The sequence below is a fragment of the Dipodomys spectabilis genome, unplaced genomic scaffold (genome assembly GCF_019054845.1).
Source record: "Dipodomys spectabilis isolate Male_0828 unplaced genomic scaffold, ASM1905484v1 ptg000085l, whole genome shotgun sequence".
NCBI lineage: Eukaryota > Metazoa > Chordata > Mammalia > Rodentia > Heteromyidae > Dipodomys > Dipodomys spectabilis.
The window spans coordinates 6,479,095-6,619,320 of NW_024870762.1; the positions used below are offsets into that span (position 1 = coordinate 6,479,095).

Genomic DNA, 140,226 nt, shown 5'->3' on the forward strand with positions numbered 1-140,226 from the left:
ACTTCCAGTTTTCTGGTGGTTAATTATAGATAAGAGTTTCATGGACTTTCCTGCTCAAGCTGGCTTTGAACCCTGATCCTCATCTCAGCCTCATGAGTAGCTAGGATTACAGGCATGATCCACCGGTACCCAGCACGCCATCTAGTGTTAATACAGCAGACGTAACAACACATTTAAGATACAGACTGGGGAAGTACTGCATGTATGTGTCCTCTATCCTTTTCCATAATAGATTAAGTCGCAAATGCTGACAGCCAGTGGAAGGATGGCCTGTCTTGCTGCAAGCTCACACTTAGGACAGCTAATGGTGGTTGACTCTAAGCATTGGAAGACTAGTTTCATTCAACCATATTCATGTTCTTGAAATGGACCAGATACAGTTTTAATATCACATCATTGTTCCAGAAATCTGTAATAATATCCCCCCCCCTTCCTCATCCTCTACCTCCAGCACTTGTACTTTCTTCCTAGGTTAGAGATTCCAAACTAACCAGCCTTTTGGTTGCCGTCATCAAGGTCTCTGTGGCTTCTGCCCTGCCATGGGTCCCCCCTTGATCTGAGCTGGAGAGGGGGTTGTAGATTCTGTTTCAGCTTGTGCAGTCAGCCTCAGGGTCCCCCTGAATTGTATGTACATATTTATTTCCCTGTATTATTGAACAGGATGGCCTGCAGGCCACAGCTCACTGTGGGCATGGTGACAAGTCACTCTAGGCCCAGAACAGCTCTGGACATTTACAGATGCTGAGCTCAGAGCCATGTTCAGATCCTCCATCAAGCTGTGTCCATGGGATAGAAATGACATTTGTCTCTCAATACTGTGTCTCATAATGGACTGGAGTCCTCCCAATCCTTTCTGTGGGAAAACCATATTTAAATGTCAATGTCAGATCCCTCATCACTCTGGACAGTGACCTCTGACCTCAGTGGCTCTCATCTAGCTGAGCAGCAGGATCCCACTGGAGGCTACTCTGCAGACAACCATGCTGGGCTGCTAGACACAGAGTGCAGGAGCGCTTATTGAACCACTCCACAGAAATCTGGTCTTTGTTTTTACTACTGACAGTGTGATCTGCAGACCAGCACCATCAGCATCTACTGTTAAAATACAGGATCTCATGCCCCACTCCCAAATGTCTGTGTGTTCAAAGTGATATCCAGGTGCATGGGGAGGTCTGGGAATTCATGCTTGTGTGCTGTCTAGAAAGCTCTAGAAATGAGCCATCTACTCTGGAGTGTGTGGTCTGATGAGATTACTAGCACTGCAGCTCCAAGGACTCACTTCTGGCTCCTTTTTTTTTTTTTTCGTCAGTCCAGGGGCTTGAACTCAAGGCCTGGGTGCTGTGCTTGAGCTTTTTTTGCTCAAGGCTAGTGCTCTTATACTTTGAGCCATAGTTCCATTTCTGGTTTTCTGGTGGTTAGTTGGAGATAAGAGACTTTCTTGCCCAGTCTGGCTTTGAACTGAGATCCTCAGCTCTCAGCCTCCTGAGTAGTTAGGATTACAGGTGTGCACCACCAGTGCCCAGCTTTCTTTCTTTTTCTTTCTCTCTTTTTGTCTTGGGCCTTGAACTCAGGGCCTGGGCTCTGTCCCTGAACCTCTCTATGCTCAAGGCCAGAGCTCTACCACTTGAGTCACAGCATCACTTCTGGCTTTTTCTGTTTATGTGTCACTGATGAATCGAACCCAGGGCTTCATGCATGCATGCTAGGCAAGTACTCTACCACTAAGCCACATTCTCAGCCCTTTTCTTTTTTGCTGGTCCTGGGGCTTGAACTCTGGGCATGGGTGCTCAGGAGCTCCATTTTGTTGTTGTTGTTGTGTTTTTGCTCAAGGCTAGCACTCTACTACTTGCACCCAACTTTTTCTGTGATTAATTGTGATTAATTGTGATTAATCTGAAGGACTTTCCTGCCTGGCCTGGCTTTGAACTGTGATCCTCTCAGATCTCAGCCTCCTGAGTTGCTAGGAGTACAGCTGTGAGCCACCGGTGCCCAGCTACCTTTCTCCTTTGTGACCATTGTTCCCTCAGTGTCCTCTGCTGTTCTCAAGGCTGCAGATATTATTTGTATGATGTCACTTTCTAAGTCATCTGCTCCCCTCCACACATCTCTCCATTCTTGTCTGCCTGTTGTCAGTGCACCCACCTCATCTGCATTTCTTCTTTCTGATAGAGACCTGCTCATTTGCCCAGGCTGGAATCCAGTGTCTCAGCTCAAGTGATATGCCTCCAGGCTTTGGATATTGACATCACAGGCATATGCCATCACATTCAGCTCCTTTATTTGCCTTTATTTCTAGTGGACGTCTGAGTTTATTATCTCCTGAGTGTCTGCTCTATTCCTTCTCACAAATTGCCTTGCCAGACTTGCCTATTTCTATGTTCTCTCTTTTTGGTTCCAGTCCTGGGGCTTAAACTCAGGGCCTGGGTGCTGTCCCTGAGCTTTTGTGCTCAAGGCTAGCTTTCTACCACTGAGCCATAGCTTTTTTATGCTTAATTGAAGACAAGAGTCTCATGGACTTCCCTACTGGGTTAATTTTGAACTATGATCTTTCTATCTCAGCCTCCTAATAGTTAGGATTACAGGCGTGACTCACTGGCACCCAGCTACTTTTTTTTTTAATGAAATTGTTGCTAATGTTTCCCCTGTTCCTTCTAGTGTACAGACCCTAGAATCAGGGTTTTAACACATGCATTGAATTAGGGTATGGTGTGATCAACAAGTGTAGTCCCAGAACTGGAGAAACAGAAAAGAGGGATTCTAAATTCCAGACTGGATTGGGTTGCATAGATACATCTTGTTTCAAAGCAGCAAAGCCGTACAGTCTAGCTTCAAGATAGGCAGAACCCAATCGTGTTCCCTATTTCTAAGTTCACATCCAAGTCCAAGGGAAGAACACATCCAGCCCTGAGGGCTGACTCATCTTTGACATCTTCCCCTAATCTTTACCTCTGCTTGACCTCTCTACATTACACTCAGCCCAGCAGCAAGAGAGATCCTTTGAGAAGGGTAGTTGTGCCCTATTTGTCTAAGCTCAAAACTTCCTCAAGACTGGTAGACCTGGACTCATCTCAGTGACAACCCAGCATCTCAGAGACAAACCCAGATTCCTGCCTTTCCATAGAACACAGATAAGATCATGCCCCAAGGCCTTTGCATGAGAGGCTCTTCCAGCTTACAAACACTTTCTCTAGATATCCTCTAGGCAAATCCTTCATAGCTTTCAAAACTTCCACAAAAAAACAAAAACAAAAAGAACAACAGAAAAAAAAAAACCCACAAGAAAGATGCCCAGGCCCAGAGTTCAAGCCCCACGACCAACCAAAAAAAAAAAAAAAAAAGAAAGAAAGAAAGAAAAATACAAAAATAAAGAAAAACAAAATCTTCAAAAATAAAAAAACCCAAACACCTAGTAGCAGTCATCTTTCCTTCCCTATACCCACACTATGTCACCAATCCTGTAGCACTGTCCTCCTCCTGCATGACATGGCCCTTCCTTGCTCTCTGAGAGAGCATGCTCCCTGCTTCTTCTCAATAGAACATAAGCTCCACAAGAATGACAGTTCTGACCTCCTTTTACTTCCCTGATGGATTTGAAATACAAACATAATGAGCGAAACCCAGGTCTACTGAATGGACAGTCTATCACATCTTTGTGCAGACACTGCCTTTACCACTGGAGCATTGGCCACCTACTGCTGAGGGGTAGCTGTGGCACCAGGGCCTCCCCCAGGGAGCTCAGGGCCACTTGGGACGGCAGTGCTCACTTCTTCCTCTTCCTCCCCTGCTTCACTCTCTCTCCTCCCTCCCCTGTCCTCTCCTCAGCTAAGGAGAACAAGTTACTTCTCAGGAAACCTTGTCCTTGGTCCATGCATTGTATTTCTTCCCCAAGTGCTCTGGCCTTGGGTGTGGGTCCCAATAGTTCTTCCTTCCTCACCTGCAGCATCAGGAGCTGGCATGCAATATCCGAGTTCCTGTGGGCACTGTGGACTGAGCTCCTGCCAGAATTGGTCTGTTGCAAGCATCCTGGGCTTCTCCAAACTTTTTTCTTTTCTTTTCTTTTTTTTTTTTTGGGTCCGTCGTGGGGTCTGTACTCTGGGCCTGGGCACTGCCCCTCAGCTCTTCAGCTCAAGGCTAGCACTCTACCACTTGAGCCACAGCACCACTTCCGGCTTTTTTCTTATTGCTTATGTGGTGCTGAGGAATCGAACCCAGGGCCTCAGGCATGCAAGGCAAGCACTCTACCACTGAGCCACCTTTCTAGCCCTTCTCCAAACTTTTCTAAATTCCATCTGCAGACCAATCCCAAAGGTTTTAGAACTACACAATTACATAATCACAGCAATGGCCTGACTCTTTGGCAGGGGATTCCTGTATTGTTATCTGGAGAATCAGGTTAAGCAGTCGGAAGTGTTTTGGTCAGGGTTTGAAAGGACTGAGTCCAGCCTGACAGGAAGGGTGGGGCACAATAGGAAGCACTGGGCCTCTCCTGGCAGCAGGAGGCAGCTGCCAAACTCTGTTCAGGTTTTGAATCCATCAGTGGATAATACCACTCCCTAGGTCGGAGCCCTCATGTCCCAATTCTCTTTGAAATGCTCCCCACCTCCACCCCCCACATACACGGGAGGATATGAGCTCTACTAACCTCCCAGACCCTCTCAGCCAATCAAGATGAGGATCACAATCCCCTCCTCACTCTGCTCTTCAATCCAGGAATTTGGGTGGGAGCAGAGCTGGGACTAACCAGTGCTGAGGGCAGGTGGAGGGAAGGTGGGCAGAGAAGATGCAGAGGATCAGGAAGGGAGCTCGCAGGAGAAACCTGACATCCCTCCTCTCTGCTCTTCCCACAGGTGGCTCCCTTGAGGGCACTGGGGACAGCACAGAACCACACTGGAGGCAGCAGTGCTAGAAGGAAAGCAAGCTGCCTCACATTGCCTTTCTCCTCACCACACACACCCTGTGCAAGGCTGCCTGGTGCTTTGGGAGGCAGTGACAGGAACACACCCCCTGCTGCTGTCACAGGGACACCCAGAAGGCCAACAAAACACCAGCTCATGCAGGATGAAAAAACGGGTGTAATTATGGAACAAAAAATGAACATAGGAATCAGGCCTGAGCCTAGTCTCACCTGTACAGTCTGTCCTATGTCCTAGACACAGGAGAAGCCCTGGGAATCTCTAAGGTCTGTGATTGCAGCTCCTTATAAGGAGCAAGGAAGAGAACCCAGGTGAGGACTGACAATATGACTATCCAGGATGGACTGAGCTCCAAGCACATGGCCCTCCACACTGGGCTGCTCACGGCCTAGCCCTGTCCCCACCCACAAAACACTCAGCTCAGCAAGCATGAGGATTCTTTTTTCATGTTTTCTTTTCTTTTCTTTCCTTTTTTTTTTTTTTAACCAGTCATGGGGCTTGAACTCTGGGCCTGAGTGCTGTCCCTCAGCTCTTCAGCTCAAGGCGAGCGCTCTACCACTTGAGCCACAGCGCCACTTCCGGTTTTCTGGTGGTTAATTGGAGATAAAAGTCTCCAGGACTTTGCTGCCCTGGCTGGCTTTGAACCATGGTCCTCAGATTTCAGCTTCTTTAGTAGCTAGGATTACAGGCGTGAGCTTCATGTTTTATTTTCTGTCTCAAGTTTTGGGAAACATCCTTTGATTTATTACTTATCCAACCCTATCTTGTGACAACAATTAAAAAAACTAGTCCACATCATCATTCTCTTTATCAATGGGGAAGTGAGGAGCTGCAGCTCAGAGCAAACTAAAGTGAAGTCAAGGATGGGGAACCCTAGCCCTGCCTCTGCTGGAGCAGCAGGTGGATGGAGAAAGAGTCCTAGGTCAGTGTGGGGAGGGTCCCAGTGCTCAGGGCTGGGCTGGCTCTTCACTTCCTAACAGGTCCTGACAAGACACAGACACCTGGACTCCGTCAAAATCCAGGTGCAGAAGGAGAAGTCAGGAGCTCATGATGTCCCAGGAGGGAGGAGGAGAGGCAGGGTAGGAACAAATGTTGTGACTCTCAGTCCCATGAAAAGGAGTCATTTCTCACTGAAGAAGAAAAGAACAAGGACAACAATTCAGATCAATCACTTTTAGGGACACACTCTGAGCAGCCCAACTAACATCCCAATGCATAGCCCCTATAACCCCAACACAGCCTTCCCTGTGCCTCAGCCCTGCCCCCCACATAGGGTCTCTAGGTTGTTACCTTTTTCAGCTGTGAGGGAAGCATCAGAACCCTGGTCACTGTCATGTCCTGTGGTGGAAGAGAGGAACTGGTTAGAGAACACAGGCGTCACTGGAGGAATTCCAGGGTGGATGAGCTCCCACAGGTCCTGTCTGCACCACAACAAAGGTTATCTCCTTCCCCCCAGAGTACTCACTTGCAGCCTTTGAAGAACGTAAAAAAAAATCATGTAAAGACAGCACCTAACAGCCATTTTTGCTTCTGTATGAATTGCTTTGTGCTAGATGATTGTATGGTTTTTGTATGATTTTAACTGTGACTGGTTTTAGTTACTTAGTAGTGGAATGTCAGCCTGGGAGCCTAGAGTTGCTTAGTAAAAGACTTCAAAGGGTTTACAGCCTTGACCAAGGGCGCAAAGTCCTCAGAATCATCCCCAAAGCTGCAACGCCCTTCCCGGAGGCTGGGGCAGTAAGGCCCTAGGGAAGAAATACAATGTTTTAAGAAACCTAAGCAACTCCATTTTTGTTTAACACTCCATCTCAGTTCTGCGACTTGACTCGTGATCCATTTTAGCCCCAATGCTAGGAATTTATGACAGAAAGCCATGCACAATTCTTGGAGCCATAGATGGCGTTTGCTTAAGGCAGGTGTTAGCCCCCAAGTGGTGTTGCCCCCCACCCACCTAGGACTAAGAGTTTCTAACCAACCCATTCTTCAGAGCCCGGGGCAAGACATGCCATGCATTCTGTTGGTCTGGGTGTGACTCATAACCTTTTTCCATCAAGCTATGGACCAAGGACATTTTTTCTGTAAAGATCGACCAATCATTACTTGCCCAGGTTAGCTTGCTTTAAATGTAAATGTTAGCCGGGCGCTGTTGGCTCACGCCTGTAATCCTAGCTACTCAGGAGGCTGAGATCTGAGGATCACGGTTCAAAGCCAGCCCGGGCAGGAGAGACCGTGAGACTCCTATCTCCAATAAACCACCAGAAAACCGGAAGTGGCGCTGTAGCTCAAGTGGTAGAGCGCTCGCCTTGAGCTGAAGAGCTGAGGGACAGTGCCCAGGCCCAGAGTTCAAGCCCTACGACCGGAAAAAAATAAATAAATAAATGTAAATGTTAACCAATCATGTAATTTCTTATGTAAAAGTTCCTTAAAGTTGTTTGTTCAAGACTATAAAAACGGCCCTGATTCTATGCTCAGGGCCTCTTAGTGTCACCAGTTACCATGTGCGCAGAGGACCAAGCTCGAGCTTTCAATAAACCGGCTCTTTGTTGCTTACATTGATCGTGGTCTCTGGTGGTCTTCTAGGGGTCCCCGAATTTTGGTATAACACCTTATCATAGCCTGCTCTATTGTTACCAGTAAGGAGAAACACCATGTGAGAGGCAGGACACAAGCAGTGCCATGAGGGCCTGGATGAATCCCTAGCCTTGAATTCATGGGCAGTTTCTAGAAATGTGACCATAGAACCAAGGAAGCATCAGGAGAGAGGAGTGCAACCGTTGGGAAGAGACCCCAGGACGTCCTAGAGTGTGACCTCAGTGGGCAGCTGAGTCCCTGTGGGCCTGAGTGCTGCAATCAGTTCCCATCACCACCCTCAGGAGGGGGAATTTTGTGTCCTTCGTGTTCCAGGTGATTTACAGAAGAGGAGCTGTCAGGCTGGGGAAGGCCCTGAGTGTGCTGCAACTTCCCATTAGGAGTGCAGCTCACACTTCTGCCTGGGGCCTGCAACCCACAAGTGGCCCAGGAACTCAGACCTCCACCTTCCTACCTCCAGTCCTCTTCCTCCACAGCACAAAAACCACCACAGCTAAAATAACCAGGACTTCAGTGATAATCAGGCCAGTGACAATTCTGTTGATGGGAATGGTGGGCCAAGCAGGCGGCTCTGGGAAGAGAAGGGAAAGGAGGATGAGCACTGTGAACCCAGCTCTCAGTCCTTACCTGCTGAGAGCTGCACATGCCTCCTGCTGTCTCTGAGCACAGCTGTGCTCTGTGCCCTCAGCCCTGCTTACCCCATGTCAGGCTGAGGGGCTCAGGCAGCCCCTCATGCTGCACATGGCATGTGTATCTCTGCTCCTCCCCAGAAGGCACCACCACAGCTGCCCACTTCTGGAAGCTTCCATCTCCTGCAGGCCTGGTCTCCACCAGCTCCATTTCCTGGGTCTGCTCCTCTCCATCCCGCAGCCAGGTCAGGGTGATCTCCGCAGGGTAGAAGCCCAGCGCCCAGCACCTCTGGGTCATCTTATGTTCAGAGGTGGGGTGGAGGGTGATGTGTGCCTTTGGGGGACTGAGAAGAACCCAGAAACTCAGATGCTTCTCCTTGCCTCCCATGGACCACTGAGCCAGCTCAGGGACAGGGATGGCAGATCCAGCCTAGAACTAGGCTTCTGGAATCATCTCCTAAACAGTGCAGTGTCGTAGACTCTGGTTGAGGTCACCCAAAGCCAGAAGCCCTGGAGCTCTCAAGAGTCACTGCGCTCTGTCCTGGGTGGAGATAAGAGACACTTTCTCCAAAGCACTGGAAGAGACTTCTAGCCATACTGGGTCCTGGTTGAGGCCACTGCTAGAGTGGAAGGGACCAGCTGCACACTTGTTTCAGGGACAGACTTCCCCTCCATGGACAGAGACAGAGAGAGAGAGATAGAGTGTGTGTTTCACTGTGGTGAGGTCAAGGTGGATTCCAGAGCCACTGTGTGACACAGCATGTGAAAGGCAGGGGCTCATGGTTGTCTGGGCAGGGGAAGGGGTGTGGTGGGCTGGGTCCCTTTTCCTCTCTGGCTGTGGGAGTGGAGGGGGACTTCCACAGGAGATGGAGGAGTCCCCGGGCCCTGGTACCTGTGCGCTGCAGCGTCTCCTTGCCGCGCTCCAGGTATCTGCGCAGCCACTCCACGCACGTGTGCTCCAGGTAGGCCCTGTCACTCTCTGCCACACCGGCCTCCTCCCACTTGCGCCTGGTGATCTGAGCCGCCATGTTGGCCGCGGTCCAGGAGCTCAAGTCCTCGTTCAGGGCGATGTAGTCCTGGCCATCGTAGGCGTGCTGACAGTACCCGCGGAGGAGACGGCCGTCTGCGCTCATGTCACACCCACTCATTCTCTGTAAGGTGTGAGAAGCTGCCCCGCCCCCACGGTCAGCCCGCGCCCCGCGGGGACTTTGCCCTACAAGGAGAGGACACCGGCCCCACCCCGCGGCTCTTTCCCGGGGTGCCGGTTCCCCCGCAGCGCCCGCAGCCTGGGCTGAACCTCAGTCCTGAGACCCCGGGGGCTCGGGCTGGTCAGCGGGAGGCGTGGAGGGGTCGTGACCTCCGACCCGGCGGCGTCGCTCACCGTCCGCGCTCTGGTTGTAGTAGCCGAGCAGATTCTGTAGGCTCACTTTTGCAATCTGTGCGCCTCCATGCTGATCCGCGTGTCCCGCTCCACCCACAGTGGAGCAGAAGAGGGGGGATGGGGCGGGAGCACGGCAGGGGCCGGGAGAAGGGGCTCAGAAAGACAGAAAGGGGGCAGGAGGGTCTGGGCGGAGGGGAGGGCACATGGCTTCCCGGTCCGCCTCCCCCCATCCTCGAGGGTCCCCTCACCCTACCTACCTGTTCCCTCCCTCTGTCCTGTAGATTTGTTTCCCCTGGTTCCCAGACTCACCCGCCCAGGTCTTGGTCAGTGTCAGGGCCCGGACAGCAGCGTCAGGATGGATGGGGCGCCATGACCTCATGCTGAGACTCTGGGGAGAATCTGAGTCCTGGTAGCTCGTGGGGGACTTTAGAACAAGGAACCCCAGTGATACTGATTGGCTTCTCTAGAACCCGACAGCCAATAGCAGCGAGAGCTGGGCCGCGTCACTAATGTTCTGCCGACATAGGTTGGGGAAGAATTCCAGCTGGGGAGACTGGGAATCCCCAGTGCTGAGCTTCTGGACCCAGAGCCGCTCTGGGTCAAGACCCTGAGATCTAGGCCGGGGCACCTGGGGCTTCGTCCCGATTCCTGTCCTCTCGCACCAGCACTCTGTCCAAGCCTGGGGGCCAAATCAAAGTTTCTCAAGGGTTTGATTCTGGGAGCAGTGCGCACTCCCACATCCGTGTGGACCTCAAGGTTATTTGTGCCATGTGCATTCTATCTGTCAATATTCACTATGTTCCACAGGAAACAGTCCTTAAAGTGGGTGGCTCATTCCCTGTAATCCTAGCTACTCAGAGGCTTAGGTAGCAGTTTGAAGTCAACCCTGGCAGGAAAGTCCTTGAGACTCTTATCTCCACATAACCACCAGAAAACCTCAGTGGAGCTGTGGCTCAAAGTAATAGAGGGCTACCTTTAAGTAGAAAAGCTCTACGATATCACTAGGACCCTGAATTCAAGCCCCCGACCAACAAAACAACAGTCCTTAAAAATACTTGATTTAATAGAAAAGGAGGGACAAAGGGTGACCAAATGCAGCAGTGGTCCTTACTAGACACTAATATTGAAAATAAATTATAAAACTTGTGGTGAAGAGAGGAGGGAAAGACTGGGAGAGCAGGGGAAGAGGTGACATTGTCCAAAAATAAATGAACTCTTTGACTGTTGTAACTGTAACCTTTCTATATCATCTTTAACATAACAACAAATAAGGCTTGATTATAATACTAATAAGTAATTTGAACTTAACAGAAACAATTGTTTTTGTTTTTTATTTTGGTACTAGTACTTGGGTTTTGAACTCAGGCCCTGGGTGCTGTCACATAGTTTTGCTTTTTTTTTTGTCGGTCGTGGGTCTTGAACTTTAGGCCTGAGGGCTGTTCCTCAGCTCTTCAGCTCAAGGCTAGCGCTCTACCACTTGAGCGACAGCACCACTTCTGGCTTTTTTTCTTTTTGCTTATGTGGTGCTGAGGAATCGAACCCAGGGCCTCAGGCATGCAAGGCAAGCACTCTACCACTGAGCCACCTTCCCAGCCCCAAGAAATAATTTCAAGGCTGAAATTTAGTGGGTTTTTTTTTTTCAACTCAAGGCTAATGCTCTACTGCATGAGTCACAGTGCCACTTATGGCTTTTTCTGTTTATGTGGTACTGAGGAATCAAACCCAGGGCTTTATGCATGCTTGGAAAGCACTCTACAGCTAAACCACATTCCCAACCCTGAAATTTAGTTTTAAAATGCGATTATGAATTTACAATTTTTCTTACAAATTTATCTCTTTCATAAATCTACAATTCTTTTTTAATATGAGCAGGGAAAGTAGCATTCCATTGATTTCCTTCACATACCAATAAAAGTATTGCTTATGTTTATTTCCATGAGTTCTTCCAAAACAGTTTACACTTTCATCACCCACTAAGGAGAAGAAATTTTCCCACAGCACCATGGTCACAGTCTAGAAGGGCTCTTTTTTTTGGTAGGTTGTGGGGATTGAACTCTGGGCCTGGGCGCTGTCCCTTAGCTCTTCAGCTTAAGGTGAGTGCTCTACCACTTGAGCCACAGCGCCACTTCCAGTTTCCTGGTGTTTTATTGGAGATGAGTCTCACTCACTGCCTGGGCTGGCTTTGAACAGTGATCCTCAGATCTCAGCCTCCTGAGTAGCTAGGATTACAGGTGTGAGCCACCAATGCCCAGCAGAAGGGATCATTTTGGGCAAAAAATATATGAGGAAGGCTGTAACACAAAATGGGGAAGTAAATAAAGCAATGTGTTATACCAATACTTCCCTTTTAAACACATCTGTCCCTTTCCTTTTTGGAAGTGTTATCTAAGTTTTAACAATTTTTACAAGGCTGGGTGCTGATGGCTCCTACCTGTAAACCTAACTACTCAGGAGGCTGAGATCTGAGGATCATGGTTCAAAGCCTGCCTGGGCAGGAAACTCTGTGAGACTCTTATCTCCAATAAATTACTCAGAAAAAGCCAGAAGTACACTGTGGCTCAAGTGGTAGATTGTTCACCTTGAGCAAAAGCAGCTCAGGGACAGAGCCCAAGCCCTAGGACTGGCAAAAAAAAAAATATCTTATCAAAACATTTTCTACCATGTGTTATATATAATTCTGTCTCCCTAGATGATCTATAGCTGTTAAGGAACTGTATTATTCTGACCATAGGATGAGAGGTAGTAACATTTTATTCTCTCAATGCCGAGCTAAAAATTTCACATATCTGGCACAGGGATTACAAGGGGAAAAACAGAAGTACCACTGTCCACTCCTCCTGTGTTGGAATTCTAAGTCATCCATATTGCACTTGCTGTAGGCGCTAACAATCACGGTCATATTGATACAGAAAGCAGTGGGCACTGATGCATTCAGCATACAACACTGCAAAAATGAAGCAGCTTCTTTTCCATTCTTCTGAACATTATCTTCATTCATTTTCTCCAATGCTTCTATCTCAGCTAAGAAGTCAGTTCCTTTTTCTGCTGAGATGTTCAAGTCTGAAACAGCATTGAAGAACTGCTGTTCACTGAGGGCTTCCTTTACTCCTCCCTTCTGGAAAAACTGAAACATTCCTACAGTCACAGAACAAGAACTCCAGGCCATGAAGATGAGTTGGTTCTACTGACTGACTGACATCAATCAACCAAACCTTTCCAACATGCCACAACATGGTATACTCGCTGAGGGTGGCATGTACATTTATTATACAACTTCTGTACCAAATGAAGAGTTTGGTAGTAGGCTTCTTTCATTTCTTCCCTACTGAGCTTTACTTTTCTTAATTTAGGGGCTGGAACTTGATTATGGCCAATAAAAGACAACTAAAATATGTTTTTTGAGCAGTATAACTGTTGGACAAGGAATTCCAGCTCTCTGCATTCTTGTGAGAGTGCGTGTACATTTCTTTTTCTGCCTACAGGTGGATGATCTTACATTGATTTAGTTTACTGAAGCAGTCTTTAAACCTGAAATCATCTTTAATATATTTGTCATGTGTCCCGACCCGCAGGACTTCAACTAGGGCAGTGAACCTAAGTGAGAAGGAATGAAGGGACAAGAGACACGAAGAATGACAGCAAGACAAGGATTCTGATCCAGCTGCCAATTTTTATTTTTCACACAAGGGTATTTATATGCTTGGAATAAGGATGCTTTTTCATTGGCCGAAGCAGCTGCAGGGTGCTTGCTTAGGCCAAGGTGAAAAGGTGGTCATTAGTATCTGCAGGGTGTTTGCTTAGGGCAGGGTGAAAAGGTGGGATTCTGTAAACTCAGCTTCAGGATGTTCCAGTGAGATAGTTGGCTCCCAACATCTACCCCTTTCTTATTTAGAAAATTGACCATTAATTGTTGGCTGCTCTTTTTAAGGGGGTGACAGAGGCTCTGTTCCTCTAAGGGCCCAGGGTTTTTCTCCGCTCCTGAGCGAGCGTCCTCACTCAGGGAGGGGAGTTTTACATGCCTTGGCATGTTTTTTGAGGAGATGGCTTGTGGGTATGCATGCCAACTGTCATGCACCAGAGCTTGCCACTCAGGGGTCTTGGGTTTTGGGATCTCGCGGATCCATCCCCCTGCAGTCTTACCTGCACCCTTGATTTGAGCATTTTTTCTTCCTCCCATAGGTGCATCCTCCCCCAAGTGGAGGGGCCTATAGGAGGAGGGGCGAACCTATCCCTTATGGCAAGGGCGCAATAGGTCTTGCCTGTTGAATGGTCAGGGGTTATGAATAAGGAGAAGGGTTTTCTAAGAAAAAAGAAGGGGGGTGGGTTTCCCACTGGAACAAGCTCATGGCAAAACACTAATAAAAGCCTGTGGTAAATCCTAGATCTCAATGCCGCCGTCTGCCATATCAAGGCGATGGTGATGAACCTGTATGGTCTTAGAAGCCAAGAGATTAATCTGTTATTTAATAAATTCAAACAGGAAGGTCCATGTCTGGAGTTCTAGCTGCATCTGTAAGAGAAAAGGCATCATCCTGGTGGGGGGGGGGGGGGGGAAGGTTTCCCCTGGGTTGTGGTAAGCCATTCACCTGTTTTATCAAACATTCTGGCAGCCACCTTGGGGCTGCTTGTTCTTGACCTAAAAGACAAAGAGTGGCAGGGAGTGGTCTACCTGTAGCTTGGGAGGGCATTGCCCCTTGGCTTTGTTTGCCGAAGGGACATTCACAAAGTGACCAGGTTGTTTACAATTAAAGCAAGTATGTGAGCTGGGGACTGAACTTTGAAATGCCTTGGTAAAAGCAGCGCCTATGGTGAGCCCCATGGCGTGGGTGGTTCCTACTCCAGCACAAAGCCTGACGAACTCAGAGAGGTCACCCTTGTTTTTATGTGGCCGGAGGACATCTTGACATGTCCGGGTTAGCATTTTCAAAGGCAAGATGTTTAACAAAGGCACTTTCACTTTCACTAGGCCCAAGAAGCCTTTCTACAGCCAAGTTAAGCCGCGAGACAAAGTCACTGTAGGGTTCATCTGGCCCCTGTCTAACTTTTGCCAGGGAAGTAGTAGCTGATCCCTTTTGAGGGAGACGCTTCCAAGCATAAAGGCCAGCATTTTGAATTTGTGCCAAAAGTCCGGTAGGAAAGCGCGCCTGTTTAGCATTGGTATCAAAGGGCGCATTACCCAAAAGTTTAGTATAGGTCCAGGTTTTTGAAGATGTTTTAGCCCAATTTTTTTTGCGCGGTCTCTCTACATTGTTCCTTAAAGTCCGCATTCCATAAAGCAAAATCACCCCCACTAAGGGTGGTGCGGGCCAGGAACTTCCAATCATTAGGGGTGAGCCAGCGCGCACTTTGGTTTTCTAACAAGGCTAATGCATAAGGGGCAGTCGGGCCATATTGGGCACATGCATTTTTAAGCTTTTCAACAAACCGGAGGCTAAGCCTCTTTTTTTGGGGGGGGGGTCCAGTCATGGGGTCTGAACTCTGGGCCTGGGCGTTGTCCCTCAGCTCTTCAGCTCAAGGTTAGTGCTCTACCACTTGAACCACAGCGCCACTTCCGGCTTTTTTCTTTTTGCTTATGTGGTGCTGAGGAATTGAACCCAGGGCCTCATGCATGCAAGGCAAGCGTTCTACCACTGAGCCACCTTCCAAGCCCGGCTAAGTCTCTTATACTCTTAGAAAAAACATCTGGATCTGGAGGGGCAGTGGGCCCTTGAAGGACCGGGCCACAAAAGGAAGGGATTTTCAGTAAATTGACCAGCAGTCATATCTAATACAACCGATGGGCAAGCTGCGGGGGGCCGAGAGGCATGTTGGAGAACCTCCTCTCCTGTTTTTACAAGTTTTAAAATTCCACTATCAAATAGAGAACATTTTAAAACTTCATTAATCAAATTCCAATAGGAAAAGGCGGTAGCAGGAACCTTTTCTGAACCAAAGATTTCATAATAATCTGTTAAACAATCTCCTACTCTTTGCCATCTTTTTGCATCTATGATTCCTACAAGTCCTCTATGAATGAGAAAAATAATTCTAAATTCTTTTTCTTAACCCGCGTTCCCCGTGTCTTGAAGGCCTCCTTGAGGTCTGACAGAAATAGATCATGTGACGACATTGCTTGTCCCATGGTGGGTCACTCACCATGTGCCGTCCCCACTCTCCTCCAGGATCTGTCTCTCCTCGGGGTCTGTCGAGGCGATCTCGGACTGTACTTGGCCAAGTTTTCCCGGAGGACAGTGTTCCTTCCTTAGTCTGAGGCTCGTGCCCCACGTTGGGCGCCAGTTGTCCCGACCCGCAGGACTTCAACTAGGGCAGTGAACCTAAGCGAGAAGGAATGAAGGGACAAGAGACACAAAGAATGACAGCAAGACAGGGATTCTGATCAAGCTGCTAATTTTTATTTTTCACACAAGGGTATTTATATGCTTGGGATAAGGAAGCTTTTTCATTGGCCGAAGCAGCTGCAGGGTGCTTGCTTAGGGCAAGGTGAAAAGGTGGTCCTTAGTAGTTGCAGGGTGTTGGCTTAGGGCCAGGTGAAAAGGTGGGATTCTGTAAACTCAGCCTCAGGATGTTCCAGTGAGATAGTTGGCTCCCAACAGTCATGATTCTTCCCCCCCCCCCACCCCCCCCCCCCCACCCCCCCCCCCCCCCCGCCCATCGTGGGGCCTGAACTCTGGGCCTGGGCACTGTCCCTCAGCTCTTCAGCTGTCTACTAGCGCTCTACCACTTGAGCCTCAGCCCCACTTCTGGCCTTTTCTACTTATGTGGTGCTGAAGACTTGAACCCAGGGCCTCATGCATGCAAGGCAAGCAGGCTACCATTGAACCACCTTCCCAGCCCCTATTTGTCCTGATTCTTAAACTCATTAAGGGTTGTTTTAAAGACATGGATAGTACCATTCTACAGGTATGACTTCACTATCTTCCTTCTCATCCTCCATGCTCCCTCTGTATGCATGGAAGACAACAGATTCTTTTCCTGTACTATTACAGCCAGTGATAGTATTCAACATTCCAGAGTTGACTATTTTATACATAAATAAATGTGTCTTAAGATCAACTGCTTTTTCCCCAGTAGAATGTTCTTTCTTTCCATGAAGGCAGGCACTCTGACATTCTTCTGAATAGGCATGCTGTTGGTTTTTTTTTTTTGGAGGGGGGGTCCAGTCGTGGGGCCTGAACTCTGGGCCTGGGCGCTGTCCCTCAGCTCTTCACCTCAAGGCTAGAGCTCTACCACTTGAGCCACAGCGCCACTTCTGGCTTTTTTTCTTTTTGCTTATGTGGTGCCGAGGAATCGAACCCAGGGCCTCATGCATGCAAGGCAAGCACTCTACCACTGAGCCACCTTCCCAGTCCAGGCATGTTGTTTTAAGGCATGGAAAACATGGATTGATAGTTTGAAATCCATTTCAATTCCCTATCCTACTTGAAACTCAGGTACACAATTTTCCATTCTTGCTGGTTCTTTCTCCCATACACCACTCCATCATGTTTGGTGGTGATGTCTTTTCCTTTTCTAATAAAACCCCTTTTAGGAGTAAGAATTTGTTTTATTAGTCTGTAGGGATCATCACAAGTATCCTGCTAGTCTACTAAGGATGCATTTTAAAAAATAATTTTCAAAGGAAATGGAAACCACTGAAATTTTTTCTTCATGCCTAAGCTGTGCATTATACTCTGATGCATCTGAGCCTGCATTGGGTCACTGGAAGTGTCAATATTCTTACCATAAATAATTGGTCCTTCAGCAACAACAAATTCAGGAAAAGCAGCAGCTTCTTTTTCTAACTGCAATTCTTTAGCCAAGTGTTCACTCATCACATAAGCCAAAGAACAGGATAATGTGTTTTGAGGGGTGGCCCATGTTAGGTTTTTAAAAAGAGGTAGCCGAGTAAGAACAGTAGCACTCACGTGGTATTCAGGTAAGGGGTAGGTTTATTCAGTAGACCTGCTGGGACCAGGCAAGGTTGGCACTCCACGTGGCTGGGAAAGAGAGAGGAAAGAGCTAGAGCAGAGAGAGAGCAGAGAGAGCTAGAAAAGAAGAGCAAGAGCAAGAGAGCTAGAAGAGCAAGAGCGCTTCTGGGCCTGGGCTAGGCCTTATGTACAGTATGGGCGGGGAAAGGTGTGGCCACATCAAATTCAGAGGTGACCTCAGCGGATGCAGATGTGACCTCTTCCAGGTGTCCCAGTTGCCTAGGTAACGCAGGTACTGGGTGGAGACTTTGCTGCGAGGAGGGTGGAGTCTGCTTGCATCCAGGGGCGGACCTTACATTCCAGCCTTTTAATAATCATGAAATAGGGCAAGGATTCTCTCTGGCTACTTCCTGCTGAAAAGGGGCATTGACAATAGGGGTAAAAGGCTGGAATTTGCTCTCCTCCCAGAGAAGACAGTGAGCAGCAGCTGTCCCTTGGTGGCCTGAGTCCTTAGATGAAATCTGGAGAAGTCTCATGAGCATTGAGGGGCTGGAAAAAAAAATACTAGACAGCAAATAAATGGCAAGAGGAAGGACTTGGGGCTGAAAATGTTGGTAGAAATGTCCCTAGCTACTTCTGACATCGGGCGACTAGGTGGAGAAGTCAGGTGACAAAGGCAAGAATCTAAATTCCTGTCCAGTTAATAGGTAGACTGGTATGGACACTAGATGGGCAGGCTTCTTACTTCTACTGACCTCCCGGCTCAGGTTAATTTTGAAAGGGCAGGCACAAAGTAGCTGATGTGACATCATCTCTTACTCCTCTCCATGTTTCCTTGTTCCCCAGACTGGCTGAGTCTAGGTGCTCGTTGCTGGGATGGCTTGTCCCAGTTGGTATTCAAGGAGGTTTGAACTCAAGGCCTGGGCACTGTCCCTGAGCACTTCTGCTCAAGGCTAGCACTGAACCACTTTGAGTTATAGTACCACTTGCAGAGTTTAGCTGGGAGCTGGAGTCTTAGGGATTTTTCAGCCTAGGCGGGCTTTGAACTGAAATCTTTGCCACAAAAGCCCTTTATTATTTCCAATTAAAGCAACAAGGAGATCAAGTAGAATAAGTAGAACTTACCTGGTTCTTATCAAGAATTGACCGACAAATATTCTGAAATGACAAAACTTCTTAGATGTGAGAATCTTAGCACAGATATGCCCAATATTTTAGAATCATGTAGTCAAGTACCAGAATACACAACACAAAACAAAAAAGGCAAAACTCAAAACCTAAAATTTCGACAATGTTTAGACATCTTTCCTAACAACCTTGCCTGGTCCCAGCAGGTCCACTGAATAAACCTATCCCTTACCTGAATACCACGTGAGTGCTACTGTTCTCACTCCTCTCTCTGCTCTTTTCTAGCTCTTTCCTCTCTTTCCCAGCTCTCTCTCCTTCCCAGGCCTTTCCCAGCCACGTGGAGTGCCAACCTTGCCTGGTCCCAGCAGGTCTACTGAATAAACCTACCCCTTACCTGAATACCACGTGCGTGCTGGTGCAGTTCTTACTCGGCAACCTCTTTTTAAAAACCTAACATAAATGGTGCCGTGACTCGGATAAAGGCTTAAAGTCAGGATAGCTGGGATTTCTCTGTTTTTTTCCTCTTTTTTCTTTTTTTGTTCTTCCTTTTTGCTCTGAGGAATACCCACAGTTCTGACGGCCTTTTGCGAACCAGTCTGTCTGTGGCGGAATCAGCGCATCGATACCATTGCTGCCTTCACATTCACGTCCACACCACTTCTCTACTCTGGTGAGTGAAACTACTCTACGGTTCTCTGTTGCTCAGTCTCTGTCCAGACGTGGCGCCATGCCAGATAGCTCCTACGGCCTTTAGCTGAAAGTCCAGTCACCTCTGAAGCCGAGGACGCTTGGTTTTGGGGGCTTGGCCATTTCTCTCTAAAGGGCTCTGGGGGAAGTTGGGACGCCGCTTCTGCCTGGTCAGCTCTCCTTCACTTACCAGACTGACTCTACTCATTTAATGGGGTGCTACGAATCACGCCTGAGCCATGAAACCCCTTTGAAATGCCTCCTGTGCTCCCTGGAAAGCCAGAGAGCCTCATTTTTATGCCATTCTCAGAAGTACACAGTTTTTGCCACTGCAATGGTAAATGGTCAGAAGTTTGTTTAATTTCAGGCTCTCTTTGCTCTCTCTCTGCCATTCATGTCCAACTTTCTACCCTTTTCTCTACAACTTTTTGGCTTGTGCCTTGAAAAGTGCGACACAGGCTGGGTCCCGGGGACCCCCCCCCTAGGTTCCCTCTCAAAGGCTAGCCAATGTAGGCTTGATCTATTTGTTTAGGCTTTCTTTGCATTCTTTCAGAAATTCGCCATCTTGAATTCGCCATCTTGGCCACGTGGTGGGTTAAGGGTTTGGCCCCATCTGACCCTTAACCTTCCACTAAGTTTACTACTCCATCTATTCTAAGGTGCATTACTAACAAGTTGCTCTTTTCACAGGCCCTGGTAACGGAGGCCCAACCATCTGATATGCTTTGTTAGGAAAGATGTCTAAACATTGTCAAAATTTTAGGTTTTGAGTTTTGCCTTTTTTGTTTTGTGTTGTGTATTCTGGTACTTGACTACATGATTCTAAAATATTGGGCATATCTGTGCTAAGATTCTCACATCTAAGAAGTTTTGTCATTTCAGAATATTTGTCGGTCAATTCTTGATAAGAACCAGGTAAGTTCTATTTATTCTACTTGATCTCCTTGTTGCTTTAATTGGAAATAATAAAGGGCTTTTGTGGCAAAGATTTCAGTTCAAAGCCCACCTAGGCTGAAAAATCCCTAAGACTCCAGCTCCCAGCTAAACTCTGCAAGTGGTACTATAACTCAAAGTGGTTCAGTGCTAGCCTTGAGCAGAAGTGCTCAGGGACAGTGCCCAGGCCTTGAGTTCAAACCTCATTGAATACCAACTGGGACAAGCCATCCCAGCAACGAGCACCTAGACTCAGCCAGTCTGGGGAACAAGGAAACATGGAGAGGAGTAAGAGATGATGTCACATCAGCTACTTTGTGCCTGCCCTTTCAAAATTAACCTGAGCCGGGAGGTCAGTAGAAGTAAGAAGCCTGCCCATCTAGTGTCCATACCAGTCTACCTATTAACTGGACAGGAATTTAGATTCTTGCCTTTGTCACCTGACTTCTCCACCTAGTCGCCCGATGTCAGAAGTAGCTAGGGACATTTCTACCAACATTTTCAGCCCCAAGTCCTTCCTCTTGCCATTTATTTGCTGTCTAGTATTTTTTTTCCAGCCCCTCAATGCTCATGAGACTTCTCCAGATTTCATCTAAGGACTCAGGCCACCAAAGGACAGCTGCTGCTCAATGCCTTCTCTGGGAGGAGAGCAAATTCCAGCCTTTTACCCCTATTGTCAATGCCCCTTTTCAGCAGGAAGTAGCCAGAGAGAATCCTTGCCCTATTTCATGATTATTAAAAGGCTGGAATGTAAGGTCCGCCCCTGGATGGCTAGCAGACTCCACCCTCCTCGCAGCAAAGTCTCCACCCAGTACCTGCGTTACCTAGGCAACTGAGACACCTGGAAGAGGTCACATCTGCATCCGCTGAGGTCACATCTGAATTTGATGTGGTCATACCTTTCCCCGCCCATACCCTAGATAAGGGCTAGCCCAGGCCCAGACTCTCTCTTTTTCTCTCTCTGTTCGTTTCTAGCTCTTGCTCTTGCTCTTCTTTTCTAGCTCTCTCTGCTCTCTCTCTGCTCTAGCTCTTTCCTCTCTCTTTCCTCTCTTTCCCAGCCACGTGGAGTGCCAACCTTGCCTGGTCCCAGCAGGTCCACTGAATAAACCTACCCCTTACCTGAATACCACGTGAGTGCTACTGTTCTTACCCCTCTCTCTGCTCTTTTCTAGCTCTTTCCTCTCTTTCCCAGCTCTCTCTCCTTCCCAGGCCTTTCCCAGCCACGTGGAGTGCCAACCTTGCCTGGTCCCAGCAGGTCTACTGAATAAACCTACCCCTTACCTGAATACCACGTGAGTGCTGCAGTTCTTACTCAGCTACCTCTTTTTAAAAACCTAACAGCCCACAGATTCTTGACTAGGCCCTTGGGCTGTATCAGGCCCGTGTTCAGGTGATGCCATGCCAACCAGATCAATTCAGTGAAGAAGACAGGGAAAAGAATAGGGCAGAGAAGCTGGGTGCCAGTGGCTCATGCCTATAATCCTAGCTACTCAGGAGGCTGAGATCCAAGGATCACAGTTCAAAGCCAGCCTGATCAGGAAAGTCCGTGAGACTCTCATCCCCAATGAACCAACAGAAAATCAGAAGTGGCACTGTGGCTCAAGTGGTATAGCACTCGCCTTGAGCTGAAGAGCTCAGGGACAGCACCCAGGCCCAGAGTTCAAGTCCCATGACCACCACCACCAACAAAAAAGAATAAGAGAGGTGACAGGTTGAGAATCAGACTCTGCTGAGGAGACATGTGAACCTAGGGTGTTCGTTGGTGGTGCTGGACCTATGGTCACAGATAGTGGCAACTGTGTCTGGTCTCAGCTTTTGTGTTGAAGGCTACCACTCTGCCACTGAGTCACAGGTCCACTTTTGGCTTTTATTTTTAGACATAAGAACTAATTAGATAATTAGGTATTAATTTAGAAATAAGAATTTAGATATAATAATCTCATGGGCTGGGCACCGGTGGCTTACTCCTGAAGGCTCTCTAGCTACTCAGAAGGCTGACTGAGATCTGAGGCTTATGGTCAAAGCCAGCTGGGGAAGGGAAGTCCATGAGACTCTTATCTCCAATAAACCACTCAGAAAACCAGATCTGGTGCTGTGGCTCAAGTGGTAGAGTGCTAGCCTTGACCTGAACAGCTGAGGGATAGTGCCCAGGTCCAGAGTTTAAGCCCCATGATCAATCCTCCACACACCTCCCCCCCAAAAAAAATCTCATGAAGTTTTCTTTTCTGACTGGTTTTGAACTTCAGTCCTCAGATCTCAGCCTTTTGAGTAGTTAGGATTACAGGCTTGTTTCTGACTTTTTGCTGGTTAATTGAAGGTAAGAGTCTCTCAGATTTGTTTGCCCAGTTGGCTTCAACCCATCAACCCTCCGCCCCTGTCTCCTTCCTCCCTCTGTCTCTCAACCCAGGCTTCAGGTACATTTCTTGAAAACACTGTGTTTGGGAGGAATGAGACAGATGAAATACATATTTTGTTTTCCCAGTTTATTGGCATTGGTGCATCTTCTGTATTTCTCTCTCTAAACAATGTCTTTTAGGATCATCTTTCATCTTATTGCTGAGTTAGGGTGGAAGATGTTCCCTAAGACCCATGTGTTAAAGGCCTGGTCCCCAGGGTGGTGCTCCTCTGATGGAACAGAACCTCTGAGATGCAGTATATAGTGGGCGGGCCTGAGGCTATTTGGATGGACTTTGGAAAGGAATTGTGAGACCTTGGTCCCTCCTTGCTCTCTTTCCCTTCCTGCCAAATGAGCTGAAATTAACTGTTGGCATGAAGGGAGTCCACCTTGGTGGGAGGTTGTGGTAGAGCAGGGAAGTTAATTCATCTCCTGGCAGCAGTTGTGCTATTAGTAGAACAATGGCAGGTAGGGGAAGCAAAGAAGATGGAAACTTAACAGACATTTCTCTAAGATAACAAATCATGAGACCCTTCCTCTCTGCTATTCCCACAGTCTGTTCCCATTTAAAAAATACTAAAAAACTGTAGTAATCACTATCCAGGAAATAGCAAAATAGCACTGGGAGGACAAGAGGACCAGTTACACAGTGCTGAAAACTCATTTTTCCATAGCACAGAGTTTCTGTGTGCAAGGCCTCCATGCCCCCTTGTGGCAAAATGACAGAAAGACACCGTCTACTGCTGTCATTGACAGGTGGCACCCAGAAGGGTATAATAGCAGAAACCATATATGGTAAGACCAGGCATAATTATGACATTAAAAAAAAACGGAGCCCCAGGCTGGGAAGGTGGCTCAGTGGTAGAGCGCTTGCCTTGCATGCATGAGGCTCTGGGTCTGATTTCTCAGCACCACGTAAGCAGAAAAAAAAGCTGGAAATGGCGCTGTGGCTCAAGTGGTACAGCACTAGCCTTCAGGTGAAGAGCTGAGGGACAGCACCCAGGCCCAGAGTTCAGGCCCCACGACCGGACCCCCCTCCCAAAAAATAATGGAGCCTGAATACAGAATTCAGGTCACTCTGGCTTCTGTCCTGATCTGGAGATAAGACTGACCCTTTCCGAAAAACTGATAGAGATGACAAAGACACTGGGTTGCAGCAGAGGACAAATGCTGAGAGCCTCCCGGTGATGCCTAGGACCACTGCCAGAGAGGAAGGGACCTGCTGGACACTTGTTTCAGGGACAGTCTTCCATTCTGTGCATGGAGGAAAAGTGACTCTAACTGTCCTGAGATTGGGGCAGACGTGAGTCATTCTGACATAGCCTGTGAAAGGCAGGAGGGCTCATCCCCCTCCAGAGCAGAGGGAGGGCAGTGTCCCGGGGTGGGCCCCATTTTCCCTCTTTGGTTGCGTGAGTGGAGGGGGGACTTCCACAGGAGAACATCTGTGGTACCTGTGCTCTGCAGCATCTCCTTGCCGTTCTGCAGGTAACTGAGTAGCCCCTCCACGCACCTGCCCTCCAATGCTCTGCTACATCAGCTTCCTCCCACTTGGGCTGACGCTTCTGAGCTGCCATGTCCGCTGCTTTCCAGGAGCTCAAGTCCCTGCTCAGGAGAGGTAGTCTTGGTCGTAGGCAAACTGAGGGTATCTGTCGGTACCCGGGGATGAGATGTCCGTCCCACATCACCTCAGCAGTACTGGGACTGGATGGCGTGAAGACCTGCCCAGCCCCAGCCCCACGGCAAACCCCGCCCACTAGTGACCACCCACTCAACTCTGTGCACCTGCTCAGCTGGGGCCCCACACCTTGGATTTCAAAATAAACTGAAAATGAAACAGGTCATTATCATCGCTCCTCTCCCTGCCCTGCCTGCTCTTCGCGCGTACGGGCCAAGTGGCTCCCACAAGGTATCTTAGACCTTGGCCTTGCAGATAGAGGGGTGGTGACCTCTGACCCGGGTGGAGGTCACTCTGGGTCGGGGCTCAGGTTGTAGGACAGCGCGGTCTGCGGGTTCTTAAGTCTGTGCGGTGTCCTGGAGTTCTGCGTCTCCCGCTCCCAGGACCCGGGCACACGGGCACACCTGCTCCACCCATGGCTCCCGCCACACCTCCTGGGCTCCGTCCTCAGTCTCCAGGCCTCGCTGTGGAAGCGCACGAACTGCGCCCCTACAGTCCCTTCATTCCCCCCCCCCATCCCGCCCTGCCCTCTCCACAGTCCTCCCCCCACGGCCCATCCTCCCAGGCCTCCGTCCCCTTGCTCCTCCCGTAGACACACAGCACCCAGTTTCCAAGTCCGAGTTACCGCCACCACACACAGCAGCAGCAGGACTCCGTGGGAACTATAACCCAGGACCCCAACGACGCTGATTGGCCTCTCTAGGAACGAGACACCCAATAAGGAGCGAGGACTAGGGCGCGTCACCAGTGTCCAGGTGGAAGCAATTGAACTAGAATTGGGGGTGAGGGAAGAATCCTCAGTGCTGGACTTTCTGACCCAGTATCACCGTGGGTCTGAGACCCTGAACTCGGGAAGAGAGGCAGGAAGAGCGGAGAGACCAGCCCTGGCCATATATAGGACCCTGTCTCAAAAAAAAAAAAAAAAAAAGTAGGGGTGGGGTGGAGAGTTTTTCCCATGCTATGGTTTTAATGTGTCCTCTAAAGGTTCATGTATTGGTAACAATCCCTGAATTTATGCTAATGGACTTGAAGGTTGGTCTCTAGGGATTAGTTAGAATTAGTTGAGGGCTGGAGAAGTGGTTTTATTATTTTTGTCAGTCGTGGGGCTTAAACTCTGGGCCTGGGCACTGTCCATCAGCTCTTCAGGTCAAGGCTAGCACTCTACTACTCGAGTCTCATGGACTTTCCTGCCCGGGCTGGCTTTGAACCGTGATCCTCAGATCTCAGCCTCCTGAGTAGCAAGGATTATAGGCGTGAACCACCAGCGCCCGGCGAGGAGTGGTTTTATAAAAGAGAGGACTGATACAGGGCATGGCTTTAGTGGTAGAGTGCTTGACTAACAAACTCAAAAGTCTTGAGTTCAAGCCTTACTACTATAAGAAAAATGTGAACGAGACCCAGGCTAGCATGCTTGCCCATCTCACATGTATGTCCTCATCCATGTTTAGATGCAGCAAGAAGCTCCTCTCTTCATATCAAGTAGATATTGGTGCCATGTGCTTGGACTTCAAATTATCCAGAATTGTGAGCCAAATAAATTTATATTCTTTATAAAGTACCTATTGTTGAGTATTTTGCTAACAAGAAAGAGCCTATGACACTCACAGTCTTGAAGAATACTAGCTTGTATTCGTGTGTAAGATGTTTATATCTAGCCATCCCAACCTCCTTTCAAGTTCTGGGGCCATCTCCACTCCTGTAGCTCCCACCCTGCCTCTGCCCAGGCTCTGTGGCAAATGCAGACATTATATAACAGGTAGGAACAGGAATCCTTTTGCTTTGATTCTCTTTTTTCCAGTATTGTTGAACAGACATCTGCTAATATTAGCCAGACTTGTTTTCTACTGGTAGCTTAAGATAAGTAAGGAAACTAAATATGTAATTGTACCATCTCAAAACCCAACTAAGATTTACTCCAGAACTGATTTCCAAAAACTCAAGGAATGCTGACCTATACATGGTGAAAAAGTGTAAAAGTGAGAACAACATAGTTAGAATAAATTTATTAACTTCTGTCAATATATACAATCTGAGAATGTAGAAAGGTGATATTTGATCAGGCATGATTTGAATCACAATATGTACTGTTTTCTGGGCTGCTCAGGGGGATGGCAGAAACGATTAAGAGAAAGGAAAGGGCCTCTAGGAATCCAGACATTGTGATCGGTGACAGAGGTGACAATCCCTTGACACAGGCTTCCTTTGCATATATTTGGCTCAATGTACACACATCAGTGGCCCAGACAAAAACAAAACACAACAGAAAAAATGATTAACAGCAGCACACATTTTAATAAATACTTCAAAGAGATTATAATTCTTGCACCATACATAAAAGACAACAAGTATTAACACTTCCATTTTGGAAACAATGCAGAGATGGCATGAGACTCTTGCCATCCTGTTCCAATCAGCTAAGGGGATTCAGAAACTGGCTGGACAGTCTAGCCAGGTAATGAATGGGTTGAGGGATAATGTAAAGGAATAAGGGATAAATGAAAAAAAAAAAAAAAAAGACTCAAAGACTGTGTTCATGAGGTCTCCTTTCAGGGTCTCAGGGTAAGTCTGGATCTCATGCAATTAAGCCACAGGAAAGGGAAAATCCTCCCAGTGAAGGAAGATGAGAATTCATAGATAAACTCTTGAGTTCTCGCGTTGGTAAAGGTCACCTTCCCTCCATCATAATCCAGGGCAACGCCAATCTGCCTTGGACAGTAGGATAGGATCTGGAAGGGCTCAGGGCTAGTACAAATAAAGACCCCTGCTGAAGACAACTTCAGAGTCCAGAATCCCTCCTCAGGGGTGAAGCTGAGAGACCCTCTTCTCACCACTGACTCTCTGGCCACCCCCACCAAGCAGAATTTGGGCCACATTCCATTCTCCTGAGACCATTCCTCCTCTAACTCTTCGCTCTCATTTCTGTACACAGGAGAGGCATAGCTATCAGCGATACCTAGGAACCCACCAAGATAGCTACTGCCAAACATACCTCTGGTTCCACCTCTGAACTTCATTGCTTCCTCCTCCTCTTCTCCCCACCAGACCCTGTCCACTTTCACTTCCCAGTATACTTTTCCCCAGGTGAAGCCCTTACTGCCCAGCACACCAGGCTCAGGATCAAACCGCTGACCGCGCTGGTATTTGTTCATCCACAAGCCAGTGAATATCATACTCTTCCCATTGGGGTACACTAAGAGGTAGCCGTTGGCTGTCTGAGAATTCAGGACGATCTTCACTGTGGGGACAAGGGGATAAAGGTATGACACCATGAAAGCTATCAAGGGGACTTTTCTCATAGGCTATAGTTCCTTTCTGATAGTGGCCTCCTTTAGGGACCAGGATGGTCCAGTCGTGGGGCCTGAACTCTGGGCGTGGGCACTGTCCCTCAGCTCTTCAGCTCAAGGCTAGCATTCTACCACTTGAGCCACAGCACCACTTCCGGCTTTTTTCTATTTTGCTTATGTGGTACTGAGAAATTGAATCCAGGGTCTCATGCATGCAAGGCAAGCGCTCTACCACTGAACCACCAGCCCGAGAATATTTTAGATCTTATGTTCACATTACCCTTAATTCCCATATTAAGACCATGGAAAGGCAGTATGAAAAGACCTGTAGGAGCATGGTGGTACTGAAATCTCAGTACTTAGGAGGCTAAGACAGGAGAAGGTCAAAGTTGGAGGTTAGCTTGGATTATATAATAAATTCCATGTCAGCCTAGGACACACACAGACACAGACAGACACAGACACAGACACACAGACACACACACACAGCCTCCTGGTATGTTAGTAGACACCTGCAATCCCAGCTACTTAGGAGGCAGACTCAGAAGGATTGTGAGTTCAAGGCTGCCCTGACAAAGTTAGTGAGACCCTGTGTCAAAAGCAAAATAAGGGCCTGGGATGTGGCTCAAATGGTACAGTGCTTGTTAAGTATATGTGAAGAGCTGGATGGTTCAATCCTCAGTACTTTTTGTTTTTCAAATCAAAAGGCTGGGGGTGTGGCTCAGTGGTAGAATGCTTTCCTAGCATGTAGGAGACCCTGGGTTCAATCTTTAGTTACACACACACAGACACACACAATCATACACACACACACACACACACACACACACACACACACACCAATATACACCCCTGTGAGAAGAAATGGAGAGGGCCTGGGCTCATTATAGTTGTGGAAATCTTTCCTCCAAAGTTCATAGTTTTTATATCAGAATAAAGAATTAGGATGGATTAGCACCACCAAGACCTTCCTATTTAAAGAAATGATCCACAAATAAAATAATTTTCTCAGGGAGCTTGTGATTCTGTGTGGAAGAACTCACTTTGTTTGAGGCAAAAATTTGTCTACCACCCCCACCAGATACTTACTTGTTTTATATTCCAGATCCCTCATTAACTTTCCTAGAATGAAGGAAGAACATTATATTACAGTAAACCGATTCTGTTGTGTGTGTGTATGTGGTTTTTTTTTTTTTTGGTGGGTCATGGGGCTTTAACTCTAGGCCTGGGAGCTGCCCCAGAGCTTATCAGCTTAAGGCTAGTGTTCTACCACTTGAGCCACAGTGCCACTTCCGGATTTTTCTGTTTATATGGTGCTGAGGAATGGAACCCAGGACTTCATGCATGGGAGGCAACACTTTACCGCTGAGCCACCTTCCTAGCCCCAATAAACCAATTCTGACAGCACATCTTCCTAGGTTAGATTTTCCTATTGTTTTTTTTTTTTTGGCTTGTAAACTTTAAACAGTGACAGACATTATGAAAATTCACATGAAATAGAGAAAGCAATGGTGTTGTTCCCATGCCAATATTTGCTTAGAGTACCTGCTTCATGAAAGAGTACACTGGACCAAACTGTGTGTGTTTTTTCCTTCTGTACTTTTGCACTTGCTAGTTAAGTTATTCTCCCACTTGAGCCATGCCCATCTTGTGTTTTGTTTATTTTTCAGACAGGGCCTTGGACTAGCTTTTTTTCCAGGCAAACCATGATCCTTACTCCTCTCTCCTCCCAAACAGCTGGGACTACAAGTGTCTGCCAGCATACCTGGCTTGTTTTTGAGACATGGTCTTGCTAATTTTTACATGAGCTGGCCTTGAACCATGATCCTCATGTTTCTACCTCCTGCAAATTGGGATTATAACACTTGTTTGGCATGATGAGGCCCTGGTGGTTCCATTCCCAGTACCACAAAGAATTAAAAAACAGGGCTAGAGCCATGGCTCTAGTAGTAGAAGGCTTGCCTAACAGGTGGGATTACAGGTTTGCACTGCCATACCTAGTCCCCTACTCTCTTCTTTCATGAATCCTAAAGTCCTAGACCCAAATCACACTATTTTTCTATATTCCTAAGTAACTCTAAGATTTCTTACAAAGTGTTGCTAAATTTTTTAATTGTAGGAAAAGACATCTTTATCATCTTTACCATCTTTATCATGTTACGTTCAGTATGTTAAGTATATTCACATTGTCATGCAACCAATTTCTAGAACCTTCCCATCTTGTGAAACTTAAACTCTATACCCAGTTAAATAGCAGCTTCTCACTTTCCTCTTCCCTGAGGCTTCTGGCGGTCAACATTCTACTTTGTTTCTATGAGTTTGACACTCTAAAACCACATGCAAGTCGGCTTACATATTACTTGTCCTTTTATTTTCATTTACTTATTTTTTTAAAGGGATACTTGTCCTTTTAATGAATGGCATTTTTCACTTAAAATGTCCTCAAAGTTCATCCACATTGTTGCATGTGTTTGAGTTTCCTTCCTTTTTAAGGTTTAATCATTTGAATTGTGTGTAGATACACATTTTCTCTGTTATTCCTCCATTAGTGGACATTTGGGCTGTTCCACCACTTGGCTATCATAAATCATAAATTATTCTAATAAACATGGTTACACAAAATATCTATTTTAGATTGTACTTTCAATTCTTTTGGAATATATTCATATTAATGAATGCTATTTTTAATGATGCTGTTTTTAATGTTTTGAGGAACTGCTGTATTATTTTCCTTAGTTTACTAGTATTTTTAGATCTGAATCTTTCTTTTGTTTCTTTTTGATGGTACTGGATTTTATTTTATTTATTTATTTTTTTGGGAGGGTCCGGTCGTGGGGCCTGAACTCTGGGCCTGGGCGTTGTCCCTCAGCTCTTCAGCTCAAGGCTAGCGCTCTACCACTTGAGCCACAGTGCCACTTCCGGCTTTTTTCTTTTTGCTTATGTGGTGCTGAGGAATTGAACCCAGGGCCTCATGCATGCAAGGCAAGCGCTCTACCACTGAGCCACCTTCCCAGCCCAGGTACTGGATTTTAATCTCAAGTGTTCTACCATTCAAGCCAAAACTCAAGCCTGATGGATCATCTTTTTGTGTGTGCATGCCTATACTGGGACTTGAACTCAGAGCCTTGCACTCTTGCTTGGCTTTTTCAGTGAAGGCTGGAACTCTACCACTTGAGTCACACCCCCTACTTCTGGCTTTTGTGCTGGTTAATTAGAGATAAGTATCTCATGGACTTTTCTGCCTAGGTTGGCTTCAAACTTCAATCTTCATATCTGAGCCTCCTGAGTAGCTGGGATTACAGGCGTGAGGCACCTGGTACCTGTCCCAACTCATCATTTTTATCCAACTCTGGGACCTATTATGATTGTACCTTTGTTTTTAGCCTGTACTATGGGAAGATTCCCTCCCCAATGAATGTGCCTGGTGCAAGTAACCTGCCCAAGATCAAGAGACTCTGATAAGCCAAGGCCAGAGAGTCAAAACCTAAGGAAACAGCAAGAAAGAAATTTCTCAGCTCCAAACCCCTTCCTTCACCCATCGCTTTACTATACCATGGAATCCTCTCAGTCCTTTCTCTAGAGAAAGAAACTTATCAGAGAATTCTTCTGCCCTCTTTTTGACTGCAGGGCTGATAGGCTTTTCAATCCAGAACTTCTTCCGGGGATACCTAGAGAAAGGAAATTCACAGAAGGAACCAGTGAAAGGAAGAATGGTGACATTCCACGGTCACTCCCCCCGGCCCCTGCCCAACAATTTCACAGTAGTTTTAAGAGTGGAAGCAGTGCTCAAGTGCTCCATTCCAACACCAGGCAAAAGGCAGCTACATAGTTCTGGAGAAGGGGCCATGACCAAGGATCCTCTACCCATCAACATATCCTTTAGGTATCACATTGAAATATGAAAGGGCCATTTCTGCCTTGAAGACCCTTCAAAACCTACTAGCAAACAAGGAAAAAAATAAAGGCAAAACTCTTTCCTAGAAGGAAAGTGAACTTGAGTTCTCTACTAGAAGAGCTCTTCCTTCTAATCCTTTTCTAGTTCTTATCAAAATTAAATAAGAGAAAGAAAATAAAGGGATGTACTGTGAGTGGTATAGGCAAATGAACAAGCAAAGAAGCAGCACTTACTTACCTGCTCATTATATCACTTGGATCCTGGGAAGGAAGAGAGATAGATGACAAAGTCACGAACACAACCTTCTCAGGAGCTATCAGCAGCCCCCATGTGGCCCACTGGGGGAATGGCTTCTCCACAGAGAATCATTCTCATGGCTGGAACCCATTCAGCTTTCCACTACAGTGGTGGTTTATAGAAACACATGCTTTTTCCTGCTTTCCTCCATTTGAATTATGTTGGTTGGTCCCATTTGTTCTGTCTTATTGCTCCTTTAACTTCTTCTCTTAAACTCACCCCCCAGAAAGCCAGCTCTCTTCACTATGACACCTTCCTGGTCTCTCTTCCTATTCCTGTTTTTTCCCAGCACCTACAACACCTGTCTGGACATACATATGCTAACTTTATTATTGCATACGTTTACCTTTGCGTTTACTTTTCTTCTTTGTGCTGGTCCTGGGGCTTGAACTCAGGGCTTGGGGACTGTCCCTAAGCTTCTTTTGCTCAAGGCTAACACTCTACCATTTGAGCCACAGCACCCCTTCTGGCTTTTTCTGAGTAGTTTGTTGGAGATAAAGTCTCCTGATTGACTTTTTCTGCCTGGGCTGGCTTTGAACCATAATCTTCAGATTTTAGCCTATTGTGTAGCTCAGATTATAGGTAGCTACCAGTACTCAGTTCATTTATCTATTTCTAACCAATGAGCCCGACCTACTTTTCCAAGTGGAATGTTGAGCTCCACCTTTCTGAGAATCCAAGTCTTTATATTCTTCAAGACTGACATAAAAAAAAAAAAAAAAACAAGAAAAACTTCTTCTTTTCTGAAGACCTGCAGGACTAAACTTTAGCTTTGGCCAGCACTGCTGTGGCCACCAGTCTGGCTGGGTGCTGTAATCATAGATTTGCAGACCTTAATACTTCAGTGCATGGTCTGTGCCTGCTGTATTCCTATCTTGATTTGCATTTGAAATGTTTCCCATAGCCTCATATATTGGGCTTTTGTTCAGGGCTAATGGGCTTTGGGGGAATCAAATGGATCCTGAGTGCTCTGACTTAACCAATAGATTAATCCCTTGATGGATTCATAATATGATGGTAATATTTGGAGGTGTTAACAAAATAGGATTACCATATTGAAGAACACAAAAAATGAGAATAAACATCCTCTTTCTTGACTGCTGGTTCAAATCCCTTGCTAAGGAAGAGGCCATACTACAGCTTGAGCAAAAGGACAGACACAGTTTAACTGGTTACTAACCTGCAAAAGTTCAAGTGCTGGCTGCCGAACTTTCTTCTCTAACTCAGAAATGAGGGTCCCAAGCCGGACCACCTCCTCAGAGCCTTTCGTGATATGGCTGTTCCGCCCGTCTACGAGTTCCTGCTCCAGCCCCACCAGCAAGTCCAACAGGTACTGCTCTCTCTCTCTCAAGAATTGATGGCCCTGTTCAAACACTGACACAATGTCTTGCCTGTGGTTCTGGAATTTGGTCTACAGCAAATGCAGGAAGAGAAGGATGATTGCTTCTGAGAGGACAGGAAACACTAGAACATTTGTGAGATCTGGGGAGGAGTCCAGAACAGGAATCCCTTCAGTTCACCTCCCCCAAAACACACCTGCCTACCATCCCAAAGCAGTCCCCCTCCAACCAGTGAACACACACACACACACACACACACACACACACACACACAAACTCCCCATACACATGTACACCCGTTCAGTCAAGATTTCTCTCACCAACAGAGCTTGAATCTCATCTTCTCCTGTAGACTGAAAATTCTGAATTCTATCCCTGTCTCCCTTCAGAATCTTCAGATGGTTTAGAATTTTACCCTATGGAAATAAACGCAAATAATCTCAAGAATAAGATGAAAATGTTTTCAATAAAAAGGAAGTATAAAACAATTCCACAGTGAAAACTGATATAATTTAATCTCATGTACTATAAAAACAGAGTACCAGGAGGAAACTTGTGCCCGTGGTAAATGCTTGTTATCTCAGCTTGAGATTCAGTAGATGAAAGTTCTAGCTGGGGTACTGGTGGCTCAGGCCTTTAATCCTAGCTACTCAGGAGGCTGAGATCTGAGGATCACAGTTCAAAGCCAGTCTGGGCAGGAAACTCCGTGAGACTCTTATCTCCAATAAACCACTCAGAAAACCAGCTTGAATGCTTGCCTTGAGCTGAACAGCTGAGGGCCAGCGCCAAGGCCCAGAGTTCAAGCCCCATGACCCAACCAAAAAAAAAAAGTTTTAGACCAGCTTAGAAGATAAGTCTATAAGACTCCATCTCAGTGCAAACAAGTTGGGTGTGGTGGCACAGTCCTGTCATCCCTGTTAAGATTGGAAGCCTAAAACAGAGAGAGGGAGATCCAGGAGGTGCGGCTTGTCCTGGTCCAACAAGCACAGGGTTCTAAACACCCCAGTATAAAAATAAATAAATAAATAAGTAAAGCAAGCAAGCAAGCAATGGAACAGATTTCACTCTTGTTAATGAAGAAAAATACAGTGAATTTTATGTTGGCTTAGAGCAGTTTCTTTGAAATAATCTGTTATATGGGATTGAGGGTATAGCTCATGTGGTAGAGAACTTGCCTAATTTATACAAGGTCCTGGGTTCAATCCATAGCACCATAAAAGACAATCTATATGACAACTTCTAAGGGTTATGGTGTAGGTTTTAGATGTATTTACATTGCTCTTTTCCACACACCAAGTACTGTATCTTGTTGGGAGCTATCTTCTGGTATATATCTATCCCAAGAGGGAAACCAAGATATCTCTGCTCCCAATTCCTTGTAGCTTCATTCATAAGATATGGAATCAACAGCTAAGGAAAATGTACCTTCCTTGAGGAAAGAAGGTCCTGCCATTTTAACAATATATATGGACTTGGAAGACATGATGTATATGGAAATAAGCAAAATATAGTAAGGCAGATATCATGTGGTCTCATTTGCATTCCAAATCTAAAATAGTCAAGCTAATCTAAGCAAAGAATAGCATGGCAATTGCTAGGGGCTGGGGGGAGATGAGGATGCAGTCAAAGTTTTAGTTATGCAAGATAACCAATTTCTGGAGATCTATAGTATAGCATAAGGTAGTCTAGCTAACCATGCTATACTGTCTTTTTAAAATTTGTGAAGGAGCCAAGCTTGGTGCCTATCTGTAATCCCAGAAATCAGGAAGCTGAAGCTGGAGAACCATAAGGTTGAGGCCAGCTTGGGCTACGCAGTGTGACCACAAATTAAAAAATAAAATTGTGGCGGGGATAATGATGGAGGAGGGTGAGATTGATTGGATTACATTGTAAACATGTGTGGAAAGGAAACAATACAATCCCCTGACCCATGTAAGATGAATGCAAGCTAATAAAAAAATGGCAAAAAAGGGTCTTTCAAACATGCACACAAAAGCAGCAACAATGATGACGTGGATGGAGGGAATTTGTGGATCTGTGGATGGCGATGATGTGGTCTCAGGTGTATGCTTGCTGACTGGGATGTCCAGCTTCCACGTGTCAATCATGCCTCAAAACAGAGGTTTCAAGAGTGGACATTATCCTAAAGGAACACAAGACCAGTGCTGAGGTCCAAGGTGATTCTTACCCGATAGGACTGGGCAGCCTTCTCCAGGAGGACAGCAGCGTGGTGCCTGTGCTCCCGAGACTCCCGGCACATCACACACAGGATCTGCTGGTCGTCCTTGCAGTAGTAATGCAGCTTCTCCAGATGCCGCCCACACAGGTTCTCTGCTCGTTGCTCAGGTGATCTTTCCTCTCGGGGCTGTCTCTCCTCTTCTACCTTCATCCTCCAGATGTTCTCCACCAGGCTGGCCATCTGCCACACATGGCGGATATTCTCTTTCTTAAAAACTGTCTTGCAGAGAGAACAATATAATGGCTGTCTGGAAGATTCACAGACCTTAATGATGCAGTGGTAGCAGAACACATGGCCACAGTCAATGGTCACTGGTTCTCTCAAGTAGTCAAGGCAGATGGAGCACAGCACCTCATCCTCCAGGTTCCTCAGAGGGGAGGCAGCAGCCATGATCTTACTAAGCTCAAGACTGGTACAGTGCCTCCAAAGCCAGGAATCACTTTCTGACACGAAGAGGAACATGAAGAGGAGATGTGAGTTTAATAAGCATCAAAATGGAACCATGAGAAAATACTTTGGATGTAAAATTATTCCTAACCTTTTTTTCCCTTTCAAAATCCAAAGTTCCCTCTAGAATACTAATCAGGACAGGTTTCAGCCTGCAGAAAGAGATAGGTGTTAATAGCAAGCCACCTGCTCCTGGTGTAAGCTTTTCAAAGATACTCATAGATTTAACTAAGTGGAAGTATTCCAGATCATGGAATAATAAATTCCCAATAAATCTAAAGGATTTCTGTCTAGCTCTTAGATAAGCTTAGTTCATAATAATAATTCAATCTGGGCACCAGTGGCTCACGCCTGTAATCCTAGCTACTCCAGTGGCTGAGATCTGAGGATCATGGTTCGAAGCCAGCCTGGGTAAGAAAGTCTATGAGACTCTTATCTCTAACAAACTACTAAGAAAAAGCAGGAAGTAAATCTGTGGCTCAGTAGTAAAGCTCTAGCCTTGAGCAAAAAGAAGCTCAGAGATGGCTCCCAGTCCCTGACTTTAAATCTCAGGACTGGCCAAGCATGCATGGGCACACATGCGCGCATGTGCGCACACACACACACACACACACACACACACACACACACGAATCAATAGCAGAGAATAAGAATAGAATTTAGGACTACATTTTAAACTCATCAATGAGTATCAGACTTAAGCTACTACAAACTGCTAAGTTCACAGGTCAGTTATTCATATTTTGTCTAGAAGATCTCATCATTATGTTTTTGTGGTTGTTGTTGTTGGTTGTGGGCCTGAACTCTGAGCCTGGGCACTGTCCCTCATCAGTTCAGCTCAAGGCTAGCACTCTACCACTTGAGCCACAGTGCCACTTCCAGTTTTTACTGCTTATGTGATGCTGAGGAATCGAACCCAGGGCCTCATGCGTACAAGGCAAGCATTCTACCACTGAGCCACCTTCCCAGCCCCTCTTATCATTATGTTTTTTTAATACGTTTTTTATTGTAAAAATACTGTATAGAGGAGTTACAGTTACATGAGCAAAGTAATGAGTACTTATCATTATGTTTCAAACTAATTTTCAACCATGTTTTTGAAACAAGAAATGCATTTGTATCAAGTCTAATATACACATAAATGTGTGTGCACACATTCTACATACACACACATTAATGAACATTTCATCAAATAATGTATTTATTTCTGGCAATACTGGAGTTTGAGTTCAAGGTCTCACCCTTGCTAGGTTGATGCTCTACCACTTGCTAGATCTCCAGTCTACCTTTTTGCTGGTTTGTTTTGGAAATGGAGTGTGGATTTTTCTGCCAAAGCTGGCTTGAACCTTGATCTTTCATCTCAGCTTCTGGGATGGCTAGGATTACAAGGCACAACCACAGGAACCCAGCTGTTAGTTTGTAATTTGTAATATGTACTAATTTTTTAATTGCAGCCTATTTTTAAACATGATATAATTCACAAATTTGATGTGAGGATATCAGGGACATATGCCTTAAAAAACACTAGTGTAGGTCACCACAACTTTATTACTAATACTATATCTACAGAAGAAGCTACAAAGGCCAACCGGATCATCATGTGCATGTACTGCTAACATCTTATCCTCATATCCAAGTCCTTCCTATTCTGAGGGATGATACTAAAACCTACCTCATTACCCAAGGCAAGAAATATACAAGTAGCTGGGCACTGGTGGCTCTAGCCTATAATCCTAGCTACTCAGGAGGCTAAGATGTGAGGCTCACACTTCAAAGCCAGCCTGGGCAGGAAAGTCCATCAGACTCTTCTCTCCAATTAGCCACCAGAAAACCGGAAGTGCTGTAGTTCAAGTGGTAGAGTACTCACCTTGAGCTGAAGAGCTCAGGGACAGCACCCAGGCCCAGAGTTCAAGACCCACAACTGACAAAACAAAACAAAAAAAAACTAAACCAGAAATCAAAAACTTGAGTCACCCATAAAACATATCAAAAGTTTAAGACAGAGGAATGGCTCAGGTGGTAGAGGACTTGCCTAGCAAGCATGAATCCCTGAGTTCAAACCCCAGTACTATCAGGAAAAAAAAAAAATAACATTCAGGTCATTAGAAGCTTAAGAGAAAGAAATTGGAAAAATTGGTTGAAAACTTTCTAAATATAGCCAAGACATTGATTTATATTAAAAAAAACACAGTAAATGTCAAAGTCACCCTCAGATACATCAAAATCAATACCAAGCTGATACAAACCAAAGACAAAGAAAAAACTTATGCCAACAGACATAAGAAAAATGATATATAGCATGCAGGGGGAAAATTATTCAAATACTGGCAGATTTCTTATCAGAAACCACAGAAGCTGGAAGATAGGGGGGAAATGTAAAGAACTGTAAATTCAGAATTGTAACCAGCAAAAGTATTCTTCAAAGGCTGGGAGTGTGGCTCAACGGTAGAGTTCCTGCCTAGCATGCATGAAGCCCTGGGTTCAATTCCTCAGTACCACATAAACAGAAAAAGCTGGAAGTGGTACTATGGCTCAAGTGGTAGACCACTAGTCTTGAGTACAGAGAGGTTTAGGGACAGTGTCCAGTCCCCGAGTTCAAGCCCTAGGACCCCCTCCACACTGCCCCAATACATATTTTTTTTCTTCAAGGATGAAAATAAACATAAAAGAATTGTCAGGTAAAGAAATCCTGAGAAATAGGCCACCTGCAAACCTGCTGTCAAAGAACTGTTCATGTAAGCTCTTTTATCAAGGATGATACTAATGAAAAATATGGAATCTTGGAAATTGAGGAAGTGCAGAGCAGTATAGAGATGCATATATAATAGCCTATTTCCTATCTTATAACTTATTTAAAATATATTGGACTTTTGGAAGCAAAGATTATAGACCTGTTGAACAAATAGATATAGCATATTAGACAAACTATAGGGAAAGGACCTACATAAATATGGACTTCTACATTTTACTTGAAGTCACAAATTCTTGACTCTAAGTAGACTAAGTAAAGTCAGGTATGTATATGATAACCAGAAACTATCTATTAAAACATAAATGTCGGGGCTGGGAAGGTGGCTCAGTGGTAGAGTGCTTGCCTTGCATGCCTGAGGCCCTGGGTTCGATTCCTCAGCACCACATAAGCAAAAAGAAAAAAGCCGGAAGTGGTGCTGTGGCTCAAGTGGTAGAGTGCTAGCCTTGAGCTGAAGAGCTGAGGGACAGCGCCCAGGCCCAGAGTTCAAGCCCCAGGACCGGATCCAAAAACCAAAAATCAAAAACCAAACAAACCTAAATGCCAATAGGTAGCTTGACTTGAAATATTAAAAATATTCAAATAAACCAAAAGAAGTCAGGAAAAGTAGAAGTTAAAAAAAGTAGAAAATTAAAAAAGAAGCCAGGTGCTATAATCCTAGCTACTTAGGAGGCTGAGATCTGAGGATAACAATTTAAAGCCAGCCCAAGCATTAAAGCTTGGGAGACTCTTATCTCCAATTAACCACCAAAAAAAGCCAGAAGTAGAGCTGTGGCTCAAGTGGTAGAGCACTAGCCTTGAGCAAAAAAAGCTCAGGGTCAGTGCCCAGGCCCTGAGTTCAAACCTCAGGACTAGTGCACATACACATATAACACACAAGGAAAAATCCCACAATAAAGCCTGGCATTGGTGGCTCATACTCATAGTCCTAGTTACTCAGGAGGCTGAGATCTGGAGGATCAAAGTTCAAAGGCAGACCAAATACACAAATCTGAGACTCTCATCTCCAAATGACCAGCAAAAATTAACTGCAGGGAGCCATGGCTCAAGTGGTAGAGCACCAGCCTTGAATAAAAAACAAAGCAGGCACGAGCCCCAGTATCAACACAGAAAACAAAACAAAACACTAAAAATAAAATGGTGAGCCTAAATTCAATAATATCAATAATTACTTTTGGTGGTGGTGGGGGGGTGTGACTTATTGGTAGAATATTAAATATACATGAGACCTTGGGTTCAATTCCTAGCACTGAAAATATACCAACATTTTTTCCACCAGTGGTAGGACTTGAGCTCAGGGCCTGGGTGCTTTCCCTGAGCTTTTTTGTGCAAGTCTAGTGCTCTACCACTTGAGCTACAGCTCCACTTCTGGCTTTTTTTGGTGGTTGCTTGAAGAGTCTCCCAAGCTTTCCTGCTTGGGCTGGCTGTAAACTGTTATCCTCAGATCTCAGCCTCCTGAGTAGCTAGGATTTCAGGTGTAAGCCACCAGCACCTGGCTTAACAACATTGTGAAGTATTAAAACACACCCATTAGAAGACAGAGATTGTTAGTATTTGGGTTTTTGTTTTTAGAAAAAAAAACTATATCTGGGCACTGGTGGTTCACGCCTGTAAACCAGCCTGGGCAAGAAAGTCTTCGAGACTCTTATCTTCAATTAACCACTAGAAAACCCAAGTGGTGCTATGGCTCAAGTGGTAGATCACTGGCCTTGAGCTGACGAGCTGAGGGACAGCTCCCAGGCCCAGAGTTCAAGACCCACAACCGACAAAAACAAACAAGCAAACAAAACATTTATATTCTACATCTGAAGAAGTCATGTTAAATATAATGAAAACAACAAAGTAAAAAATTAAAGAACTGAAAATTGATGCAAAGGTTTAGATTTTTCATGCCACCTCTAATCAAAAGAAAGCTGAAAAAGGGGTGACACTGATTAAGATGCATTGTATTCATAAACTGCTTTGTTGAATGGCAACTCTTTTGTACAACTATCTAAAGATGAAAAAAAAATTGGAAGTAGCTATGTTAATATCAGATAAACTAAACCTTAAAACAATAACATTGCAAAGATAAAGAAGTCCACAACATTATGCTACAGTGTCAACAATTCACCAAGAAACCACTATAATATCAAATGTGAACACAATTAAGATGAGGATTGTGCCTAGTGTGCACAGACCCTGGTTTGATCTCCAGCACTACATAATCCAAACCAAACCAAACCAAGATGCTGGTAGCACTGATATGACCCCAAATAGACAAACCCAAAATTATATGGCAACTTTAACTCTCCTCTCTCAAAAACAAAAACAAAAAAAAGTAGATAGAAAGTCAGTAGAGATCAAGACCTGGTTATATTGGTGATGGAGTCTCTTGGATTTCTTTCTGGCTGGCTTTGATCCTCTAGATCTTAGCCTCTTGAGTAGCAAGGATTACAGGCATATATCCCCCCTCTCCCACCCCCAAAGCCATATCATATTAAAATCAGCTACTTAAAGGTCTCAGATTTCAGTGGAGATTTTGAAGAAAGAGAATGTCATTTCCTCTGGTACCTAGCTCTTTGCCAAATTGTTCCAAATTACCATGGGAAAACACTGTAACCCCCATATTCTTTTTCTTTTTTTTTCCAGTCCTGGGGCTTGAACTCACTCATGGCCTGGGCACTGTCCTTGAGCCACAGTGCCACTTCTAGCTTTTTCTGTTTATGTGGTACTGGGGAATCCACCCCAGGGCTTTTGTACATGCTAGGCAAGTACGGAATGAAAAGTTATTTTTATCTTTGTGTTAGATAAAGTATCTCTGTGTGCTCTCACTCTCCCAACATCCCTGAGATTTCGGTATTACGTCCATTTATTCTGCCCATTTGTGACAAGGTAATAAAGTCCACTTGCAGAATTGTGAGGCTCCAAGAGCTACTATGGGCAGAAGCCAGGACATGACCGGACCTTTGTCCCTTCCTCAGCTTTGGTTTAACCACAAAACATAAAATAAGCATGGATTTGGGGCAGTTAGGGAAGTGGGCTCCCCAATTTTGTCCCCCTCCCTATCATGTCCTTAACTCTGTCACTGCCACATTTGACTTTAGTGGATTTTGTAATTGGCATGGTCAAGTTTAAGATGCATTGTTTATCTTATTTTTTGGTTTTGAAGTTTTATTTAGCTGCGAGGATTAGTGGTGCAGACTTGTAATCCTAGGGAAGCAGGAGCAGGAAGACTGTGAGTTCAAGGCCAGCCTTGGTTACATAGTGAGACCCTGTCTTAAAAACACAAAACAAGGGGCTGGGAAGGTGGTTCAGTGGTAGAGTGCTTGCCTTGAATGCATGAGGTGTGGGTTCGATTCCTCAGCACCACATAAGCAGAAAAGGCCACTAGTGGCGCTGTGGCTCAAGTGGTGGAGCGCTAGCCTTGAGCTGAAGAGTTGAGGGACAGCGCCCAGGCCCAGAGTTCAGGCCCCACGACCGACCAAAAATATAAATAAATAAAAAATAAAACCCACAAAACCAAACCAGAGTCGAAGGTGTGTGCCAGCCACCTCTTTGGAGAAGAACTGGACTGGGTCCCCAGCTGATGCGCTCTTTACGTGAAACCGTAAGAATGCCAGGAGGAGCTCAGCTGACCTCGGACCTCCTACCTATTAAAGGGTTCATCTCAAGAATCCCCACGCCCCCAAAGGACTGCAGACAGAATTGAACGACATTAGCTAAGTGAGTCATTCTGCCAAGCAAAATGCACTATAGAATGTTGGTATTTTTCACACCCATCAACCAGAGGTACTATTTCGTTTTTAGCTATTGGCCTGTGCCCCCTCACGTCTCCTTCTCCTGATCACCCACCGTCGTCCCCAGGCCCGGCCCACACTCACCTGCCCGCTTCCTGGGCCTCGCTGGCCGGACTGGGGGACAGACCTGCGTCCCTGGGCTCTGCAGGGGCCTCCTGGACAACCCGATCCCGGCCCCCTGCCCGCCTCCGGGCCCTCAGTGCCACCGTTTGGCCTCTCCGGGGAAAATCCTGCTCCCAGGTAGCCCCAGGACTGTAGCCGTTGCCGGGGACCCGCGTGTCCGCCTCCGGGCCTCTCGTGCCCGGTGATCTCGGGGTGGGTGCGGTGGGTTCCGCGGGCTTTCACGGCAATCGCTGCTGGTAGCGCGCGGTGAGGCTCACCGACGCTGCCATGCGGGGCACATGGACGCCGGCAGTCCCATTTTACAGATTAGCGAGGACAAGGCAGGCAGCGGCGCCAAGACCAGCAGGCCAAGATGGCAGCTCCCAGGAGAGCCCATGGTTGCTAAGCAACGCCGGGGGGGGGGGGGAAGGGGGCCGAGCCTCCCCGCCCCCTCATACAGGCCTGGGTCCTCCCACCCCCAGATAGGAATTGCTGCTCTATGTTGAGTTTTCTTCTGCCTTAAAAAAAATTCATCTGGTGCTTCTGCCATTCTCACCATTTATTTGCTTGAAAAATTCCAAGTGCTCTTCCCTACCTGCAACTTTGGAGGGGGTCTTAGGGTGCTGGGAGTTAATCTCCCCCAGTTTGGTGAGACTGCCCAAAGCCTAAATTATTTCTAAAATAGGAGGGGTGGAGGAAAATGTAGTGAAGATACAGAGAAAACTAGGGCCAGCTTGTCATCTGACAGACTGGGTAGGTAGCTGGAAAGGGGGGGGGATGGGTGGGAGCAAGCAGGTGCCTGCCCGGTGCTGGTGGCTCACACCTGTAATCCTAACTACTGAGATCTGAAGATGATGGTTCCAAGCCAGCCGGGGCAAGAAAGTCTGTGAGACTCTGATCTCTAATAAACTACCCCCAAAAGCTAGGGCTGTGGCTCAAGTGGTAGAGTGATAGCTTTGAGCAAAGACGCTCAAGCGCAATGCCCAGGTCCTGAGTTCAAGCCCCAGGACAGACACCAAGGGCAGGGGCAGGGGGGCAGCGGCGGGGAGAGACTATATTTTTAAAAAGAACAAGTATTGGCAAGTAAATAAAATGGTACAGCTAATTGTGTTTTTTTTTTTGTTTTGGGTCTGGTCATGGGGCCTGAACTCTGGGCCTGGGCACTGTCCCCCTCAGCTCTTTAGCTCAAGGCTAGCACTCTACCACTTGAGCCACAGTGCCACTTCCGGCTTTTTTCTTTTTGCTTATGTGGTGCTGAGGAATCGAACCCAGGGCCTCTGGCATGCAAGGCATGCGCTCTACCACTGAGCCACCTTCCCAGCCCCTGGTACAGCTAATTGTGGAAGACACTTGAGTAGTTCCTTACAAAGTTAAACATGAGCCAGTAGCTCATGCCTGTAATCCTAGCTACCCAGGATACTAAGGTCTGAGGACCAAGGTTTGAAACTAGCCTACACAGAAAAACTCTTATCCCCATAAAACTCTTATCTCCAATGAAAGAAAGCATACCTATCAATTGCTGTTAAAATTAATTGTGTACCTAGTTTATATCTCTGCTTTGATGTTGTGTGGATTTCCCAAAGGGGTGAAACAAACCATGTGCCTCTAAACTGGCATGGTGCTGACAGCAGAAAGCACAACTCAAATCCAAGTAGAATGAGTAAAAGGAGGGACTAAGAGGGGTTACTTACCAGGCAATCAAAAAGGAGTTTACCACAGGTCTGTACCTCTGAAAGAGCTGTTATAGGTACTCTCCAGAACTTCCAAAGCCACAGGTCCCCCCTTCCTCAAATCTTAATTTAGTAGTCCTAGGCTTATGGCAGAAACCTGTCCTACATCACCACCTAGTGTTTGAATTGCATAGTAACTACAGACAATTCGACACATACAGTGGGAAAATTGCTTATGACCTGTTCTTGCTTGTGTGTATGTGTGTATGCGCAAGCGAGCATGAGCATGTGCCTAGGGCTTGAACTCGAGGCCTAGGTGCTATCTCTGAGCTTTTTTGCTCAAGGCTAGTACTCCACTACTTGAGCTAGAGCTCCATTTTCAGCTTTTTGGTGGTTAATTGGAGTTAAGAGTCTCATGTGCTTTCCTGCCCATACTGTCTTCTAATGGCGATCCTTAGATCTCAGCTTTCTGAGTAGCAAGGCATGAACCACTGGCATTGTTCCTTTACTAGAGGGTGTTCTGACATAGGATAAAAACTTATTTCCAAGGATATATGAGAAATATATTGAAAAACATATATATATGAAAAATCCATAAGGAAAGTAAAAACAGGCCAATAAGAAAAACAATATTTATTTGTTTTTTTTTTTTGGGTCCGGTACTGGGGCCTGAACTCTGGGCCTGAGCGCTGTCCCTCAGCTCTTCAGCTCAAGGCTAGCGCTCTACCACTTGAGTCACAGCGCCACTTCTGGCTTTTTTCTTTTTGCTTATGTGGTGCTGAGGAATCGAACCCAGGGCCTCAGGCATGCAAGGCAAGTGCTCTACCACTGAGCCACCTTCCCAGCCTCGAAAAACAATATTTATAAACATGAAAGACATTACCCTGAAAAAGAAATCCAATTGGCTGGGCATGGTGGTTGTAACTGCAGCACTCAGAAGGTAGAACAATGAGGTTAGCCTGGGTTACAGAGTGAGACCCTGTCTCAAAAATCAAGTAAGTAGGGACTGAGAATGTGGCTTAGTGGTAGAGTGCTTTCCTAGCATGCATGAAACCCTGGGGTCAATTCCTCAGTAGCACATAAACAGAAAAAGCTGGAAGTGGTGCAGTGGTTCAAGTAATAGAGTGCTAGCCTTGAGCAAAAGAAGGTCAGGGACAGTGCCCAGACCCTGAGTTCAAGCCCCAGGACTAGCAAAAAAAAATCAATCAAGAAAGAAGCCAAGCTCTGGTGGCTCACATCTGTAATCCTAGCTACTTAGGAGGCTGAGATAGGAGAATCTCATTTCAAAGCCAGCTTGGGCAGGAAAGTCTGTGAGAATCTTATTTTAGCCACCAAAAAGCTGAAAGTGGAGATGTAGCTCAAGTGGTAGAGTACCAGCCTTGAGCAATTTGCAATTTAATCCTCACTATGAAGTATTAGGAGGATGGAAACTTAATCAACCAAAGTGCTTTGAGGCGGAATTTTTTTTTCTTCCATTTTTGAGTTCACTTTGGAGGTGGGATCTTTGAGAAGAGATTTGAATTAGATCAGGTCAATAGGAGCTCCATGTTTGAGTCCTCTTGGCTTTATAAGCAGAGAGAGGAGACTGAGGGAGGCAGGCCTAAGTGTATGCCTTCCATGTCTTGTCATATGATGTCCTGTGCTGCTTTGGGATTGTGTCAGGAAGGACACTACCAGCAGATGTGGCCCTCAACCTTGGACCACAACTATGAATGTGTTAACACAGGCACTTAGGTAGATGTAAGCAGGAATGAGGAAACACCCCTGGCTATAAGATTCTATTCCCCCTAAACACACACAGGCAGAATCATAAAACCAGAGCTGGCCTAAAGCCCTGGACCTTCAATTAGGCTAATGGCCCTATGTTCTCCTATATAAGAGGTACACTTCCTATATCAAGGCTCAACCTCTTACGGTGGTGCTAAACTGGGAATCCCAGAGGATCAAATGTGCAGGCACCTCCTCAATGTCTTCACCTCCTCAAAAGTACAAGAAGATCACTTCCCACATGTGCATGGGCAGATAGAGGAAGTGTCACAAGGGGAGGGCCCCAATTTCAGGCCATCTAGTAACCTTGACCTACTGAATAACAATAAAACCCTCAAGCCCAAACAATTTCAGGTCAGTCTGTCCTTATCTGAACTGCCCACTTAATGTCTCAGAGTGTACTTTCTTCGTGCTAAGTCAGCCTTGCTATCTTCACGCTCTGGGTGGTTCTTTCACAGCACTGGGGCAGTGTCTTAATCTCAGCTGTTGTACCCTGGGAACCCAAACATCCCACCCACTAGCGACCAATAAACATAAACCTCTTTCTTTTATAATTTACCCAATCTGTGGTATTTTGCTATCAGCAACGGAAAATGAACTAAGACATTTACAAAGTGATCACATATCCAGGATATATTACCATGAGTATCAGTAAAAAAGGGTATTTAAAGGAAATATTATTCAGCCATTAGAAAAGACAAGATAATGGCATTGGCAGGGAAATGGATGGAACTAGAGCAAATCATGTTGAGCAAAATAAGCCAAGATCAGACAGACAAATGGCATATACTCTTCCTGATATGTAGATGTTAAATTCAAAATGCAATGAGATATGACGAAATAAATAGGACTGAAGAAACAAAGGACCTTTTCTTAATTTGTTGCATTGTTTTTAGATGAGTCCATATTCTTTTTTTTTTTTTTTTTTTGGTCCGGTCGTGGGGCCTGAACTCTGGGCCTGGGCGCTGTCCCTCAGCTCTTCAGCTCAAGGCTAGCGCTCTACCACTTGAGCCACAGCCCCACTTCCGGCTTTTTTCTTTTTGCTTATGTGGTGCTGAGGAATCGAACCCAGGGCCTGAGGCATGCAAGACAAGCACTCTACCACTGAGCCACCTTTCCAGCTCGATGACTCCATATTCTTGACCTCACATATGGTATATACATGTGCACATCTGAGGGAAGCTGGGAGGAAGGCACAGAAAAAAAAAAAAGATAAACAGTAAGGGATCAAAACATTTTTTAAAAAAAGCTCAGGTAGGAAGAGATTAGAAAAAAAACACAGCTGATTAAGTTGGATTATCACCTTTCCAGCTCTTTCTAATTTCTAGTCAATGCTATCCTCTGGGGGTTTATTTTCTTTATATTCTTTGGATAACAAAAGTGTTCATTTTTCAGGTGATACTGACCTGATCCAGGACAAAAAAAAAAATAAAATAAAAAAATGGATGACTTATCAAAAAAAAAGGAAATTTAAAAGACTAAACATCTATGGGCACTGAATATTTATCTTTCATATCCCACTAAAAAAGAATTGCTTTATGTCATTATTATTCAATTTTTTTTTGTCGTTGTTGGTTGTAGGACTTGAACTCTGGGCCTGTCAGAAGCTGTCCCTGAGCTCTTCAGCTTAAGGTAAGTGCTCTACCACTTGAGCCCCAGCACCACTTCCTGTTTTCTGGTGATTAATTGGAGATAAGAGTCTCACGGACTTTCTTGCCCAGGCTGGCTTTGAACTTCGATCCTCAGATCTCAGCCTCCAGAGTAGCTAGGATTATAGGTGTGAGCCATTGGAGCCCAGTTTAACCAATAATCTTTGTGGTAGTGGTGGTGGTGGTGGTGGTGGTGGTGGTGGTGGTGGTGGTGGTGGTGGTGTGTGTGTGTGTGTGTGTGTGTGTGTGTGTGTGTTTTCCCAGTCTGAACTATAGTTCAACTTTCAGCTTTTCAGTAGTTGACAAGAGTCTCTCATGGACTCTTTCTTGCCCAGGCTAGCTTTAAACCATGACTCTTAGGGTCAGTTGCGAGTCATTGGCACCTGGTTCAAGAATCTTTTCTTTTTTTTTTGTCGGTCATGAGGCTTGAACTCTGAGCCTGGGCACTGTCCTTGAGCTGAAGAGCAAGCACTCTACCACTTGAACTACAGGGCCACTTCTGGTTTTCTGGTGGTTAATTGGAGATAAGTCTCATGGACGGTCCCACCCCGGCTGGCATTGAACCCAGAGCCTCAGATCTCAGCCTTCTGAGTAGCTAGGATTATAGTAGTGAGCCACCAGTACCCAGCTTTTTTGTTGTTCTTATTGCTGGTTGTGGGGCTTGAACTCAGGATATAGGCAGTCTCTGAGTTCTTTTGCTCAAGGCTAGCACTCTATCACTTTGAAACACAGCTCCACTTCAGGTTTTTGAGAGGTTAATTGGGGATAAGTGTCTCATGAGGACTTTTCTGCCCAGGCTGGTTTCTAATTTCGATCCTCAGAGCTCAGCCTCCTGAGTAGCCAGGATTAAGCCACCAGCGCCTGGCTTTAAATTAAAAAAATGTATTGTTAATATAAAGGTGATACCTAAAAGGATGATAGTTACTTAAGTCAGGTAAAGAGTATATTTTGTTTTAGACAATGCTACCTCTTTCCTCCCACAGAATCTTTTAAACTGGTATCAATTTTCTACAAGTCAACATCTACCCTTAAAGAGTACTCTACCCTAAAAAAGTAAGTCAAAGGCAAAGATACCAACAATTAGGTAATTCATTCAAGTGCCTGTTAGAAAATACCCCAGTGCAACATGGAAAGGATATATAGTCATTACTTTACATATTATGCTTACAATTTTTTTCTTAGCCCTGTAATTTTGTTTGGATCCAAATTCTGACATCTGTAAAAGTATCACTGAAAAGGATATGAAGAAGCCAGGTGCCGGTTGCTCACGCCTGTAATCCTAGCTACTCAGGAGGCTGAGACCTGAGGATTGCAGTTCAAAGCCAGCCTGGGCAAGGAAAGTCCGTGAGACTCTTATCTGCAATTAACCACCAGGAAACCAGAAGTGGTGCTGTGGCTCAAGTGGTAGAGTGCTTGCCTTGAGATGAAGAGCTCAGGGACAGTGCCCAGGTCTAGAGTTCAAGCCCCACAACAACAACAAAAAAAAAAAAAAAAAAAGAAAGAAAGAGAAAGAAAGAAAGAAAATGATATGAAGTTATGAGACTTATTCACTTACACTTATTTTCCAGATTCCTAGGTGATAGAGATAGGAAGAACACAGTTCATGGCCAGCCCAGGAAAAAAAGTTAGTAAGACCTTATCTCAAAGAGCAAATTGAACATGGTGATTTACAGCTATAATATCAGCTATGCAGGAGCCACAGAGGTTTAGGTAGCTGAATCATGGGAAAAATACATGAGACTGTAATCTGAAAATAAAGCAAAAAGGGATGAAAGCATGGCTTAAATGGTAGAATGCTTTTCTAGTAAGTGCAAGGCTCTGGGTACCAAACCTCATAGAACCAAAAAAGAAAAGCATATGGAAGCATCATTTATGGGTAAAGGGAAATATGTCTAGGATTTGCTTTAAAGTACTAATTTTTTTTAAAAGGAGGAATAGAAAACAGCAAATTCTAACAGCAAAGTGTTTATAGTTGTTGAAGCCAAATGGTTCACAACATTTCCTCTACTTTAGGTTTAGAATTTTCCATAATAACTAAAAATGTGTCATGATAATATTTGATTTCACATTCTGAGATAACTGGCTCAGCACTTATAAAGACTTAAAATTCTCAGGAAATTTAAGTTAAAAAAAAACAATTTGTAGGCTAGTCACTAGTGGCTCATGCCTGTAATTTCAGCTTTTCAGGAGGCTGTGAGGATTGCAATTCAAAGCCAACTCAGTTATCTCCAATTAACCACCATAAAGCTGGAGGTGGATATGTGGCTCAAGTAGTCGAGTTCTTGCCTTGAGCAAAAAAGCTCAGGGACAGTCTCTGGGCCCTGAGTCCAAGCCCCAGGACAGTTACACACAAAAATAAATAATAAGTAATTTGTAATTGTTCATTATATAATCCCTTTTCACTAACTTTTGAAGTAAAAGATATTGAATAGTGACCAAATCTAGAATATAAAATATTTTAAGAGCAAAAGCAAGTCACATAGGAGCTCGGCTCAGCTTAGGCTTTCCATCCTATCAAAACCCAGCAGTTCATGCTATGACCGTTCAAAATACTTTTTTTTCACTTTTAAAAGAGACACTTGTTATTTTTGAGCTTACAGCCAGTTCTTCACACAAAAGCAGTCAATTCTTTTTTGGGGCCCGGTGGTGGGGCCTGAACTCTGGGCCTGGGTGCTGTCCCTCAGCTCTTCAGCTCAAGGCTAGCACTCTACCACTTGAGCCACAGCGCCACTTCCGGCTTTTTTCTTTTTTGCTTATGTGGTGCTGAGGAATCGAACCCAGGGCCTCATGTATGCAAGGCAAGCACTCTACCACTGAGCCACCTTCCCAGCCCGAAAAGCAGTCAATTCTTAACAGCAGAAAATTTGCTTATTAGTTTAAGTCTTTGCTAGAAAGCAAAAATACAGATTTAAAATTCAATTTAAAGCTGGGTGCAGGTGGTTCATTACTGTAACCCTAGCTGCTCAGAAAGTCAGGTGAGATCTGATGATTGTGGTTTGACGACAGCCCAGGCAGTAAAGTCTGTGAGACTCTGAATTCCAAATAATCACCAAAAAGCTGGAAGTGGAGTGAAAAAGTTAAGTGACAGTACTGAGGCCTTGAGTTCAAACTCCAATACTGGCACCCTTTGCCTTCCAATTAAGTTTAAGCCAGATGCCAGTGGCTCACTCAGGAGGCTGAGAACTAGAGGATTATGGTTCCAAGATATCCCTGTCAGAAAAGCCTGTGCGACTCCATCTCAAAAACAACAATAACAAAACAGCAACAGCCATGGCTGGAGGCATGGCTCAAGTGGTAAGGTGCAAACCAAGGAAACTCATGGCATGCCTGTTACCCCAGCAACACTCTGGAGGCTGAGTCAGGAGGATTGTGAGTTAGAGGTCAGCCTGGGCTACATGTCAAGACCCTGCCTCAAAACAAACAGGCAAGCAAAGTGCCGAGAATATCACCCCACCCCATCTGGGGCTTGAGTTCATTGGAGACACACTCTGCCCCCCAGTTATTTTTTGTTTTTCCTATTTTCCTAAGAATCTTATAGTTTTCCCAAGGGTGCGATTTCCATCCATCCCATCCTCCTTACCTTCAGCTCTTGAGTAGCTGGGATTACAGACGGACACCACCATGCTTTTAACCAAAGATAGAGATTTTTCTCTGATGGGAATGCACTGCCAGGCGTGGAGCTTGCACAGAATGTCTGAAGGACCCAGTGGCGCTTTCTTTCCACACCATCAACTACAGGAGCAGGTGGGTGTAGAGTCCAGAGCACACACCCCACCAGGGTGGAGCCCATCCCCTTCACCAGCTCTTTATTCAAACTTCCCCATCCCCAGCCAGGGAGGGGGTGATCGGATCGATTTTAGGCTTTAGTACCCTAACTGCACTCCTTCCTCTCCACGCTCCATCCTAACACCTGCCACCCACCACGACCCCACTCTACGCTTCTCGGCTTACCCTGACACGTGGACTGGAGGGGTCGCGAAGCCTTCGCCGCCTCTCTCCAGCCGGGCGCAGGGGCTGGGCCGGGCAGCTGCCGCCCCTCGGCCCGGGGAGCTGCGGATGCAGTGGGGAAGGGGCTTCCACGCAGCAGTGCGGGACCCGCCAAGCGCCAAGGTCGTGCAGGGACTGAACTCGCCGCGGGACTGGGGCGGCGACGGAGGAGAAGCAGGAGCCCTGCGGCGGTCGGGGGTCGCGCAGTGCCCCGCGTGGTCGGCCTCCCGGGGCGCGGGTGGCGGGAACTCGCTCGGGGCCCCCTGGAAACAGCGCCCCCCGAGGACCCTGCGTAGCCGAGTTCCCGCCGGCGGGTGCGGGCTCTGCGGTTTTGCATATTCCGCGCCGAGAAGCAGAGACACCGATACTAACTAACCAACCCTCAGTTTGCTCTTCTGTCTAGTGGGAACAAGGCCTGCTTATGTAAGGGTATTTTACGCGCAGGCACCTCTGCCATGGTAGTTTTCTTCTTGCAAAATAAACCCTAAGAGTATTTGCTTGCTAACATCCGTCCCGTCCGGCGCTGGGAGCACACTCGGACCGCGTTGGGAGTGGGGGGGTCACACTTAACGCTAAGCACCTGGCAAGCGTCGCTTCGCCCAGAAGCGCCAGCTGACCCTGATCGAGTGCTTGGGAATCCGGAAGTGGGGGGAATCTCAGAAGGCGGAGAAGGGATCCTGGCTACTCCAGTCCGATATAGGGGCCTCATGAGGGTTCAGAAGTTAGTCCCCAGTAAAGCCCGCAACTGGGCACCAACCCTGCGCGCCAAACTCCAGCTCCCACTGGGACCCGCCCCCGCCCCTTCAGATTTCAGTTTCTCTGCACCCGACCCGCTGCCCCACCCCCCGCGGCTGCCTGGGGATTTGCCCGGTGATCAGTGACGTAGACGAAACTAAAGTTCCCATTGGAGGACGGAGTTCGGCAGGGGCCAATCCCGGAGCTGGCCCGAGAGAAATCTCGGCGGAGGGCACCGAAGAGCCGGGAGATTACGGGGCGGGGACGCGCTGTCGCGCTGCTGGGCTCGTGGAGGAACGAGACCCGGAACACACCGGAGCGGGAGACGAGCGCCACGGGGCGCTGGGTTCGCCGCCCGGAGCTCTGGACCCGTGAGTAGCGGGGGAATCCGATCCGAAAGGCCGCGGAATCGCGATCGCACACACGCGCCTCTAGGTCGAGGTGATTGAATGCGGCCGCCAGGCCCAGGAGCAGAGAGCCGGGCTAAGGCCGCCGGGGGAGCTGGGGAGGGGGCGAGTTCGCGGCGTCCTCCCCACCGGCCGAGCCCCTCCCGCTCGCTTGACCCTCCGTTCGCCCCTAACTGGAGAGTCTTGTTCCGTTTCTGTGTCCGACCCCTTCCAGTCCCCGGAGCCCCAAGTCCGCGGGACCCGGATGACGGTCTGGTGGTTGGAGCGTTGTAGGTTGATGGCCAATCCCGCTGCATGATCAAAGTCAGGTTTCCTTTCCTTTTTTTTTTTTCCTTTCCTTTTTTTATTTTTTATTTATTTATTTGAACATCAGAGTAAATTGATGTTAGCCACATATACTTGGAACCGTGTCTTTTCCGTGCACATTTTCTGGCTATTTAGTCTCAGGAAAAATAAAGTGCATAAATTTAACTTTGTAAAGTAAGTGAGAGGGAAACACTTCAAAATGACCAGTAGATTCCAGATTTTGACACCAAACTGTGTGCTTCAAAAGAGGGAAGAATGACATTTGTTCATGCATGCCTGAACCTTCTGTTAGCTGAAATGATAACCTCCAGCATATTTTACCGTTTTAATTTTTTAAAAAAATCACATTTTCTAAAAGGAGACTTTCTCTAGTCTTTCTCAAAACTTGCGACTTTTAATATACTTGAGTTTTAGAAGTTTTAGATTTATAAAATAATAGAGAAAAGTAGTTCAGAATTCCCAGATAGTGCAAATCTGTTTTCCTTTTCTTCAACATTTCTACATCCGTCTGGCATATATTTGTATTGGTTCATTATTATTACTATTACTATTATTACTAGTGCTGGTACTGGGGCTTGAACTCAAGGTCTGTGTGCTGCCCCTCAGCCTTTTTTCACTCAAGGCTAGCACCAATTTTGCCACAACTCTACTATCAGCTTTTTGGAGTTAAGAGTCTCACGGACTTTCCTGATGTGGCTGGTTTCAGATCCTCAGATCTCAGCCTCCTAAATTGCTAGGATTACAGGCGTGAGCCACTGGTCCCCAGCTTGGCTCATTATTATTGGCCTAAGCCAACAGTATATTCCGATTTTCTTTTTTTTTTTCCTAACATCTTGGTTACCATATTGCATTTAGTTGCTATGTCTCTTGGCTGTGGCAGATTTCTCAGACTTTGGTTGACCTTGACAGTTTTGAGGAATACCATTATATTGGCTTTTCTTCATTGTAACAAATTCCTAAGATAATTAACTTACAAAGAGAAAAGCCTTTTTATTTTGGTGCATACTTTAGGAAGTTTCAGTCCAGAATCAGTTGGCCCTTGTTGGTTTAGGCCTGTAGTGGGGGAGGGGGCTTATGAGTGAACTCACTTCATAGACAGGAAACAAGAGGGAGAGAAATAGACTGGAGTCTCATAAGCCCCTTCTAGGGCACTATCCTAGAGACCTAAAAACTTCCCACTCAGCCACACCTCTTAAAATTTTCACCATCTCCCAATAGTACCAAGGTGAGGAGCAAGTCTTTTCCAATTGGACATCTGAGGGATAACTGTAATCTAAACTATAGTCTGGGACATGTATATTGTTAGGATGTCTTTCTATCAATATTTGATGTTTTCCTCCTCTGAAGCTGATTATTTAGAGGAGAATCATGGAAGAATTGCCATATTTATACCAAGGGTTTCATGCCATTATCATGATTTATGTCTGTCTTGATGTTGATCTCAATCACCTTATTTTTTAGGTTTCTCCAAGTTACATATTGTATTACTACAAGTTGAATACTGTATTTTTCTCCCAGTGCATACTGTGTTCTTTAGCAGGAAGTCACATTGTTCACTCCATGCCTAAGAGTGAGGAGTTACTCTCCCTGCCTCAGGGCAAGAATTTGCATATATTACTTGGTGAAATTCTTCTTCATGAAAGATTTGTTCTTCTCCCCTATTCAATTATCCAGTTATTTGTTTATATCAGTATGGACTCATATTTTAACCTTTTCTTTATAATCCAGTATTTATTTTGTTGTTTACATTGTTACAGCTTTGAGCCAGGTGCTAGTGGGTCACTCCTGTAAAAATCCTAGCTACAACCGGTGCCAGTGACTCATGCCTGTAATCCTAGCTACTCAGGAGGCTGAGATCTGAGGATCACGGTTCAAAGCCCAGGCAGAAAAGTCTGTGAGACTCTTATCTCAGGAAAAAAGCAGGAAGTGGCGCTGTGGCTCAAGTGGTACAGCGCTCGCCTTGAGCTGAAGAGCACAGGGACAGCACCCAAGCCCAGAGTTCAAGCCCCACGACCGACCCCCCCCCCCCCAAAAAAAAAAAAAATCCTAGCTACTCAGGAGGCTGAGATATGAGGATGGAGATTTGAAGCCATCTGAACAGGAAAATCTGTGGAACACTTATTTTTGTCCATCATGTGGCTTAAACTAAGGGTCTGGTGCTTTCTCTGATCTCTTTTGCTCAAGGCTAGTGCTCTTGAGGCACAGCTCCACTTAGTTTTCTGGTGGTTAATTGGAGATAAAAGTCTCACAGACTTTCCTGCCTGCGCTGGCTTTGAACCACTATCCTCAGGTTTCAGCCTCCTGAGTAGCTAGGATTTCAGGTCTGAGCCACCAGCGCCTGCTTCTGTGGGACTCTTTTTTTTTTTTTTTCCCCTTTGGGACTCTTACCTCCACTAAACTACCAAAAAAGCTGAAAGTAGCGCTGTGGCTTAAGTGGTAGAGCAGTAACCTTGAGCAAAAGAAGTACTGGGATAGCACCTAGGCCCTGAGTTCAAACCCCAGGACAGGTACCAAAAAAGTTACAGCTTTGGCCATGGATGCTCTTTCAAGTTGACATCTTGCTCTTCCTTTTATAATAGTGCTTTCTGTAGTAGTAGAAACAGTTTTACTTATGTGGAAGCTTATTTTTTTTTAAATTTTATTGTAAAGATGATGTATGTAATGACTCTTGAACTTCACACAAGCTGGTAAACTTGGCAAAACACTTTTTTTATATTGTTGTGGGGCTTGAACTCAAGGCATGGGTGCTGTCTCTGAGCTCTTATGCTCAAGGCTAGTGCTCTTCCATGTTGAGCCACAACTCCACTTCTGATTTTCTGGCAGTTAATTGGGGATAAAAGTCTCATGGTCTTTCCTGCCCAGGTTAGCTTTGAACTTTGATCCTCACATCTCAGCCTCCTGAGTAGCTAGGATTACCAGTGCCCGGCAAAACACTATCTTTCTGTTAAAAGTTAAAGAAACGAAGGCCCAAGGACAGTGGTCATTTTTCTACAAGAGAAGAACCAGCTGGAATCAGACTTGGTCAGGCGTTACAGACACTGCAGACCTCAGGTAGAGCTTCTGAGTTGAGTTTTCTTGGAGGTAATTTCAGATTTAGAGGTTCCTCCTTCCCCAGGTCAGAAAAGAAAATACATGAAGTAACGTGTGTGTGTGTGGGGGGGGGGGGTAGAAATGGATTTTTGACCTTTCACCAAAATTGTATTGTGTGTGTGTGTATGTGTATGTACATGCATGCACACACGCACACACAGAGGGAGACTGGAGGAGATGTAGGTAATTGTAGCAAAGATGTGAGCCCTAGGGCTGAAGCAGGTGTGTGATGTTGGAGATGGGACTGTAGTAAAAGGCAGGGACAAGCTGGGTGATGGTGGCTCACGCCTGTAATCCTGGCTACTCAGGAGGCTCAGATCTAAAGATAGGTTCAAAACCAGCCTGGGCAGGAAAGTTCGTGAAACTCATATCTGTTAACCACCAGAAAAACTAGAAGTGTTGTGGCTTAAATGATAGAGCACTTACCTTGAGCTGAAAAGCTCAGGGATAGCACCCAGGCCCAGAGTTCAAGCCCCATGAATGGGGGAAAAAAAAAAAGGAGGGACAAGATGAGAAGAGGGAGAAGAGAAGTTCTAAACCAGTGGATGATACTGATTCAATAACAAACCTGCTTTGGGCCATATTCCTAGAGATTAAAAGAAAAATCAGTAAGGTATGACCCTTAGGTCTACTTTCTGGTTGGGTGAGAAGACAGGTAAAATACCATTAGGAAGCAGGGTGGTCATGTTCTCACAGACACAAAGTGTTCCAGAGCTGCAGGAGCTTGAGTAGGGACACAGCAAAAACCTCAGTCAGGGGGACCAGTCCTGTTAAAGGTGGAGCTGGGCAGGGGAGGAGAGTGCGGAGTGAAGGATGTTTTCTAAGTTCACCTAGCCACAGTGGGGTGAGGCAGGATTTGGGACTAGATGGATAAGTTGGGACCAGATTGTGTTGGGCTTTGTGAGCTTTGTGCTTGTGTGTGTGTGTGTGTGTGTGTGTGTGTGTGTGTGTGTGTGTGTGTGTGTGTGTTGGGATTTGAACTCAGGGCCTGAGCACTGTCCCTGATTGTGTTGGGCTTTGTGAGCTTTGTGCTTGTGTGTGTGTGTGTGTGTGTGTGTGTGTGTGTGTGTGTGTGTGTGTGTGTGTTGGGATTTGAACTCAGGGCCTGAGCACTGTCCCTGAGCTTTTGTGCTCAAGGCTAGTGCTCTACCACTTTGAGCAACAGTGTGTCATTTCCAGATTTTTGGTAATGAATTGGAGATGAGTCTCATGGACTTTCCTGAAGCTAAGATTACAAATATGAGTTACCTCTCTTTTCACCCAATCAGAAAGTGGACCTAAGGGTCATGCCTCACTGATTTTTAATCTCTAGGAATATGGTAATTCACAGGTTTCACAGGTCTCCCTTGTGAGTTATATGAGAGAATAAAGGATGAGATTCACGTGTTAGGAAGGTGGTCCTGGGAACCCTGGTGAGACATGCTACACCTCAAATCTGAGAGGCCATTACTTTATATACCCTTATTTTCAGCTTCATATGGTCTGTTTTTGTGCCAGTACCATGCTGTCTTTGTGATTATAGCTCTGTAGTAGAGTTTGAAGTTCGGCATGGATAGCCCTCCCATATTGTCTTTATCCCCTAGAATTGTTTTGGCTATTCTAGGTCTTTTGTTGTTCCATATAAATTTTTGGACTGTTTTCTGTATTTCAGTGATGTACGTTATTGGGATTTTAATAGGAATTGCATTGAATTTGTATATTAGTTTTGGAAGTATCACCATCTTTACTATATTAAGTCGGCCTATCCAGGAGCATGGGAGGTCTTTCCATTTCCTAGTGTCTTCTGCAATTTCTTTCTTTAACTTTTTATAGTTCTCATTAAATAGTTCTTTTACATCTTTGGTTAGGTTAATTCCTAAATATTTTATTTTTTGGGAGGTTATTGTGAATGGGGTTGCTCCCTTTATTTCCCTCTCTTCCTGTGCGTTATCAGTGTATAGGAAGGCAACTGATTTTTGTGGGTTTATTTTGTATCCTGCTATTTTGCCGAAGTGACTTATGATTTCTAAAAGTTTGGGGATGGAGTTTTTGGGATCGTGAAGGTATAGTATCATGTCGTCTGCAAAAAGGGATAGTTTCACTTCTTCTTTCCCTATGCGGATCCCTTTAATGTCTTTTTCTTGCCTTATTGCCCTGGCTAAGGGTTCTAGGACTATGTTGAAGAGGAGTGGAGACAGTGGACATCCTTGCCTTGTTCCTGTTTTTAGGAGGATTGGTTGTAGCTTTTCCCCATTAAGTATAATATTGGCTATTGGTCTGTCATAAATGGCTTTTATTGTTTTTAGAAATGTTCCTTCTATTCCTATTTTCTCCAGAGCTTTTAGCATGAATGAATGTTGAATTTTATCAAAGGCCTTTTCTGCATCTGTGGCGATAATTCAGCTTCATATGGGAAAAATACTTTTTCAGTTAAATTATGATGTGTCATTGATCGTATTTCAGAGATACTGAGATGTGATGGTATGAATGTCTTAGTGTTAATAAAAATTAGTAATTTCTAAGTCGGGCATCAGTGGCTCATGTCTGTAATCCTAGCTCTCAGGAGACTGAGATCTGAGGATCCTGGTTCAAAGCCAGCCCAAGTAGGAAAGTCTGCGAGACTTAGTTTTGTTTTGTTTTGTTTTTGGGTCCGGTCATGGGGCCTGAACTCTGGGCCTGGGTGCTGTTCCTCAGCTCTTCAGCTCAAGGCTAGCGCTCTACCACTTAAGCCACAGCGCCTCTTCCGGCTTTTTTCTTTTTTCTTATGTGGTTCTGAGGAATCGAACCCAGGGCCTCATGCATTCAAGGCAAGTGCTCTACCACTGAACCACCTTCCCAGCCCAGTCTGCGAGACTTTTATCTCCAATAAACTACTCCGAGAAAGCCAGAAATGGAGCTATGGCTCAAGTGGTAGAGTACTTACCTTGAGCATAGAGAGGCTCAGAGATAGAGCCTAGGCCCTAAGTTCAAGGCCTAGGACCAGCAAAAAAATAAATAAATAAAAGTAACTTCTAGTGGCTGCAGTGGCTCAAGCCTGTAATCTTGGCTACTTTGGGAGGTGGAGATATGTCAATTTCAGGCCTGCTTTGGCAAGAAGTTCAGGAGACTCCACTCAACCAATGGCAGGGTGTAGTGGCAAGCAGAAGGCTGTGAGTTCAATCCCCAGTACAACCAAGATAGACATGTAAATCCCTAGTTGCTGGCATCTACTGGCTTAGATGCCCCCTTCTCCCAAGTATTAATAGTTACAACATCTCCATCTCTCTCACCTATGATTGTAGAGTTAGCTGACTCCATTTGTAATCTTTACAACACTAAATTTGATAAACTGCTGTTTCTCTTCTTGATAGCCATATTGTCAGAAATCAGCACAAAACCACCAGGGATTTCTTTCTTTATTCTTTTCCTTTGTTTGGTGCAGGTCCTGGGACTTGGAACCCAGAGACTGGATATTGTCTCTCAGCTTTTTTGCTTGAGGCTAGTGCTCTACCACTTGAGTCACATCTCCACTTCCGGCCTTTTTTTGCTGGTTAATTGTAGTTAAGAGTCTCATGGATTTTGTTGTCCGGGCTGGCTTGGAACTGCTATCCTCAGATCTCAGCCTCCTAATTGCTAGGTATGAGCCACCCGTACCTGACATAATAGTAAGATTTCTGACCCAAAGATTTCAACTGTTGATTCTGATTTGGATACCTTTGATAACTTTATGTTGCATGGTAAATATACTGATGTACCTACCAGACTTTAATTTCAGTTTACCCCTATGAATGGCCTAGGTATTCTCCCTAGTATTTTGTCATGGTGATACTGAAGCCTAGAAAGGTCATGAATCTAGCCTTGGGCTGTGAGGCAGTTTTGCTGAGGCTAGGTGAAAAATCCAGGTTGCTTTAACCTTAACGTAGGACTGTTTGCTACAGGCTTGGGTTAGAATTACAGTTGAGGGCCCAAGAAGATTCTGCTTGTGTTTCCTCAGAATTCCTAAGGGAAGGCCCAGGTGGCAGAGAGCAGGTTGGAGATCTGTCAGATCCGAGCAGATTGTCCTTCCTATGAGGACTCAAGGCCACTTTGTATGTGTTCACACACATACAAAATGTCATACAACCATAATGCAAGTGAACAAAATCAGCTCATCATCACATGTATGAACCTCATCAAGATGTCAAGAAAAAAAAAAGAAAAAAAATGCAGTGATTATTCATTTCAGATTGAAAACTGGGATATATACATATATATATGTATATATATATATACACATATATATATATATGTATGTATGTACAGTTTTGGTTGCATATATAGGTCTAAAGCAAAGGGAAGAAACAATTATTATCATTATAATTTATAATTTATTCCATTAGAGCCATTTTTTCAGACCTAGACTTTTCCCTCCTGGGTTCTCTACCTTCCTGGGCCAACCTTGGATATCATGACCTACAGGTAATATGTAGCTTGCTGTTATTTTTTATTATTTATTTACTTATTTTTTTGTCGGTTGTAGAACTTGAACTCTGGGCCTGGGCGCTGTCCCTCAGCTCTTCAGCTCAAGGCCAGTGTTCTACCACTTGAACCACAGCACCACTTCCGGTTTTCTGGTGGTTAATTGGAGATAAAAGTCTCACAGCCTTTCCTGCCCGGGCTGGCTTTGAACCCCAACCCTCAGATCTCAGCCTCCTGAGTAGCTAGGATTACAGGCATGAGCCACCAGGTGTACTTGAAGGCCTTGCTAGTCATTTCCTATCTTGATGGAGAGGAGGATTGCTTGCATTCCTTCAGCACACACTTTGTATCGGATGTGCTCTGTCTGAACTTTATGTATTGGCATCTTCAGCCAACTTTTGTACTATTACATGGGAACTTAACACTGAAGTACAGGGTGCAGCAGGGGCGAGGAGCTGGGGTGAGGGGAGTGCTTGTAGCCCCAGTCTGACAGGTTGAGACAGGGTTGCCAGATGGGATGGTGTTCAGCTGAGAACTCAAGCTGAAAGAGGGCTTTGCTATGCAGGAAAGGGATTGGATTCTAGGCAGAGAGAATAGTGTTTTCAAAGGTCTTGTGCGGGCAAAATTGTGGCATTTCTTTAAGGCGTGGAGAGGGGTTGGGTTTGGCTCTGGTTTGAGGTGGAGTTGGAGGGAGAGCAGGGCAGGAGATGAGCTGGGAGATGAGGGCTGGGCCTAAATTATCGTAGACTTTCAAAGGAAAAGAAAGGAAGGAGTTTTGACGTTATCTGGGCACCAGAAAACCATTTAATAGTTTTAACCAGAGTGGTTACATGAGCACCCTGCCACTTTGTACTTCAGTGGGATGTTTTTGAGGGACAAAGGAAGGAGTGGCTGGAGCACTGGCAGCAGAGGTTTGAGTAAGTCTAGAAACCTTGAGGTTTTGCTAATCCCCACTGTCAGATCCTATGGAAGTCCTAAAGGATCTTTCAGTTACATCACTAGAGGTAATAGATCTAAGATTCACAGGGACTTTATTACCTTCACTTTATTACCTTTATTATTATTTTGTTTTTAGTTTTGGCGATACTGGTGTTTGAACTTTGAGCTTCACATTTATTAGACACTCTACCACTTGAGCCACATCTCTAGCCCAGATTTGCTCTTTTGTTCTTGTGACCTGTCTGCCTGACCTACAGTAAGCACTTAATAATAAATACCTCTTGACTGTTGAATGAATTGTGCTACTTGTTTGCTTCCGCTTTCATTGGCTTCCCAGGGCTATTAGGATAAAGTTCAGAATTGTTATCCTGGCCCACAGTCTTGCATAATCTGTTCCTCCTATTTCTCTACCCTCCCCCTGCAAAGTCCTGACAGTTTGCTCCATCCCTGCTGCTGATCCAATCCGTTCCTCCACTCACGTCTGTCCTCTTCCTCTAGGCAATGGGTGGTCAGATCCCTCTTTCTCCTAAGGGTGGGGAGCAGTGGAGGGTGCTTCTCCCACCAGCTCTGCTTTCCAGTGCACCAAGGATCTCACCCTCACTTTCCTCATCTGTAAATAATGGGTTTTCTTCTTTCCTGACCAGACTATAGAATCACTTGAGGAGTTTCTGTTTGGTTTAAAGTATCAAAGGCTGGCCCACCTCCACCATCTTGGTTCCTTCAGTCTGGGTATGTGTTGAAACCTTCCTAGATGATTCCTTATGTGTCATCAGAGTTTCAAGTCATCCCACTAGATAATAAAGGATTTCTTCTTGTATTCCCTGGTGCAGAGCACAAGACAATCCTTAGGGGCTGGGAAGGTGGCTTAGTGATAGAGTGCTTGCCTTGTATGCATGAGGTCCTGGGTTTGATTCCTCAGCACCACATAAGCAGAAAAAGCCAGAAGTGGTGCTGTGGCTCAAGTGGTAGAGTGCTTGCCTTGAGCTGAAGAGCTGAGGGACAGAGTTCAGGCCCCAAGACTGACAAAAACAAAAACAATACTCTTAGAGGTAAAAAGAGAGAGTTCATGATTCAAAAATCAGAAAAATATCCAGGTACCCATGTGGACAACTTCATTTTCTCACAAGGCAGGGTTGCCTGGAGGCAAGGAAACTTTAAAGGCTGGTCTCATCCATGTCTCATGATGGCTCTCTGAGCCCTGGGGGAATCGGCACTGTTGACAGTGGTGTCCAGAGGCTGGCCCTGACGGTGAGTGTGGCCTGTGCTGCCTTCACAGCACCATTGGTGCTTCCTGGGAATAGAAAGTAAAACCCACACAAAACCACAGAAATTGCACCATCCATCTCTTGTGACAGCCTGCTGCCTAGACCACAGCCACAACCAGGTCGTAAAATTTAAGAGTATAGCCACTGTAGCTTACATGTTCAGATCACTTGCTTTTTTGTCCTGAATTCTGTCCTCCAGGTTTGTTATAAGTGTCTCAGAAGTTTACTTCTAAGAGGATTTATTTTTTTTCAGATTAAAATTTGAGTTTTAGGCCAGGCGCCAGTGGCTCACACCTGTAATCCTAGCTACTCTGGAGGCCAAGATCTGAGGATCGTGGTTCAAACTCAGCCTGGGCCGGAAAGTCTGTGAGACTCTTATCCACTTAAGCACCAGAAAACTGGAAGTGGTGCTCAAGTGGTAGAGCGCGTGCCTTGAGCTGAAGAGCTCAGGGACAGTGTCCAGGTTCAGAGTTCAAGCGCCATGACTGACAAAAATTAAAATAAAATAACATAAAATTGAGGTTTAATCTGGAGCCCCAAGGATCCTTAAATGGGGCTCCACAGGGCTGAGAGTCCTAAATTCTGAGATGATTGTGGGAAAGGGAGGCCCAGGTACATGCTTGAGAAGGAGGTAATCAAAAGAGCTCTATCCTGGAGGCTGGGGCCCAGACCCAAGCCCTTGTACTGTTCTAAGCATATGCATCTGAAGAGTCAGTGTTGTCTTTCTCTTCCCTCCCTCCCTCCCTCCCTCCTTTCTTTTCTTCCTTCCTTCCTTCCTTCTTTCTTTCTTTCTTCATTCCTTTCTTTTCTTTTCTTTTCTTTTTTTGTGCTGGTCCTGGGTCTTGAACTCAGGGCTTGTGTACCATCTCTAAACTTTTGCTCAAAGCTAGCTCACTACCACCTGAGCCACAGCACTACTTCCAGGTTTTTCTGAGTAGTTTATTGGAAATCAAAATTGAGATCCTCAGATCTCAACCTCCTGAGTAACTAGGATTACAGTAGTGAGCAATCAGTGTCTTCTGAAATACCGCTCTGTGGCTTGTGGGAGCCCAAGGCAGCATGGAGCCCAGAGGAAGGTGCTAGCCATGCAACATGAGAAGCTACAGTGTTGAGAGAGTTTAGCACATGTAGGGGCAAAAATCATCTGCTGTTGAGAAGAGCGAGGCTGGAATGTTGTCTTTTCCCTGGGGATTGGGCCAGGGCAGGAGTGGAGGCAGGGACCGCAAGTGTCTACCTTAACAAGGTGTGGATGTTCTCAGTAACACTTTCTCAGCTAGTTGATGCGGCTCACAGTGATTCTCACAGCCAAGAATCATGCTCAGCATCCACATGCTAAAATGTACTGCCAGAAATTACAGTGTCACGGCCTGCCAGTCTGGACAAATGCAGATTAGGTATTTATTCATTCCCTTGACTTTGTAGGGGAGAGGTAAATTGCTGGAAAAGGGAAACAGTAGAAGGTAGATCAGTCTGCGAGGAATGGCAGGACACTGCAGGCTTTGTTCCTGGCAATGTCTTCCCTGGTTTGCAGAATTGTAACTAGTTTCTGGCTTACCAAAGGCACAAAACTCCCCCCATTGGAGGGGTGTGGAACTTCAGGAGTATCCTAACATGTATGTACACATACCATTGCCAGGAAGTTGCTAGTTTCTTGGTTATTGGGTTCCAGAGCCTACATTTTGTACCTGGGTTATTCAAGCAGTGGGTTTTATTAAGTGGCTTTATATTTTTGGTGGTTACAAACCCCTGCTTCCCTCTTGGGGCTTGAACCCTGGGCCTCACACTTGTTTGATTTGCTTGCCCACTTTGCTGGCGCTCTGCCACTTGGGGCACACACCTCCAGCTTGGCTTTTTTCTGGTTATTTTGCTTGGGCTGGGCCTTGAACTGCTATACTGATCTCAGCCTCCTGAGTAGCTAGGATTACAGGTGTGAGCCTTTTAAGAATATGAAAGAAAACTAAAGCCCCTTCCCCTAGAAAAAAAATTACTTTTTGTTTGTTGAGTCATTTCAAATGTAGTCATGAAGTTCTGAACAATGCAGCATCCTTTGCTGACAAATAGACTAACATATATAATCCCAGTCAATGCCATTAAGAAAGTAAGTTCCATTAAGAAAATAAGTTCGGTTTTCAAATTTCTCCTAATGATCTCCAAACTATATACTTTCATAGTTTTTTTTAAGCCCCTCCCCCCCAACCAGGATTCAGTCAAGAATGATCTCTCACATTTTGTTATTTTTTTTCTCTGTTTTGAAAAGAGCAGGCCAGTTGTCTAGTGTAATGCCTCACATTCTGGATTTATCTGATTGTTTCCTCTTGGCGTGATCCTCTTTCAGCACTTTCACATACAGCCTTCATTTTCTGTGAGCTGGAAGTTAAATCCAAAGGCTTCTTTAGGTTCTTTCAAGACAGTTTTGGCAAGAAAATTTCATCGGTGCTGCTGTGAGATGCACATGGTTCTCCATCAGGAAGCATGGCCGCTTGCCCTCTGGTGTGATGCTGGCGTTTGTCACTGAGTTAAGGTGAGCACTGGACTTCTCAGCATGCTACATTAGGAAGTAATCCATTGGTGGTATCATGGGGAACCATCCTGTCCCCCCAACTTTTCATCTAATACTTCTGATAGTTGTATTATTGATGATCCTTGTGTTGTAATGACAGTGGTTCTTTCTTTCTTCTTCCTTTTGTCTTTGGTTTGGTGGTAGTGTTTTTGTTTGTTGCTGGAGTCAAACCCAGGGTCTCATGTATGCTAACCACATGTTCTACCCTCTTCTGCTTACTAGCTATGTTCTCCTGTGATATCCCTAGATATCTACAGTAATTTGCATGCTGTTTCAAGAGGTCTCAGTCCATTGGAACCTGGGTTAAGGTTCCAATGAGCTGAGCTCTTCCATAGTCCTTTTATTCCAGTATATTTCAAAATAAATCCCCATCTCCAAAGACAACACTGTCTCTTCCCCAGTGAAAAACCTCAGCTTTTAAACTTTTAAGCTATTCAACAAAGTGGCAGGAAAGAGCACCAGAGCCCACAGACATCACCCAGAACCATTTCCTTCTCCTCCTTTCAAACCCTTTTAAGTGAAAGAGCTGTTGAACCACCTTTATCCTCAAAAGTAAAACCAGGAAACTGGAGCAGACACTTGTTTAACATTTCTGATATTCTTTTTTTTTTTTTTTAAGATTTTTTTTTTTTTTTTTTGGGTCCAGTCGTGGGCCTGAACTCTCTGGGCCTGGGCACTGTCCCTCAGCTCTTCAGCTCAAGACTAGCACTCTGCTACTTGAGCCACAGCGCCACTTCCGGCTTTTTTCTTTTTGCTTATGTGGTATTGAGGAATTGAACTCAGAGCCTCATACATGCAAGGCAAGTGCTTTACCACTGAGCCACCTTCCCAGCCCCATTTCTGATATTCTTGAGCCTTGATGCTACCTTCATTTGCCAGTTAAATTTCTTGATCCCTTCCTTTGTGTTTTGCATATACATGTTTGTTTATTCCCCCCATATTCATTATGTCTCTTAAAGTCACACATATCTAAATTCACGAGTGCTTCCATTTGGAACTTACTATAAACAGTATAATAATTCCATATATTTGAATAGTACTTTCTCTTTATAAAGCATTTTTAATATATTATCATAATAGATCCTTAAAGAATAGATATGCTTGCCAGGCGCCAGTGGCTCAGACCTGTAATCTTAGCTACTCAGAAGACTGAGATCTGATGGATTGCAGTTCAAAGCCAGCCCGGGTAGGAAAGTCCATGAGACTCATCTCCAATTAAACACCAGAAAACCGGAAATGGTGGTGTGGCTCAAGTGGTAGAGTGCTAGCCTTGAGCTGAAGAGCTCAGGGACAGTGCCCAAGCCCAGAGTTCAATCCCTACAACTGACACACACAAAAAAGAATAGATATTCTATTTATTTCTGGGTTATTAATGTCACTGTTGACAAGGGCCACTGAGTTCTATTGGGGCTCCATTGTGCTATCAGTAATAGTGTTGCCTGTGGTTCAAGCTTGCAGTTGCCTTTGGGCCCCATTGACTGCCTTCCAAACAAGAGCTGTAATCCCTTTCCATGCATCCATAGCAGAGCAGCCACCCCCACCCACCCTGAGGTCTAGTGTACCAGAGCACATATGGTACTGTAGCTGCTTCTGCTTATTTACTCTCTTGCCATTACTTTCAACTCTGTGATTTGAACACTCGCTAGATTTGGGAGTCAAGGGTCTGGGGTCTTCTAGGTTTCCTTTTGTGGACCAGGCTTAGGCTTAGCATGCATGACATAATTATTTCATATAACCTGATGAGAAACTTGAAGGCAAATATGGCTCTCCCCTTTGATGGATGGATAAATCAAGGCTCAAAGTATGTAAGATGGCTTCTCTATTGTCATAGAGCTGGAGGAAGAGGAGACAGATTGTGTGGAGCCTTGTAACCTTGGTCAGAAATGGGTCAGAAAAAGGTTAACAAGAGCAAAGTCCTTTGTGGACTGAGCTGTGCCTCCCTGTGCTCCCTGCAGCAGCATAGCAGCGGTCAAGGCCAGCTGAACTGAGCGTTCCTCGGGGCTGGCCTCCCCGCCATGAGCTCAATTGGAACAGTCTGCTCTTGTGAGCAGCAGAGCAGAGCCGAGCAGCCAGGCCAGCTTAATGGGGGAGTCAGAGCTCAGAATGTATCCAGTATAATCAGGCTAGATTCTGCTGATAGGTTGAATTTAGAGAGCCCAGCTTTCTAGGGGGAGTGAATTGAACCCAAACCACAGAATAGCCCTGGGAAACACTTCTAAAAGGAGACAGCAACATACAGACCCTTGGTGCTTGTTTTGAGTTTGGGCTTAAAAAAACAAAACAAAACGTTTGCTGCTCTTAGTTCTTCACATCTGAAGAAGAGGAGCAAACTAATGCAGTCTTTGGCTCCGTCAGGACCATAGATGGACAGACAGTTTGTGTACTGCATGAGTAGGGAGCAAGCACCCTGTAAACACTGATTTGGGTATGTATTAGAACCATTTTCCAAGAGTCATGACTGATCGTTTTGTTGTAATTGGCGCGCTGGAGCAAGGAAGCCAAGCTTCCTTGGCAAGCAAAAGGAAGGGGTCTTGTCAGGTATAGGCTCTGGGCAGCCCTGCTCTGCACCCTCCTCTTCACTCCGGTCCTCAGTTTTCTCATCTGTGGAATGAGGGGATTGGACTAGGTTTCCTAATTGCACTTGACTCCCTGTCTGGTTTTTCAAGGAGGAGAAACCCTGCCAGTGAACAGAGGACCTCCCTCATTCCCCCTCCCTTGAACTTGAGCTAAGGCACCATGGCCACATCGGCCCCACTGCGCAGTCTGGAAGAGGAGGTGACCTGTTCCATCTGCCTCGATTACCTGCGGGACCCCGTGACCATTGACTGTGGCCATGTCTTCTGCCGAAGCTGCACCACAGATGTCCGCCCTGTCTCAGGAAACCGCCCAGTCTGCCCGCTCTGTAAGAAGCCTTTCAAGAAGGAGAACATCCGGCCCGTGTGGCAGCTGGCCAGTCTGGTAGAGAATATTGAGCGTCTGAAGGTGGACAAGGGCCGGCAGCCAGGAGAAGCGTCCCGTGAGCAGCAGGATGTGAAGCTGTGTGAGAGGCACCATGAGAAACTGCACTACTACTGCGAGGATGACGGCAAGTTGCTGTGTGTGATGTGCCGCGAGTCCCGGGAGCATCGGCCCCACACGGCCGTCCTCGTGGAGAAGGCCGCCCTGCCCCAGAGGGTAAGCCCTCCTTCCTCAGGACGCTGCCCTGCACTCCCCCAGGGGCCTGGCCTAGACCCCTCTGAAGGGTTCTTCTAGCTGAGGACGCAGGCTGAGTCCTCGCTCAGAGCATCCATCTGTCTCCACTGCTTGTCTTTCCACAGGAAAAAATCCTGAACCACCTGAGCATCCTAAGGCGAGACAGAGACAAAATTCAGGGCTTCCAAGCAAAGGGAGAGGCTGATATCCTGGCCGCGCTGGTGAGTGGGCTGCTAAGGTCATGGTTCACCTGGACAGGGGTGGCCAGGGTGAGCCAGGCAATAGATGGCAGCTGGGAGGGATGATTTCTAGGCATGGCTCAAGGAAGGATGAATGTGGGGCTGGTAACTGGTGGACCTGGGTTTTTAGTTATATGAGCTAGCTGTGTGCTTTAGGCTTTGGATCTATTTCTCATCTGACCCATGAGTGGGTAGTCAAACTGCAAGGGTCCTGGTCCCCTCACACCCACCAATGACGCTCACCTCAGCTGCAGGGCCCATGTGTAGCAGGTGCATCTTTTTGCCAGAGGACTAAGGAGGGCCTAACTTGACTCTCAAAGAAGTAAGGGAAAGACTTGATTTCCTGAATGGAGGGCAGCTAGAGGGTGTGGAAGGAGGGAGCCGGCTGTAGGTCCAAACAGAGTGAAAGGGAGACTAGCTTTGATTATCTAGTGACGTCCAAGCCCATGGTTGCTGTAGGTGGAAAATAGGCAGTGCCTTATGTGCTTGATTAGTGATGGATTTCGGGGGGAAAGAGTGGGTAAGATGGTTCCAGTTTTCTGGAGGGAAAGTGTACATGAAGGAATGTTTGGGCCAGACTCAGCAAATAGGGTCTAGGCCCTGGGAAGGGGCAGATGGGGACAGATAGCTGGAGATAGCTATCAGGTCAAGGGACACCCTCAAGCCCTGGCGTGAATGGGTGTCTGTAATTGAGCATCAGTCAGCAAGACTGAGGACTCAGGCAGACCCTGGACTTAGCAGGGGGATTTGGAGGCAGGAAAGGATACCATCTCTGAGCATCCCAGTCCAGTTTTACTGAGGAGACAGGAGTCTGCCCCACATAGCAGGATCAGCTTCTGCAGTATTATGGGATGCCGAAGGGAAGATTAACCAGTTTTTAACCAGTTTTTAGATGACATCAATGAAGCAAAACTTACTGAAAAGGGGCAACACAGATGTGGTCCAGGAGGGGAAAAGTATGTTGGCTTATGAGTATGATGCAGGAGATTCCTGCCAGAACCCCAGAACCCCACACAGAACCACCTGGAACCATAGTGACTCAACCTCAGCAGAGTTGGTTCTGGAAACAGTGGAGGGAGCTGTACCACACTAATGGAGTCTTTGGGAAGAGGAGGGTAGACCAGCAGCACACAGTGGCTGCCCCATGTCAAAGGCTAAATAAGCCATGAGTGAGGGTCACAGGGAAAGAGCCAGCCCTGGTACTAGAGGCATCCTGCACCCCTAGGCACCCTTCTTCCTTTCCATTCCTGCAGAAGAAGCTGCAGGAGCAGAGGCAGTACATCGTGGCAGAGTTTAAGCAGGGACACCAGTTCCTGAAGAAGCGGGAGCAGCATCTTCTGGACCAGCTGGCCACCCTGGAGCAGCTGCTCACAGAGGGCAGGGAGAAGTTCAAGACCCGGGGTGTCGGGGAGCTTGCCCGGCTGACCGTGGTCATCTCTGAGCTGGAGGGCAAGGCACGACAGCCAGCTGCTGAGCTCATGCTGGTGAGAGGCTGGGCATGGTGGGGGACCAGGGGATCCAGGGCAGGGGGCAGATTGCCACTCCTCTGAAGGCAGGATATAACTCTGACTTGTCTACTCTGCAGTAAAGCCCTGCTGTTCTTCCTGTACCTTCTAGAACAGTCCTGTGCAGCCACACTTTGGTCATTCTGTTTGTTTTCTAAGTTCTCAGCCTTTTGTGTGTGTGTGTGTGTGTGTGTGTGTGTGTGCGCCAGTTCTGGGGCTTAAACTCAGGGACTAGGTACTGTCCTTGAGTTGCCTTTTTTTTTTTGACCAGTTGTGGGGCTTGAACTTGGGACCTGGGTGCTGTCCCTGAGCTTTGCTGCTCAAGCCTCATGCTCTGCCACTTTGAGCCACAGTACCACCTCCAGTTTTCTGGTAATTAATTGGAGATAAGAGTCTCATGGGCTTTCCTGCTCTGGCCGGCTTTGAACCGCAATCCTCAAATCTCAGTCTCCTGAATAGCTAGTATTACAGATGTGAGCCACCAGCACCAGGCTTTTTTTGCTCAAGGCTAGTGCTCTACCACTTGAGCCACAGCGCTACTTCTAGCTTCTTCTGAGTAGTTAGTTGGAAATAAGAATTTCATGGACTTTACTGCCCGGGCTAGCTTTGAACTATGATCCTTCCATCTCAGCCTCCCTGAGTAGCTAGGATTAGATGTGAGCCACCAAATGCTCAGCTAGTTCTTATCCCCTTCAGGACATCAGCTTCCCTCTCCTTGTCCCCCTTCACCCTAGTCTCGTTTTCTTTTTTCCATAGTGCTTATCACTTACTACATAATTATATTTGTTATGTTGTTTGTTGTCTGCTTCCTCTGCTAGGATGTCAGCTCTACACAGGTAGGGAATTGTGTCTTTTTTATTACCTCTGTCTCCCAAGCTTCTAGACCAGTGCCTGGCATGTAGGAAAGATTAATAATTAAGATATGTGGAATGAGTGGAAAAAAATTCAATTAATATTGAGCACTGTGATGGCTGGACTCAGAAAAGAGGATCTAAACAGCATTTCCTAAGAACCCCCTTCCTCTTACCCTGTCCATCACTATCTTCCCTCACATAGACAGTACCGCCATTCTCCCTCCTGCTCAAGCCATGGCCTGTCCCCCATTATCCTTGGCTAGCAAGACCACTTGAGTCTGTCTCAAATATCCTAGGAGTGTGTAGCTTCTCTCCTGTCTCTACTGCCATCACCCTAGTTGCGGCCATCTGCATCTCCCTGGCCTACAGCAGCCACTTCTAGACTGACCTCTCTTCTTCCATTCCAGCTGCAGTATAGTAGCTCAAACAAAGCAAGTGTATTTTTTGTCTTAGTAGCAGTTCAGAAGTAGAGGCTTCTGAAGACATCTGTCAGGTCATCAGGGGAGCTGGGTTACTTCTGATTGTTCTACCAGTGTCTAGGGATGTTGTCCTCATCACCAAAATTGTCCAAAATTCAGGAGAAAAGAGGAACTGGCAATTTTTTCTTAAAGGACAAAACCTAGAAATTGAAGTTATTGCTCTTTTTCACATCCCATTGGCTGGAACGTAGTCACATGACCAGATATAATTGAGAGAACCTGGGAAAATGTTTGCTGGATGGTACCAGTTAGAACTTTAGGAGTTTTGACTATTAAACAGGAGAAAGGAGGAATACATTCTAGAAGTCCTTTATTAGCCTCATGGAAAGCAAATCACACATCTTTCCCTTGCTTGAAACCCTTTAGTGGCTTTCTAGTTAACATGGAACAAAATTCAAACGTCCTACCACCCATGCCTTCGGTGAGCTTGCTCTTCCTCCTTTCCCATTGGCTTTCCCATTTCTTACCAGTCTTTACTCTGCCTTGTCTTCTGTTACCTCTAGTTACTTGTAATTATCCTTATACTTCCTTTGTTTGTGTCTCCATTGCTTTACTGGAATGTCAGCTCGCTAGGAGGGACCACCTTTGTTTTGTCCACTGCTGTGTCCCTCCCTCTAATACAGTGTTTATTGTGTGCAAATGCAGTCTTAATTGATCACATTAATGCTTGTGCTTTCTTTTCTTCTAGGATACTAGAGACTTCGTCAACAGGTAAATGAGCTTCCTATGTGTGTTGTGTTTTATTCCCCTATCGTGTTGCTTCTCCCTGACCACAGTTTATGCTAGTGAGTGGGGAGTAATAACTGTGCCAAAGGTACCTACATCTCTGGGGTTAATCCTGAGTACATCCTTGGAGGTTGGTGGTTGATCTGCCCTTGTGCACAGCTCTGTAGAACCCCAGCTCCTGGGCCCACTGTCTTTGCTTGAGATGTGGGGCAGAGTGGGAAGAGGAGAAACCTGGTATAGATGGAGTCTGTCATTGGATCCCCGTTTTTCTTTTTCTTGTTTTATTTTAATTTTTTTTTTGGTCTGGTCATGGGGCCTGAACTCTGGGCCTGCGCGCTGTCCCTCAGCTCTTCAGCTCAAGGCTAATGCTCTACCACTTGAACCACAGTGCCACTTCTGGCTTTTTTCTTTTTGCTTATGTGGTGCTGAGGAATCGAACCCAGGGCCTCATGCATGCAAGGCATGCGCTCTACCACTGAGCCACCTTCCCAACCCCTTGTTTTATGCTTTTATTTATTTATAAATTTTTTTCTTTGTGCCAGTCCTGGGATTTGGTCTCAGGGTTTGGGCTCTGTCCCTGAGCTACTTTTGCTCAAGGCTAGTGCTCTACCACTTAAGCTATAGCTCCACTTCTGGCTTTTGTGGTAATTTATTGGAGATAAGAGTCTCACAGACTTTACTGCCTGGGTTGGCTTTAAACCACCAGCCTCAGATCTCAGCTTCCTGAGTATCTAGGATTACAGGTGTGAGCCACGGGCATCCAGTGGGAGATAGAATCTTTAATTAATCTTCATAATTGTCATGAGGATAAGCAAGAAGAGTCTAGTCACAGGTTATTATGTGTCCATCATTTCCTCAGGTATCCACGGAAGAAGTTCTGGATTGGGAAACCCATCCCTCACATGGTTAAAAGAAAGACAGGAGAATTCTCGGATAAGCTTCTCTCTCTGCAGCGAGGCCTGACACAATTCCAAGGTAAGGTTGGAAAGCACCCATCAGGATGGGCCACCTCGTAGAACCAGGCCACTTGGCTATTCAGTGTCCTCTCTCCCCACCTCCCTCTTCAGAGAGGTTGCTGCCTCTTCCTTCTTGCCATCCGGGATGGAACTTTGTCACATGCTTAATACCATCCAAGTAAAAAGTGGGCCCATATTTGGTGGGCTTGAAAGTCACTACTGTCCTTTTGATTTTTTTCCCCCTTAGGAAAGCTGCTGAGAGACTTGGAATATAAGACAGGTGAGTCTATAAATATTCTTCCCAGATTTACCTCAAATAAAGAAAAGTCCCCCTAAAGAAATTCTCACTTGGCATTTCTCCTACTCTACTCTCCATGGACTTGCTTGATGGTCCAACCCTTCCATGTACCATGTTTGGTTATTTGATCCTATACCATCAGTCCTTTTTCTATGGCTGAGTTTCTTCTCATTGCTTGACTATGTGCTTCTATATTGAGAGAAATAGCAGTAGCACCAAGTCCAGAAGTCTTTTGCTGAGCCCCATACTGTGTACCCATAACACCTGCTTCCCAGTTCTGCTCTACCATGTATCTCCAAGAGACACTAGTCACATAGTCCAAGAGGTAAATAGCATCCCTTGGCTTTTGCAGTGTGACAGCCTTGCCACGGAGATCAGGGGACCCTTTCCAGCTCACTAGTGACACTTACTTTCTTCCCTTGTCCCCACAGTAAGTGTCACCCTGGACCCACAGTCAGCCAGCGGGTATCTGCAGCTGTCAGAAGACTGGAAATGTGTGACCTACACCAGCCTGTACCAGGGCTCCTCCCTGTATCCCCAACAGTTTGATTGTGAGCCAGGGGTGCTAGGCAGTAAGGGCTTCACCTGGGGCAAGGTGTACTGGGAAGTGGAGGTGGAAAGGGAGGGCTGGTCTGAGGATGAAGATGATGGAGAGGAGGAGGAGCAAGGGGAGGAGGAGGAAGAAGAAGAGGAAGCTGGCTACGAGGACGGATATGATGAGTGGGAAACAGATGAAGATGAGGAATCGTTGGGAGATGAAGAAGAAGAGGAGGAGGAAGAAGAGGAGGAAGTTCTGGAAAGCTGCATGGTGGGGGTGGCCAGAGACACTGTGAAGAGAAAGGGAGACCTCTCCCTGCGGCCAGAGGATGGCGTGTGGGCGCTACGCCTCTCCTCTTCAGGCATCTGGGCCAACACCAGCCCCGAGGCCCAACTTTTCCCAGCGCTGCGGCCCCGGAGAGTGGGCATCGCCCTGGATTACGAAGGAGGCACCGTGACTTTCACTAATGCAGAGTCACAGGAACTCATCTACACATTTACCACCACCTTCACCCGACGGCTGGTCCCCTTCCTGTGGCTCAAGTGGCCAGGAACACGTCTCCTTCTGAGACCTTAAGTCCCAGCACTAGCCTGGGCCCCACACCCAAAGAAGCTTTACTTCTATGGGCTTCCAGGACGATGTGATGGAGAAGTGGTGCCTGGTTCGAGCACCTGGAGCAGGGGAGAGGAAGGACCCAAATCCACTGTCACCTACCTCCCCATGGTGGTGGTTCGAGCCTCACTCAGTGCTGTTGTACTGCCCTAATTGGGCTCTTCCCCACCCTGCTGGTTTCCATGGGACCTTCTGCCCCTGAAGACCATGAGAACTCCCTTCCTCATGCCCGACCACCCTTTGCCCCAGCTCGCGTGGTGGAATAAGGAGCTGAGGCAGCATTTTCTGGTTCAATGTGGCATTCTGTGCCAGCTGGCCTGGGAAATGAGGATTGCTTATACCTGAGGCTGTTTGCTGTTTTCAAACCCCCTATAGGTTCCCCTTGCTTGAATTCACTCTTGCCAATCTTCCATTTTAAGCAGACCTCCTCTTACCCTAACTCAGCTAGATGCTACATGATGCTGGAAATACTGACTGCAAATCCACTGAGGCTCCTGTGACATTTCAGTTGACCACCTGGAGCCAATGGGGATTGTTTGATGAAGCTCAGTAAAGGCTGCTCCAGAGTTTGAGCGTCGCAACATTGCCACAGGTGGTGAGGTGGGATTCTCTGGAGCTACCTGTGGTTTTAGAGGAAGGATCTAGATATATGTGACTTGGGGGGTAATATGCAATCTATAAAACATTCCCTCTGCAGATTAGTCTTTGTGACGTATCACTCAATCTGGGAATCTAAAAACACCAGGTCAGATACCCAGGTGAGTAAAATCTCTTCTGCCTTGGAGGATCTGATCAGTATCTCCAGGACTTCTGCCACCAGCCCTCTTCACTGGCCGGGCTCTTTTTTAGAAGAGGGAAGGAAGGCAGAGGAGTCGACAACAGGGCCCTCGATCTTCATGTCAGGAAAGATCTCAGGTGTCTTTGTACTGCCTGTGGGTCCAACCCCCATCCCAGACCAATCCAGTCACCTGTAGTGACACAGTTGAACACAGGCTCCTGCTCCAGCCAAAGTCAGGTCCCGGTTTTTGTCCTTATCCATTCCAGTTGTTCTACCTGTTTCCTGTTTATCCAAGTTTTGACTCCTCCCCCCTGCTCTGAGAGACTGCTCCCAGCCACTCCGCATCTGGGTGGTATCTTAGCCACCACACTGTCCCGGAGTTGCCCACGTTGTATATATCACATGCTGCCTGAGTCCCACATACATCTTACTTCTGCCTCTAGTTTTGTAAGCTCCTGGAAGGTGGATGCCATCTCTTAATACTTGTATTCTCCAAGGCACCTAGTGCAGTGCTGGGCGCAGAGTAGGTGCTCAATAAAGACTTGTTTAATGAACAGACTGGAGAGATGAATGTTTACTTGTAATTTTTACTTTTTCCTGGTCAGTCTTGGTGAAAGGCTTTGTCATCTGACAGAGGGAGAGAAATTGGTGCTTTTTGAAACTCTGACTGAACAAGAAGTTTTACCAGTATGTGATAAGAAAACAGTTCATTCAGGTATCACCAGAGCAATTATTACCAAGCAAGGACACATTGTTTAACAAAGCAGTTTAACATTTTGGAGAAATTTTACCAGATTATCACATTGTCAATATCTGAGGTTGAAGAATCTTTTTTTCTTTTTTTTTGCTGGTCATAGGACCTGAACTCAGCCTAGGCACTGTCCCTCAGCTCTTCACCTCAAGGCTAGTGCTCAACCACTTGAGCCACAGTGCCACTTCCGGCTTTTTCTGCTTATGTGGTACTTAGGAATCGAACCCAGGGCCTCATGTATGCAAGGCAAGTGCTCTACCACTGAGCCACCTTCCCAGCCCCAGTTGAAGAATCTTGAGAGGATCTTATGTCATAAATAACATTTGTAAGAACAACACCAGACAGAACAGGGTGGGTTATAGTCACAAGTTGTCACTGTACTGTACCTGAACTAGTGTTCTTATCAGTGCTCTTGGCAGGACACCGAGAACATGCTAGCCCAGACAACATGGCTCACTGCTTCCTGACCTTTGATGAGCAACTGCAACTTAGGGGGGCTGGCTTTCCCACGACTAGGCACAGGAATTCCGCTGGTCGATGGCAAGATAAAAGAGTGGTCTTTAAAACAACATATGGCAGAAGGAATCTTGAAGCCATCAATATGGTGCATGGAATGTTTGATAGCGGTATTGATGGTTTTGCTTTTGTATCCATGTCTTGGTCCTTTTCAACAAGACATTTTCCAATATGTTAAAAGTTCAAGGTTCTAGGTTATATGCATGAGATGAATCTTGTTACTATGCAAATATGCTGTATTTTTATTAGAATTTTGTTTCATGGTCCTAGTACTTTATATTAGCATTTTGTCACAAAGTATGAATAAGTGATAGGCAAATCTGAATTAAAAAATGTGTGACTAAGCGGGCGCTGGTGGCTCATGCCTGTAATCTTAGCTACTTAGGAGGCTGAGATCTGAGGATCACCATTCAAAGCCAACCTGGGAAGGAAAGTCTGTGAGACTCTCATCTCCAATAAACCACTAGAAAACCAGAAGTGGCACTGTGGCTCAAGAGGTAGAGTGCTCGCCTTGAGCTGAAAAGCTGAATGACAGTGCCCAGGCCCAGAGTTCGACTCACAACCAACCAGAAAGAACTGTAACTAAAATGTTGTTATATCCCTTTTTTTGGATGCCAGTACTGGAGCTTGAACTCAGCCTGGGACCATTGTCCCTGAGCCTTTTTGCTCAAGGATAGCACTTTACCACTTGAGCTAGAGCTCCAGTCTAGCTGTTTGCTGGTTAATTGGAGTCTCATAGACTTTCTACCTGGGGTGGCTTTGAACTACTAGCCTCTTCAGTACCTAGTAGTACATGAGTGAGCCATGGGTGCTTGGCTCCAGTTATTTTTGTAACTTAATGAATTGCTAGGTTGATTAAAGCTTAGAATTGTTGCCAGTTCCAGAAAAAAATGTGTTCCTTTTATCATAATGTGTCCTTTTTCTTAATACTTCTTTCATTAAAGAATATTTTTTGTGATGATGTAGTTACCTCAACTTTCAGATTAAGTTTTACCAGAATGTTAATCCCTGTTTCTCTAGCCTACTCATAATTCTCTCATTAAAGTATATTTTCTCTGCTGGGCGCTGGTGGCTCAGAACCATAATCCTAGCTACTCAGGAGGCTAAGATCTGAGGATTGCAGGCCAAAGCCAGCCCAGGCAGGAAAGTCTGTGAGACTCCAGAGAACTGGAAGTGGAGCTGTGGTTCAAAGTGTAGAGGGCTAGCCTTGAGCAGAAAAGCTCAAGGCCCCCAGTTTAAGTCCCATCACCAAAAAAAAAAATTTTTTTTTCTGTTTCATTGCAAGTATGATCATTGCATAGTATATATATGTATACATATATATATGTGTGTGTTCTTATATATGTATACACATATATACATATATATATACATACATATATATATGTGTGTGTGTGTGTGTGTATATATATATATTTGCTGGTCCTGGGGCTTGAATTCAAGGCCAGACACTGTCCTTGAGCTTCTTGCCAGGTACCAGTGGCCTGTAACCGTAGCACCTCAGGAGGCTGGGATCTGAGGATCGCGGATCAGAGCCAGCCCAAGCAGAAAGTCCCTGTGAGATTCTCGTCTCCAATAAATCACCCAAAAACCAGAGGTGGCACTCTGACTCAAATGGTAGAGCACTAGCCTTGAGCACAAACAGGCTTAGGGACAGCACACCCAGGCCCTAAGTTCAAGCCCCTCAACTGGGAAAAAATGACCTCAACCAACAAGATAAATGTAGTGCTTGTTGGCTATAATCCCGGCCACATGGGAGGCAGAGAGGATAATCATGCCCTGGACAAAAACAAAAGACTTGAAAAATAACAAAAAAAGAGATGGGATGTATGGCTTAAGTGGTAGAGCACCTGCCTAGCAAGCATAAGGCTCAAGGCTCGGAGTTCAAATCCCAGTATTAAAAAGGGGGGGAGGGCACAGAAAAAGGATGAGAAGTCATAAAACTGATAGAAATACACTGATCTACACAGTGGATACAAACAGGATGATCTCAGAGTTCAGAGAAGACACTGGCTCCTTGTTTGGAGAAGAAACCACCACTATCAACAAAAACCTTTAGCTATACTGTTTATGAAAGAACTAGTAAAACAGGAACACCTATTGAAAATAGCTGAGTGCCAGTGGCTCACGCCTGTAATCCTAGCTACTCAGAAGACTGAGATCTGAGGATCATGGTTCGAAGCCAGCCCACTCAGGAAAGGGTCCATGAGACTCTTACCTCCAACAAACTACTCAGGAGAAGCTGAAAGTGGCTCTGTGGCTCAAGTGGTAGAGCACTAGCCTTGAGCACAAAGAGGCTTAACACAAGTGTCCAGGCCCTGAGTTCAAGCCCTACCCAGGATAGGTAAGAAGAAAAAGAAGTTGCCCTTTCTCTTGATTGGAAGCAGTCCATCTTATTACTTAAAATTTCTGTTTCAGTTGGCTTTTGTGCCCTTAGGGCACACAAAATCCTAAGAAAGATATGATTTGCCTACAGATAGGAGCCTGGATCTAAGGGCCAGTGTAGGCTCTCCCGTATTCACAGTACCTGCATGGTCAGGCACCTTACACAGGTGGTCTCATTCACTCCTTTGAACAATCTGAAGGTAGGGTCAAGTGGCTCAAAGTGATAAGAGTGCTAGCCCTGAGCAGAAAAGCTCAGGCACAGTGCCCAGGCCCTGAGTTCATGCCCAGTTTTCAGATCAGTAATCTAGAGGCTCAGGGAGATTAAATCTAAACTAACACAACTGAAGTGAGGATTTGAACCAAGATCTTCCAGCTTCTAGATTCTATGCATTTCACAACTGACCACAAAGGTGTGAAATCATTGCTTTCCAGGCAGATGGCACAATTTTCCCAGAGTCAAAGACATGGGCAGAACCAGTGACTTGTACTCACTGTTACATTCTGTATAGTGCTTCGAGTCTTTTGCTTACTCAGATCTCTACAGAGTCCGGTGAGGGGATGATACTGTGGCAGTGGCTTTATTGTTATGATTAGAATAATTGGCTTCTGTGTCTTCTAAGCCCCAGGACCAGCACACACGCGCGTTCACACGCACACACACACACACACACACACACACACAGAGGCATTCTCTACAAGTCTGGACAATGCCCTAAGGGGGGAGGGGTGTTGATCTATCTAGGGCTTTTGAAGGGGCCCAGAGCCTTCTGGGTAATTGAGGGCATTTCTAGCTGTGTGTTGAAACAAAAAGTCAACTGTGTAAATTAACCTAAGCCCAACAAACTCCTGGTTTTTCCCATGATGACTGTGTTGGAGCTTTGCCACTTTTAGTTGTTTCCCCTTGGACTCAATCCTCGCAATCCCAGCTTTTGTTGGGAGCTGCGCGCAGCCGCTCCTGCCTCTGGTTCTTCCTCCACGGGGAGGATCGGGCACCAGGCAGCTGAAAGGCACAGCGTAAGCAAGGTAAAAGCCAGGTCCAGCCAGAAAATGGAGACAAGAGGTGTTTTTTCTTTTTCTTTGTTGCTATTTTTGTTTTCTTTTTATCTTATCTGTTCCTTTATCTGTCTTTGGGAGGGTAAGGAGGGCACAGACATGGAGGGACAAAGCGGTGGTACTCCCTAGACACTAGGTTGAAAGTGAACTATATAACTTGTGGGTGGAGATGGGAGGGAAAAACTGGGAGAGAGCAAAGGAAGGGGTGACATTGTCCAAAAAGAAACACACTCATCACCTGATTTAGGTAACTGTCACCCCTCTATACCTCAGCTTTATAATACAAGTTAAAAACAGACACCCACCCTCCCCCCACCCCCTCCAGCTCCAAAGATTCGAGGCTCTCAGGTCCACAGGCCTCATGAGGGCACATGGGGGCGCAGCTTGGAGCTGGGCTCCCGGGGGGGCCCCCACTTAGCCTTTCAGAGTAAGGTGGGAGCCTTTTTTCCAGACGGCAAAGAAAGGGAAGATGGTGCTGCAGAAAGCGGCCGTGAAGGTGAAGAGGAGCTGCTGGGTGTCGGCGTCGAGAAGGCTCACCAGGCCCTTCTCGTAGTCCAGGGTGACGTCCACGCGGCCTGGGATGTCGCCCAGCATCAGGTCGGTGCGCGGGGAGGTGCTGGCCCAGCACTGCTGGTGCGAGATGATGACGGCCCAGACGCCCTGGTCGGCGCTCAGGCCCACCTCCCCCTTCCTCCCCACCTCCTCTACCGCCACCCCCACCGTGCAGCTGCCGCCCTTGCCCAGCTGCACCTCCACCTGCCAGCGGTGGCGCCCCGAGGTGAAGCCCGGCGACCCCAGCACCGCCGGGAGGCCGTCGAAGCGCAGGGGGCTGTCGGGCAGCGTCCGCTTCCGCCGCGTGTATCTCGCTGATTTTCTGTCCTCAGAGAGGACCAGGCTCGGGCTGGCCGTCTCAGGGTCCAGAGTGATGATCCCTAGAGAGAGGAGAGCTGGAAGCAACCAGAAAGGCAGGAGGAACACTGGGCCTGGGCAGCCTGCTCTTCCGAGCCTTAGTTTCTCCATCTGCTCCAAGTGGACAATGGTAACTCTCTCTACCTGACTGGCAAGAGGTGCTGTAAGATTTGCTCTCCAAAGTGTGGGGGGGGGGGGGCCGGGGGAGGGGGGGGAGGATAGGGGGGAGGATTATCACCAGCAGAAGCAGCAGCCACCCCTGGGAACTTGCTGGAAACATAATCATGGACCCTACCACGCACCAACTGAACCAGATTTTGCAGTTAAACTTGAGATCCTTTTCTGCACATTAAAGTTTGAGAAGCACCGATTTAATATAAGAGACTGAAAACAGGGTCCACATTAAACTTAGCTTAAAATTAATTGTTTTTGCTGAGCACTGGTGGCTCACATCTGTAATCCTAACTACTCAGGAGGCTGAGATCTGAGGATCACAGTTCAAAGCCAGCCCAGGCAGGAAAGTCCATTGCGACTCTTTTTTTTTTTTCATTATTTAGAGAATACTTTATTAGTTTCTGTAATCAAACCCACGTAGAAGTCCATTGCGACTCTTATCTCCAATTAACCACTGAAAAATGGGAAGTGGTGCTGTGGCTCCAGTGGTAGGGTGCTTGCCTTCAGCAGAAGAGCCAAGGGACAGCGCCCAGGCCCAGAGTTCAAGCCCCACAACTGACTAAACATAAATTTTTTTTTTTTAAAAAGGAGACTATACTATACTCTTTGCCCCATGTTAATTAGGGCAGGAACTGTTATTCTGTTCATTTTATAGATGAAACTTCCAAGCGGTCTCAGCTAGCAAGAGCTTGAACTGACAACCTGAGTGCTCAGGGTGTGGGACACATGCACTTGATTTGCTATTTGCTCCCATAGAGTAAATGGATGAGTGGAAGACGCCACCCCCACCCCCAAGCCCCTTGCTGTTTACCTGAGTCTGTTTCCAGGTGATGCACCAGGTTTTCTAAAGGGAAACAGAAAGATGTATGACTTTTTTTCCCTTTTATTTTGGAGGGGATTACTGAGGCTTGAACTTGGGGATTCTCACTTGCTAGGCAGGTGTTCTACCACTTGAGCCACACACCTCCAGCCCCCTTTGACACTGGTTATTTTTGAGGTATGAGCACTTTATTTATTTTTGGACACAAAGCGCCCCACCCCCCAGGCTTCCATTTTTCCACTTGTGCTTCCTGGGGTTAATTAATGCTCCCAGCCATTATGCTTCTCTCTGTAGTTTGGGTAGCTGAGATAAACTTCTCTTTGTTTGGACCCTCCGATTGCTACCTCCTAACTAGCTAGGATTACAAGCTTGAGCCACCATGCCAGGTTGACTTAGTGTTTTGTACAGGCACTCACAAGGGGAGGGTATCCTGGTCACAATGTAATGTCATAGATGTGAGAAGAAAGGTTCCTGGACTCTCAGTCTAGTACCTGTCCTTGAGGAGAAAAAGATGTGCTCTGTGAGCTGGGTACCAGTGGCTCACACCTGTAATCCTATTTACTCAGGAGGCTGAGATCTGAGGATCGAGGTTCAAAGCCAGCCCAGGCAGGAAAGTCTGTGAGACTCTTATCTCCAGTAAAACACTAGAATACCAGAAGTGGCTCTGTGGCTTAAGCGGTAGCGCGCTAGCCTTGAGCTGAAGAGCGCAAGGACAGCACCCAAGCCCAGAGTTCAAGCTCCACGATCAACAACAACAACAACAAAAAATATAGTCTGTGGAATGGTCCCCTGAATAGAATGGGGTTACCATGGAAGGTTTGGAGAGAGAAGGTGCTTAAAGCCAGGTTTTGTTGTTTGAGAGTCTTGCAATGTACCCAAGTTTACCTTGAACTCGCTATCCTCCTGCTTCAGTTTCCCAAGTGCTAATTTGCCACTACACTCCCAACTACTGGGAACTGGGCGCCACAGCCCATTCCATTACCTGAAAAAATCCTCATCATTTCTGGAAGGGTGAGTGTTTTCCTGTGGATGTCTCGGATCTTCTTAATAAGGTCAGAAGAAATAGTGTCTGGATTAACAAAAGTCTTCACTTCACACCTATAGATCAGTATGATAATGGATTAGGTCCTGATTCAAAAAGCAATACTTGATTCATACAAACTGGATGGGTTAAGAGTGGTCTTGCTATTATCGAATACTATTTATATTTTATGGAACTGGAGATTGGTTGCACCTCTCAGAGCTGAGATAGTTACCAATATTGGCCACTAGAGGGCAGTATGGTAGCATTTGAAAAACAGCCTAAAAAACCGATTTCTAATTCATGAGCTGTACAATTAACTCAAAGGGGCTAGGAAAGAAGAAAAGAAAGGAAATGAAGCCCAGCGCTGGTGGCTCACGCCTGTAATCCTAGCTACTCAGGAGGCTGAGATCTGAGGATTGCAGTTCAAAGCCACCCCTGGCAGGAAGGTCCATAAGACACTTATCTCCAATTAACCACCAGAAAATCAGAAGTGGAGCTGTGGCTCAATATGATAGAGTACTAGCCTTGAGCAGAAGAGCTCAGAGACAGGGCCCAAGTCCTGAGTTCAAACCCAATGACCAACAAGAAAACAAACCTCAAAATGGTAGAATGCTAGCCTTGAGCAAAAAAAGCGCTCAAGGATAGCCCCCAGCCCTGAATTCAAGCCCCCCTCACCTCAGGGGAAAAAAAAGGAAATGAAAGAAAATATACATTGTAGTGAAAAGCCCTCAATTTTGATCCCAACTCAATCCTCACTAGTTTTTGTCTGTATGAATGTACAACCAATTTACCCCCAGGTCTCCGCAGAGCTTAATCTCTCACAGTTTAAAAAGTCAGTTTAGAGATACTTCCTGGTTCATGGATACCAGATTCATACACTAAATGCTTCCCCCTTCGAGTTACATTGCAAATGGTATTGGGTACTGACACACAAATAATTTCTTGGATTACAGACGTTCCTAGATCAGTCTAAAAACCATGACTATTATTCAAACTTTCACTTCAAGGAGGGAAAAAGATGCCCCCAATTCCAACCCATCAGTTCAAAAGTGCATCTTTGGAACACAAACCTTTGAAAGTTGGAATTGTTATTGGGTGACTCAGTTGCCCTTGGGTCTGTCAGAGTGCTTTCTTTCTGAGTAGTGGTCAGTGATTGACTTAGTGTCTCACATAAAGAAGGTCAGAACTGGGGTGTGGTCCTACCTGCTCTGGTTGATTCTGAAATCCTACAAAAGAAAGACAAGAACATGTACTTAGTTTCCACATGTCCTTCCTGACAGGGACTCAGAGCATCCTGTCTTCCTTAAAATGTCAGCTGAAAGCGCTCCTTGCTCAGCGAGTAGAATCTACGTAATTACTCATAAACTCTTCTGTCATGTTCCTTGGCTTAGGAAGGACTCAGTCCCTTTCCACTGCTTTCCCTGTCTCAGCCTTACACTGGAGGAGGGTTTTGCTTCCAATGATTACAAGATGGCAGACAACAGGGACCAGACTGAGTTCCCAGACAAGATTCCTATAACCACAACAAGCCCCATTTATGGAATTCTTCCTGCATGCCCAGGGCCCAGGTAAACATTTTGCATGCATTGTTTGAAACAACCCCATAAGGAGATGCTATGCTTATCTCCATTCTTCGAGGTTAAGACACTCATCCAAGTGACACAATTTTAAGAACCAATACTTGGAAAATCCAAGATTGTGTGACCCCAACAATGTATGCCCTGGGCAAATTTCCAGCCTCTTTAGACCAGAGGCAGACAGCCATTTATCCCTTCCATTAGAGATAATCTCTTTCTTTTCCTGCCTCTTTCAGTGTCTTCCAGCCCATAGTACAGCACCCATTTCCCGTGGAACCCTTCTGTTCTCCTATGGGGGAGAGTGGTGTCTCACTTGCAGAAGTTCACTTGCTGGCTGCCGACACTTCTCCTCCAGCTCCTCCACCTGGACTCCAAGCCTGTGGGCCTCCTCAGAGATTTTTGCGATGTATTCACCCCTCTCTTTCCAGATCTCCAGCTCCAACTCCCTCAGCCTGACCAGCAGGAAATGCTGCTGGGTCTCCAGCTCCTGCTGCAGGCTCTTAAAAGTTGCTTCTACCCATTGCTTCTTGCTTTCAATATAAGTCTGCAGGGATAGGGAAAAAAAGGTTGGGGACGTGGTTATAGAGAGGTTCACAGAGCTGGCTTTCAGAAGAATCATCTGTGTACTTATTACAAAGTATAAGAAAACTCCCAAAGGACAATGGCCAAGCATGAAGGTTTGATCACAAGCACTTGAATCTTCTGGTATTCTAACACTTAATGTCTTTTATCTTGTTTCTCTCTATGCTCAGAAAGTATATAATTCTTTTTCTTTTCTTTTTCCTTTTCTTCTTTCTTTCTTTTTCTTTTTTGCCAATCCTAGGGGTTGAACTCTGAGCCTGGGCACTGTCCTGAGCTCCTTTTTGTTCAAGGCTAGCACTCTACCAGTTGAGCCACAGTGCCACTTCTGGCTTTTTCTGGTGGTTAATTGGAGATAAGAGGCTCAGGGCCTTTCCTGTCCAGGTTGGCGTCAAACCATGCTCCTCAGATCTCAGCCCTCGGAGTAGCTAGAATTACAGTGTGAGCCACTGGGGCCTGGCTGAGAGTATGTAATTCTAAAACTCATTCTTCTAAATTGTACTTTGGTAGAATTTGATGTCTTGAGATTATCAGTGACAAGGGCTATACTATTATCTTAGGTAAAATAATAATAATAATGTAGTGATAATAATGCCATTTTGTGTTCTTCAAGCCATGTTGAAATGTAAAAAATTCCTTCTTCTCAATGCCCTACTGTATCTCTTTAGAGTTAGGCAGACATGACTATAGTAATATTTTTAGAGAACGATTCAGGCAAAAGGAAGCTGTGATCAGAGACAGGCTGAAGGAGTGCGGGACCTTCGTTTTAGGCACCGAAGTCAACATCTACAAGGCATCTTTGATGGCAGCGGAGAAACACCAGGGAGAACTTCTGTCCTGAGGCTTTGTCTCCTTGGTCAAAGTGCCAGGAATTCCAACACTGGATTTTTCTCCTTGATAATCTTGCATCAGGAAAAACAAGATGGGAAGGAGCCAGATAGAACTACATCATAGCCTGCTGTCCACAGGGTCAGCTTTATAGTCAAGACTAGAAGCAGATACTAATCTACATCTTGTGACCCCAGACTTCCAGGCTATAGATAGATGGTCTCTCTAGGCAGACACATTGGGGATAGAATAATGGGCCTGAGTCCATTGAGATCAAGAGACCCACATTCTAATCACTTTAACACGAAGTAGCTTTGGGTATATCACTTTCCTGGATCTCAGTTATTATTTTATTGTTTTGTTTTTATTTGGTCATGGGGCTTGAACACAAGGTCTGGGCATTGTCCTTGAGCTTCTTTGCTCAGGGCTAGCACTCTATCACTGTGAGCCACAGTCCACTTCTGGCTTTTTCTGGGGGTTAATTGGATATATGAGTCTCACAGGGACTTCTTTCCCTGGGCTGGCTTCAAATCACGATCCTCAGATCTCAGTGTCCTGAGTAGCTAGAATTACAGGCATGGGCTAGCGGAGCCCAGCCTTAGTTTTTCACTCTGTGAAGGACTGGGTACATGTATCTTAGATTAGAAGTTGTCAGAACCACTTCCAGGCCTGAGGTTCTGGAGTTGCAAAAAACCTTCATCTGGAAGCAGGAATGAGAATAGTTTGCCAGTTCTTTTCAGCCAGGCAATAGGTATAAACTAACAGGCTTCCTCAGGTGGCTAAGAAAACCCCAAGAGGTGATAGTACTCAGTGGTGTGGGCCTTACCAGAAGCATTTGGATCTTCTGGTTTTCTTGACACTTTATGTCTTCTATCTTCTCCCTCTCAGTGCTCAGAGATTCTAGTCGACTCTTGAGACGATCCTGTGGAGAGAAGAGGCAGAGAAAGGTAGCTCAGTTAATAATCCAAATCACAAATATTGTCTGTTGTATTCCTGGCTCACCACTGAGTGCTAAGAGCTTTGTAGGTGACCAAAGCTAGTAGTTAGCTGGGTGCTGGTGGCTCAATCCTGTAATCCTAGCTACTTAGGAGGCTGACATGTGAGGATCATGCTTCAAAGCCAGCCTGGGGGTTGGGAAGGTGGCTTAGTGGTAGAGCACTTGCCTTGCATGCCTGAGGCCCTGGGTTCGATTCCTCAGCACCACATAAGCAAAAAGAAAAAAGATGGAAGTGGCACTGAGGCTCAAGTGATAGAGTGCTAGCCTTGAGCTGAAGAGCTGAGGGACAGCGCCCAGGCCCAGAGTTCAGGCCCCATGACCGGACCCAAAAAAAAAAAAAAATAGCAAAGCCAGCCTGGGCAGGAAAGTCCATGAGACTTTTATCTCCAATTAATTACTAGAAAACCAGAAGTGGCTCAAAGTAGTAGAGTGCTAGCCTTGAGCAAAAGAGAGCTCAGGAACAAGTTCCCAGGCCTGGAGTTCAAGCCCCATGACTGGAAAAAAAAGGGGGTGGGGTGGGAATGTGGCTTAGTGGTAGAGTGCTTGCCTAGCATGCCTGAAGCCCTGGGTTTGATTGCTTAGTACCACTTAAACAGAAAGAGCCAGAAGTGGTGCTGTGGTTTAAGTGGTAGAGTGCTAGCCTTGAGCAAAAGATTGCTCAGGGACAGGGCCCAGGCCCTGAGTTCAAGCCCCACGACTAACCAAAAAAAAAAAAGAAAGTCTAGATCTTGTCCCCAAAGAGGACAGGCAGGAGTTGGTGTTAGGTAGATAGACAAGACTTTTTTTTTTTTTGGTAGGCTTGGGTGCTGACCCTGCACTCTTCAGCTTAAGGCTAAACACTCTACCACTTGAGCCACAGCTCCACTTCTGGTTTTTTGGTGGTTAACTGGATACTAGAGTATCATGGACTTTCTGACTTTGAACAGTGATCCTCAGATCTCAGGCCTCCTGAGTAGGTAGGATTACAGGCGTGAGCCACAGGTGCCCACAAACAAGACAATTCTTAATCAAGGTATGCACAGGGAGATAGGAACACAGAGGATTCTTCAGCCTTAGAAAGCACATCACAGGCTGGTCCCCCATCCGCCACAAGCTACCATCCTGCCCCCCCTAACAGGCCCCTGCCAGCTTACCCGGTAGGGCTGAATGGCCTCATCCAGGATCCCCAGGGTGTGGGCCTGATGAGAGGGACCCTCCCGGCAGAGCACACAGAGGAACTCAGCGTCGTTCTCGCAGAAGAAGTAGATCTTCTCCCCGTGCTCCTCACAGTACATCTCCCCCAGAGGGCCCAGGGGTACTGGAGCCTTCATGGGGTCTGTCTGCTCTTCTCCCTGGCACACAGGGCAGAGCAGGAGCCTTCTTGATGGCTGGGCCCCCATCTGGGCCGAGGGCGAGAGGCAGAGCCGGCAGCAAGCGTGTCCACAGCTGGCGGTCACCACATCATGCAGGGTCCCCCTGCACACAGGACAGGCGGCTCCCTGGCCCACCACCTGCACGCATGGAGTTGAGGACATCACGCAGCCGTCCCCAGCCGGTGCGGGCGCCGTCCTCTGCCTCCGTCCACAGGAATTCCTTTGCCTGAAATTGAGTCACTTGTACATGAGTCACGGCAGCACACTTATACAAGAATGAAAGACAGGCAGGAATGCCACCAGGGAGAGAAGCCACCTGGCCCTGCCTCTTCAACTCCCCAGAACCCTTTGGGCACCACCCATCAGCTGAAAGGGTCCAAACTCCAGGACACCCACAACCGTGCAGCCTTTCCCAGCGACAGCCAGGTGTGCACCCTCATTCCTGTCCCCTTCCGGTGTCATGGGGAGCCCCATGAGATCACTGGGAGAAGGAGTTTCTTGGAATCTCTTGACGGTACTAGAGTGGGAAGCACTGGGAGGGAATTGCTGCTTCCTGAAACAATGAGCAGGTAGAGGCCATAAAGCTCAGATATGGGGTGTGCCTGCCCCCATCAAAGTCCAGCCTTGGAGAATGAGCTCACTGATTTCCGGGCAGCTGAAATGACTCAGTTGAGACATTGGTAGACTGACTTGAAGTTTTCCTTTTTACTTTTCCTGTACTTCTAACTACCCCATCTCTGAGGATCACTGTTCCTTGGCGCTTGGATAACATTGGATTTCAACTTAATTTTTCATGAAATTTAATCAACCAATTGATTAATTATTTTTGTGTGTGCCAGTACCGGGGCTTGAACTCAGGGCCTTGTGTTCTCATTTGGCTTGTTCACTCATGGCTAGTGCTCAGCCATTTGAACTATGCCTCCAGTCCTGGTTTGTTTGTTTGTTTCATTGCAAGCAAGAAAACATAATGTAACTATTAACATATTTCAGAAAACCTAAAGAGTTTTAGGCTTTCGTTAAATTAGTTAAAAAGGTAAGCAGGTCTGATCACATTGCATAGGATTTACTACTTTGGTATTATTGTATAGAATTCTGATAACAGTCTTTGAGAAGGTGGTTTTCAGTTTCAGATGAAAACTGAAAGACAAAGTAACTTTCCAAAGTTCGCAGATCTTGAGTGACAACTGCAAGCCTGGAGACAATGCATGTCTTAGTGCCCTTCCCACACGCCAACACTCAGCAGAGGTCAAACAGCCATGTTCTCCATCCACTTACCTGCACCTGCCGAGAAGATCAGGTCCTTCCTTCTATATTCCCACTAAGGCTCATCTCACCACTCTGTCCATGCACCTTTTCACACCACTTCCTTCCTACCCACACCCCATCATCTTGGCCAAGACCACAGCCCTGGAGCAACATTGTCCATGGGTGAGCCACCATCCATGTGTGGCTACTGTGCATTGAGATGTGGTCGGTTTGGGGGTAGGAGGCGTGGCTCAGTTGGCAGAGTGCTAGCCAATGAGCAAAAGTATCAAGTACTGGATTTGAGTCCTCGTCTTAGACCTGAAAAATAAAAGAAATGTGGTCAGTTCGGGTTGAGGGGTACTGTATATGTGAAATACAGACGAGTTTAAAAGGCTTGGTGTGAATGAAAAGAACTGTAACCTATCTCATTTGAGCCTGCCACTGGTGGCTCTTGTATGTAATTGTAATACTCAGAAGGCTGATATCGGAGGATTAAGGTTCAATGCCAGCCTGACAGGAAGGACCATGAGACTCATCTCCAATTAACCAAGAAAAAAGCCAAAATTGGAGCTGTGGCTCAATAGTAGAATACCAGACTTGAGTAAAAAAGCTAGGGACAGCACCCAGACCCTGAGTTCAAACTCTAGTACCAGTGCATACACACACACACACACACACACACACACACACACACACACAAACATACACACCCCTCATTTGATAACATATTATACCAAGTATATGTTGAAATCATAGTATTTTCAAGATACTAGACCAAATATGATATATTATTAAAATTCATTTTATCATTTTATTTTTACTCCTTATATGGGAACCAGAAGTGTTGAAGTGCACACATGGATTCTGTTGTTGGTTGGAATTTCTCAAAAGATGCAGGACTCTGACTGTTTAATTGTGGCCACTCACATTTCTTGGGAGAGCTGAGGTGACCTGGCTAGAAATCTAAGGATTTAGATTTCTAATTTGCAAAGTGGAGAGCCTAATAGCACAATCGTATAGAGCAGACAGGTGGAGGAAATGATATCATGTGTTCAAAATGTCAATAACAGTGTAAAGTATACAGTCATCATCAAGTTTGGTGGCAATGATTTATTTTTCTTTTTCCCCACATGGGGTAGATTCCAGCCTCTTTTAAAGCCCGTGGCAAGCCAGCTAGGGCATTGGTGAAGTTGCCCATTCTGTGCACAACTGAGCACAAGGTCTTATCTGAGTCTCCACACTTGCCTATCTGCTGCCTGGCTGGCCCGGGGCTGCCTGATACTGCCAATCTCCCTGGAGACAGCTGGATGCACTGAAGAGAAACTGGGGTGGCATTGCCACTCCAGGAGCCAGTCTCTTTCCTGTCCCCTCAAACAAGAATGATCTTTGTCAACAGTGGATGACTGAATAACTAGCACCTTCTTTCTATTGGGAGTGGTGGTGAGTGAATGGAGCTGCCCAGCCATGGGCAGTGTCCAGGCTTCAAGAATAACTGAGGCCATCTGGGGAATGCCGTGAACCCCTCTACACCACCCTCCCCCTCTGCTGCTCTTTCTCCATCTCTGCGGCTGGCAGGTGTGTCTGTCTTCTCCTGAGGGACTCTGGTGGCAGAGAAGATGCACACAGGTACCTTGTTCAGGTGTGTGTGACTATGTTTCTGTCCAGGGGTGGACACATGTGGGTGTGTGTATCTGCTGATCCCCCTCAGCTGAGCAGCGGAGGTGACCTTCAGGAAGCGCAAGGCTTCAGAGCCCCAGCATGGCCACAGCTGCCTCTGTGACCAGCCTGGTCGATGAGGTCAACTGCCCCATCTGCCAAGGAACTCTGAAGGAACCAGTCACCATTGATTGTGGCCACAATTTCTGCCGGGGCTGCCTTACTCGTTACTGTGAGATCCCGGCTCCGGAGTCTGAGGAGTCCCTCACCTGCCCCCTGTGCAAGGAGCCTTTCCGCCCAGGGGGCTTCAGGCCCAACTGGCAGCTGGCCAATGTGGTGGAGAACATCGAACACCTCCAGCTGGTGTCCACGCTGGGCCCCGGGGATGAAGACATCTGCTCGGAGCACAGGGAGAAGGTCTACTTCTTCTGTGAGGATGATGAGGCGCATCTGTGCGTGGTGTGTCGTGAGGCTGGGGAACATGGAACCCACACAGTACGCTTCTTGGAAGACGCGGCTGGTCCCTACAGGGTAGGAGAGGGGACCCTGGGGTCACAGGGTGGAGCTAGAATTGGACTAAGGGAAGCAGAGTAGAGTTATGAAGTTTGGGGGTCACCATGACTCCAAATTCTTTCTCCCCACTTATGTGATTACCCAGGCCACAGACGCAAGCAAGACAATGACACTTTTTTGTTTTTTGTGTGTTTTTTTTTGTTGTTGTTGTTCTGTTCTGTTTTGTTTTTCCTTTTTGCCAGTCCTGGGGCTTGGACTTTGGGCCTGGGCACTGTTCCTGAGCTTCTTTTGCTCAAGGCTATCATTCTACCACTTGAGCCACAGCACTACTTCCAGCTTTATCTGTTTATGTGGCACTGAGGAATCACACTCAGGGCTTCATAAACACTAGGCAAGCACTCTACCACTAAGCCACATTCCCAGTCCCACAACAACACATTTATGATTGAAGAATTGAATTCTAAGGTATTTGCTCCTGGCTCCCCTTGAGCTCATAGGAGCTCAATCATAGTAGTTGAATAAATGAGTGATGTTTGCATGTCTACTGGGGTGAATGGTGTGTTTAGGTGGGGGTATTTGTGTATAGCTGTTTGACTTATTGTTCATTAATATGTTAGTTGATGTATAGCTAGAGTTGGATGAAAGATGTGGTATGTAATGTTATTGGTCATTAAATAAGTATGTGCTGGTTCTAGTTGTTTATGTATTGTGCCTTGGTACAAGTGAGGGTCTGTGTGTGCAGATGTCTTAATTAGTGAATTAGCATTTGGTGGTGAGAGTTTTGAATCTACCAGATATTAGCATTTAGGTATGCACCTGTTCCTAATCTATTCCAGAGCAAATTACTTTTTAAAAATAATTAGTCGCATTTTTGCACTATCCAAGTTTCTTCTCCCATTTGGAACCATGCCTTGATAACTAACTCAAGTAAGAAGGAAGGTTATTTATTTGCATATTTTGTATCCCTTTGGGATGTGTCAGGAAGTTGGAATTATTGCAGCAAAGGACATACCAAGCTCAAGATAGATTTTAGGTACCACTTACTAAAATCAAAAGAAATTAGGATATTTAACCTGAAGACAGACTCACAAAGTTGCAGTCTTCAATGGTATACAAAAGGGAGAATGCTCTGATGAAAAACGAACAGGGTGGGGGTAGAGAGGGCAGGGGTGAATGGCTTATGCCTGTAATCCTAGCTCTACAGGAGGTTGAGATTCGAGGATCAAAGTTTGAAGCCAGCCCAAGAAGGGAAAATCCGTGAGACTCTTATCTCCAGTTAAACACCAAAAAGCTGAAGTGGAGCTGTGATTCAAGTGGTAGAGCACCAGCTTTGAATTTAAGAAAGCTCCCAGACCCTGAGTTCAAGCCCGAATACCAGTATCCCCCCAAAAGAAAATTGAAGAGGGGAAAGTATAAATTAAAAAAATAGTACCCCAAGAGTTGTTGTCAGGCTGGGAAGGTGGCTCAGTGGTAGAGCGCTTGCCTTGCATACATGAGGCCATGGGTTTGATTCCTCAATACCACATAAGCAGAAAAAGCCGGAAGTGGTGCTGTGGCTCAAGTGGTAGACAGTGCTAGCCTTGAGCTGAAGAGCTGAGGAACAGTGCCCAAGCCCAGAATTCAGGCCCCATGACTGACAACAAAAAAAGAAAAAATAAAAAGAGTTGTTGTCAAGGTGATGATGGCTCAAACTTGTCAGCTAAGGGAGACATTCCTTTTCTGGGGCATTTCATTCCTAGAGGTAGAGAGTTGGACGAGATGACATCCCTTAAGAAATCATTTTCCTTCTTTGAATTTTGTCCCCTAGGAACAAATACACAAGTGTCTTATGAATCTAAGAAAAGAGAGAGAAGAGATTCAAGAAATCCAATCAAGAGAAAGCAAAAGGATACAAGTCCTCCTGGTAGGTCCAGGTCTAGAATTCTCCCTCACTCTGGGAAACATAACAGAACGGGCTTTGAAATCATTCTGAATTAAAGTCCTGACTCTGGAACTGACTGCATAGCCTCAAGCAACTCCTAACTTCAGTTTAACTTGTTGGTAGAGATTAGAAATCACCACTTCCTCATCCTGCTACCAGGATTAAATGAGATCACACTGGAGGGGTGGCTTAGTGCTGTGCACGTGATGTGCAATTCCTACAAGGCAGAGGCCAGGCCTTCCTCGCACATCCTCTGAACCAACTTCCCTCCCTGCCCCTTTATGGTCGTTGTGCTGAGTCAATGCTTGGCTGTCTGGCTCCCAGATGGTGTGCTGAGTCAATGTTGGGCTGCCTGGTCCCCAGAGGGGATGGGCAGGTGGAAAGAAGCCATGCCAACTCTAATTCTGTCTGGGGACTAGGGAGATGGGAGAGGTTTTGATTTCACCACCCAATCAGGGAACATGTGGAACTAGGCCAAGAGGGAGATGGGAGTGAAGTAAGAAAGAGAAGGAAAAGGAGAAGGAGGAGGGAGAGGGAGGGAAGGAAGAGGAGGCAATCCTGGTGAAGGTGAGAGCGACATCTTCCTTGACTCTTGCTCTGTCTTCTCAGACTCAAGTGGCTACCAAAAGACAGCAGGTGATTTCTGAGTTTGCCCACCTAAGCCGATTCCTGGAGGAACAGCAGGGCATTCTGTTAACACAGCTGGAGAGGCTGGATGGAGACATCTTGAAGCAACAGGAAGAGTTAGAATTCCTGGTCTCTGGGGAGATCTGCCGGTTCAGTGCCCTGATTGAAGAGCTGGAGGAGAAGAATGAGAGACCGGCAAGGGAGCTCCTGACGGTGAGGCCTGAGCTGTCCCCTGTCCCTGTGGTCCCTGGAATCACTGTATCTTCCTTGGCTAAACTGTGCCTCCTTCACTCACACACATCTGCATCCATGAGAGGAGATGAGTTATGAGACTAGAGGTCCGAGTTTCTGCCCATGCTTTCATGAGTTCCTGGTCTTTGTGCTTTCCTGTTTGTCTTTCCATCCCACATGTATTGAACAGCATGGATTAACATCTGTCACTCTATTAACCATCTCGTGGGGCCTCTGTAAGGATCCATGGAAGTAGCACTTTGAAAAATACTAATTATTTCTGGGTACTGGTGACTCACCATAATCCTAGCTACTCAGGAGGCTGAGATCTGAGGATCTCAGTGTGAAGCCAGCCCAGGCAGACAAATCTAACAGACCCTATCTCCAGTCAACTAGTCAACCAGCAAAAAGCCAGAAGAAGAAGTATGGTTCATGTGGTAGAGCACCAATCTTGAGTGAAAAAGCCAAGTGAGAGTTTAAGGCATGTGTGTGCACACACATGCACGTGCAAACACACACACACACACATACACATGGTACTATGTAAACAAATGCCAGGTGCTATTTCCAGTGCAAATTGTTTTTTATCCTGAGTGACCCCTTCTACAAGTGAGAAAGTTCTTCCTGATCTGTTTTAATTCTTTGAACTGGAGGAGAGAGATTGGGCTTTGAGCAAGGCATCAGAAGCATCTGAAGGCAAGATTTAGGGGAAATCACTGTGGATGGAGAAACAGGAGACTTCAGTGGGACTTGTTCAACTTAGCCTCTAACTAGTAGAGACAGGTCCCTTCTTCACCTGGACTCTGATCCCCAAGGTTTGGTAAACCCTAACAATCTGACCTTTATGCATCTGGTGTCCCTTTCTGAAATGTCCAAGGATAAGAACATAAGAAAAATAGGAAAGCTTTGCATAGTGGCACATGCTACTCAGGACTCAGAGCCAGAAAGATTGAGGCTTGAGGCTAGCCTGGTCAAAGTTAATGTGAAAGCAATCCCAAAGCAAAAGAACTGGTGGTATGGCTGGAATGGTCAAGTATTAGCAAGCACTAAGTTCAAGCCCAATATTATATAATAGAAGGGAAGTGAGGAAGGCAGGGAGGAAGGGAGGAAGGGAGAGAGGGACGAAGGGAGGGAGGAAAACCCTGAAACTCTGAAACTCTTTCTCTCCCATCTAGGATATTAGGAGCACTCTAATAAGGTAAGTCATGGGATGTCCATTTTCTTTTTCCACATAAATACAGATATGCCCCATTGTTCTAATTACTGCCATATAAATATACAACATCCTGTGTAAAGGACATATATTCACACATAAACTTCCACACATCCAAATGCATTGTCACCTAGAGCTGCAAGTACCCATATCTTATATAGCAGCTGGGCATCCTAGAGGAAGGCTGTCCATGGGAACTGAACTGGTACCTCAGCCTTATGAGTAGATGTCTAACTAGCTCTGCAAGCATCACTAAGGAGAAGAATTCCTAGACTCCATTGTTTCTCTGCCCCTAGATGTGAAACCAGAAAGTGCCGGAAACCAGAGGCTGTGTCTCCTGAGCTGGGCCAGAGGATCCGGGACTTCCCCCAGCAGGCCCTCCCCCTGCAAAGGGAGATGAAGAAGTTTCTGGGTAAGAGCTCCATGGAGCACAGGTGGCCATACAGCCTGGATTTAGGAAAGGCCTTCTTGCTCCACTCCCCATAGTGGTGAATATTTATATATTTTCTGTGCTTTGACTGTGTAAGAGCCTAAGGCCTTGAGTTCAAGCCCCAGTATTCACACACACACACACACACACACACACACACACACACACACACACCGAGAGAGAGAGAGAGAGAGAGAGAGAGAGAGATTAAAAATATCATTCTCAATAATTAAAATGCCCAGGGGCTGGGAAGGTGGCTCAGTGGTAAGTGCTTGCCTTGCATGCCAGAGGCCCTGGGTTCGATTCCTCAGCACCACATAAGCAAAAAGAAAAAAGCCGGAAGTGGCGTTGTGGCTCAAGTGGTAGAGCGCTAGCCTTGAGCTGAAGAGCTGAGGGACAGTGTCCAGGCCCAGAGTTCAGGCCCCACGACCGGACCAAAAAAAAAAAAAAAATTAAAATGCCCACAGCATAATCTGCAGTTCATGATAAATTTCTGATAAACACCATTAGTCAGTAGCCAGTGATAGTATTTACATGGATTCTCTGGTATCTGACTAATGCCTTGCTTGCTCTTTCTCTTTCCTTCTGTTTATGTGGCTCCTAGGGCTGGGTTGTCTGTATAAGAACTGTGGCTTTTCTGGGAACAGGTAAAGGTGATGGGAGAGGGAAAGGAAAAGCTGGGATGAGAGTTGGAAGGGAATGTGGCTTTTGCCCTTCCCCAGTCTGTGAAATCATAAACAATGTCCCCTATTTCTTTTCTTTCCTTCCTTCCTTTCTTTCTTTGTTTTTTTGGTTAGTCGAGGGGCTTGAACTCTGGGCTTGGGCGCTGTCCCTGTGCTCTTCAGCTCAAGGCGAGTGCTCTACCACTTGAGCCACAGCATCACTTCCAGTTTTCTAGTTGTTTATTGGAGATTAGAGTCTCATAGGCTTTCCTGCCCGGGGTTGGCTTGAATCATGATCCTCAGATCTCAACCTCCTGAGTAGCTAGGATTACAGGCGTGAGCCTCTAGCGCCCGGCAATGTCCCCTATTTCTAAAAGTCCACCCTCCAAAGCATCACTGTAGAACAATGCTCCCCATAAGTCCACTTCCTGCTAGCATTCCTAGTGACCTTGCAGGAAAGGAAATTTCACCTTATTCCAAGGTTGACTAGTCAGATGGGGAGGGGTACACATACCTATAATCCCAGCTACTCAGAAGGCAGAGTCAGGAGGATTTCCGGAGGCCAGGAAGAGTTTATGAGACCCTATCTTAGAAACAGAACACAAAACTAAAGGGGTAGATGGATGGAGGATATTCTTTTTTTTTTCTAATTTCTAATTCCAGTTTCCAAATTTTGCCATTTTTCTTTAATACTATATTCCTTTTTATGTTTTTTTATTGTAAAAATAGTGTACAAAGGGGTTGCAGTAAGGTAATGAGTACATTTCCTATGGAGCATTATTACCTCCTCTTTGTTTTTCCCCTACCATCCCTTCCCTCCCCACCTCCGAGGGAGGATATTCTTAGTAGAGGAACACAAAGGTGCAACGTCTCTATACATCTGATCATATAAAATAACATTTATCAAAATGAACTAAAAAACCCCCAAACTAAGGAGGTGGCATGGCTTAAGAGGTAGATTGCTTGCTTAGCATGTTCCAGACCCTGGATTCAATCCCCAATATTATGGGAGAAAAAGACTGACTTCTCTAATTATTTTCAAGCACAACAATGAATGAGTCCACTTACTTATCCATTAAGCAGAAGGATCTTTAACACTTAGCACGTTCTTTTTTGTCAGTCCTGGGGCTTGAACTCTGAGCCTGGGCACTGGCTTTTTCTGTGCTTAAGTAGATTTCTGTGATTAAGTAGAGTTCGTAGATTTTCCTGCCCAGGGTAGCTTCAAACTGTGATCCTCAGATCTCAGGATTACAGACACGAGCCACTAATGCCTAGCTTAGCATGTTTTGTGGCTACAAGTGTACAAAGGAGACATAGTCCCTGCTTGCTCAGAGCTGGGGCAGTGGGCCTCAAAATGGGACCCCACCCAGCACCATCAATACCCCCTGGAACTGAACTTTTGCAGCCCCACCCCACGTTTTCAGGAACACCTGAAACCAGGGTATGGTGGTAGGAGCTCCAGGAGATTAAGATGCCCGCACAAGTTTAGAACCACTGGTCAAGATGACTGTAGCTTCCATTTGCTTTGCTCCTTTATCTGGGATGGGGATGAGGAGAGGGGTCTTCTTTGGTTTTGACACTAATGAAATCTTCTCTTATTATTTCCTTTTCACAGAGAAACTCTGCTTTGAGTTGGACTATGAGCCAGGTAAGCACCCTCCATCAGGATGGGAGACAGTGAGGAGGCCATAAAAAGGAAAGACAGATTCCCATCTACACTAGGCAATATGGTAGTCATATATACTCACATACAAGTCATAGGTACACCTATGTATATGCATGCCATATACACTTGTGTGTGTAAATACACATGTGCACACCCACGGTAGCCCTCCATATCTAGAGATTCTACATTCAACCTCAGAAAACATTCAGGCTGGGTACCAGCAGCACACCTATAATCCTAGCTACTCAGGAGACTGAGATCTGGGGATCTTGGTTCAAAGCCAGCTTGGGGAGAATAGTCCGAGACAGGCTGGAGATGTGGCTCAGGTAGTAGAGTGACAGCCAAACAACTGCACGCCTTGAATTCAAACCCCAGTGATGCTAATATATGACCAAAAAAATAAACAAGTTATATTTGTATTAAACAAAGCCAAACATTCCTTCCCTTGGCATTTTTCCCTAAATAATAAAGTATAACAACTATTTACATAGCATTTACATTTAAGTATTATAATTTAATTATACTTAAAATGTAATATTATAATAACATTATAATAATATAAGTCATCCAGAGATTTAAAGTATATGAGAGAATATATGGAGGTTATATGCAAACATTATGGTGTGTGTGTGTGTGTGTGTGTGTGTGTGTGTGTGTGTGTGTGTGTGTGTGTGTGTGTGCGCGCGCACATGCACTGATCCTGGGGCCCTAAACTCAGGTCCTGGTCACTGTCCCTGAGCTTCTTTTGTTCAAGACTAGCATTCTACCACTTGGGCCACAATGCCATTTCTGGTCTTTTCTGTTCATGTGGTACTGAGGAATCAAACCCAGGGCTTTGTGCATGCTAGGCAAGCATTCTACCCCTAAGCCATGTTCCCAGCCCTATCCCTGAGATTTTTTTTTTTTTGCTCAAGGCTAGTGTTAATACCATTCGAGCCACAGCGCCATATCTGGCTTTTTAAGTTTTTTTGTTTTTTGTTTGTTTGTTTTGTTTGTTTGTTTTTGCCGGTCATGGGGCCTGAACTCTGGGTCTGGGTGCTGTCCCTCAGCTCTTCAGCTCAAGGCTAGTGCTCTACCACTGGAGCCACAGCGCCACTTCTGGCTTTTTCTGTTTATGTGGTGCTGAGGAATCGAATCCAGGGCCTCATGCTTGCAAAGCATACACTCTACCGCTGAGCTACCTTCCCAGCCCTGGCTTTTTAAGTTTTTAATTGGAGATAAAAAACCTCAAACTTTCCTGCCAGAGCTGGCTTCAAACCATGATCCTCAGATCTCAGCCTCCTGACTTGCTAGGCTAACAGACATGAGATACTGAGGCTTGGGCACATTACATTCATTTATACAAGGGACATGAGTCCCAATACCTATCCCCATAAGAATAAGCATTTCATAGAGTACACTGATTTTGTAAGGACCCGAGGAGAACTGGGTACAAAGGACAGGCTCATGCCTTCCTGATGAAGCTTGTGCTCTGCTGTGCACATGTTCAGTGGAAAGGAAGATAGGATCAAAATGGGACCCAGTGGGCCAGGGAAGACTTTCTGGATGAGGGAACTTGCCTGAGTTTAGAATCCCATTCTCATAACCATCAGGGGCACCTGCTCCCTCAGATGACAGATGACAGGAGGGCCCCCTGGGGCTGAGACAGGAATGAACACAATAAGCTCCTTCAAGGCCATTGTTCCCCATCTACCAACCAAAGACCCTAGGGACTCATGGGGTTGCTGGAAGGGTTGCTGAATTTATAGCCTTTTCTCAATTTATAGGTACTAAAAATAACAATATAGCTGGGTGCTAGTGGCTCACAGCTGTAATCCCATAGCTAAACAGGAGGCATAGCTGAGATCTGAGGATCGTGGTTTGAAGCCAACTGGGGCAGGAAAGTCTGTGAAACTCTTTTTTTTTTTTCTTTTTTTTTTGGGGGGGGGGTCCGGTCGTGGGGCCTGAACTCTGGGCCTGAGTGCTGTCCCTCAGCTCTTCAGCTCAAGGCTAGCGCTCTACCACTTGAGCCACAGCACCACTTCCGGCTTTTTTCTTTTTGCTTATGTGGTGCTGAGGAATCGAACCCAGGGCCTCATGCATGCAAGGCAAGCGCTCTACCACTGAGCCACCTTCCCAGCCCCGTCTGTGAAACTCTTATCTCCAATTAATCATCGAGAAAGCCAGAAGTGGAGCTGTGGCTCAAGTGGTAGAGCATTTAGCCTTGAGCAACAGGGCTCAGGTTCAGCACTCAGGCCCTATATACAAGCCTCAGGACCAGCACTCAAACAAGAGAAAAGATAAAGTAAGCATCTAAAATTCTATTTAGAATGACTAAAACAAAGTGAATAGGTGCATGAGCAGAGTCTTCTGGGAACCAAGGATGTGCAAATATGTCCTGGGGGGAAAAGCAGGGGTGAAATCAAGAAGTTGAGACCAAGGGGAGAAAAGTTTCTGCCTCTGAGATAGACCCTGGAGGAGGCAGAGGCGAGTGTGAGGGAAGGCTGGGCCTGGGCCCTATCCTTGACAGCTCAGGGCAAGTGCTCTACCCCTTGAGCCACAGTGCTACTTCCGGTGTTCTGGTGGTTCATTGGAGATAAGAGTCTATGGACTTTCCTGCTCGGGCTGGCTTTGAACTGCGATCCTCAGATCTCAGCCTCCTGAGTAGCTAGGATTACAGGTGTGAACCACCAGTGCCTGGCAATTTGCAGCTCTCTTGAAGACAAGAGGAATGTGGTGGGGTCTGGACACGCAGATTCTGAGTATTTCTAGCAAGTTCAGAAGTGCTTTCATAGGAATGCCCAGGTAGGCATGGAGGGCGCTTTCTGGGCCCTTGAACGTCACCGTGCACCAGCTGACATCTTTATCTCTTCCATTCTTTCCCCCGACAGCTCACATCTCTCTCGACCCCCAGACTTCCCACCCCAAACTCCTTCTGTCTGAAAATCACCGGCGGGCTCGGTTCTCCTATAAATGGCAGAATTCACCGGACAACCCCCAGCGTTTTGACCGGGCTACTTGTGTCCTGGCCCACAGTGGCTTCACAGGGGGGAGACACTCGTGGGTGGTGGGTGTGGACTTGACCCACGGGGGCAGCTGCACCCTGGGTGTGGTGAGTGAGGAGGTGCGGCGGAAGGGGGAGCTTCGGCTGCGGCCAGAGGAGGGGGTGTGGGCCGTGCGGCTGGCCTGGGGCTTCATCTCCGCTCTGGGCTCCTTCCCCACCCGGCTGGCCCTGGAGGAGCAGCCTCGCAAGGTGCGGGTGTCTCTGGATTACGAGGTGGGCTGGGTGACCTTCGCCAACGCCGTCACCCAGGAGCACATCTACACTTTCACCGCCTCCTTCACTAGGGGGGTCTTCCCCTTCTTTGGGCTCTGGGGCCGCGGGTCCAGCTTCTCCCTGGATTGCTGAAAGGGTTTAGTTAGTCCAAACTCTAGTCAAGTATGGTGTGGATTTCAACCCTGCCTGGGTTACAGGGAAAACTTGGGATAGAAATGACTTCTCTGGACAATGCAGTGGTGACTGTTGGCAAGCGATGGGAGACAGGGTGGGGTCATACCATCAAGCCTCTCCCCAGTGCTCAGAGATGCGCAGGGCATCTGCAGACTCAGCTGCTGCCTGCTCCTCTCATTCCCAGCGAGAACCAAAGTTGCTGTGTACAGGAGAGAGGCCTGGACTTGGAACCAGAAGATCTGGATTCTAGACCAAGCCTTGGACGATTTCAAACAAACAAACAAACAAACAAAAACATACATATACATCACCTTTCTTTATCTTGTTTTTCTTCCCAAAGATTTGACTCCTGTCTTCAAGAAGCATTTGTTGTGTGTTATGAACCTAATAGTGTGAGCCACTGGTGATTTGAAAATAAAAAGGAAAAAAAAAGTTTGTCCTATATATGAGGAATCTCTGGGGAGGCTGGGGAAGATAAGGTGGACATTTCAACATGGTGTGGCTTCTGTGTCAGGGATCCCACTGGGTGTTATGGAAGCCTGGAGGAGGCTTAGCTCTGTTTGGAGGGAGGGGGGACTCCCTCCCTCTCATATGGTGAGCAAGAAGCACCTTAAGAAGGGAGGACAGCCTAGCTACTCAGGAGGATGAGATCTGAGGATCACAGTTCAAAGCCAGCCAAGGCAGGAAAGTCTGTGAGACTCTTAACCGCTAGAAAACTGGAAGTAGAGCCTGTGGCTCAAAGTGGTAGCATATCCGCCTTGAGCAGAAAAGCTCAGGGACAGTGCCCAGGCCCTGAGTTCAAGTCCCATGACCAACAACAACAACAAAAAAGAGAACAGCAGAGAACTGGATCGATCTGGGTGCTAGTGGCTCATACCTGCAATCCTAGCTACTCAGGAGGCTGAGAACTGAGTATATGTGAGACTCTTATCTCTAATTAATCAGCAGAAAACTGGAAGTAGAACTGTGGCTCAAAGTAGTAGATCATGACTTGAGTGAAAGAGTTCAGGGACAGTGTCCAGACCTAGAGTTCAATCCCCAGAACTGAAAAAAAAAAAAAAAAACTGGGGGGGGGGTGTGGGAAATGGTCTGTGCCTTCATGGGGCATTGGGTAATCTTCATGAACAAGGTGCCTGGGTAGTCCTAATGAATTTTCATGTGTGTTCATCAGGATCATCCAGGAACCTGGTTCTGAATGAGGCAGAGTAGCTTAGTGGTTGAGAGATCTTGAGTCAGAAGCCAGCCACTGGTGAATCATGCCTGTAATCCTAGCTAAGCAGGAGGTGGAGATCTGAGGATCATGCTTTGAAACCAGTCCAAGCAGGAAAGTGTGAGACTCTTATCTTCAATTAATGATCAAAATGCTGGAAATGGAGCTGTGACTCAAATGATAGAAAGGCTTGTGCAAAAATGTTGAGATAGCACCCAGACTCCAAGTTCAAGCCTCCATACACACACTTATTCTCTGTTTCTCTCTTGCATACACACACACACAGATCATGAGTCAGGCATGGATTAAAATCCTAACTATATGAAGTTGGTTGAGCAAATAATAAAACTTAGCAGATCTCAACTTTGTTTACTTTATTTTATTTTACATTTTTTGGGTCCGGTCAGGGGGGCCTGAACTCTGGGCCTGGGCGCTGTCCCTCAGCTCTTCAGCTCAAGCCTAGCACTCTACCACTTGAGCCACAGCGCCACTTCCGGCTTTTTTTCTTTTTGCTTATGTGGTGCTGAGGAATCGAACCCAGGGCCTTAGGCATGCAAGGCAAGCGCTCTACCACTGAGCCACCTTCCCAGCCCCTTTCTTTACTTTAAATGGAATAATAATACAATCTTCTTCACAGAATTACCACAATGAGTGACAAGGTGTAGAAAGCCAATGTGTATAAAGAAGTGGGATATATGCAGAAATAACTGGTATACAATTATAAGAGTTACCCATTTCCAACATGGTGTCTTGTGAGTATCATTGTTGCAATGGGTCATCCTGTGTCCTTGTTTCAGCATTTTGTTATTCCCCTTCCCTCTCCAAATTAGATAAATGTATATACAAGATTCAAGGCACCAAAATCAAATACAGTGACAACAGATCTATACCATAAGAGGAAGAATATACAAAAGAAACCAAAAAAAATCACATAGTACATTAAAAACAACCACAACAAAGAAACCTCTTGTCCATATCTTAGGGTTCATTTCATTTAGCATCATCTTATATGGTCATATGTACATAGCTTTTGAGCTTTTCTGCTTATCTGATAAGATTATCCTAGACATATACTAATTATTGCAAATGACGGAATCCATGCAATCTTTGTTTCTCTGGGTCCAGCTTACTTCACTTAATATTATTTTTTCCAAGTCTTTCCATTTCCTAACAAGTGGGGAAGTATCATTTTTTCTGATGGAAGCATAGAATTCCAGTGTGTATGTGTGTGTGTGTGTGTGTATCACATTTTCTTGATCCATCCATTTTCTGAGGGGCATCTGGGTTGGTTCTATATCTTAGCTATGGCTGGGGGGGGGGGGGGGAGTGAGAGAGGAGAGAGGTAGGGGAAAGAAGGGATGATGGGAGAAAAAGGAGGAGGGGGTAAAAATGCCTGACAAGAAATGTACTCATTACCTTACTGATGAAACTGTAACCTCTCTGTACAGCATCTTTACAAGAAAATAATTTTTTTAAACCGGGTTTTACAAGAAGTACAGGTTTTCTTTATTATTTACATCTACACAATGAAAAGAAAAATCATAAACTTACAGTGAAGGTTTAACAAAAGAAAATATACCAGCTGGGCATTGGTATCAACACCTGTAACCTTAACTACTCAGAAGGCTAACATCTGATGATTGGCAGAAAAGTCCAAGTGGATGTGGAACTATGGCTCAAGTGGTATAGCACCAGCCTTGAGTGAAAAAGTTAAAGGACAGTGCCAGGTCACAAGTTCAAGTCCCAGTAAGAAAATAATTTTTAAAAAAATGAGGTAAAGGGCTGGGAAGTTGGCTCAGTGGTAGAGTGCTTGCCTCCCATGCATGAGGCCCTGGGTTCAATTCCTCAGCCCCACATAAGCAGAAAAAAGCAAGAAGTGGCACTGTGGCCCAAGTGGTAGGGTGCTAGCTTTGAGCTGAAGAGCTAAAGGACAGCACCCAGGCCCAGAGTTCAGCCTCCACAACTGACAAAAAAAAATGAGTTAAAGATATTTTAAAAATCAGGCCGGGCGCTGGTGGCTCACGCCTGTAATCCTTCCTACTCAGGAGGCTGAGATCTGAGGATCGCGGTTCAAAGCCAGCCCGGGCAAGAGAGACTGTGAGACTCCTATCTCCAATAAACCACCAGAAAACCAGAAGTGGCACTGTAGCTCAAGTGGTAGAGCGCTCGCCTTGAGCTGAAGAGCTGAGGGACAGTGCCCAGGCCCAGAGTTCAAGCCCCACGACCAACAAAAAAAAAAAAAAAAGATATTTTAAAAATCTACATAAAGAATCTGCAAAAAGTTAATTCGTTAAAAAGATAAAGTGGATAAACTCTAAGCCAATCTGATCCTCCCCCCAAAAAGAGTTACCCATATTTTTAAGTAAAAACTGCCACATATTCACTACCTTAAAAGAACCTACATTTATTATCTCACAGTTTGTGCATCAAAAAGTTGGGCACAGTCAGGTGCTGGTGGTTCACACCTATAATCCTAGCTACTCAGGAGGCTGAGATCTGAGAATTGTGGTTCAAAACCAGCCTGGGCCAAAAGGCTGTGAGTCTCATCTCCAATTAACCACCAGAAAACTGGAAGTAGTGCTGTGGCTTAAATAAATGGTAGAGCGGTAGTCTTGAGCTGAAGAGCCCAGGGACAGCGCCCAGGCCCAGAGTTCAAGCCCTACAATTGACAAAAAAAAAAAAAAAAAAAAGTTGGGTGCAGCTTAACTGAGTCTCATCATCTTAAAGAATATAATCACGGTCTCAGGTAGACCAGAGTCTCATCTGGAGGCCCTACTGGGGAAGGAGATAGATACTTCCATTCTTGCTCAGGTTCTAGGAACTGTGAAGCGGAGGTCCCTGATTTCTATTGGCTGACAGAGACTCCTCTCAGCAACTAGAATCTGCTGGCAGATCCTTTCTTCAGGACAGCTAACTTCAGTAAGTCAGCAAGGAAAGGACAGTCCCAATATAAGTAGTCCAGCAAGGAAGAGTCCTAGGAATAGTAAAATAGCTACTGACTCAGCCATATTGAAGCAAGTGACAGTCCTACTCATACTCCTGGGGAGAAGGTCATATAAAGGCATGGACAGACATTAAGAGGTGAGGACCCTGGGGGGCCACAGTTGAGTGGCAGACAGCTGCTGGTACTGGAGTGTAAAATATTCTTCTCATAGACCTTTTAGGCTCCATATGCTGAGGTGGTCTCATTGCTAGAGAGCTTTGCCATACAGATACCTGGATGATCACTGCCCCCCTTTTATTTGTTGGTTGTGGAGGCTGAACTCGGCCTGGGCGCTGTCCCTTAGCTCTTCAGCTCAAGGCTAGTGCCCTGCCACTTGAGCCACAGTGTCACTTCCAGCTTTTTCTGCTTATGTGGTGCTGATGAATTGAAGCCAGGGCTTCATGCATGCAAGGCAAGCACTCTACCACTGAGTCACCTTCCCAGCTCCTCCCATTTTTAACATGAAATGTGAACTGTGCATGCTACATTGCTTCATAGACAAAAAGGCACAATGTGTAAATGGTCCCCAAGATTGTGGAACTGACCACCACAGTGGGAGCCACAAGTCTGGGCCCGGTCAAGAAAGGAGATTGTGTCTATGGGTCACAGAGTAAGACATCACATGATGGCTGTGGGAATGAGGACATAGGAACTTGTTGAAGAGACACCAGAGCTGAAGATGCACCAGGCAGAGCTAATGGGGGGCTGGGCCGGTGGAAGAAAGGTGAGAGAGCAGTCCATCTAAATTCTGTGGAGCACTCCTAGAAACAAGAAAACCTTCATAAATTCATATATACTCCTGTATCTGTTGAGCCTGCACAGGCTGCATAGCATGGATAACAGAGAAGCAGGTCTCCTTGATCTTGATGGAGCCTGTGTGTGTGTGTGTGTGTGTGTGTGTGTGTGTGTGTGTGTGTGTGTCTGTGGTGTGTGAGGTTTGCACGTGTCTGCATACATGGAGGAAGGAAAGGATGCCTCATACCTTTTCAGTAAGTCACGGACATTCTAGGAGGGAAAGAAAGATGGTGAGAATTATAATCAGTTCTCAAGTTCCTGGCAACCTAATTCCTTTCCCAACTGGCTGCTGAAGTCCACTCTGGGGGTGTTGCCTAGGAAGCTTTGAAGGCTTTGAAGGGATTCTCTGATGATACAGCATGATTTGGCTCTGGACAAACCACCAGCGCCTGTCACCATGTATCACAAGAGATTCTCCCCTTACACACCCCGTAGAAGTGTGCATTGCAGGTGGGACACCTACTCTTCAGGGACAATCCTAGGACTGGGGAGATGTCTCAGGATAAATACCTTCAGTGTAGTGGCATCCAGTTCCTTGGACATCTTCTCTATATCTGTGACCAGATTGGCAAGCTGGATGACCGCCTTGGAGAGGTAAAGGTATCTGGCTGCCTCTGCTGGCATGTCCTCCAGCTGGCCCAGCTGCTGCTGACAGAGAGCATCCAGCTGCCCCTTGTTTTGGCACTGGCTCTCCAGCTCTGCTTCTAGCTTAAGGTATGTTAAGTCAACCTGAAACCAAAGAAACGGATCTCCCTAAGTTACCCAAGGGCAAATGGCTCCCTCCCAGCCCTCCAGGAGCGGAGAGCTGTGTGCCAATGCACGTCCTCCATCTCTGTGTCCTCCTACCCTCACAGCAGTGTCTCACCTGCCACAAGAACTTCAGAGACAGCTGTGCCCCTCAGAAAGTTGAGGTAGCTTTTCTTCCCCCTTTGCACTCTTGTGCATCTCTGCAGATGTCAAGTCTTAGTGTGGTGGAAGTGTGCGTGCACACGCACACATACAACACTTCTCAGCAGGCAACTCTCACTGCCTGCTTTTAGCTCTCTTCAGGTCATAGATTAGCAGAGAGTTCACCCAAAGGAGCAAGATGAACAAAAAGACAAACCGTTGGGGACAGCATTATAGATTGTGCAGTCATTTTCATTTGTCTCTTCTGATTCTCATGCATCAGGGAGAACAGGATTGGGTTTCAGTTAACATGTAGGTCTAGATGGCCCTTCTGCTAGCTAATCCTTTAACCACATCAACACAGATTTCCAGCCTCCACAACCATTACTTTATCCCAGGCTATTGAGTGACACAGACACAGGACTTCCCTGGATTCCAACTGCCTACCTGCAGAGCCTGCAGCTTCTCCTCCTCCTGCACTTTCAGCCGCTCAAGTTCTCCCAGGTCCTTTCTAAGCTTCCTGCTCCGGCGGTTGAGTCTTTCCTAAAGAGACAGACAGACACATCTGTTTGATAAACCAGGGATGAGGGCAAAATATTGGGGTAAGATTTGACGAATCATGGTTGGGTCTTGATCCCAGATGAGGCATCTTTAAAATCCTGCATCTTTAAAACAGGCAATTGCTGGGTGCAGGTGGAGATCTGAGGATTGCAGTTCAAAGCCAGCCTGGGAAGCAAACAAAGTCCATGAGACTCTGAGATTCTTATCTCCAATTAACGATCAGAAAACCAGAAGTGGCACTGTGGCTCAAAGTGGTAGAGTACCAGTCTTGAGCAAAAAAGCTCAAGGGACAGCGCCCAGGCCCTGGGTTCAATGATCAACAAAAATAATCATAATTTTAACAAAATAAAACAGGCAACTTTGAGGCATGTCTGAGGTAAGGAACTTGAAAGTTTATTTTATAGATAATGAAGGAAAAAAGTGATGAATAATCTTTTTTTAAGTTTTAGAAATATAAAAATAACAGATAATGACAGAAGTATTTCTACTTGATATCAGGGTGCTTTTCTTCTCATTTGTAAAAGTCATGGGCCAATCTTCCTTGTGTATATTTAAGTTGGTATAAATTAAGTTAGTGTAATTAATTTGATTTAATTGTAAATTTATAATTTACTGTACATTAAATTTATACTTTACAATTTAAAGTACGTTACGCTTACAATTTATAATTTAATACAATTTAATTTATGATTTAACTCACTTTATTTAGTGAATGTTAAATTGTAAATAGGATACTATGTGATGTTTGCATACATATTTATATATTATAGAATGGTCAAATCAGGGTAAGAATACCTAACTTCTCAGAAATTTATCATTCCTTTGTAGTAAAAGCATTCAAAAATCCTTCCTTCTAGATTTTTTTCTATACAAATCTTGGTTCTGGGCGCTGTCCCTGAACTTTTATGTAGGGGGGTGGCATTAGGGAGGGGGGCCTCAGGCTTGAACTCAGGCCCTAGGCACTGTCCCTGAGCCTTTTGTTCAAGGCTAACACTTTACCACTTGAGCCACAGCTCCACTTCTGGCTTTTTTAGTGGTTAAATGGAGATAAGAGTCTCATAGACTTTCCTGCCTAGGCTGGCTTCAAATTATCCTCCGATCTCAGCCTACTGAGCAACTAGGATTACAGATGTGAGCAACTGGTGCCTGGTATACTGTCATTTCTTAAAATACTCTTTCCTGATCTGGGCAACTAGCGACTCACTTAGTCTTAGCTACTCAGGAGGATGAGATCTGAGGATCACAGTTCAAAGCCAGTTTGGGCAAGAAAGTCTGTGAGAGTCTTCAGCTTGGATTCAACTTGTCCTAAGTGAAACTCTTGAAGTTTCATTCAAGCCTGTTCTCCTCAATCCTTATCATTCACATCATCCCTTTAGTAGCTTAAACCAGAAACTCATGAGGTCATGTTTGATTCTTTTTACTCCTTTACCTGCTTTGAATTTACCAATAGATCCTGCCTATTTAAACTCTGATTGCAAACAATTTAAATGTAACAAGACTTGGACACATTTGGACCTCTGTATCTGCTTCCTTTCCCCAGTATTTGCATGGGTACACTTCTTTTTTTCTAGGTCTCAACTTCAATATCACCTTCCCCTCAAGACCAGATTAACATGGGCCTGCCCATTCAGACTCTTATTTATTTCCTTCCTGGGTCATAAAAACTTCTAACTTATTTGATTTCTTATGTGTCGGTCTTCCTTACTTAATTGAAAACCCAGGGTAACAGACTTCACTCATCATTCAACCACACTTAAGTTTCTAATATATTTTCAGGAAGAGCTCACTGTTTTCCTTAAATGAAAAAATACTATTGTTATTTATTTGTGCTCCATTTCCTGTCATTATTTAAACAGAGATTTGAAGACGATGATCATGAATCATCTTTCCACTTCCTACAACGCCTAACACCACATTCTTCCCGAGTTCAGGCCTGAGTAAATCATTTAGTGAGTGAGTAGATTTTTCTCCCTCAGGTCTGACTCATTGATTATTGGAACGTCCCTTCCTGCTCTCCTGTAGACCACACACCTGGGGGTACAGACCAACACTGAATATTCCCACTTCACTTTCCTGCATTATTTGTCTACCTTTCTATGTCATCCCCAAACAGTGTTCTTGCAAAATCATGTGTCGAAAAGAAGACTGGAAAATCACCCTTCGTTATTGAATATAAAGACACTATGGTGTAAATATTGCCTGTCTTCCATCCAATCAAATACTAATTGGTTTGGAGTGGGGAAAGATGGATGAAAATAATTAAGTTAAATTGACAAGATTAACATACAGGAATATCCACAGGAATTCTGAAAACCAAGAGTACTGTGAAGTTTCCAAGACTCACTTAACAGAAATGGAGAGGGCAGGTTTTGATTTGCTCCCCCCCCCCCCCCCCCCGCCGCCATGGCTATCCTGTAGTTGTAGTTATTTACAATTTTGTATCTGCCTATTTTTCATTCCTAAAGAGATTAAGATGGAGACCAAATAATGTTGCCAGCTACAGATGATTAGATGATTAACCTCATCTATAGTTGATGAGTTGATTTACTCTCTAAAAAGATAGGAGTTGGAGATCAGACTTCTGTGGGGGGGGGGGGCTTGAAGGGTGGGGAGGTGTGAAGGGGTTGTAGCTACAAGTATGAAGACTGAAGGACAGGGGCTGGGAAGATGGCTCAGTGGTAGAGCGCTTGCCTTGCATGCCTGAGGCCCTGGGTTCGATTCCTCAGCACCACATAAGCAAAATGAAAAAAAAAAAAGCCGGAAGTGGCGCTGTGGCTCAAGTGGTAGAGCGCTAGCCTTGAGCTGAAGAGCTGAGGGACAGCGCCCAGGCCCAGAGTTCAAGCCCCATGACTGGACCCCCCAAAAAAAAGACTGAAGGACAGAGTGGATGTGCAGCAACTCCACACACTGCCTGGGGCCAACTGCAGTGTGACTATTATGTCAATGACAGTGAAAACTCAGAAAATGGCCAGGAAAAGAGAATTGTTTCATTGAGGAGCCCTGAGTGGTAGCATAGATTTCTCTAGTAAACTAGCAGGAGCCTCAGATATGCTAGCACATGGGCAAAAAGACATAATCTATCAAGAATTTCTGGGGGGTTTGTGGGGAAGGGCTGAGAAAATAGAGCAACAGGACAGCCAAGAAAAAATAAAAAGTAAGGGGCTGGGAAGGTGGCTCAGTGGTAGAGCGCTTGCCTTGCATGCCTGAGGCCCTGAGTTCGATTCCTCAGCACCACATAAGCAAAAAGAAAAAAAGCCAGAAATGGCGCTGTGGCTCAAGTGGTAGAGCGCTAGCCTTGAGCTGAAGAGCTGAGGGACAGCGCCCAGGCCCAGAGTTCAGGCCCCACGACCGGACCCAAAAAAAAAAAAAAAAAGAAGAAAAAAGAAAAAGTAAAAGGGTGCCACAGTTAATGATGAAGTAACAAAACAAAATCGATAAGAGACTTTCCTAGCAAATGTTCTTCAAAGGAGAAGTCAAAGAAGGAAAGGGGAGGGGGGAGGTGTGAAACCATGCGTTAATTTCCAATTTCAATTACTTAGACGATGATTACTAGCCCTTAACTACACTTCTAGCACGTTTCTAGTGCTGTTAACCGCAAGGCAAACAGTCTCAGTACAGAAAGGGTTTTGTTTGATCTAGTCTAACTTCCTCAGTCTACAGATGAGCAAACAGAGTGGTACATGCTGGGAATCCATCATCAGAGTGACAGCATGGCTTTTTAGATGATCTCACATAAAGGCAGAATGCCATCAGATATACACAGAAAAGCAAAGGCAAGGATCGACAACAGGATTGGGTAGAAATGACAAAAGAAGGTGGCTGAGCCTCTAGGGTACTGGGTACAGGAAGGAGTCAGTAACTGGGAGGGAGAGGGAATGGAGGGAGAATGGACGGCAGAACCACCTTACCTTATAGTGGCTGATGGCATGTTCAATGGTTGGCTTGGGATGGGACTGATGTTCAGGTAACTCCAGGCAGTCCACACACAGCAGGCTTCCTGTCTCCTCACAGAACCTGCATACCCTTTTCTGGTGATGGGGACAGATGTAACCTTCACCCAGCACGTCCTCAGAACAGGGCTTCCGGCAGAGGGGGCAGCAGAGGACCCTGGACGTCGAGGCCTCCACATGGTGAGTCAGGCACACTCGACAGAAGAGGTGTTTGCAGTCGGTGCTCACAGCTTCCTTCAGGGGTTCCAGGCAGATGGGGCAGACACCCTCCTCTGGGCCGCTTTTTTGCAAAGAGACCATATCCTCCACCCACCCCACCAAGCTGCCCACTGGGTGTTCTAAAGGCCTGGCATGCCACAGCCCCAGATGAGAGGACTCAGCTGAAAGCAGCCACAGAGTGGCCTAGATGTCAGGACTCAGGCTCCAACTTCAAGCAATTCCCATTCGCCATCAAGAAGATTGAAGCATGGACCACACAAACCAGGATTCTGCATGAGTTTCACAAACTTCTCATTAGCTTTGTTGTACACTGGTCTGTTTCCCCTGTGTTTGTTAAACTTGAAATCAATCTGTTTTTTCCACACACATGGAGGAAGCAGGTGATTCAAAAATGAATTGGAGGGCTGGGAAGGTGGCTCAGTGGTAGAGCGCTTGCCTTGCATGCCTGAGGCCCTGAGTTCGATTCCTCAGCACCACATAAGCAAAAAGAAAAAAAGCCGGAAATGGCGCTGTGGCTCAAGTGGTAGAGCACTAGCCTTGAGCTGAAGAGCTGAGGGACAGCGCCCAGGCCCAGAGTTCAGGCCCCACAACCAGACCCAAAAAAACAAAAAACAAAAAAAAACAAAAATGAATTGGACTAGGTGTAAGTGGCTCATGTCTATAATCATAATCACACAGGAGGCTAAGATCTGAGGATTGCAATTTGAAGCCAGCCTGAGCAGACAAATCCAAGAGCCTCATCTCCAATTAACCAGCCAAAAGCTGGAAGTGGAGCTGTGGCTGTAGTGACAGAGCGCCAACCTTGAGCATAAAGGCTAATTGAGAGCATAAGGCCCTTAGTTCAAGTCCCTGGTCCAGCACAAACAGACAAACAAAAAAAAACCCACAAGTTTTCTTTTCCTTTTGAGAGTTTTCTGTGGATATTTTTTATAATTCAGAATTAATGGGGCCAGGATGTCATTGTGGAGGCTGGAAGTGAAACTCTCATAGCTTTACAAGTTAAATATTTTCTCTGATTTGCTGTTGGCTGAGAGAATTTGGTAGGTGCTTGGGCAGTTCTTTCCTTTGCTGTCATCCCAGGTGGCTTACTGCTATTGATTGCTCTACCAACTTTTACACTGGCACTTTGTTGACGAGCCACTTTCCTAATCAGCCTGGTTTCCAGGGTTATACAAATGCCACAGTGAAAGAGAAAGAGAAAGCAAATAGGACAGGGAGCAGAGCAGAGGTATAATGTATAATGCTTGAAGCTACCTGGTTCCTACCTTCCAAACCACTACTAACGATGAGCCAGAGCAGGAAGTACACCCCCCCCCCCCACACACAAAACACTCCCTTTAAATACTATGCATCATGGGCTGGGAAGGTGGCTCAGTGGTAGAGTGCTTACCTTGCATGCCTGAGGCCTTGGGTTCGATTCCCCAGCACCACATAAGCAAAAAGGAAAGAAGCCGGAAGTGGCGCTGTGGCTCAAGTGGTAGAGCGCTAGCCTTGAGTTGAAGAGCTGAGGGACAAGCGCCCAGGCCCAGAGTTCAGGCCCATGACCCCCCCCCCCCCCAAAAAAATAAATACTATGCATCCACTCTCATTGTCCCATACTATACTTTTTGCCTAATCCTACTCTCCTTCCCTCCCCCCCAAACAACCCTATCTTAGTTTCCTACCTTAATTTCTCCTTTGTCAATTTCAGGTAATTTTTCTCTGGCTCCAGACCTAGGGAAGAAGGCTAGCAGGTGAATGAATGGTCCTTCTTATATCCTGCCAACTATATATGCTTGTGTGTCAGTAAAACTGGAGTAAGGTGAAGGGACGTTCCCTAAGAAGTGATGAATTACAGGAAAATGAAAGGTGCTATGGTTGCAGGTAATTGGAAGTGGATATGGACTTTGTTTTCAGGTGTGGTTTGTTTGCCTAGGAGAAAGAGGAACGTCTTGGTGTCTTTAATGCTTATGTTACGTGGCCTGACAGTTGTGAGCAGAATGGAAACCCTCCCTCTCCTCCTCCCCAAAATCTGGTTTCAGCCATTTTGTGGATCCTCGGAATCAAGCATCAAAAGGCCATGATGACATGTATTTCTGGATAATGTTAGAATATCAACTGCCCATCCACTGTCCTCTAACTTCCCTCCAGACAGGAGGCATTGACACTACAAGGATGCCACTATAAGGGTTGTTACTTGAGGCTCTTAAGAATCTGAGACTCATTCTGGGTGCTAGTGGCTCATGCTTATAATACTAGCTACGCAAGAGGCTGAGATCTGAAGATGGAGATTCAAAGCCAACCCAGGCAGGAAAGTCCATGAGACTGTTTTGTTGTTTTGTTTTGTTTTGTTTTGCCAGTCCTGGGCCTGAGCTTCTTTTGCTCAAGGCTAGCACTCTACCACTTGAGTCACAGTGTCACTTCTGGCTTTTTCTATTTATGTGGTACTGAGGAATCAAACTCAGGGCTTCATGCATGCTAGGCAAGCACTCTACTCACAAGCCACATTCCCAGCGCTATGAGACTCTAATTTCCAGTCAACCACCAGAAAACTGGAAGTGGAACTGTGGCTCAAAGTGGTAGAGCACTAGCCTTGATCAAAAGGTCTTGGGGACAGTGTGCCCAGGCCCTGAATTCAAGCCTCACAACTGACAACAACAACAACAAAAAAAGAATTTGAGATTCTGACTAAAAACCTACCTTCTCAATCCCACTTTGTCATTGTTTGCTGTGGGATATGTTGTATTCTGATATCATAAATATATATTGAGTCTTCATCTCTAGTCAACTTCTCTTCCTACAGTCCTCTTGAGAGAGAGGAACATGAGAGGTATATATTTTAATTCAGATTAGGTTCATTTCTTTTTTTATAAAATGCAATTATTGTTATTGTTAAGGTGTACAGAGAGGCTACCATAAGTCAGGTAATGAGTACATTTCTCCTTTAGACAATGTCACTCCTTCTTTTGCTTTCCCCCATTTTCCCCCTTAAGTTCATTTCATGATTGATTGCTGGTACTGTGGCTTTAACTCAGGGCCTTGCACTAAATTACCTTGTTCACCTTGCTAGTTCCATTGGTGTTCTATCGCTTGAGCCATGTTTCGGTACAGTATTTTTTTTTTTTTTTTGCTAGTTAATTAGAGATGGAGTGACAAGGCTTTTGTTTTTGCTTGGCATGACTTGCACCTGCCATCCTCTGAATCTCAGCCTTTTGAATAGCTAGGATTATAGACGTGAGCCACCAGTGCCCAGGAGATTAGATCTCTTTTAATTAATGAGAGTTTATGATCTCTAGGTAGGTGACTCTCCAAGGACGGGACCTGGTTGCCAGAAGAACCAACCATATGATTAGAAAAGTAGAACTTTACAGCCCTATCTCTAACTTCCTGGGAGGAGAGCAGGGTATCCGAGTAATCACCAATGCACAGTGATCTAATCAATGGTGGCTACACATGGAAGTCTCCATAAAGGCCCTAAAAAAAAGGTTTTGGAGAACTCCCAGGTTGGCAAGTGAAAGAAACTCTTGTGCCAAGGATCTGGACCTTGTCCTATATACCTGTTCATTTGCACCTGTTCATAGCCGATTCTAGTGCTGGGGCTTGAACTCAGGGCCTGTGCACTGTCACTGAGATTTGTGCTCTACCACTTGAGCCACAGCTCCATATCTGGCATTTTTGGTTGTTCATTGGAGATAAGAGTCTCACAGAGTTTCATGCTCAAGCTGGCTTTGAACTACAATCCTCAGATTTTTTTTTTCTTGAACTTAGGGCCTACATGCTGTCCCTGAGCTTCTTTGCTCAAAGCTAGCATTCTACCACTTAAGCCACAGCTCCACTTCTGGCTTTTCTCACTGGTTAATTGGAGATAAGAATCTCACAGACTTTCCTAGCTAGGCTGGCTTTGAGGCAAGATCCTCAAATCTCAGCCTCCCAAGTAGCTAGGATTACAAGTGTGAGCCATTAATGCTGAACTTGAATAGCTCTGATACTAAATCAGTGACAGTAACTAAAGCATTTTCTTGACTTAATGTAAACCATTATAGCAAATCATTAAATCTAGGGAAGAGGTTGTGGGACTTCTCATTCCTAGACAAGTGGCCTGGGGACTTATGAAGCATATGTGAAGTGAAGGGCAGTTTTGTGGAATGATACATTTGAGGTGTCTGTGCCAACTCTACATAGTATCATCCCCGGATCAAATGATAGAACTCTTTAGTTATGTCAGAGAGTTGGAAAAGTGGTTGATGTGAGAAGGGAGTATTCATATATTTGGTATTACAAATATTGAAATCATTTTTATTTGTTTCATCCTCTTTAAACATCCATGGTTCCTAATATACTTAGCCCATTGTAATATCTTGCTGTTCCTTTAGTACTGTAACTCTTAAGCAATCATCAGTATTCTTGTAAGAATCTCTCTGACAATTCTAAACTAAAATCTCAATGATGTCACTCAGTTCACATGCCCAAAGGCGAAGACTCTGAAACCTTAAGTCATTATCAGTCCCCTTCTTCAAATTCTCTCCCTGCTAGCTTTTGTCTCCTCATTTTCCTGACCACCCATAAAAGGAGGCCCATTGCACGTTAGGGTTATCAGGTGTAGCTACTGGGACTTCAAAGGCAGAGGACCCAAGGTCTGAGCCACAAGTTCTGATCACCACTCTGACCTTTTTTTTTTTAGGTTAACCCTACACAGCTGCTGAAATCTCTCTGGGCCCAAAGCCATTAAGATCCTTGATTCAATGTACTTACTAAATTATTCTTACATGGGTTATCTGCCACTGTCCACAACAGGCAATGAGATGGTCATTCCTCAGTACTAGGAAGGTTTTTCTATATCAATGAACAATAGGTGGCGCTGTCTCCCAGGAAGCTTCTGAAAGATAGTTGGCTACTGCCATGACCAATCACTAGGGCCTCTTAAAAACTGCAGTGTAGCTGGTAGGTTACACCTATAATCATAGCTACTCATGAGGCTGAAATCCGAGAATCTTGATTTAAATCCAGCCAGCCTGGGCAGTAAAGTTCGTGAGACTCTTATCTCCAATTAATCACTAAAAAGCTGGAAGTGACCAGGTGCCAGTGGCTCATGCCTGTGTAATCCTAGCTACTCAGGAGGCTGAGCTCTAAGGATCACAGTTTGAATGAAGCCAGCCTATGAGACTTTTTTTTTCCCCCGGTCGTGGGACTTGAACTCTGGGCCTGGGCGCTGTCCCTCAGCTCTGCAGCTCAAGGCTAGTGCTCTACCACTTGAGCCACTGTGCCACTTTCAGTTTTCTGGTGGTTTATTGGAGATAAGAGTCTCCTAGACTTTCCTGCCTGGGCTGGCTTTGAACTGTGATCCTCAGATCTCAGCGCTCTGAGTAGCTAGTATTACAGGCGTGAGCCACCAGCGCCCAGCCCTGTGAGACTCTTATCTCCAATTAACCACTCAAAAACTGGAAGCTGTGGCTCAAGTGAGAGAGCTCTAGCCTTGAGCACAAAGTGGCTCAGGGACAGCACAAAGGTCCTGAGTTCAAGTCCCACAACCACCACTACCAACAGAAAAACTGAAAGTAGGGGTGTGGGCACCTACTAAGTGATATAGCACCAGCCCCCTGATCTAAAAAGCCAAGTGAGAGTACCAGGCAAGTGGTAAATATAGGTTCAAGCACCTATATTCACACACAACAACAACAAGAACAACAACAACTAGAATAGCTTGAGGAAATTAGTTATACGCCGAGATGATAAAGAATTCCTCTGAGAGACGCACAGGTTGATAGGCCAGTGTGTGGATAGTGTGGGAGTAGAACAGGATGAATCTATGCCCTGAGTGGAATGTGGGTGATTGTCCTACTTACTGGAATATTGAACTAGCCACACCTATTTCAAGGAAAAGATAAGGCACTTCCTTGTGACAGAGGAGATGATGACCTCTATTCCAAGTTCACGGAGGCAGAGAGAAACTTTCACAAGGTGTGAGCAAATGCTGAGCAAGATGGTGGTGAGGCCCAGAGTAAGAGGCAGCTTGAGGTGGAGGCCACCCTATGGCCATAGCTGTGAAAAGGAATATCTAATCTACCATGAGCTCCAACGCTTTCCCACCAGCTTTACTCCAGGTACTGGCATGCACCCAAGCAGATTGTTCCCATGGCCCCATTATGTGATAAGGTTTGCAAAACCATATATGTTGTTAGTGGTGGTGGTAGTGGTTGGTGGTGGTGGTTGTGGAACTTGAACTCTGGGCCTGGGCGCTGTCCTGAGCTCTTCAGCTCAAGGCTAGTGCTCTACCACTTGAGCCACAGTGCCACTTCCAGCTTTTTTCTTTTTGCTTATGTGGTGCTGAGGAATCGAACCCAGGGCCTCATGCATGCAAGGCAAGCGCTCTACCACTGAGCCACCTTCACAGCCCCCCAAATACCTTTTGCCTTTAGTCAGGATTGCACTCTCTTTCCATTGTCTCTTCCCTCTGTCATTGTTTCTCTCAGTCATTGGCATTTGGAGATCTAGGTAAAAGGGGCTTACGCGGTCTGTGTTTACTAAGATGTGGTGCATTACCACTCTGGTACCTAATCAGGCTATTGCCAGCTGTCTCTGTGTAGAAACGGCTTCCAGGAACACCTTGGCCCCACACTGATCTAACTCACCTGACTTCAGAGACTAAAGTACAACTAAAGCCACCATTCGAGCAGGATAAGAATGAGGCACAGTGACCACTGGACCCGGGAGAGTGTAAGAACAGCCTGGGAAGGCGGAGCAGACTCCTCCCTCCTCTTGGTTAAGTCTCCGCCCAGTACCAGCGACTCCTAGGTAACAGGAGTCAGTCACCTCCCCCTTTCCTCCATGAGGTTGCTTCTGCCGCCGGTGTGGCCACACTTTCTCCCGCCCCCTGGTCTTGATAAGTCGTGGTCTGGCTTCCAACTTGACCAGAGGCGGCCTACAAATAAACCTCTCCCTTGCCTGAATAGCACGTGCTGCTCTCTTTCCTCTGCTGCCAATTTAATTTACCTAACATATATGGTGCTGTGACTTGGATAGGGTTTATTTTTTATTATTTTATTTTATTTTTTTTTGGGTCCGGTCATGGGGCCTGAACTCTGGGCCTGGGCGCTGTCCCTCAGCTCTTCAGCTCAAGGCTAGCGCTCTACCACTTGAGCCACAGCGCCACTTCCGGATTTTTTCTTTTTTGCTTATGTGGTGCTGAGGAATCGAACCCAGGGCCTCATGCATGCAAGGCAAGTGTTCTACCACTGAGCCACCTTCCCAGTCTCTCGGATAGGGTCTTTGAGTCAAGAATATTAGAATTTCCTGACCACCCCTCTTTCCCACAAACCGAACTGCCTTGAGACGCCACTGATGTGAGACTTTTCACCGATACCATTGCAGGCCTCCACATCCACATCCACACCACTTCTCTACTCTGGTGAGTGAAACTCTAAGGTTTCTCTGTTGCTCGATGTCTACACTGCTTCTACCTGGTCAGCTCTCCTTCACTCACCAGCCTGACTCCCTCCCATGATTTTAATGAGGTGCTGCAAGTACTCTGGAATGCCTTCTGCATTCCTTGGGTGTCTTGTCCCTTAAGGACTGCATCAACAGAAAGCGCCTAATTTATTATTGCATTGAAGTCTGGCCATAGCATACCTGGATAATCGATCTCAATGGCCTAAACATGGAACTTTGGATTATACCGTTCTCAGAAAGTTAGATGACTTTTGCCGACACCATGGTAAATGGTTAGAGCTCGTTTATATTTGGGCTTTCTTTGCTCTCCGGGATAACCTGGCTCTCTGCCACTCATGCCTGGCTTTCCCCATCCTCCTCACCCGTGGACAACCCATCTCTGAGAGTTCTGGGCCCCCTCTGGGCCCTGATGTGTCTGACCCCCTTTTTGACTCTGCCCCTCTTCCTGCTGGGCCTTCAGCTCCACCTTCTTCCTCTTCCTCTTCCTCCTCTTCGCCCTCTCTCCCTTCCCCCGCTGTAGCTTGCACCCAGTCACACACTGGCCACATACAACCTCCACCAAACTCCATGTGCCATTTGCAAGAGGTGGCAGAGTCTGAAGGCATCATTAGAGTGCATGCTCCATTTTCAATGTTTGATATTGTTCAGTTTGAGAAGGGGCTGGGATTTTATGCCCAAAATACTAATAATTATATCAAGCAGTTTAAATATCTGGCTCAGACCTATGACCTAACTTGGAGGACATATATCTAATACCATCCTCCACCCTTACCACTGAGGAAAAGTCAAAGGTGTGGATTGCAGCCCGGTGCACGCTGACAAAGCCCACCACTTAGATATTGACTTTCCAGTGGGAGCCACAGCTGTGCCCAGGGAAGAGCCCAATTGGAATTATTAACATAATGCATCTGGGAGGCAAAACAGAAAGAGGATGGCTGTCCTTCAAAAGACAGCCTATCTCCCTGTTAATTATGACAAATTAAAACACATTACTCAAAGACCCAATGAAAACCTGGCCAAATTTGTGGAACACCTCACGGTAGTGCTCCAGCGCTATACTAAGCTAGACCCAGAGTCACTGGAGGCCAAAGTGGTTCTTAATACTCATTTTATCACCCAATCAGCCCCCGACATTACAAGGTTAAAAAAAGGCTAAGGATGGGGGGGATTTGGGGAGGTGGGTAGGGAAGGGATGGTAGGGGAAAAACAAAGGAGGAGGTAACAATGCTCGATAGGAAATGTACTCATTACCTTACTCATGTAACTGTAACCCCTCTGTGCACTATTTTTACAATAAAAACCATTAAAAAAAAAAAAAAGGATGAGGATGGTCCTCAAACCCCCCAATGAGATCTGGTGAGCATGGCATTTAAGGTTTTTAATAATCGGGAAGATAAGGAGATTGCTGATAAGACTGCCTATAAGAGGGAGAATGATCAAATCCTGGCTGCTGCTGTCTGGTCTCCTCCGAGAAGAGGTACCAACATACACTGCCTGGACCATGCTACAGGTGTGGACAAGAAGGACACTGGGCAAAGTTCTGCCCTTCACTGCAACCACCAAGGTATGGACAACAGGGATACTGGAGAGTTGTCTGTCCCTCTTCATCTCCACAAGGTAAACATCATCCACTGGGGACACCAGACAGGACTGGACACCATCACAGTCAGCAATTCAAAAGCAGACTGGGAGGCAAAGCTAGCAGTCCAAAGAGAATTTCCAAGACAACTTCCAGCTTCCTTACTTCTGGTGCACCACGTGTTACACATCAAATACAAGCCCACCCCTATGGCAGTCAAGCTCAAGACACAGCCACAGTGGATTCATCTATCAAGAATAAAAAGGGCTCTGTCTCCTGCCATTTTTGTACCAACACTGACTTCAAGGTACACCTGTTCCCCTCTTGGGCCTACCAAGCCCCTGCCTCAGGAGACTTCTTCCAGACTTCACTCAAAGACTGCATCTACCAAGGGACACTGCTGCTTGCTGCCTTCTCTTGCGGAGGACCACAATTCCACCTTTTACCCCTAATGTGTACGCCCCTTGTCAGCAGGAAGTAGCCTGAGAGAATCTGGGTCCTTTAAAGGCTGGAATGTAAGGTCTACCCTAGGAAGGCGGAGCAGACTCCTCCCTCCTCTTGGTTGAGTCTCCGCCCACTACCTGCATCACCTAGGTAACTGGCACACTTGAAGGCAGTTACCTCCTCCCCTGAGGTCACATCCACATCTGGTGTGGCCACACCTCCTGCCCCTGGCCTTGATAAGTTGTGGCCAGACTGTGGTTCAGCCCTTTTTTTCCTGCTCTGTGTGCTTGATCAAAGGTGGCCTACAAATAAACCTTTCCCTGAATACCACATGCTGCTCTCTTCAGCTACCAATTTAATTTACCTAACAGACAATAAATCCTTCCATCCCCCAGTTGTGGAAAATTATATGTATAAGATCCACTGTCAACTATGGTTAGTCCTACATAATTATTCACCAGGGGAAAATATTCTTAATCTATTTCTACATAAATTCAATCAAAATTATTCTGATATTTAAAAAGTAGATAGTGTTGGGTACCCGTGGCTCCTGCCTGTAATCCTAGCTACTCGGGAAGCTGAAATCTGAATACTCTATCAATGTTTGGTCTGCCTGGGAGTACAACCCTTCCAGGCTTCCTCTTCACCTGCCAGAAACCAGTGATCACCTAACTGTCAATCACCTGACTGGGAGTCAGCGAAGGATCCCGGGCTCTGAGATCACTTCCTCATCTACTGAGGTCACTTCCTGAACCTCCCTGGCCATGCCTCCCTCAGACAGTTCCCCAGGCTCTGAGATCACTCCCGCATCTGCTCTGGTCCTGCCTCCCACCGGTCCCCATATAATTCAGCTCAACATGAGTCTCTCTCTCTCTCTTTTCTTCCTTCTCCTCTGTCTCCACATGCATTCATCTCTTGCTGGCCTGCAGTTTGCTCCCCACCCACCCACCCACCCAATAAACTATTTCTGCCTGAACCATGTGGCTGTTTCCTTTCCGGGGAACCTTAAAATCACCAAGGCTGTGCTGCAACTCCTTAACAGGAATTGTTTTTTCAGGTTTATTTACTATGATAGGAGAAAGTACAGTTTATTCCTTCTCAACTGACCAGTTCCATTAAAGAATTGTTTTCAAAGGCAGAGTGGATAAAAATTATAAAGTTAGTTCAGCTTGGTAGGACATGTCTGTAATCTCAGCACCCAAGAGACTGATTAGGAAATCAGAAGTTGTAGGCCAGCCTAGACTACTAAGCCAGGTCTTGTCTCAGTATAAATAAAAACAAACAATTGAAATATAGAGAAAATATGGCAATAGACCAGAGAGTTATTAGACATAGTGTTTGTATTTTTAGTTTGTTTTTTTTTTTTTTTTTTTTTTTTTATGAGACAGCCTGTTATTAAGCATCTCAGGCTAGCCTTGAACTCTGGATCATACTGATTCAGTTAGACTGTAAAAGAAAATTACAAAAATAACACTGTCCAAATAAAAATAAGAACATTATACTTAAATGAAGGTGGCAGAATTTTTTCATTTATTTTTAAAAGTATCTCTAAGTAGTTGTACAAAGGAGATGCCATATAACAAAGCAGTTTATGAACACACCGCATCTTCACCAGTATCATTCCCTCTGAGCTACTCCTTCCCTTTTCTTAGACTTGTGGCATATACAATGAATTCTTGACTGCATTCTCCTCCCCTTTCCCACTTCATTCATCTTCCCCTCTCCCATGGCCCCACCCCCTCCCTTAGATGTATCCATTTCCCCATGTTGATTTTGTTGGGCTTTGGCCTAGATCAAAGTCTATTTGAGCTCTCCATAGTCTCTGCTATACTTCAGTTAATCCCGTGTGTGTATTTCTAGATATATGAGCACATTCTAGCTATCACAAATGAGGGAATCCATGCAATCTTTCTCTGGGTCTGGCTTACGTGATATGATTTTTCCAAGTCTTTTCATTTCTTTATGAATGGTACAATATCATAGATGAGTAAAATTCCATTGCGTGTATATATACTGCATTTTCTTGATCCATTTGTCAGAAAATTTTAATGTATAATTAAACTAGACTTTCTCTTCTGGGGAGAAATTCACCTATTTACCTGACTCCTAGATTAGAGTCCTTTGACCAAAATGCATTGTTTCTTTTCTTTTTCTGAACTCGGGACCTTGCACATGCTAGTCAAATATGAGCTACAGGGCTGGGAAGGTGGCTTAGTGGTAGAGCACTTGCCTTGCATGCCTGAGGCCTTGGGTTTGATTCCTTAGCACCACATAAGCAAGAAGAAAAAAGCCGGAAGTGGCGCTGTGGCTCAAGTGGTAGAGTGCTAGCCTTGAGCTGAAGAGCTGAGGGACAGCGCCCAGGCCCAGAGTTCAGGCCCCACGACTGGACCCAAAAAAAAAAAAAATGTATATATGAGCTACATTTCCCACTACAAAAAAGTGATGAGCCAAGGTCAAGAAAGAGCCCTTTAAGCCAGGCGCTGGTGGATCACGCCTGTAATCCTAGCTACTCAGGAGGCTGAGATCTGAGGATCGTGGTTCAAAGCCAGCCCGGGCAGGAGAGACGGTGAGACTCCTATCTCCAATAAACCACCAGAAAACCGGAAGTGGTGCTGTAGCTCAAGTGGTAGAGCGCTCGCCTTGAGCTGAAGAGCTGAGGGACAGCACCCAGGCCCAGAGTTCAAGTCCCACGACCGACAAAAAAAAAAAAAAAAAAAAGAGCCCTTCAAACCAAGACTCCTCCCAAAAGTATACTGTTTTATTCTAATAGAGGGATTGATTGGCAGGTTGTCTTTCCCACCCTGCTCCCTGCCCTCAGGTTGAACTGAATGGTTATGTCTATTCCAGCCAAGAGAGAAGGAAGATTACTTGTGCAGGTTATCAGAGAACAAGATGCTCAACTAAACTTGAATTCGATGTAACTTTCTGTCTGAGGTATTACATTATTGATTATGTATCTGGAATTCATATTTAACTGAGTGTCCTGTGCTTTTGTTTATTGAATCTGACAAAACTTCTTGGCTAATCTAGGTCACAAAGTATCATTTTGACTGGAAAAGACAGTCTTGAGGAATTGAAGATAAGTTAGATGGAAGTGGAGAAAGCCTTTGGAAGAGGAATTCAGACATCATTCTGTAGAAAATGGAGGCCAACTGCACATTTTGTTTTGTTTTAAGGTCTGAGACTGGGACTTGAACTTGGTAGTTGATAATTTTACTCACTGGCTAGCACTCTACCAACAGAGCTACTTCTAAAAACAAAACAATATTTTTTTCAACTTTTTCTAATTTTAAAAACAAGTATAGCTGGGTGTTGGTAGCTCACACCTGTAATCCTAGCTACTCTGGTGGCTGAGACCTGAGAATTGCAGTTTGAAGCCAGCCAGGGCAGGAGAGTCCCCAAGACTATTGTCTCCAATTAATTACCAAAACCCCCCAAAAGAACAACTATAACAAAAAAAACCCTCAGGGCTAGGAAGGTGGCTCAGTGGTAGAGTGCTTGCCTTGCATGCATGAAGCCATGGGTTTGATTCCTCTGCACCACATAAGCAGAAAAAGCTGGAAGTGGCGCTGTGGCTCAAGTGGTAGAGTGCTAGCCTTGAGCTGAAGAGCTGAGGGACAGCACCCAGGCCCAGAGTTCAGGCCCCACAACTGACAAAAACCAAAACAAGACAAAAACCCTCAAAAATCCAGAAGTGAATCTGTGGCTCGAAGTGGTACTAGCCTTGAGCAAAAAAGCTCAGGGACAGAGCCTAAACCCTGAGTTCAAATCTCATGACCTACAAAAAAAAAAAGCAGGAGCCGGGCGCTGGTGGCTCACGCCTGTAATCCTAGCTACTCAGGAGGCTGAGATCTGAGGATCGCGGTTCAAAGCCAGCCTGGGCAGGAGAGACCGTGAGACTCCTATCTCCAATAAACCACCAGAAAACCAGAAGTGGCGCTGTAGCTCAAGTGGTAGAGCGCTCGCCTTGAGCTGAAGAGCTGAGGGACAGCGCCCAGGCCCAGAGTTCAAGCCCCACGACTGACAAAAAAAAAAAAAAAAAAGCAGGTATGTAGCTGAAATAATATATATATATATGTGTGTATATATATATGGAAAATACAGAAACATATATGAGAAAGGATTCATAATTCCACCAACCAGAAGTAACAACTCTATATTTGCTGATAATCATCTCTAAGTTGATGCCCATTTAATACCTTCTCCAGTCTGTTTTGGCCACCCTAGCCTTACTACTTACTGTCTCACATATCTTGTTTTATTTTTTATCTCCATAATTATGTTGTATGATTCATCTTTTTTTAGTTTGGATTTTGTTTTATTGGTGGTACTAGGCTTTAAAAGTCAGGGCAATTGCATGAATGCTCTAGTATTTGAGCCACACCCTCAGCCCTTTTGGGCATTTAGTTTCTCTTCACTGTTTTAATAGGTACAGTCTACAGCTTCTGCCTAGGGAAAACTTAAGATTTCATTCTCCCTCCCTCCTAAGCAGGTGGGATTGCAGACATGAGCTACCATGCCTGGAATTATAGCCACTTTTCATAAACTCTGTGCTTGGAAGTCATATGTAATATGAAGTAATATGCACAATATCATTTTTCTTTCAAGACCTCAGCTCTTGTTAATTGGAACATTTTTGGTTTCATACTACTGAACCTACTATACATCTCAAATATCCACTCAATTTAATGGATGATAACAAGGAGAATTCTAAGAGAATAGAATACCTTTGGAGAACCAGGTGTTTTCTTCTCCTAGATTACTCATTACTGTAATCCTAACTACTCAGGAAGCTGAGATCTGAGAATTGTTGTTCAAAGACAGCTGGGGCAGGAAAGTCTGTGAAACTCGTATTGTCATTAATTTTTTTTTTTTTTAAGCCAGAAGTGTCTGAAGTAGAAGTGTTAGCCTCAGGGACAGTGCCCAGGCCCTGAGTTCAAGCCCCAGGACTAGGAAAGGAAAGGAAAGGAAGGAAGGAAGGAAGGAAGAAAGAAAGAAAGGAGGGAGGGAGGGAGGAAGGAGGGAAGGAAGGGAGGAAGGAGAAAGAAGGAAGGAAGGAAGGAGGGAGAAAGAAGGACGGAAGGAAGGAAGGAGAAAGAAGGAAGGAAGGAAGGAAAGAAAGAAAAGAAAAACAACAACAAACACAAAAAAACTGTTTGGTTTCCAATAGTTGCCATAATTAATATAACCATGTAAATTATATCACCACAGACACCTTCAAAAATGAAGATTGTGCCATTGATATTTACACCAGGACAAAGATAAAGCCAAGAAACTGTTTCAGGTAAAACAGAATGTAGAATTGCTCTGGCTATAGTGATAAAACCACTCAATATCCCTGTGTGATTTAAGATTAAGACCAGAGAAAAATATGTGTTAGGCACAGGTGGTTCATGCCTGTAATCCTAGCTACTCAGGAAACTGAGTTCTGAAGATCTCAGTTGGAAACCCACTGGGCAGGAAGGTCCCTGAGATTCTTATCTCCAATTATTACCAAAAAGTTAGAAAATTAGTTGTGGATCGAGTGGTAGAGTGCTCAGAGACAGGGCCAATGCCCTGAGTTCAAGCCCCAGGATTGGCAAGAATAACAACAACAAAAAGAATTAATTGTGCTTCTTGGTGAGGATGGTGGCCATGCTGGAGAGAGGAGAGGGGAAGGGTGGAGGCTGAAACCAAGGGATGGGGAGGGAGGAATCAATCTTCTCTTGAGACAACAGGGAGGAGAAAGGGTTAGATGTTAATGTGTTGAGGCATAGAGTTTAGGTGGTACTGGTGAATATTGTTATAGTCAGAACAAACACTATAATCTGCAGGAGCTGGTGGCTCACATCTGTAATCCTAACTCTGGAAGATTGAGGCTCAACCCCAGCCCATGCAGAAAAGAGACTCCATTTCCAATTAATGAGCAAAAAGCTGGGTTGGAGGAGGCTGACATCTGAGGATCATGGTTCAAATCCAGCCTGGCCGGGAAAGTCCCCAAGATTCTTACCTCCAATTAACCACTAAAAAGCAAGAAGTAGTGGAGCTGTGTGGCTCAAGTGGTAGAGCTCTAAGCCTTTGAGAAAAAATATCTAAGGGACACTGCCCAGACCCTATGTTCAAGTCCCAGTACTGACATATGCACACACACACACACACATACACACACAAAGCCAGGCTGGAGGCATGGTTCAAGCAATAGAGCACCAGTTGAGCAAGCAATCCCTGCAACCCAAGGCCCTATGTTCAAACCCCAGTACTGGCAAAGAAAACAAAATAAAGTTCTCAACAAGGGAAGTCAAGGATTAGAGAAACACAGAAGGAAGATGCACACAGAAGCCAAACAAAGCAAGGAATTAGCACAGATGGAAATATTGAAGACATGCAAGGGAGCTCAGCAGAGGACAGAGGACTATAGGAGCTGTGGGGAAAGAAAAAGGCAACAGGAAAAGCCTTTCAAAAGCTTCCAGTCACTCCTTCCTCTCCCTACCTATGCAGACACAAAGTCCCTGTCAGTGGACTTTGGTGTCCTGGTTTTTCTGGGCTCAATCAACTGCCTTAAAAATGTATCTTTGTGAGTCCAAAGTTCAGGACACCTTGCCCTAATTTATAAGCAGCATACATTCAATCACAATATCCATTTACTCTCAAGAGGTACTGAGATAGGATTGTCTGCGTTTTTTTTTCTCTTTTTATAATATTTTCTACTTTTGAATTTTTACTTTTTTTTTTTTAACCATTCATTTGCTTCCCCTCCCATGCTATCTTTGTTTCTTTCCTTCCTGATCCTTCTGTTTGGTAGACTCTCTGACCTCCACCTCCTCTTTTCCTAGATCCACTGTCAACCACAGGTTTTGAGACTGTACACTTGAGAACCTCTGTACACCAGAGGATCATCATGGCCAGCCAGCAGCTCACCAGCAATCTCCAGGATGAAGTGATCTGCTCAATCTGCATGGACACCCTTCAGGAGCCTGTCACCACTGACTGCGGACACACTTTCTGCCTCAGATGCATCTCTCAGGTTGGAAGCTCATCAGATGAGCTTCTCAAATGTCCCCTGTGCCAGAAGTTTGTGCAGAGGAGCACAATCAGGCCCAACTGGCTGGTGGTCAACCTGGTGGAGAGAATCCAAGCTATTGATCCCTCTGAGATCCAACCAGAAGAGAGAGAGATGAGATGTCCAAAGCATGGAGAAAAGATCCATTACTTCTGTGAGCAAGATGGGGAATTCCTCTGTGTTGTGTGCCGGGACTCCAAGGACCACCGATCCCATAATCCCAGCTTGATAGAAGAAGCTGCCCAGAATTATCAGGTAGGCATGTGGGGCCCTTTCTCTACCCCATCTTCCTGCCCTCTATCAGAGGAGGATTCAGAAGGGGTTTGGAACTGTTGCCTACTCCAGGTGACAGTTTGGTTTGAATTTGTTGACCAACTCCTTTGCACTTGAGTGAGCAGTCCACAGTCAGGTACAGTGGGATCAAGCCGTCTGGGAAATATTGCCCTTTTGCAATCAAGGTATGAGGGAGAATGGTCCAGATTTGAATTTTGAATCAGATGGTTTGGATTCAAGTTCAGGCTCTTGAGTTTAAATATGACCATTGAAGAGTTACTTTACCACCTTCAACCCGCCATCCTCACCATTCAGTGGATCAAGTCTAGGTCCTGGCACATGTTATGCAAATGTTCCTCCCCTGAGCTATAAGCTATATCCTCTGCCTCACCTAACAAACTGACCAGGGGAGCTGGGGATGTAGCCCAGTGGTAGAGTGCAAGCTTGTCTAGCATGTACTAGTCACTGGTCCTTAGCTTCTGAGAGGAAGAAAAAAGGAAGAAGGAAGTGGGTGAACAAAACCTATCTGTTGACAGACAAGGAAAAGGTTGTGGGATTTCTTTGTTAATCCCCAAACGCCATCCAAATGAATTAGTAACAGAATGAGTCATGAGTAGCAAATCTTTTCTTTTAGATCATTAAAAGTTCTAGATTTCTCCAGTCCCACTCCTCAGCACTCATCCTACCCAGGAGAGTCTCCCCTGCTCCTCTGAGGGACTTGGGTGGGTTTTAGGAGGTAGAGTAGCGCCTGGTACAGCCTGCCCAAATGGCTCTCCCTCTCCCCTCCAGGGGCAGATTCAATCAAAGTTGGAAGTCTTGCTGCAAAAGGAGAAGGAAATAATACTAGAGAAGATAAAAGGTGAACATAAAAATGATTTCTTCCTGGTAAGAAAGAACTTTATTTCTTGTGGTGCTCAGAAACTGTACCATCCAAGCTCCAAAAATCCCTTTACACTGACCCTCCAAAAAGCATCTATGGGGCTGGGAAAGTGGCTCAGTGGTAGAGTGCTTGCCTTGCATGCATGAGGCCCTGGGTTCGATTCCTCGGCATCACATAAGCAGGAAAAGCCAGAAGTGACGCTGTGGCTCAAGTGGTAGAGCGCTAGCCTTGAGATGAAGGACAGTGCCCAGGCCCAGAGTTCATGCCCACAACCGATTTAAAAAAAAAATTATATATATATATATATATATATATATATATATATAGTAATCCCTCTCAAAAAGCATCTATGACAAAGAAGGTAGCACAGAGCAGGGTGGGGTACAGGGAGGTCACACTGGGGACATGGGGGAACCCACAAGGGGACATCGGGGCCAGATGCAAACAGGCTTTTGCTGACTGCACCACTTAACCTGCCTGAGCACCTCCTCACCCCACCTTGTCTCCAGCCGTGCCCAGGCGGTATAAGGAAACCCACACTGGTCTTAGAATAGGAAATGCTAGTTTTAAAAGCAGGTTCTGGAGCTAGACGTCTATGGCTGATGCCTGTAATCCTAGCCACCTGAGAGGCTGAGATCTGAGGATTGCATTTTTAAGCTGGCCCAAGCAGGAAAGCCCGTGACACTTGTCTCCAATTAACCAGCAAAAAGCTGAAAGTGGAGCTGTGACTAAAGTGTAGAGCATTAAGCCATAAGTAAAAAAGCCACACAGGAACAAAAGGCCTTGAATTCAAGCCATAGTCACACACACACACACACACACACACACACACACACACACACACACACACACACACACACACACAGTGTACCATGCTCTGCCCCTCCCAGATCTACACACACACACACACACTGTACCATGCTCTGCCCCTCCCAGATCTACACACACACACACACACACACACATACACACACACACACACACACACACACACACACACACTGTACCATGCTCTGCCTCTCCCAGATCTACACACACACACACACACACACACACACACACACACACACAGTGTACCATGCTCGGCCTCTCCCAGATCTTCACTGGAGAGACTGATTCTCCATTTGGAAATGCCACCTCTACTTTCACCTGTTTTGTTTTGTTTTGTGTTTGGTGTGTCCAAGGGAAAAAAGATCTATGTAAGAGCAAGTGGTAAATAAACCAAAAAGCCTCAGGAAATGTGAGTTTTAGACACTTACATCCTTGAAAGTAAAGTGATAAAACGTAATTCAAGCCAGGCACCAGTGGCTCACACTTGTAATCCTAGCTACTCAGGAGGCTGAGCTCTGAGGATTGCAATTCAAAGCCAGCCCAGGCAGGAAAGTCGGTGAGACTCTTATCTCCAATAAACCACCAGCACCAGAGGTGGTGCTGTGGCTAAAGTAGTAGAGCACTAGCCTTGAGCTGAAGAGCTGAGGAACAGTGCCCAAGCCCAGTATTCAAGCCCCATGACCGAACAAAACAAACAAAACAGAAAAAAAAAAGCCCACCTAATTCAATCTAAACCTGAGAACATGGGAAATGCCTTCACAGTTGGTGCCCCCCTCTCCTGTCCCGAGAGTCTGCCGCAGCTTGCTGTGTCTACATTGGAAGTCAGAACAGAGTTGAAACACTCCCTACTTGAAGGTCAGCTGGGAGGACCTGGGAGGCCGCCACCCTTTCATCTCCACATTCTTCCCCTTGTGCCAGAACCAGGTGAGGCTGGAGAAGCAAAGGATCAAGCAACATTTCAGATTCCTGCGGCAGAGCCTAGAAAAGGAAGAGAATTTCTTCCTGGCCAGGCTTCACTGGCTAGAGATGGAAGGAGCCAAGGGGAAGAAGTTCTATTCCATTTCTACCCAGGCACAGCTGAACTCGCTTGAGAAGCTCATCAAGTCCCTGAAAAACAAGCAGCAAATGCAGCCCAGACAGCTGCTGGAGGTGAGTTTCTTGGAGCAGCACTACCCAGAGGTAGCAGTGCATCCTCCCCCCTCCCTGTCCCAGGCCTGCACATGGACCAGCTGACTGACTGATTGCTGAGACTCTCGCACCCACCTCTAGTCTGTGAGCAAGAAGATATGAGCCCCACATACGATTTAGAATTATACTGAGGTCCAATGTGTGATATAGAAATATGTGAGCCACATGTGACATCTAGAAATATAATCGGAACCACATATGTAATTTAGAAATACATTTCAGTCACGTGTGGACTTCCACTTTTTTTTTTTAGTGGCTACAATAAAAAGATGAAAAAGATACAGGTAAAGCCAGTTATTCATGTGTATAATTCTAGCTACTCAGAAAGATGAGAGAGCTGGAGAATCATGATTTGAAGCCAGCCAGGGGAGAAAAATCCCTTGAGACTTAACTAATGAACCAGCAAAAAGTGGAGCTGGAGGTATGGCTCAAATGGTAAAGTATCAGCCTAGCATGTATGAGACCCTGACTTCAAGCCCCAGTTGCCATCACAGGAAAGAAAGGAAGGAAGGAAATAAAAAAGAGAGAGAAAGGGAGGAAGGAAAAGAAAGGAGAGAAAGGAAGGTGGGAAGGAAGGAAGGAAGGAAGGAACTCATGCAAAGCCATTGCATTGCTCTGATCCTGCTTGCAAGTCTCCTGACTCAGTCTCAGAAACAAAATTCATCTTTTTTTTTTTTTTTGTCCGTCATGGGGCTTGAACTCTGGGCCTGGGCGCTTTCCCTCAGCTCTTCAGCTCAAGGCAAGCCCTCTACCACTTGCGCTACAGCGCCACTTCTGGTTTTCTGATGGTTACCTGGAGATCAGAGTCTCACGGACTTTCCTGCCTGGGCTGGCTTTGAACCATGATCCTCAGATCTCAGCCTCCTGAGTAGCTAGGATTACAGGCGTGAGCCACCAGCACCTGGCACAAAATTCATCTTTGGAACCTCACTTATTTGGTTCTTCTTGAGGTGTTATCATAGTCCTGTGTACTGGTCTATCAAGAGCTTCTTGGAGCAGCCCTCCAAGTAGTGGGGGGGGGGAGGGAGGGAGGGAGAGACCCTGAGATGTTCATACTCTACTTCCAGGAGGGTCCAAACCTCCTCCTTGGTTCCCATGCTCTATTCAGAGGCTAAGGCTGTGCTATCTGTTTCTCTTCCAGGACATCAAAACTCTCCTGTCCAGGTATGGTAGAACACCCAGAGCCTAGTGCTTCCTGAGTCACTCATGTTCCTAGCACTCAACAGAAATCCAAACACACCCCACCTCCTCTGCCGTGAATACCCATACACTCTGCAGCCAACTGTTGATGCTTCAGGTAGACACTTGAGCATAGGGGTTGGTGGGCGAAGAAAGCTGTTTTCTCTGGCTTTCTGGCTCTTCAGCACACAGTCTATTTCCTGGCACCTCCTACATGTCCCTTGCTTGTTTTGGTAGGGCCTAGCACCCTTGCTCACTCAATCTCTCTCTGTTCCCCTCTTTCCCTTCTCTTCTCTCTGCAGTCAAGTCCATTTCCACATTCCCTCAAGTTCATTCCCAAATTCATTCTGGCCCCACGTCCCTGGCCTGGCCTCCCCACCCTCAGCTCATTCCCTCCCCAGACAGTCTTCCATCCCTGTGTGTCTCCCTCCCCATCCTACGATCTAACCACCCAGCTCAGCTATGTATTTATAGGAGCAACGTATTTCAATTTCTCAACCCAACCCCAGTTCCTGAGGGGCTGGAGAAAAAATTCAACGAAGCAAAATCCAGTCACAATGTCATCACAGAGAACTTGAGAAAATTCAAAGGTAAGGAAAAGGCTGCCAGCGCCCTGATTGGCCAGCTGCTCTAGAGGATTATGTCCCCATCACCCCCAGGTGGCCTGTAACTCCTGGGTGCTGGCAATCATCACTGGATCCTTCAAATGCCAGCTTGTCTGGCAACACTCTGCTATCCTTTTGCTCTGTTGTCTGCCTTTGCTTTCTTGGCATAGCCATGGAGGGGACCTGAACTTCCTTCTTCCTCAAGAGGGCGCTCTCCTCAGTGCAGTGGCTGTCAGCAATCTGGTGTTTATTTGTCTGGGGGATACAAAAGGGACAATGTTACATTCCTCAGTACCACATAAACAGAGAAAGCCAGAAGTGATGCTGTGGCTTACGTGGTAGAGTGCTAGCCTTGAACAACAGAAGCTCAGGGACAGAGCCCAGGCCCTGAATTCAAGCCCCAGGACTGGCAAAAAAAAAAAAAAGACAAGTGAGACACTAAAGCAGAGGAGGTGTTTAATGTCTGGCAAGGGGCTCTTCCTGGCTACATAAGAAGAGAAATATCCATTGGAAGCTGATGATGTTTTGAAGGAAATATTTCTACCTCCTTTCCAGGAAATAGAAACTAACCAGATCACAGCTGGATAGACAGGGGCATAGATGTTCTGTCAGATAGTTTTCAAACTTGTCTAGGTTTGCAGTTGGGAAGCAGAGCTGGCATGTGTGAAGACTTTTTCTTTTCTCTCTTTTCTTTCTCTCTCTTTTCTTTCTCTCCTTCCTGTCTTTTCTTTTTTCTTTCTTTCTCTCTTTCTTTTTTCTTTCTTTCTCTCTTTCTCTCTCTTTCTCTTTCTTTCTTTCTTTCTCTCTTTCTCTCTTTCTTTCTTTCTTTCTTTCTTTCTTTCTTTCTTTCTTTCTTTCTTTCTTTCTTTCTTTCTTTCTTTCTTTCTTTCTTTCTTTCTTTCTTTCTTTCTGTGTTGGTCCTGGGGCTTGAACTCAGGTCCTGGGTACGGTCTCTGATCTTTTTTTGCTCAAGGCTAGTGCTCTACCACTTGAGCCACAGAGCCACTTCTGGCTTTTTCTGAGTAGTTTATTGGAGATAAAAGAGTCTCATGGACTTTCCTGCTCAGGGTGGCTTTGAACCCTGATCCTCAGATATCAGCTTCCTGGGTAGCTAGGATTATAGGCATGAGCCACCAGTGCCTGCTTGTGAAGACTTCTTTTACTGCTTCTTATCCTGTACTAAGCTAGAAGCAGACAGCTGAGTAGAGTCTTCTTTCTAGAAAGATCCCAGGAATCCCATACCCCTTTCCCAGAACAGCATTTTGATCCTGCCAACTTTGCTGTTTAAGCTTTGCTTTCTGGCAATAACTGCTCTGCGTTTCCCAGTGCTTCCAGCCCATCACATATAACTGCAACAAACAAGCAACTTGACAGACGCTCAGGTCTAAAGCATTTGGTTTCTGTGTTAGAGTTTTAGAGAAGGATATCCCTGCAGATTTGAGAGGTAGACATGCTCTATCATCTTCTCTATTCTCTGTGTGTGTGTGTGTGTCCCTCTATATCTTTCTCTATCTTTATTTCTCTCTGTCCCTCTCTCTATGTGCCTGATTGTCCATCTGTCTGTCACACACTCATACACCCCCCACCCGCACCCCACAGAGTCCCCAACTCCCACCTGGCCCAAGGGAATGGAGGGAATGAAGAAGTGACAAGGAGTCTACTTACACCATGGGTCCAATCTCCATGGTTCCCTCTGCTGAAGCTCACTGCTCCACGTTCGGGGATTCCTGGGCATGGAAACGGGTGTGAGAATGCCTGGACTTCAAAGTGTATCAAGGGCCTCATAGATGTGGTGCTCCCAGACAGTTTCTTCTGGCTGTCATTCGGCTGATCCCTCACATGAAGGTCACTGTGTCTCTCCTGGCTCTTCTCCATAGCTGAGCTATTAGCTCTCAGGGGAGCTGCCCACCATTCTCCCTCTGTGTCCTCCTGCAGCTGGTGCTTGGCACAGAGACCACAAGGAACTCAGTCTAGCACTCTCACAAGAAACCTAGGCCAGGCAGGAACCATTGTCCCCGAAGGAAAAAATGTAACCTAGGTAGAAAGTTACCCCCAAAGAAAGTAATGCAAAAAACCACATGGACAGAAGTCAAATAGAAGAAAGATATATTGCCAGCAGAGCTAACAAGGCCAAGTGCTCTTGAAGAAAGGGAGAAAATGATGCCGTCTGGCTCCTTGGAGGCCCCTTTTATGTCACCAGGGCAGGAAGTGGGAGGTGCCTCACCTACTACGCAGTGGCTGCCATCGAGATCAGAGCTTGGGTCTACAAGGTGGGCCTTTTCTTAAGAGTTCTCAGTTCTAGGCCCAGCCTTTCACTGCCCAGAGGAGTCTCTGGCCCCTGCCTATCAGCAGCAGGAGTGCTGTGGGCAGGCCTTCCATGTCTGCTCTGGGAGGAAAGGGCTGCCCATCAGGAGCTTGATTCCTTTTCCCCTTAAACACTCTCTCATGGAGAGAAGGGTGGGATTGCCCTCCAAGCACCAGAATGTGGGACAAGCTCCCCCCGCCACTCTTTCTGCACCCTGCTCCTGCATGGCAGCTCCACAGCAAGCGCAGTGTACCTCTTGTTGTGGCATTTTGGGGATCTTGGTTTTGTCGGCTGGGTGGTGTGTAAAGGGCTAGATGTATGTACCTGCTAACTGTATGTGCCATCAAACACTGAGACATAGTTCTAACTCAAATAGGCAGCATTTGAGGGTTCCATAAGACTTAGTATGCAAATGGAACGTAAAATATAAGCAATACTTTTCTTCAGTGGTATCTTACTATGTTACCCAGGCTGGGCTTGATGTGGTGGGCTTAAATGATATTCCTGCTTCAGCCTCTTGGGTAAGCTAGGACAACAGGTGTTAGCCACTGAGCCCAGATGCAGACATACATGTGCACGTGCGTGTGCACACACACACACACACACACACACACACACATTTGGTGGGAGAAGTACTGGTGTTTGAACTCATACCCCTTGAACTATACCCCCTATCCTTTTTTGATTCTAGTTATTTTTTCAGATAAGGTTTCCAGTTTGTTCTCCAAATTGCCTCCCTGCTTAATCTGTCTGAAGTCTCTCCATGTCCTTCTGTTCTCTACCCCATAGAAAACCTACAGACTGAAAAGAAGAAAGATGAAGCCAGATTCCTCAAAGGCCTGGATGAAAAGGACAAGAAGAGCTGTAAGTGGAGACTGGCGGCTGCTGCTTGTTGTGCGGGGAAGTGGGAATGCAAAGGGAAGGATTCTTTCTCTACAAGAGGTCCCCATATGGGTGCAGAGCAAGCCAGTCAGCTGAGAACAGGTTTATACAGATATGTTTTATTTATTTACTTATCTAGGTTGGTTGTGAGGCTTGAACTTGGGGACTGAGTGCTGTCCTTGAGCTTTTTGGCTCAAGGCTAGTGCTCTACAACTGTGAGCCACAGCACTATTTCCAGTGTTCTGTTGGTTAGTTGGAAATAGGATTCTCATGGACTTTCCTACCCAGGCTGGCTTTGAACTGCAATCCTCAGATCTCAGCCTCCTGAGTAGCTAGGATTACATACAGGTATGAGCTACTGCCTTCCAGCTGTTTGGTTTTATGGTGCTGACAATCAAATCCCAACCTCCACATGTGCCAGGGCCACTGGTGCCTGGCTGGCTGTTTTAACTTTGCAACGTTCTGGTAATAAATTTGTTTTCTCTCTCCATTTCCTAGGGAACATGTTAGAGAAAAACAATCCAGAATCGCCCTCCCCAGGTAGGAGTCCTGCCCTGCCCACTGAGTCTTCCTGTGGGGACCTTAGAGTGACAAATGCTCTATCCCAAGCAGTCAGGAATATATTAGGAAAGGTAGAGATTACATTGCAGAAATAACTTCCTAATGTGCAAGTCAGGATGGAAAGGGAAGAAGGTAGAGCAAAAGGAGGGGGAATTTAAAGATACTGTAAGGAAACGCCCCCTCGCAGACCTAATCTCCGCCCTCGATGGCAGCGCCTGCGCAGTCGGTGAGGCACCGCCCACTTCTGGCCCCCAACAGCATCAAAGGGTCCCCCTGAGGTACCAGCCAGGGCATTTCTCTCCCCTCCTCAGGGGAGCTTGAGATTGTTAGCTCTGCTAACATTGAATCTGGTCTCTCCTCTGACTTTTTCGTCCGTATAGTCTTTGGGGCGCCATTTTTACTTTCATTTTGGGTGCGGAAAGCCGGGATCGGTTCCCCAGGGCATGGTCCTCCTCGGTTGGCCTCAGTTCCAGCAGCACTGCGAGCTGCAGGGTGGGGGCTTCTTGTTGGCTCCTCCCACTGACCTCTCGTTTCTCTTTTCCTTTTCCCTCAATACAATGAACAACTAAACTCTTCAACTGGCACCATGGCATGCCCCTTCCTCCCCCGGGCCTCCCTTGCTGGGACAGTCACTTCCATTTTGTTCCAAGCACGAAGCAGGGCTTCTTATGTCGAGGTTCCTCGAGACAGAATCAACTCTGAGAACACCGGGTCGGGGCGGATTGAAGACCCACGCTCAGCCTTGAGTGAGTGACTGAAGATGTCCAGTGTCCCGGGTTAAGCAGAGTGGGGCCTCGGGGAGAGGCCCGAGCTACTGATCGTGGAGATGGGATGGTGGTCATGGTGGTGAAGGAATGAAGGAGTAGTTGAGCAAAATCAAAGGAATAGGACCACCCCTGACCTCTGGTGCACCTTCTTTTTTGGCTTCTTCTTGTTGCTTTGGCTAGGGCTCCCCCTAGTGGATTAAAGCTATCTCTACAACTGTCTCTCTGGTTCCTCTTACCCAACCCTCTCTCCCTACCGCCCCCCACTTTTTTTGGTGTCAGTACTGGGGTTTGAACTCAGAACCCGGACACTGGCTTTTTTTCTTTTTCTTTTCTTTGTGCCGGCACTGGGGCTTGAACTCAGGGCATGAAAACTGCCCTTTAGCTTTTTCTCTTAAGGCTAGTGCTTGACCGCATGAGCCACAGCTCCATTCCACTTCCAGCCTTTTGGTGACTAATTAAGAAATGAATCTCCTGGACCTTCTTGCCAGGGCTGGCTTTGAACCTCCATCCTCAGATTTCAGCCTCCTGAGTAGCTAGTATGACAGGTTTGGGCCACCTGTGTCCAGCATCAACTCTATTTTTTAAAATATTTTTATTGTTATAATAAAGGTCATGTACAGAGTGGTTTGAATTACCTAAGTCAGATAATGAGTATACATTTTTTGGACAATGTCACTCTTCCCAGTTCAACCCCATTTAAAAAAAAAACCGGAAATGGCACTGTGGCTCAAGTAGTAGAGCACTAGCCTTGAGCTGAAGAGCTGAGGGACAGCACCCAGGCCCAGAGTTCAAGTCCCACAACCAACAAAAACAAACAGAAACCTAATATTGCAGCAAACATTGAGATTAGATAACAAATCAGGAGATAAAATGAGGTCCACATTCCTAAATTTTGTGCCCATGACCTGGAATTCTTCCAGTTTGATCAGTTGTGACTCCCTGTCTAAATCTAATAAAAATGGGAGGATGAGGAGAGGAGTTCTTGGATATCCCTCCTCCTGTATCTCACCCCTCATTCTTGTGTTTGAGGGGATTTCACATTAGAAAGTCACAGCAGCTCAGCAAGACAGACCCTTGATTTCTCAAATTAGCACCAAGCCTTGTAAACAGGGAAGAGGTGATTTCATCTTTGAAATGATACCACCATGGGGCTGGACAGGTGGCTTAGTGGTAGAGTGTTTGCCTTGCATGCATGCGTCCCTGTGTTTGATTCCTCAGCACCACATAAGCAGAAAAAGCTGGAAGTGGCACTGTGGCTCAAGTGATAGAGCGCTAGCCTTGAGCTCAAGAGCTGAGGGACAGTGCCCAAACTCAGAGTGCAGGCCCCATGACCACCACCACCAACAACAAAAGAATGAAATGATACCACCATGATTAGCGGGGTGCTCCCCAATGGAACCACGAAACAGAATATGGTGAAACTTGGGATTAACTTTAAGGAGGGGACAGGAACTCAAACTTCCCTGGGGGCTTGAGCTATATTTGACTGAGAAAGCCTCCCTCCAAATGTGTAAAGGAGCTGGAAAATTAGAGTCAGGATAGCTTGATTTCAAGCTGTCCATCTTTCCCCTCATCTCTCCACAGTTGCTGTGACCCTGGACGCTGACACTGCTCATCCAGACCTCAGCCTCTCTCTGGATCTAAAGACAGTGACACTAGACTTTATCCCCCAGAGTGATTCAGCTGAGCCCACGAATCCCAAATGCTTCTATCCTTTCCGCTGCGTTCTGGGTTTACCAGGTTTTTCCATGGGCCGCCAGGCCTGG

General features: G+C 46.0%; 7 protein-coding genes and 1 pseudogene across 9 annotated transcripts in view; 3 read left to right on the forward strand and 5 right to left on the reverse strand.

Annotated features, from left to right (window-relative positions):
- Positions 1 to 8,303: 8,303 nt before the first annotated feature.
- LOC122111340 (H-2 class I histocompatibility antigen, alpha chain-like) lies at positions 8,304 to 9,568 on the reverse strand. The gene is made up of 3 exons (XM_042684137.1): positions 9,513 to 9,568; positions 9,024 to 9,299; positions 8,304 to 8,475 (listed from the first exon to the last, which is right to left on the reverse strand). The coding sequence occupies exons 2-3, from the start codon at positions 9,277 to 9,279 to the stop codon at positions 8,426 to 8,428; spliced, it is 306 nt and encodes a 101-aa protein (XP_042540071.1). The 5' UTR covers positions 9,280 to 9,299; positions 9,513 to 9,568; the 3' UTR covers positions 8,304 to 8,425.
- A 2,702-nt stretch (positions 9,569 to 12,270) lies between these two features.
- On the reverse strand, positions 12,271 to 24,136 carry LOC122111171 (annotated as a pseudogene).
- Positions 24,137 to 26,585: 2,449 nt separating this feature from the next.
- LOC122111305 (tripartite motif-containing protein 26-like) lies at positions 26,586 to 51,465 on the reverse strand. The gene is made up of 8 exons (XM_042684054.1): positions 51,407 to 51,465; positions 35,242 to 35,735; positions 33,374 to 33,469; positions 32,894 to 33,124; positions 31,654 to 31,676; positions 31,074 to 31,189; positions 28,611 to 28,643; positions 26,586 to 27,472 (listed from the first exon to the last, which is right to left on the reverse strand). Exons 2-8 carry the CDS (start codon positions 35,680 to 35,682, stop codon positions 26,784 to 26,786), a joined length of 1,629 nt encoding a protein of 542 aa, XP_042539988.1. The 5' UTR covers positions 35,683 to 35,735; positions 51,407 to 51,465; the 3' UTR covers positions 26,586 to 26,783.
- A 954-nt stretch (positions 51,466 to 52,419) lies between these two features.
- Positions 52,420 to 75,893, forward strand: LOC122111291 (tripartite motif-containing protein 26). 3 transcript variants are annotated; one of them, XM_042684018.1, is made up of 10 exons: positions 52,420 to 52,548; positions 61,980 to 62,064; positions 64,936 to 65,121; positions 67,827 to 68,334; positions 68,478 to 68,573; positions 69,845 to 70,075; positions 72,118 to 72,140; positions 73,015 to 73,130; positions 73,359 to 73,391; positions 73,841 to 75,893. In XM_042684018.1, exons 4-10 carry the CDS (start codon positions 67,897 to 67,899, stop codon positions 74,521 to 74,523), a joined length of 1,620 nt encoding a protein of 539 aa, XP_042539952.1. In that variant the 5' UTR covers positions 52,420 to 52,548; positions 61,980 to 62,064; positions 64,936 to 65,121; positions 67,827 to 67,896; the 3' UTR covers positions 74,524 to 75,893. The 3 variants fall into 3 exon arrangements, with proteins under 3 accessions (XP_042539952.1, XP_042539953.1, XP_042539951.1); XM_042684019.1 differs by lacking the exon at positions 61,980 to 62,064; XM_042684017.1 differs by lacking the exons at positions 61,980 to 62,064; positions 64,936 to 65,121.
- Positions 75,894 to 80,456: 4,563 nt separating this feature from the next.
- Positions 80,457 to 88,464, reverse strand: Trim15 (tripartite motif containing 15). Its single transcript, XM_042684020.1, has 7 exons — positions 88,084 to 88,464; positions 86,780 to 86,875; positions 84,860 to 85,090; positions 84,173 to 84,195; positions 82,928 to 83,043; positions 81,937 to 81,969; positions 80,457 to 80,974 (listed from the first exon to the last, which is right to left on the reverse strand). The coding sequence occupies exons 1-7, from the start codon at positions 88,462 to 88,464 to the stop codon at positions 80,457 to 80,459; spliced, it is 1,398 nt and encodes a 465-aa protein (XP_042539954.1).
- A 2,392-nt stretch (positions 88,465 to 90,856) lies between these two features.
- Trim10 (tripartite motif containing 10) lies at positions 90,857 to 102,164 on the forward strand. Its single transcript, XM_042684367.1, has 7 exons — positions 90,857 to 91,734; positions 93,524 to 93,619; positions 94,247 to 94,477; positions 95,671 to 95,693; positions 96,005 to 96,120; positions 98,416 to 98,448; positions 101,337 to 102,164. The coding sequence occupies exons 1-7, from the start codon at positions 91,306 to 91,308 to the stop codon at positions 101,852 to 101,854; spliced, it is 1,446 nt and encodes a 481-aa protein (XP_042540301.1). The 5' UTR covers positions 90,857 to 91,305; the 3' UTR covers positions 101,855 to 102,164.
- A 4,619-nt stretch (positions 102,165 to 106,783) lies between these two features.
- Trim40 (tripartite motif containing 40) lies at positions 106,784 to 112,583 on the reverse strand. The gene is made up of 5 exons (XM_042683904.1): positions 112,242 to 112,583; positions 108,220 to 108,315; positions 107,395 to 107,613; positions 107,072 to 107,094; positions 106,784 to 106,850 (listed from the first exon to the last, which is right to left on the reverse strand). The coding sequence occupies exons 1-5, from the start codon at positions 112,581 to 112,583 to the stop codon at positions 106,784 to 106,786; spliced, it is 747 nt and encodes a 248-aa protein (XP_042539838.1).
- Positions 112,584 to 128,827: 16,244 nt separating this feature from the next.
- Trim31 (tripartite motif containing 31) overlaps positions 128,828 to 140,226 on the forward strand; it is an 11,744-nt gene continuing 345 nt past the window's right edge. Inside the window, exons 1-7 of the mRNA XM_042683905.1 lie at positions 128,828 to 129,244; positions 130,052 to 130,147; positions 131,892 to 132,122; positions 133,303 to 133,325; positions 133,815 to 133,930; positions 137,040 to 137,114; positions 140,045 to 140,226. The exon at positions 140,045 to 140,226 is cut by the window's right edge and continues 345 nt beyond it. Coding sequence (XP_042539839.1) covers positions 128,828 to 129,244; positions 130,052 to 130,147; positions 131,892 to 132,122; positions 133,303 to 133,325; positions 133,815 to 133,930; positions 137,040 to 137,114; positions 140,045 to 140,226 — 1,140 coding nt within the window. The remainder of the gene's footprint in view (positions 129,245 to 130,051; positions 130,148 to 131,891; positions 132,123 to 133,302; positions 133,326 to 133,814; positions 133,931 to 137,039; positions 137,115 to 140,044) is intronic.

Excerpts from the sequence above, each read along its gene's own strand:
- LOC122111291 (XM_042684018.1), top strand. The coding sequence starts at position 67,897 with ATGGCCACATCGGCCCCACTGCGCAGTCTGGAAGAGGAGGTGACCTGT. Across the intron at positions 72,141-73,014 it reads ACTAGAGACTTCGTCAACAG|GTATCCACGGAAGAAGTTCT; the intron begins GTAAATGAGCTT and ends TCATTTCCTCAG. Across the intron at positions 73,392-73,840 it reads AGACTTGGAATATAAGACAG|TAAGTGTCACCCTGGACCCA; the intron begins GTGAGTCTATAA and ends TTGTCCCCACAG.
- Trim40 (XM_042683904.1), bottom strand. The coding sequence starts at position 112,583 with ATGGTCTCTTTGCAAAAAAGCGGCCCAGAGGAGGGTGTCTGCCCCATC. Across the intron at positions 108,316-112,241 it reads ATGCCATCAGCCACTATAAG|GAAAGACTCAACCGCCGGAG; the intron begins GTAAGGTGGTTC and ends CTGTCTCTTTAG. Across the intron at positions 107,095-107,394 it reads TGGATGCCACTACACTGAAG|AATGTCCGTGACTTACTGAA; the intron begins GTATTTATCCTG and ends TTTCCCTCCTAG.
- Trim10 (XM_042684367.1), top strand. The coding sequence starts at position 91,306 with ATGGCCACAGCTGCCTCTGTGACCAGCCTGGTCGATGAGGTCAACTGC. Across the intron at positions 96,121-98,415 it reads GGAGATGAAGAAGTTTCTGG|AGAAACTCTGCTTTGAGTTG; the intron begins GTAAGAGCTCCA and ends TCCTTTTCACAG. Across the intron at positions 98,449-101,336 it reads TGAGTTGGACTATGAGCCAG|CTCACATCTCTCTCGACCCC; the intron begins GTAAGCACCCTC and ends TTCCCCCGACAG.
- Trim15 (XM_042684020.1), bottom strand. The coding sequence starts at position 88,464 with ATGTCCTCAACTCCATGCGTGCAGGTGGTGGGCCAGGGAGCCGCCTGT. Across the intron at positions 85,091-86,779 it reads AGAAGATCCAAATGCTTCTG|ACTTATATTGAAAGCAAGAA; the intron begins GTAAGGCCCACA and ends CTATCCCTGCAG. Across the intron at positions 80,975-81,936 it reads TCACCTGGAAACAGACTCAG|GGATCATCACTCTGGACCCT; the intron begins GTAAACAGCAAG and ends TCCTCTCTCTAG.
- LOC122111305 (XM_042684054.1), bottom strand. The coding sequence starts at position 35,682 with ATGGCTGCTGCCTCCCCTCTGAGGAACCTGGAGGATGAGGTGCTGTGC. Across the intron at positions 31,190-31,653 it reads CCAAGTGATATAATGAGCAG|GTATCCCCGGAAGAAGTTCT; the intron begins GTAAGTAAGTGC and ends TCCTTTCTCTAG. Across the intron at positions 28,644-31,073 it reads AGGACTGAGAGGATTCCATG|GAAAGTTAATGAGGGATCTG; the intron begins GTATAGTAAAGC and ends CCTTCATTCTAG.
- LOC122111340 (XM_042684137.1), bottom strand. The coding sequence starts at position 9,279 with ATGAGTGGGTGTGACATGAGCGCAGACGGCCGTCTCCTCCGCGGGTAC. Across the intron at positions 8,476-9,023 it reads GGAGACGCTGCAGCGCACAG|TCCCCCAAAGGCACACATCA; the intron begins GTACCAGGGCCC and ends GGTTCTTCTCAG.